The sequence below is a fragment of the Eurosta solidaginis genome, chromosome 4 (genome assembly GCF_040869045.1).
Source record: "Eurosta solidaginis isolate ZX-2024a chromosome 4, ASM4086904v1, whole genome shotgun sequence".
Lineage (NCBI taxonomy): Eukaryota > Metazoa > Arthropoda > Insecta > Diptera > Tephritidae > Eurosta > Eurosta solidaginis.
This window is the reverse complement of record NC_090322.1, coordinates 121,735,691-121,879,869: the sequence shown is the minus strand read 5'-3', so window position 1 is coordinate 121,879,869 and position 144,179 is coordinate 121,735,691. Positions and strand designations below refer to the sequence as shown.

The 144,179-nt window shown below is 38.8% G+C and overlaps 1 protein-coding gene across 9 annotated transcripts; it reads right to left on the bottom strand.

Annotated features, from left to right (window-relative positions):
• Positions 1 to 25,611: 25,611 nt before the first annotated feature.
• ewg (DNA-binding protein Ewg) lies at positions 25,612 to 104,002 on the bottom strand. 9 transcript variants are annotated; one of them, XM_067782717.1, is made up of 8 exons: positions 103,691 to 104,002; positions 47,018 to 48,035; positions 46,750 to 46,950; positions 37,642 to 37,956; positions 37,181 to 37,312; positions 36,968 to 37,112; positions 33,687 to 33,814; positions 25,612 to 29,417 (listed from the first exon to the last, which is right to left on the bottom strand). In XM_067782717.1, exons 2-8 carry the CDS (start codon positions 47,798 to 47,800, stop codon positions 29,220 to 29,222), a joined length of 1,902 nt encoding a protein of 633 aa, XP_067638818.1. In that variant the 5' UTR covers positions 47,801 to 48,035; positions 103,691 to 104,002; the 3' UTR covers positions 25,612 to 29,219. The 9 variants fall into 9 exon arrangements, with proteins under 9 accessions (XP_067638818.1, XP_067638820.1, XP_067638819.1 ...); XM_067782719.1 differs by having other exon boundaries at positions 25,614 to 29,417; positions 47,024 to 48,035; positions 103,691 to 104,001; XM_067782718.1 differs by lacking the exon at positions 37,642 to 37,956 and having other exon boundaries at positions 25,619 to 29,417; positions 47,024 to 48,035; positions 103,691 to 103,990.
• Between the last annotated feature and the right edge of the window lie 40,177 nt (positions 104,003 to 144,179).

Sequence of the window (144,179 nt, the reverse complement as noted above, 5' to 3'; positions counted from 1 at the left end):
CTGAGTGTACTTATTCACAAATTATCGCAACAAGGCCGCGTGTAATCAAAAGCATCAGATGTAAATAGGTGCATCTTACAATTGGGTGTACATATGTAATCTACAACAAGTAAAATCAAATACATACATAAAGGTACTATTTTGCAATATTCAATATTACTTTTTTATGTAGCGGAATATTGCTCAATGCTGATAAGTCATCATCAAAATTGAGGCCGTTCTTCAACCGAATAGGGCTATTTGGAAAATATTTTAATTGAATTATGAAAACGTTCTATTCAAACTGGCTGCAGAGAGAGGGTGATATCAAAGCTATTTTTACCCCAAATGAGGTGGCTGTATCAGGCCAACCTTTTAAAAACGCAGTGCGGCAGTTTTCTGTCAAAAATGCCTCATGCACATACATATATGTAATACTGCTATATTGCTACGAAAAGCTAGGTACATTGCCAAACATCAGAGTGCCGATATATTGCTGTTTAAACGTTTTTGATTTTGTATTCAATAATCGAATGTTCCTAAATCTAAATTTTTTCTTGTCACACTTATGCGGCTACAATCACAAAAATTTGGTAGGGTATCTTGTTTTGATTTCGAATTCAAAACACATTGCGAGCGTTTTCTATTAGCAATATAGGAGTATTACATATATGCTCATTAGGGTGGCCCTTATTTTCCAAAGTGTTCCGGTTCTCGATCTCACCCCCTAGAAATATGCGAATAGCCTAAAAACTAGAATATACAAAGTTTTAGGTTAATCGAAAAAGGGTTAGAGGTGGCGCAAAGAGCTTGAATTCCTGAAAAATTACGAATTTTTACAATTTCTTAAATTTGGTCAACCCTACCTCATTTGTTATGGGTGAAACGTAATTTGTCGTGCTATTAGTAAGTTCTAGAGATATTTGGCTTTCAAATAAATCTAAAACAACAAAAATTGGTCAAATAAGAATAAAGTTATAAAATAAATTATGCCTTAAACACGGTGTCATTACTTCAAGAATGTGTATATAATGAGTATAGGTAAATGAGTTTGTTTCAAATTTTTTTATTATATTTTTTTTTGAAAATACATTTAAAAACATATATATATATCTTGTGAAACTTTGGCTGACACGTATACAATATATTATTTCCTAGGATCTAATTAATGATGATTTTGTATGTGATTCAAATTGTTTTTTGTAATCAGTTACAACTTGTAAAAAATATTGTTTTTCTTGTTCGTCATTTGTAAGTATTCTATTATATTTTTTCCATAAGCTTTACTACCCGTTCTGATGTGTCGTTAACTACTTTTATATTTATAACAGTATCCTTGTCTTTTTTATAGGTTCCTGTATCCCCCCAGTATAGTGGATCTACCTCCAGAAATTGAGATGATATCCCAAACCGACCAAAAACATCAATTGTATTTCCTTTTACAAAATCATGTAGTTCTTTTTCTATGAATTTATTGATTTCACTGGGCCTTAAGTGTAACCTCTTTAAATTTTCTTTTTGTTTCCTTGTCGCAGTAGTCTATGCTTTTAATTTTTTCCACACTTTTTCCTTCATGGTACAAGAGACGTCATCATCGAACAATGCCAATGCAATGCATTCTTCAGACAGGTACCATAGGTTACAAAACTTTTTTATTGCAATGTCAGATATATTTTTATTAACATTTCTGTATTTATAAATTTCTTTAATAAAGGATAAGTCTTGAAGAGGTGCTCTATGAGGATTGGTACAGTATAACCAAAGCTTAACATAGAATTGTACAATAAACGCGCATATACTTGCTATCGAATTCTCTTCATACTCCGTTTAAACTGTTCACGAAATAAATAAATTTTTAAGCAATACAATGCCTTAGACATCCACCGAGCATGATGAGTGGGCTTTGGTACACGAAACTTTATGCCATCACTTGCCCCTAGACATATAGACGTTAATTCCAATAATTCTCTATAGTCATCTCTTACTATTTTCTTTTTCTACTATTCCTTAGAGGTTTTTTTTTAAATAGTGTCTTTGCTATCGCTTGAAAGTAATTTGAATTCGTTATTTTGTAGAAAATCTCCAAAACTATTTTTGTCGATGTTTTTGGAATTTTCTTGAAATCGCCGAAATAACTGAACGTCCTTACTAGTATTTACTGGAAAATAACTCTCAGCAGAACTTCATATATGATGACGACAAGGTAGATACAAAAGTTTTCGCTCAAGTTTTTTTTCTAATAACGTTGCGCATCCTTTTATAACCCCTGTGTTAACCGATGTCGTATCAACACAACAGGCCACAATATCATCCTTCAGATCCCATTCAAATAACAGATCATACAACGTATCAGCTATATCCGAGCCTGTTGCAGTATTTAATTTTGGAGCTCCTATTAACTGTTCACCATTCCTGTAAGTAACAACAACTGGAAGTCGTTTCACCTTTTCACGACCTGTTATTTCTGGAAGTGGTTTTCCATTCCAAAAGCGTGGAATTACTGACATATGCTGATGACATTGATATCATCGGCCTAAACACCCGCGCTGTTAGTTCTGCTTACTCCAAACTGGAAAAAGAAGCGGTAAAGATGGGTTTGATGGTGAATGAGGACAAAACGAAGTACCTGCTGTCATCGAGCAAAGAGTCCGCGCATACGCGCCCTGGCAACCACGCTACTGTTGGCAGCCATAATTTCGAAATAGTAAAAGACTTCGTTTATTTGGGAACCAGCATCAACACAACCAACAACATCAGCACTGAAATCCAGCGAAGAATCAATCTTGCCAATAAATGCTACTTTGGACTAGGCAGGCAATTGAAAAGTAAGGTCCTCTCTCGGCGAACGAAAATCATACTCTACAAGTCACTTATCGTACCCGTCCTGCTATATGGGGCAGAAGCATGGACCATGACAGCAGCAGATGAAGCGACTTTGGGAGTGTTCGAGAGAAAAGTTCTTCGAAAGATTTATGGACCTCTACGCGTTGGCGATGGCGAGTACCGAAGAAGATTTAATCATGAGCTGTACGAGCTGTACGCAGACATGAACATAGTCCAGCGAATTAAAACGCAGCGGCTGCGCTGGCTAGGCGATGTTATGCGAATGAAAGATGATGCTCCGGCCAAGAAAGTGTTTCTACCGGAACCCGCCTATGGAAGCAGAGGTAGAGGGCGGCCCCATTCCGTTGGAAGGACTAGGTGGAAAACGATTTAAACCACCTTGGTGTGACCAATTGGCGCCGGTTGGCGGAGCGAAGGAGCGACTGGCACGCCTTGTTGGACGGCCATAACTGTTTAGACGGTTAAGCGCCAATTAAGTAAGTAAGTAAGTTTTCCATCCCAATGCAAAGTGCCACAATTTATCTATTTAAAAAAACCCCACTATTCAAAATTTGTTCATTCAAGAGCAGTATAGTTTTAATAAGAAAACGTCAAAGAAATTTTTTGTAGTTGTTTGCAATTTTAAAATTTATATTTACATTTCTTTATACTTTTTTTTAATATCTTTCGACATGCTTGTTGCAAGAACAAGTTGCAATGCAGGCTTAAATTTGTTTTGGCATCACGTATTTCGAAAGAAAATTTATAAAAAACCAGCAGAACCGGCAGACGTTGTTCTGCCCTGAATTTGGTCTATCTGCATACATTTTAATAAGGTTTTTCCGTCTAACTCTGCCCTAGCCCCTATACACTTTTTCATAATCTTTGCATTCACTCTTCCCTCTGTATTTTTCGCTTCATCTATATCCATCTTCGTCTCATTCTATCTCTTTCTCAGTCTCCTCCTTCTCTCTTTTCTCTTATTGCCAGTCCCAGAGGGTGGTACGTATTTTGTTCCAGTCCCACTCCGAGTCTCAGTCTCAGTCCCAGTCCTAGTCCTAATCCCAGTCCCAGTCCGTCTCTGGTCTACTTCCAGGAAAAAAGCATTGTAAATACTAATATAGGCAAATTTATATACCAAATTTCAGGCAAATCGAAAAGGCCGTATGTAAATAGGTATGTGGGTATTATTAATTCGTGTCTTTATTTCGGCTTCGCATGCATATTTATCAGTTTTGCCAGGTGTAGCATTCACTCATTAAGTTATTCATTCATTTGTACAAACATATATTTCAACCCGTTTTGGAATGTCTTAAAATATATTGACTCTTACATACATATTCATACAACTGTACATACGACACATTCATTCATTTGTACAAACACATATTTTGTACGCCGTGTATCATATGGTAACCTGAGCCTTGGTATGCCACTGCTTAGAGCTTGCTCACGACAAGCCTTTACCTGTAGACAAATTATTAACATGATTCATTAAGCTTGCGTTGCACATTCCACAGCCAATTTTAATTATGCTTAGAATGCAGTTCCCAGGGAACTGAATTGAATGTATATGTGTGTTTTACTTAGTTTGTAAGTATTAGTGTAAGTAAGTATTTTAGCTCATAGAAATTTTGTATAAAAGAAAACAACTTTTGAATAAATTTGGCAGTAAATTCTATCTGGTGCCGCTAACTGGGCACTGCAACTTAGATTTCGATTTTTTCTTATCCGCAAACATTACATGGCGATCCTGCCAGTTCTGCTTAGGCAAACTGCTGTTTACAATGCAGTCTGCTAAACATCTTTAGCAGGACGCGACGAAGTGCTTACAATTCAACAGCATGAAAGTCAACAGCAATTAATACACATTTTAAGGAAACATGGCCTCAACCTACAAAAGTGGTACTCGAATGATTCACAATTACTGCAAAATATTGGTGTGGAGGACCAGGAAGTTGATGTAGACTTTTACAATGAGACCAGTCAAACCATCAAAACTGTGGGTTTGACATGGATGCCTAAAGTTTATCGATTTTGCGTAAAGGTGTGTCTAGCAGATTATTATGAGCACATGGAATTGAAGCGTAAGGCATAGAGAAGTGGAATAGACCTTGGGCTGCAGACACACATCAAGAAGACATGGAATAGACCTTAGGCTGCAGACACACATCAAGAAGACAAACGAAGATAGCAGATTATGTATGTAATTATTTAGGTAGTTTATTTTAAAAGCATTTGGCAACCAAACGGCTGCCAGTTTACGGCAAAAAGTAGATTTTTGCTAATAAAATTAAGAATTTTGTTTTCTTCTTGCACCAACTTTTTCAATGAAAAAAAAATTTTTTAACAATTATTATTTCAAAATGGGAGGCAAAGAATCCAAAGTAGAAGAACCCAATGCAAACGTAATTACTTCCATTCAAGTAACTGACCATAGTGAGGTATTAGACTTTATTAAAATCTTGTTGAAAATTTTGACGGTCTGCACTTAAATAAAAATAAATGTAAGGCGCGATAACCTCCGAAGAGATCTAAGGCCGAGCTTCTCTTCCAATTTGCGTCGTGCTCCTCTTGATTTTTCTCTACAAATTGGCCGGACGGGACCTACATGTTTTATGCCGACTCCGAACGGCATCTGCAAGGCAGATGAGTTTTCACTGAGAGCTTTTCATGGCAGAAATACAATCGGAGCGCTTGCCAGACACTGCCGAGGGGCGACCCCGCTTAGAAAAATTTTCTTCTAATTGAAAAATCTTATTTCTAAAATTTTGATGTTGCTTTGCCCGGGAGTTGAACCCAGGGCATACGGTGTGATAGGCGGAGCACGCTACCATCACACCACGGTGGCCACGGTCTGCACTTGCGTCAACTTATTTCCGAAATTATACTCAACTCATAATAAATGTTTAAAGCAAAAATACATGAGCCGAGCAGATGGTCTAGACAAAGTCTAAACCCAAAAAAAAATATATTTTTTTTACCTCGATGGGCAAATGGGAAACTATTCTCAACACACTTGTGGAAGAAAAAGTTTTAGCAGAAAAAGCTCATAAATATATTAATAACACGTAAGGAAGGTTAAGTTCGGGTGTAACCGAACATTACATACTCAGGTGAGAGCTATGGTGACAGCATAAGGGAAAATAACCATGTAGGAAAATGAACCGAGGGAAACCCTGGAATGTGCTTGTATGACATGTGTATCAAATGAAAGGCATTAAAGAGTATTTTATGAGGGAGTGGGCCATAGTTCTATAGGTGGACGCCATTTAGGGATATAGCCATAAAGGTGGATCAGGGTTGACTCTAGAATGCGTTTGTACGATATGGGTATCAAATTAAAGGTATTAATGAGGGTTTTAAAAGGGAGTGGTGGTTGTTGTATAGGTGGTCGCCTTTTCGAGATATCGCCATAAAGGTGGACCAGAGGTGACTCTAGAATGCGTTTGTACGATATGGGTATCAAATGAAAGGTGTTAATGAGTATTTTAAAAGGAGTAATCCTTAGTTCCATAGGTGGACGCCGTTTCGAGATATCGCCACAAAGGTGGACCAGGGGCGACCCTAGAATTTGTTTGTACAATATGGGCATCAAACGAATGGTGTTAATGAGTATTTTAAAAGGGAGTGGGCCTTAGTTCTATAGGTGGATGCCGTTTCGAAATATCGCCATAAAGGTGGACCAGGAGTGACTCTAGAATGTGTTTGTACGATATGGGTATCAAATTAAAGGTATTAATGAGGGTTTTAAAAGGGAGTGGTGGTTGTTGTATAGGTGGTCGCCTTTTCGAGATATCGCCATAAAGGTGGACCAGGGGTGACTCTAGAATGCGTTTGTACGATATGGGTATCAAATGAAAGGTGCTAGTGAGTATTTTAAAAGGGAGTAATCCTTAGTTCCATAGGTGGACGCCGTTCCGAGATAGATATCGCCATAAAGGTGGACCAGGGGTGACCCTAGAATTTGTTTGTACAATATGGGTATCAAATGAAAGGTGTTAATGAGTATTTTAAAAGGATTAATCCTTAGTTCCATAGGTGGACGCCGTTTCGAGATATCGCCACAAAGGTGGACCAGGGGCGACCCTAGAATTTGTTTGTACAATATGGGCATCAAACGAATGGTGTTAATGAATATTTTAAAAAGGAGTGGGCCTTAGTTCTATAGGTGGATGCCGTTTCGAAATATCGCCATAAAGGTGGACCAGGAGTGACTCTAGAATGTGTTTGTACGATATGGGTATCAAATTAAAGGTATTAATGAGGGTTTTAAAAGGGAGTGGTGGTTGTTGTATAGGTGGTCGCCTTTTCGAGATATCGCCATAAAGGTGGACCAGGGGTGACTCTAGAATGCGTTTGTACGATATGGGTATCAAATGAAAGGTGTTAATGAGTATTTTAAAAGGAGTAATCCTTAGTTCCATAAGTGGACGCAGTTTCGAGATATCGCCACAAAGGTGGACCAGGGGCGACCCTAGAATTTGTTTGTACAATATGGGCATCAAACGAATGGTGTTAATGAGTATTTTAAAAGGGAGTGGGCCTTAGTTCTATAGGTGGATGCCGTTTCGAAATATCGCCATAAAGGTGGACCAGGTGTGACTCTAGAATGTGTTTGTACGATATGGGTATCAAATTAAAGGTATTAATGAGGGTTTTAAAAGAGAGTGGTGGTTGTTGTATAGGTGGTCGCCGTTTCGAGATATCGCCACAAAGGTGGACCAGGGGCGACCCTAGAATTTGTTTGCACAATATGGGCATCAAACGAAAGGTGTTAATGAGTATTTTAAAAGGGAGTGGGCCTTAGTTCTATAAGTGGACGCCGTTTCGAAATATTGCCATAAAGGTGGACCAGGGGTGACTCTAGAATTCGTTTGTGCAATATGGGTATCAAACGAATGGTGTTAATGAGTATTAAAAAAGGGAGTGGGCCTTAGTCCTATAGGTGGACGCCTTTTCGAGATATCGCCATAAAGGTGGACCAGGGGTGACTCTAGAATGCGTTTGTACGATATGGGTATCAAATGAAAGGTGTTAATGAGTATTTTAAAAGGCAGTAATCCTTAGTTCCATAGGTGGACGCAGTTTCGAGATATCGCCACAAAGGTGGACCAGGGGCGACCCTAGAATTTGTTTGTACAATATGGGCATCAAACGAATGGTGTTAATGAGTATTTTAAAAGGGAGTGGGCCTTAGTTCTATAAGTGGACGCCGTTTCGAGATATCGCCATAAAGGTGGGCCAGGGGTAACTCTAGAATTCGTTTGTGCAATATGGGTATCAAACGAATGGTGTTAATGAGTATTAAAAAAGGGAGTGGGCCTTAGTCCTATAGGTGGACGCCTTTTCGAGATATCGCCATAAAGGTGGACCAGGGGTGACTCTAGAATGAGTTTGTACGATATGGGTATCAAATTAAAGGTATTAATGAGAGTTTTAAAAGGGAGTGGTGGTAGTTGTATATGTGAAGGCGTTTTCCAGATATCGACCAAAATGTGGACCAGGGTGACCCAGAACATCATCTGCTGGATACCGATAATTTATTTATATATGTAATACCTGCCAAGATTTTAAGTGTTTTTTATTTCGCCCTGCAGAACTTTTTCATTTTCTTCTACTTAATATGGTAGGTGTCACAACCATTTTATAAAGTTTTTTCTAAAGTTATATTTCGCGTCAATAAAACAATCCAATTACCTTACCATGTTTCATCCCTTTTTTCGTATTTGGTATAGAATTATGGCATTTTTTTTGGAGCCACGCCCATTTTGAAATTTTCTTTTATTTTTGTATTTTGTTGCACTATATCATTACTGGAGTTGAATGTTGACATAATTTACTTATATACTGTAAAGATATTAAATTTTTTGTTAAAATTTTACTTTAAAAAAATTTTTTTTTAAAAGGTGGCGTGGTCCTTCTCCGATTTTGCTCATTTTTATTAACCGTACATATAGTAAGTGGAGTAACGTTCCTGCCAAATTTCATAATGATATCTTCAACAACTGCCAAATTACAGCTTGCAAAAGTTTTAAATTACCTTCTTTTAAAAGTGGGCGGTGCCACGCCCATTGTCCAAAATTTTACTAATTTTCTATTCTGCGTCATAAGTTCAACTTATTTACCAAGTTTCGTCGCTGTATCCGTCTTTTGTAATGAATTATCGCACTTTTTCGGTTTCTCGAAATTTTCGATATCGAAAAAGTGGGCGTGGTTATAGTCCGATATCGTTCATTTTAAATAGCGATCTGAGATGAGTGCTCAGGAACCCACATACCAAATTTCATCAAGATACCTCAAAATTTACTCAAGTTATCGTGTTAACGGACGGACGGACGGACGGACGGACATGGCTCAATCAAATTTTTTTTCGATCCTGATTATTTTGATATATGGAAGTATATATCTTTCTCGATTCCTTTATATATGTACAACCAACCGTTATCCAATCAAACTTAATATACTCTGTGAGCTCTGCTCAACTGAGTATAAAAATATAAGCATACAAAGAATAATCATTTTAAAACACCTCACGACAATATTACAGTCATTGAATAATATAGGCAAAGCTATACAAGAAGTACATAGCAAATTAACTGCCAGTGATCAACTAGAAGCAAAGCAAATTTTTTCCGGTGTTAGAGATAATTTAATATCCTCATTAGGTAGATATAACATTGAGGCATTAGTCCCAACGTCATTTGAAGGACAGATAGAAATTGATTTGGCTAGATTATTACCTGAAACTCAACCAAATCTAGGGTAAACCCCAAAAATTGAAATTTTTAATAAAACCTCACAAACTGAAAGCAACAAAATGTCACAAACAATAGTCGAATTTTTAAAGACTGCTTCATCAGTTTTGCCAGAATTCGATGGTAAAGCTGAAAACTTGAATAGCTTTTTGGATGCTTTGGATATCTTAGAACAAATTAAGGATACCCATGAAGCTGTAGCGGTTTCGATGATAAAAACCAAGCTGAAAGGAACAGCCAGAAACCTAATAAGCACTGAAAGCTCAATTCAGGCAATAAAACAAAAATTAAAAACAGCAATTAAGGGTGAATCAGTTGAAGTTTCGGCAGCAAAACTCCTGAATATCCAACAGCGCAGTAGAACTGCAAATCAATACACTGCTGAAATTGAAAATCTCACAAAAGCGTTGGAAGGAGCATACATATCTGACGCACTAACACCAGAGTTAGCAACCAAGTATGCTACACAATCAGCTGTGAAAGCTATGTGCAAAAACTGCTCCAGCGATAAAGTAAAAACAATTATGCAAGCTGGAACGTTCAAAACAATGAACAAAGCTATATCAAAATTTACTAACAGTTGCACAGAAGTAACTGGAAGTACAAATTCAATTTTACATATTCGCCAACAAAATACCAATTTCCGAGGTAGCTTCCGCAGGAGCTACCAAAACAATAATTATAGTGGAAATTATAGACGTTCTTTCAATAATAACAATAATAATAATAACAGAAAAAATAACCAAAGATCTGGTCGAAATTTCGGACCGCAATCACACCAGAAATATCCAAAATGTAACACAACAGGAAAACCCACAAACTCCACCTCAATAAATAAAAAATTATATATTTTCAAATTACACCTTAATAGCTACATATCTTCTAGAACAACTCTGAATGATTCCATATCAACCCTCCTAATCGATACGGGAGCGGATATTTCAATAATAAAAAAGGGTCAAATTGACAGTAATGTCACGATAAATAATTCTCAAAAAACAGATGTTAGAGGAATTGGTCAAGGGATAACAAGCACTATTGGCACGGTTAAAGCGGACTTAAAAGATGATTACCTACTAACAATTACCTACCTACAATTCCCCAATCCCATGCGATGGAATATTGGGATTAGGTTTAATTAAAAAATATAATTGCATTTTAGATTATCAAACAGAAGGTGACACTCTAATACTAAGACCATATGACTACCCAGAAAACATAATAATTCAGATGACTAACAAACCAACAATTAATAGTATTTCAATTCCCGCACGATCGGAAGTAGTTCGACAAATTCACATAGAAAATAACAATTCAGATTTAGTAATCCCAAAACAAAACTGTCTGAAGGTATTTTTTATTGCAAACACACTAGCAAATTCACAACAAACATTCGCTAGAATTATAAATACAACAGATAAAAATGCAACTCTTCAAGATTTTAATATTCGTACAGAAAATTTGAATGATTATACAATAGTTAAAAATAAAAAACTCGAAAATGAGGCCAACAATAAGGAGAAATTAGAAAGATTAAATAAAAATTTTCCAAAATTTGCAAATAAAGCACTTAATGCATTATGTGCGAAATTCATTGACATTTATTCATTGGAAACAGAACCAATTACCACTAATAATTTTTACAAACAAAAACTTCATATGAAAGACAATAACCCAGTCTACGTAAAAAATATAGAATACCAGAAGCTCATAAGAGTGAAATTAATAAACAAGTAAACAAATTAGTTAAAGATAACATAATAGAACCTTCAATTTCAGAATTCAATAGTCTAATTTTATTAGTACCGAAAAAATCACTACCGAATAACCAAGAAAAAAGATGGAGAATGGTTGTAGATTACAGACAAGTAAATAAAAAATTAACCGCAGATAAATTCCCTTTACCAAGAATTGATGACATACTAGATCAGTTAGGAAGAGCTAAATATTTTTCATGCTTAGATTTAATGTCTGGATTTCACCAGATTGAACTCAGCGAAGAGTCAAGTGATATCACGTCCTTTACAGCAGATAATGGTACTTATCGTTTTAAAAGATTACCGTATGGCCTTAAAGTAGCACCGAACTCATTCCAAAGAATGATGACATTAGCATTTGCAGGCTTAAAACCTTCACAAGCATTCCTCGACATACATACATACATGGACGACACAAGCATACATGGACGATTTAGTCGTATTAGGATGCTCTGAAAATCATATGATTAAAAATTTACGAGATGTTTTCGCAACTTGTAGAAAATATAATTTAAAATTACATGCTGATAAATGTTTATTTTTCAATCAAGAAGTAACTTAAATAAATAAATGTAAATCTAAGGCCGAGCTTCTCTTCCAATTTGCGTCGTGCTCCTCTTGATTTTCCCTACAAATTGGCCGGACGGGACCTACATGTTTTATGTCGACTCCGAACGGCATCTGCAAGGCAGATGAGTTTTCACTGAGAGCTTTTCATGGCAGAAATACACCCGGAAGGCTTGCCAAACACTGCCGAGGGGCGACCCTGCTTAGAACAATTTTCTTCTAATTTAAAAACCTTATTTCTAAAATTTTGATGTTGCTTTGCCCGGGGTACGAACCCAGGGCATACGGTGTGGTAGGCGGAGCACGCTACCATCACACCACGGTGGCCGCCGTGAAGAAGTAACTTACCTTGGTCATAAATGCACAAGCAAAGGAATTTTGCCAGATCCCAGTAAATTCGAAACAGTTAAAAATTACCCAACACCTAAAAACGCGGATGAGGCGAAAAGATTCGTCGCATTTTGCAATTATTACAGAAGATTTATTCCAAATTTTGCAGAATATTCTAGAATAATAACAAGACTTTGCAAGAAAAATGTAGTTTTCGACTGGACAGAGGATTGTAAAAAATCCTTTGACTATTTGAAAGCTGCGTTAATAAGCCCTAATATCCTACAATATCCCGATTTCAATAAACAATTTTGTATAACAACTGACGCAAGTAGATATGCCTGCGGAGCAGTATTAAGCCAAGAGTATGAAGGAAAACAATTGCCTATGCATCACGACCATTTACTAAAGGAGAAATTAATAAAGCAACAATTGAGAAGGAATTAGCGTCCATTCATTGGGCCATAACATATTTTAGACCATACATTTACGGTAGAAAATTGTTGGTCAAAACAGACCACAGACCCTTAACATTTTTATTTTCGATGAAAACTCCGTCATCAAAGTTAACTCGAATCAGATTAGATCTGGAGGAATATGATTTCGAGGAGTATATCGCAGGTAAAGAAAACTATGTAGCCGACGCATTATCACGCATAGATATTAAAGAACTAAAACAAATATCGGTAGAAGCGTGTAAGATACTAAAAGTTACGACTAGGTCGGAAACTAACAAAAATCATAACAATAAACAGTCCAGTAGTAAAAATGATGAAATAAAAAGTCACAAAGAGAACCCAATAATATTTGAAGCGCTAAATAAATGTGAAGTAAAGAGACTAGTCCAGCTCGTTTTCGATCCTCCGAAATTACGTTTAAAAAAAGGAAAGAAAATTTGTAGCGAAGTTAATATAAAAAATCTAATTGTTGAGACGAAGATTGACTTATGTCAATTTTTTGCCAGGCAATTTAGGAATTAGAAAAATACAGTTGTCCTTAGGAGACAAATTATTTAAAGATAATTATACCCATGTAGACACATTTAAAGAAATTGGTACCAAAGTTCTCAAAAATTTAATTATAGCATTAACTCCAGAAGTTATGCAAGTGCCAAATAATGGAAAAATTAAGGAAATTCTTCACAAATTTCATGACGATCCTGTTTTTGGTGGCCACCCAGGAATAAATCGCATGACAAATAAAATAAAACAAAAATACTATTGGAAAGGAATGAAAAATGAATCAGAAAATATATCAAAAAATGTGCTCATTGTGATAAAAATAAAATAATTAAAAAATTTAAAGAGCCTGTGATTATAACCGAAACGCCCACAAAAGCCTTCGACACAGTAAAAATAGATACGATAGGCCCTCTTCCCATAACGGAAAATGGAAATGAATATGCATTTACTATAGTATGTGACTTGACTAAGTATTTGGTTGCAATACCAATACCCAACAAACACACAAAAACAATAGCCAAAGCGATATTTGAAAATTTTATCCTAGAAATCCCAGACTTACGAATTTTTAAGAGAAAACACAGTAAGGCCTGCGCAATTTGACGTGGCGGAAACCAGGCTTTCGGCGTCGGAGATTTCCGCTTCCATTTCGGGTGCCTCAATGTCCGTGTCCAAAGAGGCACTCGAAAGGGATGCGCGCTGTGCGTCCCCACGGTATACGTGAATTACGACCTCCCCGTGGCCGTAAAACACTCTTCTTTGCTCCGTCTAAGGGGCTCGAGAGCTTCCTTATTCAGAGCTAACACGACCTGTCTCCTAGGTCCTACAGCGTCCTCGACTTGGATGACGCTCCAGTCCTGCGTTGGGAGAGCCGGGTTCATCAGTTGCAGCATCCTGAGAATTCTCTCAGGTTCTGCTGGAACCGCTGGAACCCATGCCCTGGCCCTTGGCCGAGCCGGAATGTCCTTCCAGTCAACGAACTCGATAATCGCCCCGGGATAGACTTGTCCCAGCTTTGCGGCTGCTGCCTTGTACAGCGCAACAGACCTTGCGTCCTCGCAAGCGAGTACCTTGATTTGGCCCTGGTACCATCCTGCATCAGAACCTCGCGGCGGACTACCCGGAGACTCCATCAGCACGTCGAGAACGGCGTTACCGATTTCATTCCGGACGTACGGCCACTGGTCTTTAGGGATTGCACCACGGTCATTCCCTCGGTCCAGGATTCCTATAAGGATCCGGCCCTTGGCTACCTCGGCAAAGCTGGGTTTGGCTACCGCGGGGTGATTCTGGTGCCTTTTCGGCGGTGGTTTGATGTCCTCATCGGACCTTTGACGTTTATATGGGGTTGCGCTTGTTGGCAGAGAACACCGAAAATTCGGCAGTAGAGCTCGCGCCCTTTCCACCGAATTCCTGGCGTTCTCTGACAGCGTTTCCAGCGGAACACCCTCATACCTTGACAGGACTTTTGCAGCCCTTCTTTTGTTCCTGTGGAACGATCCCTTGTGGGACTCTTCTTGAGAAGGGGTCCGACCCGTAGTTGCCCTGGCGGTCGTACCCCCGGATGATGTCTTCATTATGGCTCCTTTCTCCTTTGGCTCAGTGTGACCAGATCGTGGGACCCCTGTCACAGCCGTGTGGAGAATAGTCGCCATACCGGCGTCAGACGGGCGCCCAGCATCAGCAGGCGCGTCAGTGTTCGCCGTTGCCAGCGCAACTACCTTCGCCGCCATACTGGTGCTTGCCCCCGTCCGATCACCTAAGACTATGTTGACTGAGGTTGCCCTCTTGTCGTCCATGGGGAGCCGACCCGTCGTTTCCAACGCAGTCGCTCCCCCGGTTAAAGTAGCTGTTGCGGCCCCGTTTTTCCCTTGGCTCGTAGTGGCCAGGTCCAGAGACCCCTGCCACAGCCGTGGGAAAAAAGGTTACCGTTCCGGCGCTTGGTCGGTGTCCGACAACAGCAGGCGCGTCAGGGTTCGCCGTTGCCAGCGCAACTCCCTTCGCCGCCATACTATTGCCGCCCCCCACCAAGTCGCTCTTCACTTTAGCGTTGGTAGCATTGGTAGCCCTCCCTCGTTCACTAGGGCGTATGGATGCCAATGCTGTTGTCCTTCTCCCTGTGGAGGAGGACGAATTGTCTTTTAATTTGTTTTTTTTATTTTTGTTGTTCATCTTGTTCGTACGACCCCTTGCTAGACGAGGCCAGCTTAGGGTCGTCTTATTGAAAGGAGGAAAAGTGTCGTCCGCCGCGGCAGAGCCCCTTACCGCGGTAAGACCATTTTTACTCTCTGAGGCGGCCCGGTGTCAGAGAGGCTCCGTACAAATACAGCCAGATTAACCTCCCGGCTGTAAACCATCCAATGGGCACGGTGCCGCATAACACCCTGGATTGGGAGGGGACAGATCTTGGTCATCGCTCACCCTAAGACTAGGCCACCGCAGCCATGGAGATCCATGTGAACCTGCATCCTACTGGGTGGCATAGTCCCGTGGACAGCGACTAAGCCCTCGCATCGCGGCAAGATGTCTGCCCTTCGCGAGGGCATAACGAAATAAAACCAGACCAAATCGATAGAGAAAGTTGCAGATAAGTCAAGAAGCGACACTTATGAGGATATCCAGATCGAAGTTGAGCCAGAAAGACGCGCGTCTTCCTGCGGAGATTCCTTTTCTCAGCTGCGAGTTTAGGAAACTTTTCATTGAGAACGGAAGTTCGTGATGCCCATGTTGCTTGGCATTCAGCAGATACTGCTTGTTCAGCATTTCATTTCTCTCCTTAGTGGAGAGCGTTCTCGCCTCACTATGTAGATGATGTTCTGGAGTAATAAGAAGGCAGCCCTTTCAGTTCTAAGCGCGGTGTTTCTACAGGCCTGCGGTTTCTTCCAGTTTGTTTCTTTTAAGCTCCGCGACCATACCGGAGACGCGTAGGACGCAAGCGGCTGGGTTCCCAATTGCTTTATAAGTAGCTAGGTCCTGATCGAACGTCCCCCCTGTATCTTCGGGTGTAGGGCAGTCGATATCGTATGGCCATCGACGTGGATGGCCCATATTGCTGTCATTTCCCAATTCTACGTTGTAAAGATCATTCCGTGAATTTGGCCGGTGACAGTGCCAAGCCTCGTGAGGTTAAAAAACTGGAAAGACTACGGAGATAGCCGTTAATTTTATAGGAAAGCTCATCAATGGAAGGGTAAATATATGTTGCCATTATCGTACAGTCATCGGCGTGGGACACAATGATTACTTCTTCTGGTGGGGAAGAAAGCTTGAATAAATAAGAATTAAACAAAAGTGGGGATAGGGCACCACGCTGGGGCACCCCTTGTTTAATTATTTTGGCTTTTGATGTTACGTTCCTGAACTGGGCCGACGCTTGCCGACCGCACATTTAATTTGCAGTCTACAGTTTTATTGTGAGTGGAACGGTAAATCATCCAAGTCTTCCAGTAACGTTCTGTGTTTGACTGTGTAAAAGGCGTTTGACAAGTCTTTTTATTTGTGTGTTGATGGCGTTTACCGCGGTGGTGGTACTATGTAATTTTCGGAAGCCATCCAGAAGATTGGCAAGCCGCAAGTTTGCGGTGAAAAAAAGCAGCAGGGCGGCATTACATCGGTATAGCATGCCTACTGCTTTAGATAGTTTAGCAAATTCAATGGTTTCTTTAACATCTGTGTCGAGAATGGTAAAAGGAGACGCGTTGTGCTTATGCTTATTGACGCATTTTTCTGGCCTGCCGTCTGGTTTTTTTTACCCGATATCTGGAATTCTTCCAGCGGGAATAAAGCGAGCCGACGTGGATTCAATGTCCTTGCGCAAAGCACGTTCTCCTTCACGGCCATTACTCGCGATTGGAAGTACAGCAAAGGGATTGTCTGTGTATGCTTCATATTCGTCCCACTCTTCTTTTTTAAAGTTGATGAAAGTGTGTCTCCCAGATGTTATGAGTTCGGCTGATCACTCAAGCGAGAGAAGTATGGATGGTGGTCGGATGCCAATGTCACAATCTGCTGCCAGTTCACGCAGTTTACAAGCCCTGTGCTTACGACGGACATGTCTGGTGAATTATGACAATTCCCTTCCATACATGTCCCCATTTGGCGTGTAAAACTCCGTGCCCTCTATTTGATCGCCAACATTTCACGCGTAATGTCCGCTTGAAGATCACAATGCCACAAACCATGAAAGAAATTTAAATCGACTAGAATAATGTGATTTTCACCAGTGAAAAGAGCGCTGATATCAGGGCAACATTCAATGGCGCACCAGGTGACTGGGCGATGTAGATGTTGATGTTTTCCTAATTCGCATCGCCTGACCGGACAGATATTCCTTGACGCTCCTTGCGGACGATGTCGGAACTAAATAAATTATACTGCACAAGGTGATGAGTGATAAATGCAAGTCCTTTTCAGTTTCCTCTCGCACGATCTTTTCGCATGTGTTGTTGTGGCCCTGGGACATGATGCCCCTGGGTGTCCCGAGTTGTTGGATGCGCTACTTGTCAGCACAGTGCGACAAAAGCAGCCATCGGGGGATTACCGTTGCTGGGCCCAGAACTTCTAAGAAAATTACATCGACCAAGGCAGGAACTGCATTGCGGGTGGCGCTAAGGTGCAGACTACAGTTGGGCTAGGGCGCGGAGAACACGTTTCCAAAAAGTTTCAAAGGAATGACAGGGTGGACGAATGTTTTTCTCCACCCCTTTTGATGCAATTATCCATTGCGATCTCCAACATTGTTCTCAAATTATTTTCCAACCTTTGAGAAATTTTTAGCTCTCAATTAAATATCCAACACATTCCTCCAGCTGATATCCTACACTGGATATCGAGTTGTGGTGAAGCTGAAAAAAATTCATCTCCAAGGTGGTATCACCAAGGTCAACAGCTGTTTATTGTGAGAAATGAATTTTACATGTTTATTTTACTTTCGTGAAAATACTACGATCTGTTGCTAGAAACCAACACGGTACTCAAGCTCAAGTGCTTGTTGGGTATATTCGACGCCATTGCGAACGAACGCATATAACTGATAGGTTAAATAGAGTTTAACCCTGCCAGATCAGCTGCTAAAGCTCAGCTTAAGCTTGAGTTAAAGTATACTAAAAAACTGCGAAATAAATGTAAACCTAGTTTAACTGACAATCTGAGTTGAACTTGTATTGAAAACGGGGCTTAAGAAAAATATGAATTCAAAAGCAATTTTCACATAAGTCATCTGTTTTGTTTTTCAAATTTGGTCCAATTATTTCCTTATACGTAGTTTATATATAACGTGTTTATCTCATTTTCTTACCCTACCCTTATCGTTAATGAAATAATTAGATTTCCCAAAATATATTTCCCTTCGATAAACGGTAATAATCAACCAATTTTCGAGATGCCGATTTTTTCCTTGAAAAATATCTCCTTTAGAAAGCAATCTCCAATTGGAAATAAAATAAAAACGAAATAAAAGAAAAACGTGAAAATTTTACAGATAATAATCTAATTTCCAGGGATGGGACATATGTGAACGCGGAGATTTACTTTTGTGTCATTTGAAAACGTGGTCTCGCCATCTTTGGCGGCTAAGCTTTATTTTCATTTTTAGAAATCTGGAAGCGGACACTACATCTTTGCTTTATTTTGGAATAAATGAATACGTTTTTTGTCTAAATACGGTGTTTTAATGTAACAAATTGGAAGATAAGCCCGGCCTTAGTCTTTTTTTGAAGTACATACATATACCACGCCAAAATAATATTATCATTATTTTTATTATTGCACCGGCTCAAAAAATCGTGATTTTTGTCAAACTTTCGCATTCAAAGTGGCAGTAATTTTAATTTCTTTACCATCGTACAAATCTGTAAATTAATAATGATATTGTGGCAAGGCTTAGCAGTTCTATACATCACTATGCTGCACTAAATAATGCAGAACCACATCAAAGCACGCTGCCGCACATAAATACATCGCTAAGCTAACTTTGAACTGGGTAGGCAATTGAAAAGTTAATTCATCTCTCGGCAAACCAATATCATGCTCTAAAGTCACTTATTGTACCCGTCCCGCTCTATGGTGCATAAGCATGAATGCCGAAAACATAAAGTTGAGGCGGCTATAGTTCTTTGGGGGATCTCGATGCGTTGGCGACGGAGAGTATCGAAGATTTAAGTTTTATGCAGACATTAACATAGTACAGCGCATTAAAACACAGCGGATACGTTGGCTAGGCCATGTTAGCAAGTGGAGCTCCTGCCATGACGGTATTCTTGTCGGAAGAAGAGGGCCGACCCTTAGCTGGAAGCAACAGGGGGAAAACGATTTACATTCCGTTGGGGTTACCAATTGGCACCATCCATCTCAGACCTTGCATATATCAGCTTCAGCATCCTCCTAGAGAGGGTAGAGAAAGGGAAAATCTTTATAAAGCCTAAGGCGGCGCACTGGTACAAATTTCATAAATGTGTAGCAGGTAGACTGTTGAAGCCTTAAGAGGTTACCTCCGTAGAGGAGTTGAAGATGCGCAACAGCTTCTTATTAAAGTCGCTGGCAACTTCGTAAAACAGAGCTTGCACTCTGAAAAGATTCAAATGGAAAGCAGAGCCACCATGGTGGAGTGAGCTGGCAAAAGTTGAGGAAAACAAAAATATAGAGATTTGCTGCGGATCTATGAACATGAAATCAACAGGTCGAGAGGGTTTCATGGACAAATTTCTGTACATACATCGAAAGCTGCAGCGAAACGGCCAGACAGGAAATTCCTATCTAAGATGCAGTCCAGAAGTTTGCTCAGCGACCATAATGAATAACCATATCAGAAACCAGTACATATGTTATAAAATAACTTCGTCCTCTTGGTAAACATCGCATGTTTTTTAGGATCTAAGCTACTTGCAGCTTATATGTATATCTGATAGCTGTGCCCACGGCGGAACCATACAGGTGACGGCTGGAAATCAACTAATTGGTACTTTTTAAATTTGAAACTTCAACTTCCGGCGCAGTATGATTTTTATATTAGTCCACGGAATTACAAAAGCACAGTGTATGGAAAATTTATTCATGTTTTTATGTATGTCGTCATATAGCCACCATGTGTGGTTCCGCTATGGCTATGCAACTCTTAATAGCTGCAGTCTTAGCCTGCCGAGCGCAGAGCATAAGCGCAAAGCGTGGTCGACCTCACTTCTTACATCTGCGGTCTCTGTCAAGGGTTGATTTAAAAGCATGTTATACCATAAGGCAGTGTCCACCCCTCTTTTCATTGAACAAAGTAACTTTGTCTTTTCTGCTTGGTCATTCATATACAGCTCTCGTCTTTTTATTTAATTCCGCTCAATCTGATGGGATCGTCTGCTATAACAGGGCAGCGAGCTTATCTGTTTTTTCTTTTCCATCTATTATCGTACACCCAGGGTCCCAAGGACCCTTAAAGGGATGGCTTATATTCGAATACACTTTTAGATGTTGTGCTTTGAGAGATTATTGCCTGGATTGCTGCATGGCGCACTTTTGTTTTTCGAAGGTATAACCGTGCGAGCCAGATTCTTCGGTTTATAATTTGACCGTAACGTTCAGAATTAGGCCATTAGTGGCAAGTGACTGGGTGGTGGTAAATTAAAAAATGGTACAAAATTTAAAATATAATTATTTTATTTAACTTTATTATTCAGTAACTTTTTTAAAAAATTTATTTTATTCACATTATCTGCTTAAAGATATTTACCAAGCTTAATATTCACATGTAAAGATATTATGCCCAAATTTAAATAAATACTTTTTGCAGATTTTACTGATCGACTTTTTCAACTGTTTTTCAAATATGAGTATTGAACTATTACGAATAAACTTAAAATATAACTAAAGGAAAATGACTAGTCTCGCTTTTCGATAAGATTTAATCCGAAACATTTTAACACTAAACTAATCTAATAAAATGTGTAAAATATATGTATTTTGATCAATCATTTCAAATACAAAATAAATTCAGTTGACTAGAAACTGTTACATTGCTTGCACAATTTTTGTATCGATAAAAAATCGAGAATTTGGTTTAACATTAGTTGCACCTGAATATATCAACGATGCCTTTGCAAAACCATCCATTGACCAACTGTAAAACCGTCTACCTAACGGCATTTGAACTTTACAGGCGAGCAGCAAAACTTATTTTTCAGTTTTTTCTTTAGAGGTTTATTTCTAAATATGTTCAAACATTAAGTTTGTAATACTCAAAAATGCTCCTAATTTTCCCCCGTTAGGAGCTTTAAGTAAAAGGTTTTAAATGCAATTTTGGAGTCCAAGTTTAATTTAACCGTTATTTTACAAAATTGTTATTTGAATATGAAAGTAATGATTTTTTTGGATAGAACTGGATGCACTGAGCTCAGGGCTAAAAAATCTCAACTTTACCAATTGGTGGTATTTGGGTGGTTTTGCAATTCGTTGATAGATGGTTTTGCAAAGGAATTGACGATATGTACATATAGTTATATATGTATGTATTTACACATATTTTCAAGTAGTTCTGCATGAACGCAATTTCTTCATAATATTTTTGTTTGAGAATGTATGTATATACATCTGAATATGTTTATATATGTATATATATTTGCCTAAATCTATATAGGTGTATGTACATATTATAGTCCGACCGAATGTGGGTTTTTGTACCCAAACCGAACCAAACGTTTGGCTTTGTGCGACTAATTGGCCAATTTCCGAAGCCGATGACAGCGGGCTAAAGAGTTTAGCATATTCCCGCAGTAGGTATGCCAGTGAAATATGAAATATGAAATATCCAGAAAAACAATGCAGTTTTTAAAAACTTAATCCTCTTGAAAAAAATTAAATTTTACTAATATAAAAAGATCTACGATAAGATTGAATTTTTACTTCCATGTACAGCTTTGCAGTATACATACATATGTATGTATATGTTATATTCATATATTGCTAATAGAAAATGCTCGCAATGAGTTTTGAATTTGAAATCAAAACAAGACAGCCTACCAAATGTTTGTGATTGTAGCAACATAAGTGTGACAAGAAAAAATTTAAATTTAGCTACATTCGATTATTGAATTCAGAAACAAAAACATTTAAACAGTCAGACATATATCGGCACTCTAATGTTTGCGAGTGTGCCTAGCCTGTAGTAGCAATATAATACTATTACGTATAGTGCAGTATACTTCAATTTTCCTACACTCACTAACAGTCACCTGATTTCAGAGAACTGCTAGCATATAATCGCTGTATTAATTTGTCATCCTTGAGATGAGGACCTTAAGGAACTTCTGCAGTCAAAAGAACAATACTTATATTAATAACCTGAGTTTCAATCGGTATGCATGTTTAAAATAAAATCACGCAAAAATTTTCGGTCGCTTTTTGGTCAAAGCCGATTATTTAGCCTAACATGAAAATACTTCCAATTAACGAGCATACCGAAGCCGAACGCTCGGTCGGGCTCTAGGATGTGATGTCATTTTTACATAGCATAGACTTAATTTGACTCAGGCAATTTAGCATTTACCCTTCCGATTAGAACAAGGATCGCCAAAAGATTCTTATGGAAGCGTGACCACACCTACTTTGAAATCCAAAAATAAAAAAAATGAAAAATGGCGACGGAGCTACTAAAAAGTACACTAGAAAATCTTCGAAAATTCATAAAATACGATTTTTTCCTTGCGCCACATAGCGGCAATTTTTTTTCATAGGTTGCTTTCATTTCATGTATGTATGTAAGAGCCAATTCGGACTACAAATACGATTTTTTCGAATATCTCGATCCTTGCACCACCTAGCGGCGATTTTTTTCATGGGTCGCTTTCTATTTATGTACGTATTATGTGTTCCCAATATGAATCAAATCAGATCACAAATACTTTTTTTTTAATATTTTAATCCATGCGCCACCTATCAGAGTTTTTTTCTTATTATTGCATTGTCATCCAGTTTTGAACTATACTCCAAGTTTCAAGCTTGTAGCTTATCGGGAAGTTACTTAAATTTCGATTACAAAATTCTGTTCGCTACACAGAGTCAAGCTAAATAAAACCGTTTTAAAAAAGCACGGCTATTATTTAATATATTGTGTTAGATAAATGAGTGATAATCTTAAATTATCTTCTTACTTTAATCTTTTCACTAATATGTATATTCCATATTAAATTTTTAAGTTCAAGTGAGACGAAATAAATTTTTCTCAGTGCATATCTATTCTTCATTTTGTTTTCTAAAAAAAATAGCGACAACCAATCAGCGAGCAGAAATGGCGCTGGCACGTAACAAACAAACCCAGTCGGACTTGGTAGCCTTCAAAATTAACGTATCGCAATGTTTTCTTGAATGCATTTAAAAATACTTTAACATGCGATCAATTAAAATTTAACCTATATATATAAAAGAAAGTGGTGTCAGTTACACTACGCATAACTCAAGAACGGATGAACCGATTTGGCTGAAAATTGGTGAAGAGGTAGCTTAGAACCAGAGAACGGACATAGGATACTTTTTATCCCGTTCTGTTTAGGGTCTTGAGATCAAAACGTGGTCCTGGGTAATCCTGGGATGTGTTTGTACAATATGGGTATCAAATGGAAGCTGTTGATGAGTGCTTTAGTACAGGGTAGCTTTCATACCTATTGGTGACTAGGGTCTCGAGATATAGGCCAAAACGTGGACCCGGGCACCCCTAGAATGTGTTTATACAATATGTATATCAAATGAAAGCTGTTGATGAGTGCTTTAGTACAGGGTAGTTTTCATACCTATTGGTGACTAGGGTCTCGAGATGTAGGCCAAAACGTGGACCCGGGTACCCCTAGAATGTGTTTATACAATATGGATATCAAATGAAAGCTGTTGATGAGTGCTTTAGTACAGGTTAATTTTTATACCTATTTGTGACTAGGGTCTCGATATATAGGCCAAAACATGGATCAGGGTAACACTAGGATGTGTTTTTACATTATGGGTATCAAATTGAAGCTGTTGACGAGTGCTTTAGTACAGGGTAGTTTTCATACCTATTGGTGACTAGGGTCTTGAAATATAGGCTAAAACGTGGACCCGGGTACCCCTGGAATATGTTTGTGGAATATGGATAACAAATGAAAGCTGTTGATGATTGCTTCAGTAGAGGATGATTTGCATAATCCTGAGTGACTAGGGTCTCGAGATATAGGCCAAAAAGTGGACCCGGGTACCCCTAGAATGTGTTTATATAAATAAAAAAAAAAAATGTAAGGCGCGATAACCACCGAAGAGATCTAAGGCCGAGCTTCTCTTCCAATTTGCGTCGTGCTCCTCTTGCTTTTTCCTACAAATTGGCCGGACGGGACCTACATGTTTTATGCCGACTCCGAACGGCATCTGCAAGACAGACGAGTTTTCACTGAAAGCAGAAATACACCCGGAGCGCTTGCCAAACACTGCCGAGGGGCGACCCCACTTAGAAAAATTTTCTTCTAATTGAAAAACCTTATTTCTAAAATTTTGATGTTGCTTTGCCCGGGGTGCACGCTACCATCACACCACGGTGGCCGCCGGTGTTTACATATATAATATGGATAACAAATGAAAGCTGTTGATGAGTGCTTTAGTACAGGGTAATTTTCATACCTAATGGTGACTAGGGTCTCGAGATATAGGCCAAAACGTGAATCAGGGTAACACTAGGATGTGTGTTCACGTTATGGGTACCAAATTGAAGCTGTTGATGAATGCCTTAGTAGAGGGTAGTTGTCATACCTCTCGAGATATAGGCCAAAACGTGGATCAGGGTAACATTAGGATGTATTTTTACATTATGGGTATCAAATTGAAGCTGTTGATGTGTGCTTTAGTGCAGAGTAATTTTTATATCGCTGGGTGCCTATGGTCTCGAGTTATAGGCCAAAACGTGGACCCGGATACCCCTAGAAGGTGTGTGTAATATGGATATCAAATGAAAGCTGTTGCTGAGAGCTTTAAAGTAATTTCCATTGTCATATTCGATTTAGTCACATAAACCTGGCAAAACTGATAAATAAGCATGCGAAGCCGAAATAAAGACATGAATTAATAATACCCATATACCTATATACATATGTACGTCCTATTCGATTTTCCTGAAATTTGGTGTATTAATTTGCCTGTATTAGTATTTACGATCCTTTTTTCCGGGAACTAGACTAGAGACGGACTGGGACTGGGATAAGGACTAGGACTGGGGCTGAGACTCGGAGTGTGACTGGGACTCAGAATAGGACTGGAACAAAATACATACCACCCTCTGGGACTGGCAATAAGGGATGAAGAAGAATGAGAAGAACTTGAGAGAAGAGAAAAGAGGGAAGGAGAAGGAGAATGAGAAAGAGATAGAGTGAGACGAAATAGAGATAGATGAATCGAAAAAACGGAGGGAGGAGTGAATAAAAGGATTAAGAAAAATATAAGAGGGGGAGGCAGAGTTAGACGAAAACGCTTATTAAGATGTACGCAGATAGACCAAATTTAGGGCAGAACAACGTCTGCCGAGTCTGTTAGTTATTATATAAATCAAACAAAGCTTTATTGTTTTTGTACAGGTGAACCAAAAATATACCCAAAAAATATTATTTCAAGTCTTTTTACAGGAATTATAGCAGTTTAGTTCCTAATGGGCACAGCAGAGAAGATGTACGCAGATAGACCAAATTTAGGGCAGAACAACGTCTGCCGAGTCTGCTAGTTATTATATAAATCAAACAAAGCTTTATTGTTTTTGTACAGGTGAACCAAAAATATACCCAAAAAATATTACTTCAAGTCTTTTTACAGGAATTATAGCAGTTTAGTTCGTAATGGGCACAGCAGAATTCATTCGGTTGTACGCGAGAGGATAGAATGCGTGCGCACGGGGATGTGTGGTGCGCTTGCCTGAGCGTTTACAAAAACAATTGCGTGAAAGCGCTTATGATGTGACGATCACTGGATTAAAACATTCAATTTGGCACTATATTTACTTTCCCAAAACTGAAAGTCAGAAAAATGCAAAAAAGAAATGGTTCTCAACTCAAGTTTATGCTATGTTAACATATGAAAAAACTGGCGAAAAAGCGATAGTCAAAATAAAGTAGGACCACGAATTGTTTAAAAAAGGGTGCTCTTATTTATTTTGACTGACTTTACGCCATTGATTTGTAATCTTCTGTTACTTAAAAATTTTATCTTTTGTTATATAAAGGAAGTTTTCAGACCAATATTTTCTCAGAAAAAAACATTTCCGATGATAGAAGAGAATGAAGTTTGGTTGCAGATAGATAATATATTTGTCTTTTTTCGAAGATATTTTAAGGAAGGCTTGAGTAACTTAGCCTGATCTTGATTGATCAAAGTTTTCCGGTTTAAACAGAAGTTTTTTTTTCTCTTTTTAAATTGTCTTTGATCTAAGAAAGTGGGTTTCAAAGCGGCAATCACTTTCGAAGATTTGTTCTATTATGAAGGTACATATGTACATGCTTTCGAAGCGGTCCAACTCATGTAAATTTAAATGTGTTTTAATAATGAAGAGGCTTACTAAATTTTGTAATTCTGATTTAAAAACGTCAACTTCTTTCGGTTAGGCTTCAACTGGAGTTGAAACTCGTACTGAAAACCGGATCTAAGAGTGCTGCTTTTTATACTCAGTTGAGCAGAGCTCACAGAGTATATTAACTTTGATTAGATAACGGTTGGTTGTACAGGTATAAAGGAATCGAGATAGATATAGACTTCCATATATCAAAATCATCAGTAACGAAAAAAAATTTTATTGAGCCATGCTTGCCATGAGCCTAACTTGAGTAAATTTTGAGGTATCGTCATGAAATTTGGTATGTAGATTCCTGGGCACTCATCTCAGATCGCTATTTAAAATGAACGATATCGGACTATAACCACGCCCATTTGTTCGATATCGAAAATTTCGAAAAACAGAAAAAATGCGATAACTCATTGCCAAAGGCGGGTAAAGCGATGAAACTTGGTAGATGGGTTGACGTTATGACGCAGAATAGAAAATTAGTAAGATTTTGGACAATGGGCGTGGCAGAAGGTAATTTAAAAGTTTTGCAAGCTGTAATTTGGCAGTCGTTGAAGATATCATGATGAAATTTGGCAGGAACGTTACTACTACTACTGTATATGTGCTAAATAAAAACTAGCAAAATTGGATGAAGAACACGCCCACTTTTTAAAAATTTTTTTTTTTTAATTCAAATTTTAACAAAAAATTTTATATCTTTACTGTATATAAGTAAATTAAGTCAAAATACAACTCCAGTAATGATATGATGCAACAAAATACAAAAATAAAAGAAATTTTCAAAATGGGCGTGGCTCCGCCCATTTTCATTTAGTTTGTCTAGAATACTTTTAATGCCATAAGTCGAACAAAAATTTACCAATCCGTCTTAAATTTGGTAGGGGCATAGATTCTATGACGATAACTGTTTTCTGTGAAAATGGGCGAAATCGGTGGAAGCCACGCCCAGTTTTTATACACAGTCCACCGTCTGGCCTTACGCTCGGCCGTTAACACAATAACTTGAGTAAAAACCGATATATCTTTACTAAACTTAGTCCACGTAGTTATCAGAACTCACTTTATCTTGGTATAAAAAATGGCCGAAATCCGACCACAACCACGCCCACTTTATCGATATCGAAAATTACGAAAAATGAAAAAAATGCCATAATTCTACACCAAATACGAAAAAAGGTATGAAACATGGTAATTGGATTGGTTTATTGACGCAAAATATAACGTTGGAAAAAACTTTGTAAAATGGGTGTGACACCTACCATATTAAGTAGAAGAAAATAAAAAAGTTCTACAAGGCGAAATCAACAGCGTTTGGAATCTTGGCAGGAATACTGTTAGTGGTACTGTATATATAAATAAATTAGCAGTACCCGACAGATGATTTTCTGGATCACCTGGTCCACATTTTGGTCGATATCGCGAAAACGCCTTCACATATACATCTAAGGGCCACTCGCTTTTAAAACCCTCATTAATACCTTTAATTTGATATCCATATCGTACAAACACATTCTAGAATCACCCCTGGCCCACCCTAATGGCGATATCTCGAAAAGGCGTCCACCTATAGACCTAATGCCCATTCCCTTTTAAAATGCTCAGTAACACCTTTCGTTTGATACCCATATCGTACAAACATTCTAGAGCCACCCCTGGCCCACCCTAATGGCGACATCTCGAAAAGGCGTCCACCTATAGACCTAATTCCCACTCCCTCTTAAAATACTCATTAACACTTTTCATTTTATACCCACATCGTACAAACACATTCTAGAGTCACCCCTGGTCCACCTTTATGGCGATATCTCGAAACGGCGTCCACCTATGGAACTAAGGATCACTCCCTTTGAAAATACTCATTAACACCTTTCATTTGATACCCATATCGTACAAACATATTCTAGAGTCACCCCTGGCCCACCCTAATGGCGACATCTCGAAAAGGCGTCCACCGATGGACCTAAGGCCCGCTCCCTCTTAAAATGCTCAGTAACACCTTTCATTTGATACCCATATCGTACAAAGAAATTCTAGAGTCAGCCCTGGTCCACCATTATGGCGATATCCCTAAATGGCGTCCATCCATAGAACTATGGCCTACTCTCTCTTAAAATACTCTTTAATACCTTCCATTTGATACACATGTCATACAACCACATTCCAGGATTACCCTAGTTTCATTTTCCCACATGGTGATTTTCCTTATTTTGTCTCCATAGCTCTCAACTGAGTATGTAATGTTCGGTTACACCCGAACTTAGCCTTCCTTACTTGTTTGAATATACATTAATAAAATAGGACCTCTCAGGTACATTCATTTAGCTTATTTGTATATATGCATGATGTTGGATGTATGACCAAAAAAGAGGCTAAACAAACTAATTTTGAAAAATAATATAAAGCGGTTTTTAGTACTTATGAATAGTAAATCAAACACAAAAAAACAACTCAACAAATATATAATTTAAACTTATAACTACATATCATTTTTGTAAATAATTTATTGCTCCATTATTATGGTATCCTCAGCCTTGACATTGCCACCGGTTATAGCCTCCATTGCTTTGCTGAGCAGTGTGGCATCTTTTAAGCTAACAACTTGCAGTACTTGTGGTTCGGTGCCTGGAGCACCTTGAAGCAACATTTGTTGCATGCCAGGAGAAACCGTGATAGTTTCTAATTGGTCGCCATTTTCCATCTGAAAAATAAAAGTAACGAAAAGTATTTTTTTTAAATTAATTTATGGCAAGTAATATGTATATGTAGGTAGGTGCATAAAAGTTATGTTTGGATCTTTAGACGGGAAGCTATTAGAACTCGGTGTAAAGAGTGTAGATTCCTGGTAGAACAAATTTCGGAAATCCAGTTTCTTATTTTCATAGAAGGTAATGTGTGTTCAGATGTAAAACTGTAAATGAAAACGAACTGAAATAAAGATAAAATGGAATCAAACCAAAATAAAAGCTACTTACTCAATCGTTCATCACTGCACAAAATTAAAAATATGTACAAAATATTAAATTTAATCATACAATAAATAAAACAGAAATTTTGCTTATTGCGTGGCCATTTATTGAAATTCAAAAAAGTAAAAATTTGGTTTTAGCTATTTATTTACAATAATTAAAAATTATTAAATGAACAAAATAAATTACAATAATGAATATAACTAAATTAGAAAAATAGTATAGGTATATGAATTTTTCAACTAAAAATAATTGCAATTATAACTCATGCATATTATTATTTTCTAAACTTTTGCACAAAACAATAAAGCAATTAAATTTGATAAAATAAATCAAAAAGTATTTAAATATAACTATAAACTCAATCAAAAAAATTACAATTTGCTATCCTAAATGAATATTTATGTTGCAAAGCTGTTTTTAACGACGCATTTTGGAAATTTTCGAACAAAATTATATATTTACACATAAAGATACATATCTCTGTATGTATGTATAACATTTCAATTGCACTTAGGTAATTATCACTAAAAACAAATAACTACATTTATAGAAAATCATAAAAAGTATTGGCAATAATTGGCATAAAAAAACAACAATAACTTTAATTCAAAAAGTGTAAAATACTTAAGGTATCCTCTCCTTCTAGAAACCATAAAAAACGTAGAAAGTCAATAGTTTCTTACACACAACAACAAAATATGCGTGTAACTCATGTAGTTAATTTATAATTTTGGCAATAATATTGCAAACTAAAATTTTAATAAAAAAAAAAAGTTCATTATATTTCATCTTCTGTGCTAAATGCATGGTCAAATCGAAAGGAAGGTGATTATGTAAATTGTGTGCTCTCTCTCTCTCTCTGTACGTGTAAAATTTAGTATAGAAAAGGTTGAAAATATTCTACGCTTTCTACGGATGCTATACTGAGAGAAATGACTTATTGAAACATTCCACAATATTAAAAACTCAAAATTCGTTAAAAATATAACTTGAAATTTACAAAATTTTTAGTTTTTATCTCAACTTCAATTCGAAACTCTCACAATATTTCTACCACTTGGGATAAAAAAGTTTTTATTTTAAAATAACACAGGCTGATGTGTTCGGATTCAGCGACCAGCTCTGGTCGTGAAGATATTTGAGTCGAAGGAAGAAAATACCAGTTTCAAAATATTAGATGCTTTAAGTTTTTTTTTTAATTTATCGAGTGTGAAAAGTTGAGATCAGGGCCCGTATTGCGTGTTACGATCCATGATCGAAACTAATTTTTTAAATCACAATAGCTCTGACATGGTGGTTCGGATTGGTGGCATATACGAACTAGCGAAAAATAGTACTCGTTAGATCTATAACTTATAGTTTTTAGAAACAGTTTGACAGTGGCGTAGTTATCGCTTGAGTGAAAATGGTTTTCGGTCACTGATCGTGGCGCGTAAGACGGACCCAGTTTTTTGTATATCAAAAAAATGAATTCAAGCCGATTACAAAGAATTAAGTTGTTTGTATATAGTACTAACGTTTATATTTACAATAATTTATTTACTAAGCAATTTATTTTTGGTTTAGTTTCTCATTAGCATGCGTGCTCTTTGAGGATCAATTCGTTATTTTGATTTTTTATTAAAACTAGGAACATTTCTAATTAATTCATTTAAATGTGGGTCCGTTACATTAACTTTGGTTAATATTTAAAAATTAAACAATATAACTGTAAAAGAACTTAGGCTAAATATTTACTGTTTATGCTGATAAAAAAAAACGAATAGCATAATGGTGGATAAATAAAGCTTACTCCGCAGGGAAATAACACGCTTTAGGAAAATTTGGAAAACAAACATTTTTATAAACTTAATTTAAAAAAAAAAATAATAATTTCGAACTTGCTTAAAGCTTAGACATTTTATTGCAATTTTAAAGCGGTTAAAAATTTTGTCCTTGGTAAAAGTGTTACAGTGAGAGTTTTAATTATGGCCAAGTGTAGATGATTATGACTAACAAATATTGTAGGCGTCTTACTGAAGCAATTTATTATGGTATCAGATAAAGTCCGTTTACATTTATGTACTTATAAATGTATATACTACGTGCATACATGTGCAGTAAATACATATGATTAGACTTGTCGACAAAACGTGTTCGTGATTTAATTCGACGCAAAAATTAGCCATCACATGCCCTGACATTACCATTAGCTGAATCGAAAACAAAACAGATCAAGATTGCGTGCCGACTGCGTGGCTAACACTACACTACTAACTTAAATCTCATGTTAGCTGGGACCTTTGTGTATTCTTTACTCGACATCGATAAATTAAAGTGACGCCTGTAAGAATGCCTATTGTAAAAGCTTGGCCTCATATCGAATCTGTGGTTAGATTTGTATTTTTATGTAGCTGTTTTAAATTCAAGAGAAATCTGCATGCAATTACTTTAAGCTCTTATGATGGCACGAACCAAATTTTTAAATTTTTTCAAAGAATAAGTCTCACACCTACTGATCCCTTCTTAATTAAAATGTACTTACGTATATAACTTGCTATTCGTAATTTAGGTGACACCACAAGATATTTTATGTATGTAAATATGTATGTTTAGAAAAGTTTGTGTAATAAAATAAAGAAATAATTAAAGTTCTTAAAATAAATAAACTAATTTGTATACAAACAAAAAAAATGTATGTAATTAATGAACAAAATTAAACAACAATGGCAAGTATGGTTCACAAGTGTTAAAACTATTTAAAAACCGATTCAAAAGTTTATTCTCTCATTGCAGCTTGTGCATTGTAGCGAACCTTATCCCGTTACTTTTTGAGCTAAAAAGGCACTAATTGATTCAAATTTCCATCTTCCGTACAAATCTAAACTAAAAATATAAACAATTTTAAATATTAAAAAAGTTTAAAACTTTTAAGCTATCAACTTAAATGTTGAAGTGGGCATTTACTTATGTAGGTATGTAGCGTTTGAAATTTGGTAAATTATTTATGTATTTTGACTAGATACAAATTGTATTTCTTTCATTAGCTTTTCATCTCAAACGCAGCTGCGCCTTTGTAAATCGTGTCCTTACATTGGCTAACTAAAGAGATATACATTGATATACTTATACTAATTAGGTAAAGCATTTGCAAATGTGCCTTGTTAGTTTTCTAAACTCTCAATTTTTATAATTTTGCTTGACATTGCCGATGTGCCACTTTTTGCCTCTGAGACTCTTTCATCGCCAGCACAACCATCACCAGCACCATCTACAGCTATTTCATGCTCACCGCTGATTTTTTGCCTATCTGACTCACCAGGTGATTGTAAAGATTCACTTACAGAATCAGCATTATTTTCAAGTTTAACAGGCAATGCTTTGGCAAAAGTTTGTTTACGTCGTTTTTTAGCGCTTCTTTTTCCCACCGTCGGGGATGACTGTGTCTTGGAGGAATTTGTACTTGTACTCGATCCGACCGATGCTCCCACAGAGCCCTCGTTTTCAAATGCTGTTGCAGTAGAACTAGTTGTTAATGCTGCTGTAGGTATACTACTTGTAGCTAACATAATTGGTAATGATATTGGCACAACAGTAGCTGCTGTAGCTATATTCCCAAATTTATTATGATTATTATTATTAGCAATAACAGAATTGTTGTTGTTTATAGTTGTAAAACTAGCTGTGTTAATAAGTATTTTTGCTGCAGCTGGAATGGCTTGCATTTGTTGCTGTTGTCGTTGCTGATGGTGGTGATTGTGGTTGGTGCGGCTACTTTGACTAGATAGATTATTACTTAAATTACACTGATTTAATATTTGGCAATTGGTATTATTATTAACTAAATTTATTTGGTTTTGATTTAAAGTCGATGACAAGGTTGCAGTTGGAGCTGCTGCAACTAAACGAGCACTAAGTCCACCTGGCGCTGCTGTTAAAGTGTAACATTGGTACTGATTTCTACTATTGTTGTTGGTGTTGTCGTTTCTACTGTTATTATTATTGGGGTTAGAATCTACCTGCATTGGTGTGATGCACACTGTGCCGTCACCATTCGTATGAATCTGTTGAATATTTGCCATCATAGACTGATACATGGATGCGGATACTGGTACAGTTATCATGTTGCTCACCGATATGGGATAACCTGTAACAACAAGCAAAATAAGCGATATCACGTAAATTAAAATAACAAGATTTATGTGCAAATAAATTGTATTATATGGGTATTAAGGCTGTGTAACTCTGTGTGGTGTTGAGTTATCGAGTTGACACCGAGGATGGAGTAACTGGTGCTGACACAATAGCTATCATCCGGTGGCAAAATCCTGAGCGATATAAATAATTTTGCATGTAAATGCAACAACGATTTGAGCCAGATAAATCCAGATAGAAGTCTGGTTCAATTTGTGAGCCAGATAATTTGTTAATTACTTCTTTTTAGGTTGGCAACGCGGCCTTTAATATACCTACTTTTTAAAAAATAGATGTCGCTGCTTAGCCTTTCGCCGTTTGAGTTAAATGAAAAACAGCGGCGACATCTGCCTATCACATTTCACGTGTGCGAAAATTTCACGACATCTGCTTCTCAAGTCTCTCAATGATCCAGAGCATTCCCGTGAGCCGGAGCTGTAAAACTCACTGAAAGACGGCAAATATTTCATGACAACGTGGCCCAATATTGTGTCAGTAACACAAGGCTAGTGCAAACTTTTTATGAGCTGACAGCACTTTAAGTCATTTCCCCAATGACTGTTTATAGCTCAAGGAGCTAAATCTCTTGACTGCTTGATGTTAACAGGCATTTAATGTGTTCACCAGTAGCGCCAATAACACCAAACTCGTGCCTGACACTCAAACGTCATTCGGTTTAATGGCGGATTAATGCCACCAAAACACTGCTTAGCAGTGTCAAAAATTCGCTTGGTGTTATAGAGCTAACCCACTGAGTTGACACCGGCTTTCGAATTAGTGGCATGGTTCGATCAGGGCCATGGGAGACACCATTCGCAACACAATAATATCGAAACTGTCGATCAAAACTCACTGTGCTATCGAGAGTATATTACACCTTTATGGGTAGTGTTGCAGCTCTTGTACACAATTGCATGCACGTTATTAAAATTCTGGGCTAAAACAGTCCAGCCCTGGTTTAGATACACGTACTGAGCAACCTAATAAAAATGAATTACGGCAGTTTTCTGTCAAAAATGTGTCATGTACATACAAATTGTATCAGAGCAACAGAAACACGAGTTCCAATTTTTGTTCTGCGTGGCATTTCGGCTTGACGTTTGCACACATGTTTTACATTGCATATCGTATTTTATTGTTGATCGCTGACTTAGAGACGTTGTTGGGTTTCTAAAGCAATTTATGAAAGCAATAAGCCACAACTAAGCACAAGAGAAATTACGAAAATTTGATGGGTCGTTGAAGCCAGGTCCGCCGAGAGAAAATCCGGGCCCGGGGGCAAAAAAATACGGCCCCCATACTAAAATGAACAAATTCTCAAAATCAAAATTACCATCTTTTACATATTTAGATGCATTTGTATATTTAAGCATATAAATGCATACATGTATATTATATTCAATGAATATATATTTACGAATTTTAATTTATCTACACATTCATACAGATCAACATATGAGTAAATATGTTTACATAGAAATATACATATTCTTCATAAATTATTAATATACACATTAATAGACACGTTCACAGATTTATAAAATTTGTTGAAATTTAAACCGATTGCAATCTACGAAAGGTGATTAAAGGTGTGGTTTTTTTTTATTTTCTGTAAGCAAAAAGCTTGGATGGCATTTTGAGATTCCCGGGCCCCTCCAAAGTCCGGGCCCGAGGGTAATGACCCCTCAGCCCCCCCCCCCCCCTCTCTCGACGGGCCTGGTTGGAGCAGTACGGGATTATTGCCCAAAATTACAAAATTTTGCATAATTCCCTGGACAATAAAATGCTGTCAAAAATGGAATTGCTATGCAGAATCGTTGAGTTACTTAACAATACTTATGATGAAAGGCTTGGTTCAGATGGTGGGTTAATTGAGGTGAAAAATTCTTTGAATGAAGAAAAGCTCAGTCAGCACTGAAAACGAAAACATAAGCCACACTTCAACGTCTCAAATCATCAGAGCTCCTAGATTTCCCTCGCTTGTCAGATCAAGATTTTGTAAAGAGACTCGTATCAATTTTCATAGGCTCCATTAAATAATGGACAACCACATCTGCTACATGTGTACAATGTGAAATCAGCTCCCGATATCTTTAAAGCAGATGTCAGGTCAAGATTTTCAAATCATCAAACGACACGATACAATTTCGCTCCGTTAATAAAAAAAATTAACCTAACGAATGTTCTTGGGTTTCAATCGTAAATAAAATGAAATAAAAATAACAACAAAACAGAAAAAACTGCATTAAACAGCATACAAACAGAAGCAAACATAGCGTAGCGGTAGGGCTGTAGGATTATAAATGTGACGACATGAGTTCGAATCTCAGCTCAAGGTGAATATTTTGAAATACAAAGACATCTGATGAAATCTTTGTCAGGATGGAAATAGCTATAATGTCAGCCAATTTGTTGAATTCTTTTCAGTTTTTTTATCATAATAATTTTATGTTGTTGTTGCTGTTGTAGCGATAAGGTTGCTCCCCGAAGGCTTTGGCGAGTGTTATCGAGGTGATGGTCCTTTGCCGGATACAGATCCGGTACGCTCCGGTAACACAGCACCATTAAGGTGCTAGCCCGACCATCTCGGGAACGATTTATATGGCCACGTTAACCTTCAGGTCATCCCTCCCTCCCCACCTCAAGTTCCATGAGGAGCTTGGGGTCGCCAGAGCCTCGTCTGCCTCTTACGACAGGAATACCTACCGCGGGTATGTTCTGACCCCCTAACCCGCTGGGGTATAATAATTTTATAAACAGATTATGTAAAGGGCGTCTATAAATTATTAAAATTTATTAAGGAAATGACTTCGTTAGAAACGTTATGAAAAACTCGCCTTTAACGTTAATTTAAACACGTATACAGCCGAGGCTTAGTATGGCATCGCTAGCACACCTCGTGTTAAAGCTTATCGTGATCTTTTCGTTTCGGTTTAAATGAAATGAAATTTATTTTGTTAATTGATTTAACAAACATATTCCCATGTGTTTTAACGGAAGCGATTAAAATGTCTTAATTAGCGTGAAACTTAACGCACTACGTCAATTTGTAGCACAAATTAAAAAGGACCAGGATGCAAATTATTATTATTATTTAGAATATTACCTTGACCATCTTCAGCAGTTATATATATCTGACCATCCTGAGCTACAGTAGCCTCTGTCAAATCAACAGTCATATTTTCATGCCCATTGACATCTCCCAAGCTTTGTACAGTCTGTATAGTGGCACCGCCTTCCCCTTGATGCAACTGCAAATTCAAAACATCAACATAAATTGGTTGACCAAGAATAACTTAAATTAAAAGTTTATATTTACTGTCGCTACTCCTTGCACTTGTGCCGTTGTACCATCAGGCAGAGTTATTATGGGATTATTTGGATCCACTTGAATTAGAGACACTGTGCCGTCAGCATTTTGTATTGTCGATAACACCGTTTGAGTGGTATACTGTAAATTCAAAAAAAAAATTATGACATAAATGCTTGGACCCTATATTAAATTTGTTATGCAAATAATGAAACGGATAAAATCATATGGCAACAAACTTAGCGGAATACTAAAGCATAAACATCGATGAAATTAAGGAAATTATAACGGAATTGAATAAGCGGAATTAAAAAAATCGGAATATACAAAATGCAACATTCAAGTGTTAATAACTGCAACAACTAGTGTCAAATTTGGTTAAAAAAAAAACTAAAATAAACTGTAAGGAAACAAAGAGCACAACATCAATAATGTACATATACATTGCTACTTCTTTGGTTAGTACGAACATCTACATCGCCCAATGTCAGCGGTTCAATGCAAACCTGCGCGTTTGCAATATTTTGTGCAGCATTATTAGCGGCGTTGGTTTGTTGTTGTTGTTGTTGTTGCTGTTGTGCTACATGTGATGCCTGATTAGAAGTTTGCACAGGTGCTGTGCAAATTTCAATTTTAGTCGATGCCGGGAGTGTTGCGGTGGTTGTTATATGTTGATTATTGGTACTCTGAATAATTGTTGGAACAGCATTGCCTTGATTATGAGCGCTGGCCGTGTGTGTCGAGATAACCGTGCCCGCGCTGTTGATCTTTACGACATTGACTTGCTACAGGAACAGCGATTTATTAATTATTAGTCGTGCAAATCAAATAAGACTGTGTACTATATATACATATGTATTTAGGTAGGTAGCACATTTGTATGCAGGTATGGACTAGGGATGTTACGGAAAAACTCCACTACCGAAAAGTTGAACTGGAGATTTGATCATCTTTCTTGCTTAAATGAAATGTATATCTCTTGTGCAGCAGGAACTAATAAGCCCAATGATCTTATAATAAATTAAGTAAGGTTCTAAAGGTAATAACAGTTTGTAACGACAAATAAAAATGGGGATAGATATGTACATATATAATCCTATATAGGGGTAGAATTGCCGGTTTTTGAACAATTTTTTCTTCACTTAAAGTTATCTGCAAAACTGTATTGACTGTATTTTTCAATATGAAGTACGAGGTTATTATCCCGGATAGGGATCATTGGTTGAAGGATCCGCCGGACCTGAGCGGTAGGCTACAGATACATATATACTGACGGCTCCAAACTGGATAATAAGGTGGGTAGCTTTGCACCTCAACTAGGGTGGAATCTATCATTAACCTACCCGATTATTGCAGCGTCTTTCAGGCGGAGTTGGCTGCTATAAATGAGGCCGCTGATCACCTGGGGAAAGCTGCTCACGGCTATAACCAAATTTGTATTTACCCTGACAGCCAGGCTGCACTAAAAGTACTTGGATCGGTCACATGTAAGTCCAGGACAGTAGAGAAGTGCCGCAAATCTCTTAACGAGAGCAAACTTGCCTCAGTCTGGTGTGGGTGCTTGGACACTCGGATATACCGGCCAATGAGATGGCTGACGAACTTACAAGAGGGGGCACATCCGTTCCGCTTTCGTCGTCCTGGAAGGGATTTAACATGCCGCTTGCTACCTGTAAACTCATTTTGAAAGGGATTTTCCTTAGGGAAACGGATGTGAGATGGAGCAATCTGCTACCACTCTAAGTTCGTGTGGCCTGAATGGGACGCGAGACGCACAAAAAGTCTCCTTATTCTTGGTTGGGGGGCATATCGCTGGTGGTTGCACTTATAACCGGCCACGTAGCAATCGGGAGGCACACACAACGCCTGGGTGCTCCCTATAATGATTACTGCAGGAGATGCAAAGACGAAGAGGAGATAGAAACAAGCAAACATTTTCTGTGCGATTGTCCCGCGCTTTGGCACCAGAGGAAGAAATCTCTGGGATCTCCCTTCTTTGACGATCTTTGTGATATGGCTAAGTTGGAACCTAAGAAACTCCCGACGTTTGCTGTATCGACCTGTTGGTTTGAGTAGGGGAGAGATCCACGTGGTATCACATTGGGATCGTTTTGGGCCGCACTGGTGCTCGCACCGGTGGCCACTCTAACCTAACCTATATGCAAAACTTAAGCAACATAAACACAAATATGAAGAAGTTATTGAAATGTATAAAAAAAAATTTTACAAACAGATTAACTGCATCTCAATATTGCCACTTCCACAACCGATTTGGTGGTAGATTTTCAAAAAACTCCGTGGTAGATCTCCAAAACCAAAAGCATGGTAGAATTTTGGAAAACATACTTATGAAATTGTTTTTCTGTAAGTGATTACATTACGTGACAGTGAAAATATAGTTTTTATGAGGCTTCAATCACTAATTGGCGCTTAAATGTCTGGGAAAGGGAGATCAACATTTCCTCCACCTGCCTCTTCGAACTCAGTGGAAATATTCCTCTTCCTCTGCTTCCAAAGAAGGGTGTTGGTAAAAAATTCTTTCCTGTCCGGTGCGTATTTGTGCATTCGCATAACATGGCCCAGCCATCAAATACACCCTCAAAGTATGGAATTTGGAGCGAAAAAACGTATACATAGGTTGTAGTATATATTGGCCTACAAAATTAATTCTGTTTATTCCACGAACAATTTTATTGACATTGAAAAAATGACATTTCGGCACTTCCAATTGTGAATTTTTGTTAAAATTTTTCTTTTGAGTAAACGTGCATCGCGACTGTTTTGTTAGACAGCTTTATTTTAGATTATTTGAGAATATTTTCATACTGAATTGACTTTAAAACGTCTGGCAGAAATCACCGCCCACGAAAAAGTCTGGGATTACTTGGTTTCAATATATAATGATATTGTGACAAATATTAGTGGCACTAAGTGATACTCACATCCCTAGTCTGATGCTAAGTAAATGAAGTCAACAACAATGAAGTGAACAACAATAAAACAGACAGTCACGTGTATCTACATAAACGAATCAATCATTATGTCTACACATATGTACGTACACGCAGCGGAGAAGCAACGCACAACCACATGCATATATATCTGAGATACTCCCGAAAGTATGCAATGAGAGAAGCTATAAAATCTTGCATCTGTAGTTACAGCTGAGAAATTTTATAGCTGATGGCCAACTAGTAGATTCTGGAAACGGAAGCGGCTAGAAGATGCGAACGAGGAAATCAGAGAGTATAAAAGGCAGCAACAGTAGAGGCGCGACAATCAGTTGGATTGAAGACGCTATCTGGCGAGCAATAGTAGTGTTATTGTAAAGATCTTTAATAAAGGCCATTTTGCATTATTGAATAGTGGAGTTATTTATTCAACAGTTTAGTGATTCGAACTTAGCAGAATGTTGCAAATAAGGGGAATTTCACAAAATTCGTTACAATTGGTGTCAGAAGAGGAATTGTTGAATAAATTCCAGAGTTGTAGGGCACAATAGGGACATGGCGAAGTTAAGTGAATTAAGGATCCAGCAACTGAAAAAAGAGTAGGAGAACCGTGGATTGAATACAACCGGCAATAAGATCGAACTTCAAGCACGGCTACGAGAGGTATTGGAGTTGGAAGGAATTAATGTAGACGAGTATGTCTTTTATCCTGATGTGCCAGAGCCAGCAACTAAAATGGAGGAGAAGATAGAGACTCCGAATCCATTGGCAACTGTTGACACTAACGCAATACTAGCAGTGTTGAAGCAAATGTCGTCACAAATATATGTCATCTCAACTGGAAGAACAGGAGACAAGTATTGCATCTCAACATAAATCGCAGGAGAACCGTATAACATCGAAGATTGAAGCACAAGAGGCACGAATATCCGAAATGTCGGCACAAATATCAGCGCAGATCTCTGCACAACTGGAAGAGCAAGAGGACGTTTTTCTTCGAAGATGGAGGCGCAAGACACACAAATTTTGCAACTTGAGAACACAATCGATGCCAAGATTGAAACATTACGAGGTCATATACAGGAGTTGCAACTAAATCGCCCAGTTGTTTCAGCAAGCAATAAGAAGGTAAAAACTACATCTTTTGACGGCTCTGTTCCTTTCCAGGTGTTTAAGATTCAGTTTGGGAAGACCGCAGCAGTGAACAACTGGAGTGCTGAAGATAAAGTTGCTGCACTATTCGTGGCATTGAAAGGATCTGCTGCTGAAAAGAACATCTACGAAACATTGATGAGCGCTCTAGAGAGGCGATACGGAGAAGCGAACATAGGAAGCAGATATACCAAATGGAGTTGCAAACCCCTTTACCAAAAAGCTAATGAGACTTTGCAGGAGTTTGCGTCGGATGTTGAAAGATTGGCTCATCTCGCAAATGCAGACGCACCAGTGGAATACACCGAGAGGGTTAAAATTCAGAGCTTTATAAATGGAATACGGGATGCCGAAACGAAACGAGCTACATACGCAAACCCAAAACCTACATTCGCAGAATCGGTATCACATGCTCTGATTCAGGAAACAGCTTCGCTTCTGTGTAAGCCAGTTTTCAAAGCACGTCGTGTGGAAGTAGTAAGGCCAGAGTGGGTAGACGCAATATTGGAGGCGCTGAAAGGATCGCAAAAGCGGAGTGAAAGAGTTATCAAATGCTTCAAATGCGGGAAGCCCAGTCACATTGCACGTCATTGCGATCTTGGTCCTGGTAGTTCCAACTTGGCTGGTCGTAAACGTAAAGCTGGAGGAGATAAGCAAGAGCGAGTCAGATGTAAAGAACGAAAACTTGTCCCAGCTATTGAATGTCCTGTGATATCTATCTCGCAAATTGGAAGAAACTCGAGCAGTCTTACCCTCAAAGGAAATGTGGATGGCAAGGAGCGTGTACTGACTGTAGATACGGGCGCATCTCATTCCTTAATCCGATCTGACTTGGTCAACAGGAGAGTAAAGCCGTTACCTGGAGCAAGGTTGCGTACGGTCACAGGCGAGTATAACCAAGTCCAGGGAGAAGTGATATGTGAAGTCTTAATTGGGAAGGTCATGGTTCTGCACAAATTCGTTGTGACGGAGATTGTTGATGAAGTCATATTGGGAGTGGATTTCTTGGTTGACCATGACATCAAGATCGATATGCAGAGAAGGGTTATGCGTTATGAGAACCAGGATGTACCACTTAACTTTAGTTTGGAGAAAGATTCCAGCAGTAATCGAGTACTGGTGGAGAAGACTCGACAAAGACCACGAAAGTCAAAGGTAAAGGTCGATGGATCGAATGGGCCAAATAAATCAAAACCAAAGGTACCTGGGAGAAAAACACTGGCATCGACAAACCTTAATAGACGCCCTAAAACGGCGGAAAGAATTTTACAGGAAGAATGCAAGGGTGGTTTCAAGCCAGCGCTCACTACTGTTGTGAAACGTCAAAACGATACTGATGATGCAAAGTCAATCCGTCAAGATCAAGCTCTGCGAAGTAGTTCTTCATTGGCCAAACAACAGAGTGCGAGGGAATGATCCAGGATAATGAGTAGTAAGAAGAAACACAGGTACGATGAGAACAATAATTCGGAAGGTTTCTTGGAGAGAGATTTGGTACTGTTATACAACCCTCACCGGCGGAAAGGTGTTCCATCCAAAATTCGTTGCAGTTGGGAAGGCCCGTGCAAAGTTGTGAAGAAGATCAGTGATTCCATCTACCGCATACAAACCACTGGGTTTAGATCGAGAGATTTGTCTGATCGGTACGATCAGACTTAGGTGGAGGGCAGTGTGACGAATATTAGTGACACTAAATGACAATAAAGCAGACAGTCACGTGTATCTACATAAACGAATCAACCATTATGTATACACATATGTACGTGCACGCAGCGGAGAAGCAACGCACAACCACATGCATATATCTGAGATACTCCGGAAAGTATGCAATGAAAGAAGCCATAAAATCGTGCATCTGTAGTTACAGGTGATAAATTTTATAGCTGATGGCGAACTAGTAGATTCTGGAAATGGAAGCGCCTAGAAGATGCGAACGAGGAAATCAGAGTATAAAAGGCAGCAACAGTAGAGGCGCGAAAATCAGTTGGATTTAAGACGCTATCTGGCGAGCAATAGTAGTGTTATTGTAAAGAATTTTAATAAAGGCCATTTTGCATTATTGAATAGTGGAGTTATTTATTCAACAGTTTAGTGATTCGAACTTAGCAGAAGGTTGCAAATAAGGGGAATTTCACAATATTCGTTACAATATTGTGACGAACTCCCAACACAAAAAAAACATTGAAGCGAGCCACACTGTGTACATAAACACATCAATCATCATTTACACCCATATACATATATAAGTCACGAAGAGATATTTCGTGCGCATACTTGTAGCCGAAATTTGCTATACATACACACGCATATGATTATGAGAAACGCATAAGCTACAAATATACATGTATATAGCTAAGTAGGAGATATGTACAGCAGTTCTCGCAGGCGAAACGTCTAGACTGTAGTAGAAATATGCGAATGAAGCAGCAGAGAGTATAAAAGAGCACAAGCTGAGTAGTCAAAGAATCAGTTTGATTTAAGCACGCTGTCAGTTGCGCAGTGAAGTTTAATTGCGAAGTACTCCTAAGGTAGTCTAATAAAGACCATTTTGTAATACAGAATATTGGAGTGTTTTATTCAACGGTTTAGCGATACGAACGTAAGCAGAAAGTTGCAAATAAGCTGAATTTCGCTAAATTCCTTACAATATTATCTACCATATCTATACATATAATAAATTTCTAACAGGGCTATATCTGTACATTGAAGATATTGACGAAAAATTGATAGGAGAGATCCTTATTGGACCGCCTGAACCCAAATCAACAGTTTTTAAAATTTTTGTTAGTCTGACTGTCTGTATGTTTGGTCTGGCATCACTCAGAAACCACTGCATAGATTTGCGTGCACCTTTCACTGATGCATCAGACGAGGTCTAACTTAAATTTTATTTAAACCCCCTAGATCTCTAGGGCTTTGGAGCCCAAAACATGGAGCTGGGTATTTTTGAAATGTAAATGTACATTGACCGCCGTGGTATGATGGTAGCGTGTTCCGCCTACCACACCGAAGATCCTAAGTTAACGCCCAGTCAAAGCAACATCAAAATGCCTTGCAGATGTCGTTTGGAGTCGACATGAAAAAAGTAGGTAACGTCCGTCAAGTTGAAGGAAAAATTAAAATCTCTTCGGAGGTTATCGTGCCCTACTTTTAATTATTTTATAAGGGTACATTTTGCGCTAATGTATCTTAAATAAATAATAAATTGAAATTAAAATCTAGATCAAGAATTTATATAGCTCGAACTTTTCTTTACAATAACGTACCGTCATATATATACCATAGGCAGGGCGCAGTTGAATGATGTTCATTGTGTGTGAGAAGTTTAAGAAGTTCTGCCTAACATTTTTTTAGAACTCAGGTAGAACTGTTTAGTAGCTCTACCAGATGTAAGGTTATTCCTTCAGTGCATTAAATCATTTCTCCTTTTATGCTAAACGTAACACACTTCTTCGGAAAATGTTAACAGAGAGGAGGTAGTTTACGCAATGTAACACGTCTCAAATGGACCTAGCTTCGAAATATTGTGATTGAAGCAAAAGTTCCTATAAGTTGTGAAGTCTTTATAACAGGCATAACCATACTCCCAAGCACTTATCATATTTAACGTACATGTGAGTACTTTTCCGTGATCGTATACACGGACAACAAGATGTTACTTGCCCACTGGTGACTACATTCGAAAATTCCTTTGTAATTTGCAGTATTGAATAAAAGTGAAGATTATTTGTTTCAAAGTTATACGCACACAAAGTAGCGGGTGAAAGCTAGTATGTATACATATTAAAATCAGCGATATTTAAACGCACCTTCAGTGGCCTGTGCCGGGAAATTGGCCCACGACCCAAACTAGCGGGTGTTCCTACCTTCATAGTACACGCTAACACTACTCTTTCCGACGCATTTTGTTTGTCAGAAAATAAGAAGCAACTAGCGGCTCTGGGATCATTGACTAAACCGATCTTCAATCGATTTTATACAACCATAGAGTTTTGAACAAAGCTTGGGGTACGACTTCTTAGTGAATACTTTTTTGTATATAGAAGTTCATACCCAAGAAAACGGTTTTGATAGTGAAAAAACGATGCAAAAATTTAAATTTTAGATGTATTTATTTAATTTTTACAAAATGACAGCTCTCCGGTTCTTTGATATAAAATCTTATAACTCCAATTCCAGAGTATACAAAACAGTAGAAGAGCCGTAGAGAGCCCTACTTTGGCAGGATCGCGCTATAAAAGTAATGAAAAGCTGGAAATTCCCCGACCCCAAAAGTACCGAATTGCCATCGCCCATTGCCAAGTCGTGCCCTCCAGAATATATGTATGTATGTCTAAATGTTATTTTCTTATGTATGTAAATATGCCGAATTTATTATTTCTTCTGGTAGTATTATGAATTGCGAAGTAAACGAATAACAGCAAGAATGCTCAAAGCACATATGCTAAATTATTTCATATTTAATTAAGTGGAAATTCCCAAATTTAATAAATAAAAAAAATAGTTTAATTTTAGAAAGGATTTTACGAAGCGAAATTTAAATAAAGATAGTTTATGCAAATCGGTTTCCACCTGGTCCTTCCAGCGGAGTGAGGGCCGCCCTCTTCCTCCGCTTCCATAGACGGGTTCCGATAGGAACGCTTTTATTTCATTCGCATAACATGGTCTAGCCAGCGTAGCCGCTGTGTTTTACTTCACTGCACTATATTGATGTCTGCGTAAAGATCGTCATGAAATCTTCTTCGGTACTCGCCATCGCTAACGCGTAGAGGACCATAAATCTTTCCAAGCACTTTTCTCTCGAACACTCCCAGAACCGCTTCTTCTGATGTTTTCATGGTCCATGCTTCTGCACCATATAGCAGGACGGGTACAATAAGTGACTTGTAGAGCATAATTTTAGTTTGCCGAGAGAGGACTTTACTTTTCAATTGCCTACCTATTCTAAAGTAGCATTTATTGGCAAGGTGGAAAACGATTTAAACTCCCGTGGTGTGACAAATTGGCGCCAGTTGGCAGAGTGAAGAAGCGACTTGCGCGCCTTGTTGGACAGCCATAACCGTTTAAACGGTTAAGCGTCAATTATGTAAGTAAGTTTGTGCAAAATTGAAATACCGCAATTACGCTTTAGCTCTGTGTAAAAAATATTGTAGATTTTCATTCCCTTAAAGCAAATTTTGAAAAAATCCGATCTCAGCAAGCTCACTTCCGTAACATCCCTAATATGGATTTTTATATAATAAGATGCAATGATCGTATTGAAACATAACTTAGTGGTTATAGACGTCATTGCATATTTTCAAACCTGTATTAACTTATGTACATATTTTTGTCCGATTTTCCCGCCCGTGTTACATACAAAAACTTTATCTAACATACTGAACAGTGAATATTTTTGAAACTTTATCAATTTCATATTTGAACGCCACAATTATTATCCAATCAGTAAACCGGTAATGTATTGAATAAGCTTACATTTGTTGTGTTTGTAGTTGCATTGGCTATAGTTTGCACAGTTGTTGTCGTGGCTTCATGTTCATCCATTTCGTCATCATCTTCACCTTCTAACATTTCAATCTTATCTTCATCGTCGGCAAAAGTAGGCAACAGATCTTCACGCCCATGATATTTATAGCAGTTTATAACGATCTTACGCAGCGCATGCGTCCAACTAATCTGTAAACGAATACAAAATTTTTTTCAATTCAAAAGGGCCAACTTAGTTCACAATGGGTTAACGCACTCTCACCTTCTGCTTGTCATCTTCGGAACGAGCATCCATACGCACATTTGCCCAGGGCAATTCCTTTGGCCACCACGGAGGTCGAGTCGACTCACGCCCCCAACCGGGCTTACCACGACCTGTTGAGTATTTTAACATCAAGGGAATAAAAGCACGTAATTGTGCCTGTGTCATTTTCTCCACCGGTGTCGGAATACCATCAATTATCAATGGCGGCAACTCAAAAAGTGAGGGGTCTTCTTGAGGCGGTGGTGGCGCTTGCTGGGCCAATGCATTTTCTAGTTCATCCATTACAATATTTTTAAGATTACGTACCACATCCTCTAGCGGCTTTGCACCAAAAACTTTATAGCTTGTATTTGGTTTGCCAGGTGTGGCGACCAGCACCACTGCTTGCTTCCCTACTCGACCTGTAAATTCGTATATAATACCCCGAAGTTTGCGCAATAGACGATTTTGCTGACGTTTACGCACAGATGGATTCGTTTCAAACGAATGGGCACGCTTTCGTTTCTTTGACGATGCAATAGCTGCTGCAGCTGCTACACCAACTGGACCAGCTGCTGCCAATTGATTTGCTACATCATCCTGTACCGTTATGTGTGCCAAATCGGCATCATCGTACAGACTATCACTACTATCAATCAAGTCATCGTCATCATCATCGGAAGCCACACTCAACTGGCCATCATCCAGCATTTCAATTTTATAGGTTTTCGTCACATGCTGTGCAGAATTAATCGTACCAGTACTCGTGCCGGTAGAAACTGTTGTCACATTCATTATTTTTTAAGTTATTGATTTACTTATGAATATATAGAGAATAGAATAAAGATAACTATTTAATCTAGATTTGTTGGGCATCCGACCCAATCTTTGGTTATGTTGCAATTAATTCACTAGAGATGTATATTTAACAGGACTTTCGCACATAACTATGTATGCAATACCCACAATAAAAAAGGTGATGATGGTAGCTTACACTGCCTTTCCGAGGAAGCGATTGCTAGACGAAGACCTGCAATAGAAGAGATAGGTTTAACTTTCGTACCATTCAACCAGTGTAGGAAAGTAGATGCATCAAGTGTTCGTATTGGACTAAATAGGTTCCTAAGACATAACGCAGAAAAGAGTCTTTTATCAGGCCATTTGCTGTCATTATGAGCTGATTTAGGAGTCCCAAAATGTATACATTTCCCTTCTTGTGTTGGTCGTCCGATATGAACAGAATCTCATATACACATACATATTTTACACATATTTTCCTCATAAGCAGAGATTTTGAAACGTTCTACGAACAGAAAATTAAAATCAATTTGACCCGAGTAAAGAGTTTTCATCCTATTTTGATTAAACTCTCAGTGCGACAATGTGGAAAAATAACACCTTTTTCAGGTTTACTTCAGAAAGTTGCAATTGAAGTTCAGATAATTACAAATAAAGTTCAGAAACTTAGAATTGAATCTCAGAAAATTACAACTGAATTTCAGAAGATTATAACTGAACTTCCGAATTTTCAAATGAAATTCAATTATAATTTTCTGAGCTTCAATTGCAACTTTCTGTACGTAGACTTAAAAAGGTTGCAATATTAAGGGTAAAGGAGTTTTCTAGATGGGATAGGGTTCGAGATATTCAGAGGTATTAAAAGTCTATTCAGAATTCTGAAAACTTGCGATCAATTTTTAAGTAACTATTCATTGAGCTAAAAACAAGAAACCCTACACACAGTTCAGGACACCTTGACAATGCAACAAAAGAAAAAAGTAAAAAGAAGATTGCAAATGTTTAAGTACTTTCTAAATGAAATATTTCTCTTTAAAAAAAGACACAATCTTTTGAACTTTGATATTCAAACTTTAACATAACCACTGTGAAAAATTTTATGAGGAACGAAAGTTTTGTTTAAAGAGACATTTTTCGTTTCTTCTGAACCAGTACTTAAAAATTTGTTTTCTTCTTTTAATTTTTGCCCAGACTCTTTGGCATTGAGCGAAATGTTATTTAACTCATTGAAAAGAAGCCGAAGGAAAGCGATACCGTTGACATTTTGAATTTTCTGAGATAGATTTTCACTCTTCTAAAATAAACCTGTCTGTCCAAATGATTTCGGTGCAGTAATTTTCAGTTTGCAATATTTTGCTTAAGTTACCCTAAAACAAATAAGGAAGGCTAAGTTCGGGTGTAACCGAACATTACATACTCAGCTGAGAGATTTGGAGACAAAATAAGGGAAAATCACCATGTAGGAAAATGAACCTAGGGTAACCCTAGAATGTGTTTGTATGACATGGGTATCAAATGGAAGGTACTAAAGAGTATTTTAAAAGGGAGTTCTATAGGTGGACGCCATTTCGGAATATCGCCATAAAGGTGGGCCAGGGGTGACTCTAGAATGTGTTTGTACGATATGGGTATCAAATTAAAGTTATTAATGAGGGTTTTAAAAAGGAAGTGGTTGACCAAAATGTGGACCAGGGTGAACGGTAACATCATCTGTCGGGTACCGCTAATTTATTTATATATGTAATACCACGAACAGTTATCCTTCCATCATTCCAAGGGCTTTTGATTTCGCCCTGCAGAACTTTTTCATTTTCTTGTACTTAATATGGTAGGTGTCACACCCATTTTACAAAGTTTTTTCTAAAGTTATATTTTGCGTCAATAAACCAATCCAATCACCATGTTTCATCCCTTTTTTCGTATTTGGTATAGAATTATGGCATTTTTTTCATTTTTCGTAATTTTCGATATCGAAAAAGTGGGCGTGGTCATAGTCGGATTTCGGCCATATTTTTTACCAATATAAAGTGACTTCAGATAAGTAGTTGAACTAAGTTTAGTTAAGATATATCGTTTTTTGCGGAAGTTATCGTGTTAACGACCGAGCGGAAGGACAGACGGTCGACTGTGTATAAAAATTGGACGTGGCTTTAACCGATTTCGCCCATTTTCACAGAAAACAGTTATCGTCATAGAATCTATGCCCCTACCAAATTTCACAAGGATTGGTAGATTTTTGTTCGACTTATGGCACTAAAAGTATTCTAGAGAAATTAAATGAAAAAAGGCGGAGCCACGCCCATTTTGAAATTTTCTTTTATTTTTGTATTTGGTTGCCCCATATCATTACTGGAGTTAAATGTTGACATAATTTACTTATATACTGTAAAGATATTAAATTTTTTGTTAAAATTTGACTTTTAAAATTTTTTTTTAAAGTGGGCGGGTTCTTCCTCAGATTTTGCTAATTTTTATTTAGCACATATATATAATAATAGTAGTAACGTTCCTGCCAAATTTCATCATGATATCTTCAACGACTGCCAAATTACAGTTTGCAAAACTTTTAAATTATCTTCTTTTAAAAGTGGGCGGTGTCACGCCCATTGTCCAAAATTTTACTAATTTTCTATTCTGCGTCATAAGGTAATGAAGTTTCATTGCTTTATCCACCTTTGGTAATGAATTATCGCATTTTCGGTTTTTCGAAATTTTCGATATCGAAAAAGTGGGCGTGGTTATAGTCCGATATCGTTCATTTTAAATAGCAATCTGAAATCAGTGCCCAGGAACCTATGTACATACCAAATTTCATCAAGATACCTCAAAATTTACTCAAGTTATCGTGTTAACGGACAGACGGACGGACGGACATGGCTCAATCAAATTTTTCTTCGATGCTGATGATTTTGATATATGGAAGTCTATATCTATCTCGATTCCTTTATACCTGTACAACCAACCGTTATCCAATCAAAGTTAATATACTCTGTGTGCATAGCACGCTGAGTATAAAAATGCCTTATTTACATTTTAGTGGCGTATTTGTGTTTATTTTAATGATGATAATGAAAAGTAACCAAAAATTTCTTGAAAAAACATTCGGCATTAATTGGTTGCTTTGTTGCTGCCAAAGTATCGTGTGACGGCTCTCAACAAGTAAAAACTTTGTGATGTGGGTTCAACCATAAATAAATGAGCCCAAATCATGCAATCGAATTTGAAAAAAAAAAGTTTGATGACGTAGCGCTTTTGAAATTTTTCGAATTATTGCAATTCTCTCATGTTTCGCTACTGTGTAGTGTTCGGAATATTTAAAACTGTTACCTGAGTAAACGACAACGCCGGAGTTAGAGTACAATTTTCGGAGTATATTTTGTCTTCCTGCTTGGAAACAGGGCGTACAACTAACATCAAATTGATTTGGTGGCTTGGCAAACCTTTCGATTGTGTTTCTCAGATGCACTTATAATATAAATATAGGTAAGGCACGATAACCGAAGAGATTTTAGGCCGAGCTTCTCAGATGCACTTGGAGTCAGCCAAAAATGTGTATGATGACCAATTAATGGGAACAATTAAAAACAGAACACCACATTCTGGAAGAAAAGTGGGCTCTATCTCCCCGGATATTTAGCGCGAAAAAATATTATTATTATTATTATTTTGGAAAGATATACAGGATCGTACTTAACAGTCAACTTGGCTGCTTGCGGTTTACCATACATATTTCATGTTCTTTTAATGATGGAAGGTTTCAAGCCCTCAATAATGGCGACCTGGTAACTGGCATACAGAGTGTGGGAGAAGACGATCCCGATACCCCGATCGCCGATGATGAAAAACACGCTCCGGCACCCAACTATAACGAAGTGAGAATGGCAATATCACGGCTGTAAAACCACAAGGCGTTAGGTAATGACGGAATACCTGCTGAGCTGTTCAAACAGGGTGAAGAGATGGAATTAGATAAAGAAGCAAACAAAAGTGGGTCTTGCGGTAAATGAGGACAAGATGAAGAACTTGCTGTCACCACGGACTTTGCATCCACGTCACTGTTGACAGATATAAATTCGAGACTGTAAAGAATTTCATCTATTTTGGAACCAGCATTAGCAGCAAAAGAAATGTCGACCTAGAAATCAAACGGGGAATAACTCTTGCCAACAAGTGCTTCTTTACACAATTGAAATCTAAATTCCCCTCTCGACGAACAAAAATCCCGCTCTACAATTCGCTCATCATACCTGTCCTGATGTATGGCTCGGAATAATGGAAGGTGTCAAGAGAAGATGAGATCGCTCTTGGAGTGTTTGAGAGAAAAGTTCTCCGGAAGATGTCGACGGCGAGTATCGAAGGAGGTATAATGATGAGCTTTATGAGCTTTACGTAGATATGCCGATAGTGATAGCTAATAAAAACAGAAATCTTTGCTAGCTAGGTCAATTATGCGAATGGACGAATACGCTGCGGCCAAGAAATAAAGTAACCGCAGTTTGGAAGCAGAAGACGAGGAAGACCTCCACTGAGTTGGGAGGCAGTTGCAGAAAGATTTGACCTCGCTTGGTGCTCCCAATTGGCGACTGTTATCGCGGACACTTCATTTTTATGAAAAACTTCTAGAAGTGCTGTATGTTGAATTTTGGCAGGACTTACAGAGCGCGTCCGAACACATTTTTTGCTTACATTTTACTTCTTCTATTCATGCTTTTTTAAATGACATTCTTATGCTAAATTCCTATTATTAGAGCTTTATACCAGGGACCCAAACTATTATTCTTTTTATAATAAAAGTCCTTCAAAAAAAAATTGTTTTGGATCTTTAGTTTTTAAATAATTTTTAGTTTTTAAATATACCGGGCTTTTATGCTATAAGTTCGAAAATGAAAGTTAAATCCGGATTTTTTTTTAAGGCCCTATAACTATGGAACGGCACATTCAAATTAGACAATCCTTATTTCAACAGAAAGAAGTGTATCAAATTTTGAAGGCAATATCTCAATTAGATCAAACTTTATCCGGACTTATAAAATAAAATGCCTGTCTTTACTTTTATTTGTGGATTTTTTTGAAAAAAAAGCCGAAAAGTAAGCATGATTCATCATGAAAATGCTGCATCCCATGAACTAGGATAATTTTTGACCCGGTTTTTTCGACTAAAAAAAGAAAATTACTATTAAGATGGGTCCCTGTTTTATACACCTGATTTATTTTTGAATTTAGCCAATAAATTAAATAACACTGGAGATGATAACTCTGACGCTGATTCGATATCGACAATCGAAAATTTGTCGGAAATGTAATTTACACTAACTGGGCGTAAGAGCTAACTTTTGTCCACCTAGAATCTTCAGCCGTATCACATTAGAGATGATTATAACTTTAGGTAGCGATATCTGGAGAACGGTTGAAGCTATATGTATGTCCCGGGTATTAACTTAAATAACGGGGTACCTCATTACCGAGGTAAAATTAACTGTCCTGCCCACTATGTGTGGTAATTAAAAAATCTTTAGATAAAGATAGGTACATTAGCTTGGGTCGATTTGTATGGGCGAAAGTTAACCGATATCGCGCCATCGATTTTTCGATAGGATTTGGGATCAGGAAAAAAGGTTCCGACCAATACCAGGTTTTCGACCAATACACTCCCCAAAACCCAAAAAATATTTTTTTTTTTTTTTCAAAAAACTGTTGTCGTCAACGTTTTTACAACAGTTTTTTGAAAAAAAATATTTTTTGGGTTTTGGAGAGTGTTTTGGTCGAAAAATTTACCCATTCGCCATTTATTTTTTGGGTATGCATAGTGGAACTTTTTTTCTTGAGCCGAAATCCTATCGAAAAATCGATGGCGCGATATCGGTTAATAAATCGACCCAGTCTAATGTACATATAATACGTATGAGCGCTTATATGTCTATGAACTCCTCCTAAACGACTACACCGATTTTTTTTTTTTAATTTTTGTGTGTATTCAAGGGGATTTGAAAATGGTTTAGATCAGGGGTCTGCCTTTCATGGCACAATCGAGTTCTCACTGCGTGTACGAAAGGGCAATCACTTCAACGGTATGGCTTTTTATACTCAGCGTGCTTGGCATACAGAGTATATAACTTTGATTGGATAACGGTTGGTTGTACAGGTATAAAGGAATCGAGATAGATATAGACTTCCATATATCAAAATCATCAGCATCGAAAAAAAATTTGATTGAGCCATGTCCGTCCGTCCGTCTGTCCGTTAACACGATAACTTGAGTAAATATTGAGATATCTTCACCAAAAATCGGATGATAACCACGCCCACTTTTGATATACATAACATTTTGAAAAACACAAAAAACCTGATTATTTAGTAAATAATACACCTAGAATGTTGAAATTTGACATGTGTACTGATATTAAGACTCTTGATAAAAATTTGAGAAAATTTTGTAAAACGGGCGTGGTACCGCCCGCTTGTGATAAAATCAGTTTTACAAATATTATTAATCATAAATCAAAAATAGTTAAATCTATCGTAACAAAATTCGGCAGAGAAATTGCCTTTACTATAAGGAATGTTTTGAAGAAAAATTAACGGAATCGGTTAAGAACCACGCCCACTTTTATATAAAAGATTTTTAAAAGGGTCGTGGACGAATAAAATAAGCTATATCTTTGCAAAAAAGAGCTTTATATCAATGGTATTTCATTTCCCAAGTGGATTTATAACAATAAATAGGAAAAACTTCAAATTTAAAGAAATGGGCGTGGCACCGCCCCTTTTATGATTAAGCAATGTTCTATGTTTCAGGAACCATAACTCGAAGAAAAATTAACGGAGCGTAATAAAATTGTGTACACATATTTTCCTTATAGCAGAAAATATTTCTAGTAAAAATGGACGTGATCAGTTAAAGACCACGGCAACTTAGATATAAAACAAGTTGGAAAGGGTCGTAGACTAGAATAATAAGCTATAACTTAGCATAAATAGTTTTGAATCAATGATATTTCACTTTTCAAGTTTTACTGTAAGAGGAAATGGGGAGACATTTTTTTTAAGTGGGCGGTGCCACGTGTTATGTAGAAAGCTAATTTATCTGAAATGAAATGTATAATTGAAGCTCACGCTGAGTATATAATGTTCGGTTACACCCGAGCTTAGATACCTTTACTTGTTTAAATTAATTATTTAGATAGTCTTTCGGAAAGGTTAATGTAAAAAGAAAGGAGAGCCATGTGGTTAGGGAGAAGAAAGAGACAGGCGCAGGGAATGACAGGGGCGGACGGGCTGGATGGGTAAGGGATGAAGATAGGGGGAGAGAAGTTCACAGATAGAATAAAAGGAAAAGAAAAAAGGCAGAGTTAGGAGTGAAAGCCAAAGGAGCCAACGAGCTTTAGCAGTTGTCTAAATTTTTTCTTTTTTCTATTTAAAATAAGTTTAAAAAATTTTCATTTAAGAAAAATGTACCATAACAATAATAATGGTAAAATAATTATTGTTAGGCCTTGAGCTCGATTCGAACCAGCGAACTTGGAAATTATTATAGATATAACTAAACAAAACAGATTTTTCAAATAGACAGTTATGTATGAAATTAGCAACGCCATGGGTTTTTGCTAAGTTTAAATAATACTTAACAAACTGCATTTGTTTTTTATATTGTGACGAATATTAGTAACACTAAGTGATGCTCACATCACTAATCTGATACTAAGTAAATAAAGCCACAACAACAATAAAGCAAGGTGCCACACTTGTATGTAAGTAAACAAATTAATCATCATGTACACACATACATACAAGCAGCAGAGAGATACTCACAAACGCATGTCATCATCAGCTACTACTTCGCTCACATATATATACACACGCATATGGTTAAACACTACAAATACACGCGCGTATGGCTGGTGACCAGGTAGAGGATTCTAGAAGAAGAAACGTCTAGACATTTGGGCAGACAGTATAAAAACAGCAGAAGCTGAGTAGTTCGTATTCAGTTTGATCTAAGCACGTTATCAGTTGCGAAGTATAAGGGTTATTCTGAAGTATTTTCAAAGTAGTCTAATAAAGACCATTTTGCATTATTGAATATTGGAGTGATTTATTCAACAATTTAGCGATACGAACGTTAGTAGAAGGTGTAAAATAAGCGTGGTTTCACTAAATTCGTTACAATATTATTTGCGACCCGCTTGATTTTCGAAGATACCGTACTTTTAGCCAAAATTTTAAACTTTTGTCCCATATTTTTGTAAACTAAGTCTGATAAACCTACTTCTAGTGAAATTTTTCAGCAAATAAATTTCTAGCTATGTACCTCTTAAACGCTATTTTAGTGAACGTTCTAAAAAAAGAATGCAAAACGATATCAAAGTTTTATTATATGGGTCTGGGAATCGCATTTGGATACTCAGGCTAACGACAGAGTGCACCCCAGCGGGTTAGGGGGCTTAGAGTATACCCGCGGCAGGTATGCCTGTCGTAAGAGGCGACTAAAATACCAAATTAATTCAAGAGGTTGTGTAGCGCAACCCTTTCAAGGGGTTACCAGCGCAATATATAACTTCTTCAACCCAATTGTCAACCTCACCTACCCGTGGCGAATACTGTTTCTTTAACAGCCGAGGCTCTGGCGACCCCAAGTTTCTTATGGATCTAGGTGGGCCTAGAGGGTTTCATGTGGTCATACCAAATCGTTCCCGAGATGGTCAGGCTAGTACCTTAATGGTGCTTGTTACCGGAACGTACCGGATCTGCATCCGGCAAAGGATCACCAACATCGATAACACTCCCCAAGGCCTTCGGGGAGTATCCTTATCGCTACAACAACAACAACAGCAACAAAGTGCTCGCTATAAGCTATGCTAGGCGGGAAGGAATTTTTATATATTTTACAAGCTTGAAAGGTTTCTGGCACTATTTTACAATTTTCGACAAGAGATAATTTCTATAGCTTTTTATCTTTATATTAAAGCAACGCTTCTCGCTTCCACTTTGTCGTCAGCCTCAGAGTTTGAGTTATTGTGCTGTTGTACAGTGTAGCATACACCATAGATAAGAGATTGAGGTCATTGCTCATTATGAAGCGCTTCATTTCTGCTATTTTAACATTTGCGCTAGCGTGAATTACATTAAGGCCCGGTTTTTCAGTAGTTGGTTAAGCTAGGCTTAAACTAAGTTTGCTTAAAATCTAGTCAAATTTAAACTCCATTTAAACTACTGAGCAGTTTTTCACTCACAGTTTAAGGTCGCCTTTGGGGTAGGCTTTTTTGCACGGCAACATTGGGTTTTTATTATCTAGATAATTTGTAGATACGGCAACAGCTGGATTTTGTTTACCCAACAAACATGGAAAAAATATTTCTTCACCGAAATTTATATCTAGTTCCGGAGGTGATATCCAACATCATTATTTAATTATTCTTAAACCAGATAGTTCTCGAGTTGATATCTAACTTCATTCTCCAATCACTATCCAACCCTTGAGAAATTTTGTTTAAGCGTTCTCGATCTGATCTACAACGTTATTATCATTATCAAATTATATCCAACCTTTGAGAGATTTTGGGAAATGTACAGTTTTAAAATGAATATCCAACACATTTCTCCAGTTGATATCCTACATTGGATATCGAGTTGAGGTGGAATTGAAAAAAAAAAACATCTCCATGGTGGTACCACCAAAGCCAACAGCTATTTATTGTGAGAAATAAACACCTGAATGATAGCAGTAAAGAAGCGTAATTTATTAAAAATAAATTATACATATTTTATTTTATTTTTGTGAAAATACTGTAGTATGGAACCTTACATTTGAGTCCAGTTAGAGAACCACAAGTTGGGAATTCAATTTTTTCAACTTAAGTAAAGCATTTTTTGCTTTATAAAAAATTGCCTCTTTTGCTGAGTACGCTATGATTCTGCAGTGGAGCCACTGTTTCGAAACAACTCTTGAGATTTTAGAAGTATGCCTAGTTGTCAACATGAGCTCTAATGGTACTCGAACCATTTCGAACGAAGCCATTTCGAACGAACGCAAATGACTGATAGGTTAACTAGAGTTTAACCCTGCCAGATCAGCCACTTAAGCTCAGCTTAAACTTCAGTCAAGGTAGACTGAAAAACTGCAGAATAAGTTTAAGCGTAGTTTAACTGACAAACTGAGTTGAACTTGTGCTGAAAACCCGGGCCTAAAATAATCTTATATATTATTTATAATTGCTGTTTTTATGTACAGTTCCCTTTTTCGCTCTTATTTGGAATCCAAATCTATAAATAAAGTTTTGGTTGTAAAGATGGGGATTCGGGCTATTAGCGAGCTTTGGGCATTATTAGTCGAAGTGCTTTTGTTTATCCATATTTTATTAAAATAATTTGTTAAAAATTAACGATTGTGAGCACACAAAGAAATATATTTGTACTATGACACTATTGAGAACATTTGACTAGAACAATTACTGCATTACCGGCAGTTGCTAACATTCGCCAAATGGCAGCGCAAGCGCACGTAAGTTTATAGATGTTTGATTGATAGAAAACAGCTGATTTCTTTTGATATTTGATATGAGACTTTTATATTTGTTGCGCAAGATACGCACGGGTCCGGCTCGTATAACGATAGTTTAAAAAAACTAAAAAACACGCAAATATGGTGCTGTTTTAGTATCTACAATCCACTTAGATATTTGATGTTGATAGCACCGTAGCACAGAGGTTCGTGTCTCCGCAATTAAGCACAACTCTATTTGTAGCGAGTTATTTAACCACTACAATAATTGCCGCTATATGGGTCTAACTCTCCTTTGCGCGCCTAGCCTAGAGAGTTACAAGCAAGCATACATACAAGTGAAGCTAAGTGTTTAAAAATACTGATAATAAAAAAAAACACGGTTGAAAACACTTTATTCTGATGTATTTATATTTTTTTGTAATTTTTAATAGCAATTGTTTTTCGTTCACATACATAGCATATGTACATACATACCTACAATTTTAGTTAGTAAGTTTGGATGAAAACATTTGTATTCTTTTGTAACCACATAATACATATTATTATTATTAGGCCTGGAAGCATTGCGACCTTTGTGTAGATCTATTGTGCATGACCTTTCAGCCTAATTTTGTATGTGGAGGCTTTTAATGTATCTAAGTACCTCTTCAGGTTTTTTGCTCCATACCAGATGGGGATTAAAAGTCACACAACCACATACAAAAGCCACATACATTTTTATTTATAGGAATTTCCACCAAATCAGACCCCTCTGAGGTTATATACAAATTCCATCTTGCACTATCTAAAATCGTTTTCATGCGTTCAAGCTACTCCATTATAATTAAAATAAAAAAATAAATAAAAAATTTTAAGCACTTTATATAAATGAACAGAAATCAGCAAAAATGTTTCCTTAAACAAAGACATATTCCTGCTGATCTTTGATTTTAAAATTTTGACAGAAATTGTAAAAATTTTTGTGAAAAATATAAATATAAAAGCGGAGCGTACATTACTTGGATTGGAAAGTTGGCAGGAAAGGAGTCAACTTATCAATATTAGTCAATGAATTTCGCTCCGCCTTTATATTTTTATCTCTCATAAATATTTTTACAATTTCTATGTCAAAATTTTGAAATCAAAGTTCATCAGGAATATGTCTTTGTTTGCGCTAATTTTTGTCCATTTATATAAAGGATGTGCTTAATTTTTTTCTACGTTTTAGTTCTATTTGGAAAAGAGTAGTGCCTTATTTACATTAAGGTGGAAAACTTTCTTTTATTGCTTACAATACTTGTTATGAATTGAGTGAAAGTGTTGACTAGGAGAAACTTTCGATTACCGAATTACAGATGTCGGCTCGGTATCAACTCAATAACAGTGCGCAAAGTGACGCTACCTTAATAAAATTCATAATTCGTGCAAAGTAGACCATCAATTAAAATAATGTAGATATCTCAGTCACAACGCAACGAATCGAAAGTTTGTTTAGTTCCAGAATTCCTAGTCTGGCACAACTAGAATTCATTTAAAAATCGATTTGAAGTTTCCCTCTGTTCTGTACGTGATTTCTAAATATCTCTAAGTATCTCTGTCCCTGGCATATTAAGTAGAATTTTGAAAGCTAAGTATTGAATTTTCATTGGGCTTTAAGCTTTGTTCAAAGTTTCAGATCTCTAACTCATACGAAAGCTATTTAAAATTTGAAATTTCAAGTCTATAGCTCATCGAGAAGTTGCTTAAAAGCCGGTTTCAAATTTCCAAATTCTCATCAAATTATTTCGATCCGTGCGCCACCTAACGGGGTTTCCTTTCCTTTGGCACGGTGTCTTAACCTGTCCGTGAAGTTTCACGTTTGTAGCTCAATGAGAAGTTACTTAAAAATCGATTGCGAGATTTCTATTGAATATGCGGACAAACATTCAACCGACTTAATATAAAGGAAATAAAAGCGTTTGCATTGGGATATTGTGGCGAAAAGGTAAGCTCAACTTAAAATTGATAAAGGATAATTTAAAAACTTTTTGAATCTTAATCGTTAATCTTTTAAAAAATAAATACATGCAAGGCGCTATAACCTCCGAAGAGATTTTAGACTTCTCTTCTAATTTGAGTCGTGCTTCTTTTAATTTCAGATGAGTTTTCACTATGAAGCTTTTCATGGCAGAAATACACTCGGAGTGCTTGCCAATCACTGTCAGGGATGACCCCCCTTATAAACTTTTTTCTAATTGAAAAAGTTGTTTCTAAATGTTTGATGCTGCTTTGCCCGGGGCATGAGCCCAGGATCTTCGGTGTGATAGGCGGAGCAAGCTACCACCACACCACGGCGGGCGCCGTTATGTATTTGACACACTTTTCAATAAGCACTAAAAAACGTATAATGTCGCGATCGTAACATTTAAAAATGCTGTTAAATCAGAAAGGGTTAGAAGTGTTTTTTTTATACTCAGTTGAGCAGAGCTAACAGAGTATATTAACATTGATTGGATAACGGTTGTTTGTACAGGTATAAAGGAATCGAGATAGATATAGACTTCCATATATCAAAATCATCAGTATCGAAAAAAAATTCGATTGAGCCATGTCCGTCCGTTAACACGATAACTTAAGTAAATTTTGAGGTATCTTGATGAAATTTGGTATGTAGGTTCCTGGGCAATCATCTCAGATCGCTATTTAAAATGAACGATATCGGACTATAACCACGCCCACTTTTTCGATATCGAAAATTTCGAAAAATCGAAAAAGTGCGATAATTCATTACCAAATATGGATAAAGTAATGAAACTTGGTAGGTGAGTTGAACTTATGACACAACACAGAAAACTAGTAAAATTTTGGATAATGGGCGTGGCACCGCCCACTTTTAAAAGAAGGTAATTTAGAAGTTTTGCAAGCTGTAATTTGGCAGTCGTTGAAGATATCATCATGAAATTTGGCAGGAACGTTACTCTTATTACTATATGTATGCTTAATAAAAATTAGCAAAATCGGGGAACGACCACGCCCACTTTAAAAAAAAATTTATTAAAGTCAAATTTTAAAAGAAAAGTTAATATCTTTACAGTATATAAGTAAATTATGTCAACATTCAACTCCAATAATGATATGGTGCAACTAAATACAAAAATAAAAAAAAGTTTCAAAATGGGCGTGGCTCCGCCCTTTTTCATTTAATTTGTCTAGGATACTTTTAATGCCGTATGTCGAACAAAACATTACCAATCCTTGTGAAATTTGGTAGAGGCTTAGATTCTACGACGATAACTGTTTTCTGTGAAAAAGGGCGAAATCGGTTGAAGCCACGCCCAGTTTTTATACACAGTCGACCCTCTGTCCTTCCGCTCGGTCGTTAACACGATAACTTGAGCAAAAATCGATATATCTTTACTAAACTCAGTTCACTTACTTATCTGAACTCACTTTATATTGGTGTAAAAAATGGCCGAAATCCGACTCTGACCACGCCCACTTTTTCGACATCGAAAATTACTAAAAATGAAAAAAATGCCATAATAATATACCAAATACGAAAAATGGGATGACACATGGTAACTGGATTGGTCTATTGACGCAAAATATAACTATAGAAAGAACTTTGTAAAATGGGTGTGACACCTACCATATTAAGTAGAAGAAAATGAAAAAGTTTTGCAGGGCGAAATCAAAAGCCCTTGGAATCTTGGAAGGATAACTGTTCGTGGTATTACATATATAAATAAATTAGCGGTACCCGACAGATGATGTTCTGGGTCACCCTGGTCCACATTTTGGTCGATATCTCGAAAACGCCTTCACATATACAACTAAAGGCCACTCCCGTTTAAAACCCTCATTAATACCTTTAATTTGATACCCACATCGTACAAACACATTATAGAGTCACCCCTGGTCCACCTTTATGGCGATATCTCGAAAAGGCGTCCACTTATAGATTTAAGGCCCACTCCCTTTTAAAATGCTCATTAACACCTTTCATTTCATACCCATATCGTACAAAAAAATTCTAGTCACCCCTGGTACACCTTTATGGCGATACCTCGAAAAGGCGTCCACCTATAGAACTAAGCCCCACTCCCTTTTAAAATGCTCATTAACACCTTTCATTTCATACCCATATCGTACAAACAAATTCTAGAGTCAGCCCTGGCCCACCGTTATGGCGATATCCCTAAATGGCGTCCATCTATAGAATTATGGCCCACTCCCTCTTAAAATACTCTTTAATACCTTCCATTTGATACACATGCCATACAAACACATTCCAGGGTTACCCTAGGTTCATTTTACTACGAGGTGATTTTCCCTTATTTTGTCTCCATAGCTCTCAACTGAGTATGTAATGTTCGGTTACACCCGAACTTAGCCTTCCTTACTTGTTTTTATTGCAGTATCAGTAGATGAAATTCCAAATTTAAATATAGTAAGATGGTTTTAGTAAGTTTAGTGGGAAAATTGTAAAGTGCATGGTATGGAAATGAGATCCACACAATTTATGATGTCCAGACCATTACGCTCTTATTTATTTCCTGGGTACTAATAATTAGTTTTTGAAATTGCAATTTATCTCACTACATTTCTAACTTCTTGAAGTCATTTCTTTCAATTCAATCGTTACTTTGTGAACGATTTACACAAAAATGTCCCGTAACAATGGAAACTCTCAAATATACCTGTCGTTACCTTAACTCATATACGCCCTAACCAACAAATTTAAAATTTTACGGGACAAGCGAAAAACATTTAATTGCGACTCCAATCCACTTTTTCAAAGCGGCATAAAATCATACAAAAATTTCTAGGAACACTGTTTTGAAAGCAGTATTGGCGAGTGCCTTTTATAATATGTACATTCACACTTGTTGATGTGTAAACATAATTTCTCACGGCAAGGGGAATCCTGAATGTAAGCGTAAGGCGTAAAGTGTAACCGGATGCGTAGTCTTTGTAAGTGCTATATGGGGGATATATGAGACGCCTCGCGAGATAAGGCCCCTGACTCGAAGAAAATCTAATTTTTTTTATAAGTGAGTTCGTTCTAGAAAAATGGGTTAAAACCGGAGATCAATATCTTCATTACTTTTTGAGTTGTCAGCAGTCAAAGTAAACAGTAATTGTGCCGTATACGGGCGATAATGCGAAAGCGAAAATCAACAGCATTCGAAGGGAAATGAAAATAAAGTAAAGGTAAGGAAACAGAGGAAGGCTGTGACGAGCTATAGATTTGTTATAGAGCTGTAATAAATTTGCTACTGATAAAAAAGTTATGGATTTGCTATCGGAGTTTTATCAATTTTTTATCCACATGTTATCGATTTATTAACGAAAAGTAATCGATTTTTTACCGGTATATAATTGATTAGTTATCGAAAATTTATCGATTTACTATCGATCTTTTAATAAAAAGTGATAGATTTTCTGTCGAAATTGTTACTGAAAATTTATCGACTTATTATGGAAAAGTTATCGATTTGTTATCGATTTACTATCAAAGAGCTATCGATGTGTTATCACAAAACTACCGATATTTTATCAAAAATTTATTAATTTACTATGAGTGTTATCAATTTGTTATTGGTTTATCGATTTGCTAACGATGAGTCATCGGTTTGTTATGAATCAGATACCGAAAAAAACATCAATATAAAATCAATAAAGCTTCTGTAAACCGTCGTTTACAAGTCGATAAGCGATAACAAGCCGGTAACAAACTGATAATTACACTATAATACATCGGTATCGTTAATAATCCGATACTAACACAATAACACGTGGCTATCGGTTGTTTCCTATAAGAAGCCGACGAACCTCTTCTCAAAAAACCCGAAATTATTTGTTTCTGGGCTGTTGTTTCTGACCAAAACAACCCCTGGGCGAGTTTTCAAGACATACACCTGTATGTTTACAACGAACTTCACGAATAGTTGCTACTCACGCCTTTTAAATACACTAGGTATGATAAACCATTATAACCGATCACATCAATTAGATTAAGCAAATTAAGAACAAAACAGGTAAAACTTATATAGATAAATGTGTATCTATACGGATGAGTGCCCAAAGTATTCATTGTATATACATACATACATATGTATATGTATAAATTCAGAGCATATTATATATATACATATGAAGTATGTATGTATGTATGTATGTACATGGTGTTCTTTACTAAGCATTTCGGCAATACACACTGGCAAATGCATTAAAAATCGATGGATTATAAAACAATATTATTTGAACAAATGTGTTCATTGCTTTTTTCATCTTACTTGAAAAGTTTCAACTGCGCATAATTTCATTATTTACTTATTTATTTTAACATTTTAAAGAAATCATTAACGCAAACGCACTGGCTCGGCAACCAAAACACAAAAACTTCCACACAACAACGAACCACCCCACAGACTGAGCGACGGCGCATAATGCGGCGCACAACAATGACAGTCGACTGGAATAGGTGGAAAAATCAATATTTCCAAACGTCAGCATTGGAGTCAGTTGGTGTTGTTGTTCAAAGTACTCTCACCAAGTGCCACTTTCGCCACTGCTGCTTCTGCCGACGACAGCCGACGTATTATCATGTCAAGCTGTTGATAAAGCATATGCACCAAAACAACTTCCAAAAATTTTGCCTCTACCACCCACCCTAATTTTCCACCCTCATTAATACTCGACAGTAGCGCATGCACTGCACCCTTAACTTGTTCTGCGGTTGACTACTCCGCTCCCACCACACCAATATGGAACTCACTTGTGCTTTAAGCTTGCGCGACACGTTGCTCGGTGGTAGGTGAGAATTGTTGTTTTTGTACATAAATAGATACTTATATATATACACATACATTTAAATGGTAATGTATAGCTACTTCGATATCTAAATACATTTTGCACGGTGAGCTTCTTGTTAACGAACCAAATGCATAGCCAAGTAATCATAAAAATCACCTCTATACTACTGGACATGCAGAAATGCACATGTATATATACATTGAGACATTCCCATGTATTTACTTACATACACATGTTTACAGTGGCTAACGGCTTATTTCATACAATACGATTTTCAGCACTTTTCAGACTATTTCTTTCCCTGTCCATATGTATATGGGTGTTATATACATATGTTTGTATATGTATATCAGGCTTTTGGCATCTGGATCAAATAGTTGCGAAGGAAGAGTGAATTTGGGCTTTCCCAACTTTTTTAAAGACCTTACATACATACCTTAAACTACTTTGGAAACCAATTTCAAAAACATTTTCCACAAATTTGAAAACTTCTAAAAGTTTTTAAAAATCTTTAAGTTTTATTAATAGCAAGTGTATTTTAACTTTTTGGTTAATTATTGAGCTCAAGGCCGCAAGGATAAATAAAACTCCATATATTTTGTTATAATTTATATAGGCACAGATTATGTATGACGCCGTGACACTTTGCTTCGCAGTTACTCACTTTCACAGTCACCACTTTATAATACCAAACGTTTCATAAAGGCATTCGGGTTAACAGTCATTCACTGAAGTAAATGACCCTTTTATGATAGAAATGTTGGTTCACACGTGGAAAAATGACTCGTTGCTAGGGCTGCCAGACGTCCCGGTTTTCCGGGGCATGTCCCGGTTTTAGGCCATTTGTCCCGGTGTCACGGTCCAACCCTAAAATGTCCCGGTTTTCGTTTAGGTGACCCGGTTTTTAAATCTAAATAAAGAGTCATGAAATCTACCAACTAGGGTAGAATGGGGAGGCTTCGACATGAGGGAGGCTTCGACTTTTTCAAATTTGGTCGCCGTTATTACTGCCATTGTTCTTATTCCACTAATAAACAGTAACCAAATTGAGTATGACACTGTCATGAAAGCTATTCAGTGCTTGTTCAACGACGATAGTATGCAGACGAGATTTTTTATTTTGGAAAAGTTTTGATGTAAAAATTGCTGGTAAGTATTCGCGTGTAAAGTGTACAATATACAATATATAACATGAGTTTTCTGACCATTAATATTGCAATAAAATTAAGATTTATTGCTTTTAAAGACTTTTTCAATAACACTAAGATGTATTTTTTGGAGCAAAAAATTTGAAATAAGTGCACGGGGGAGGGTTCGACAATATGTTTTGGGAGGCTTCGACAATTGCAGAAGACAGACACTTGGTTTCAAATCAGGTTATAATACGTATATTGCCCACACCTGAACATCCACCAGGAACTTCACGCGCGCAAAGCAAGTTTATTTTTAACTTTGATTTTTCAAATTTAGATGTTCGTTAAAAGTACAGTTAAAGTTTATTTTATGCTTACATTTCTTATGTTTTTGTTCGAAAAATGTATTACTGTATTGAAATAAATTACATCAAATATGAATTAAAAATCGTATTTAGAGTTTTTTCCAACATCCTTTTTTTTATTTTGCTGGTTAAATTGCTATATTTGATAAATGTTGAAAGCTCCCACCCAATGTCGAAGTCACCCAGATGACTGACAGGGAGGTTTCGTCATATTTTTTGTTTTTGGTTATTTGATTATAACTAAAAAAACAAACAAGTGGAATATTAACCACAAATCCGAAGTGTCATAAACATACATGGCATCAGTAATTATGAAAGAGTTATCTATTTCTCATTCTAGTTTCTCTAAAAAAATCGTTTTCTCTTAACCTGTCGAAGCCTCCCCCCTCTACCCTATTCGGTTTGCTTATAATGTGCGCTCCAACTAGTCTGAATACAAGTACCAATGACCGACTTTAATTGTAAAATTCTAACGTCGCTAGATAGTTGCACATTGCGTAGTACACATATATAGATGTAAAGTATTCTTCCTAATTAGCTAACATAACTAAAGAAAAGGAGAGAAAAACAATTTACTTAAAATAGTTCAATATCTATATGAGATACCTGTTTATAATGCTAATGCGGATTGAATTTTTTCTCTTGTTTCATCTCAATGGACAAAGGAAAGAAATTCGTTGAATATCAGCACATTAGACCATATTATTCAATGCAAATTCAACTTAAGACTGACTTGCACAGGATTTTACAATTATATTAAAAATAAGCCAGAAGTTTTGGAACAAGTTCTGTGCAACGAAAAATATATGACTGTTTAATTTTATCCTTTTATAAAAGAAATAAATGTAAGGCGCTATAACCTCCGAAGAGATTTTAGGCCGAGCTTCTCTTCCAATTTTCGTCGTGCCCCCTTTAATTTATCCTACAAATTGGCCGGACGGGACCGACATGTTTTATGCCGACTCCGAACGGCATCTGCAAGGCAGATGAGTTTTCACTGAGAGCTTTTCATGGCAGAAATACACTCGGAGTGCTTACCAAACACTGCCGAGGGGCGATCCCGCTTAGAAAAATTTTCTTCTAATTGAAAAACCTTATTTCTAAAATTTTGATGTTGCTTTGCCCGGGGTGTGAAGCCGAGTGTATTTCTGCCATGACAAGCTCTAAGTGAAAACTCATCTGCCTTGCAGATGCCGTTCGGAGTCGGCATAAAACAAGTAGGTCCCGTCCCGCCAATTTGTAGGATAAATTAAAAGGAGCACAACGTAAATTGGGAGAGAAGGTCGGCCTAAAATCTCTTCGGAGGTTATCGCGCCTTACATTTATTTATTTTTTTACCTTAGAAGCATTTATTTTGAATAGTAGTTGTGATTAGGGGGGGTGTATATTTCTTGAATTTTCAAAGTGTCCCGGTTTTGCCATATGGGAACCTGGTAGCCCTACTCGTTGCGTTATACATAATTTGTCCCCTAATTGGTCGATATTTCGGTTTCAATCTGAAACCATCCTTAGGAACAAATGAAAGTACTTGATCGACTGTACATTCATTTGTTCCTGAGAATGGTTTCAGATTGAAACCGAAATATCGACCAATTATATAAATTATAATACCACAAAATATATGGTGTTTTATTTATCCTTGCGACCTTGAGGTCAATAATTAACCAAAAAGTTTTTAAAAATCTTTAGGAAAATGTTGAAGTTTTTATTTAGAATTTTGGGTAACGTTTTGAGTATGCGATTTTGTAGAACTATACTGAGTTAGTCTGACAAAATGCTAAATTCGTATTGCTTTTTGAAACCCTTTTTCCAAAGCATGTTTTAGAATTTTGACAGTTTTCAAACTTGTACTTTGCCAGACTAAAATTAATTGGACTAAAAAACTGTCGATAACTTTTTGACGCCTATAAAATGCACACACCGAAACGTTTTTATTTATAAGATAGCATATTCAAATTATTGGACAAACTCGTAGTGTATCAAATACGCTGTGAGCCACTATACTTTCATTCACTTATGGATATGTATGTATATATGTATACTATACATCCCTTCGTACAAATGAATCATAGTTGGGGGTACAGATTCAAATTATTTTCAGTGCACTACACATTTCACCAGATATTAAATATATTTTTCTTTTACTAAAAATAAATCCAATAAGGCGTAAAATGTTTTAATGTATAGATGTTTTAAACTGTTTAATGAACTGACAAACAATATAAAAAATGAAAGAAATATTTGTGTATTTAAAAGACTGTTAATGTATATATATATATATACAAGGGAACATTTAAGCTCACAATTATCTCATTAGCTATTGCTAAGATTATCTATTTTGTATAACTAAATTGTACCTAAAAGTTTCAGATAGCTGCGGCTAAATAAATAATCTCAATTCATTTTAACGTTTATATTGTAACGAATTTTGGGAAATTTCTGATTATTAGGCAGCTTCTGTTGACGTTCGAACCGCTGAACTGTCGAATAGATAACTCAAATATTCAGTATTGCAAAATGGTCTTTATTTACAACTTTACTGTGGTAGTAGTACTTCACAACTACAATTATAGCGCACTTCACTAATAGCGTGTTTAAATCAAACTGATTCATTATTTCTCAGCTTGCGCTGCTTTTATACTCTCTGTTGCCTTGTTCGCATATCTCCCCAAGGGTCTAGACTTTTCACGAACAGCCTTCTAGAACTACTGCTTATTTATTTCTCTTTTATGTATCTGGTATATATATTTGTGTTCTAATTATATGCGTGTGTATGTGTGAGTAATAACTTCTGCTCTTAGGTGATGACTACATCTGTGTACGTGAAATAATCTCTTCGCTGTTTGCATGTATGTGATGTCTGATGTTTACATGGACATATGTGTGGTTGCTTACTTTGCTGTTGTTGTGCATTTATTTATTAGCAGCACGATGACACATCGAAATTGCTTACATTCGCCACAATATATACATATATCCGAAACGATTGAATTTAAGCGTTTATGCACACTGTCAGTTATTTATAAACATATGTGTAGTCAGTATTCGGTCAATTAGAAAAAATCGTTCTTTATTTCTCAAACCCTGCAGAACTTGGTTTTTTGTACCCGGTTATTTTGTACTTTCCCTAAATAACGAGACCTACGATCAGGTGACTCAAGGAGGTGATAAGCGGAATACAAAGCTTTATAGCTTCAAAGCATCGCAACACAAATGTCAACCTCGCCTTCGCCAGGGGATTCCTGTTACAAATATGAATGCATAATACACATATTTAACAGTCGAGGCCCTGGCTACCCCAAGTTCCTCATGGAACTAAGGGGGAAGGTCGGGATGGCCTAGAAGATTTATTGTAGTCATATTTATCGTTCGCGAGATGATCGGGCTAATACCTCAATGATGCTTTGTTACTGGAACATACCGGATCTATATCCGGCAAAGGACCATCAACATCAATAACAATACCCAAAACCTTTGGGATTTCTTTATCGTTAATATAACAACAACAACAGGAATCGTTTTTATTAGGTTGACCCCCTAGCATAATGCTATTAAAGTATTCTTTTAAAAATAAAATACAGTTCAAATGCTTCGGGTTCAATCTGTTATTTTCCTTAGTTTTTATGACACGTTACTCTATTTTTAGCATAGTGGGAAATTAAGGATTTGCGTAAAGGTACATATAAATCAAGTTATTCTATAGACAGTTTTACTTTTAGTTAGCCTAAGCCTTAAATTTTTATACATAAAGGGCTTGCAATTTTGGTTTGTACTTTTAGATTATTTACTTAAAATGTAAAGTTACATTACAGATATATAACACGATTTTAACATTTCATATAAAATAATTTTTTATGTCACAACAAAAGCACATAACTTCTATGAAATACCAGCACAAATTTTTTTCATACATTTTAATTGTTTTGCTTCAACAAAAGCATGTAACTTCAGATATTTTCAAAACGACGAAATTTCAGAGTCCATCGTTGATTGGGCAACGGAGCTTCTAAGGACCCTGGAGAATTGGGCTCTGGTATTTTTTTTTTTTCCAAAAGTGCAACCTGTGCAGCAATAATGGAATTCTTTAAAAGTTGCTTGCTTATGTCGTGCACCCCCTATAAGGTTTTCATTTTAAGTTACGTTGTTTTAATTTGGATTTTAGTTTAGGTACTTAGAAATAAGATAGAGGAAAACTGATACTGATAGACAATTGTTAATAAACCATGAGCACTTGGGAATGTCAAACAAAGTAATTGACAATAAACAAAAATCCAGCATTATCAGTGATTTGCACCAGATGGCGCAACACTGAATAAATATAGTTGGTAAAAAGGAATAGAAGTAGCAAATTTGCCAATCAAACAAACCACCGCTGTATAGCTAAATGGTTAGCGCAGCATGCCTAAAGCGTACTGATGATGAAGGCTTAGCACCCTTCGAAATGGATCTATCTATCTGCGCAGCTATGGCAGGTTGTCTGAAAAATTTTCTACTTACTATTCCAAAAACAAAATACAATTTTTCAAAAAAAAAAAAAAAAAATTATTGTTCTGGCCTTGAGCTCGATTCGAACCTTGAATGATTTATCAATAGGCCGATAAAAACAAAAACAATTGTTAATAAACCATGAGCACTTGGGAATGTCAAACAAAGTAATTGACAATAAACAAAATTCTAGCATTATCAGTGATTTGCACCAGATGGCGCAACACTGAATAAATATAGTTGGTAAAAAGGAATAGAAGTAGCAAATTTGCCAGTCAAACAAACCACCGCTGTATAGCTAAATGGTTAGCGCAGCATGCCTAAAGCGTACTGATGATGAAGGCTTAGCACCCTTCGAAATGGATCTATCTGCGCAGCTATGGCAGGTTGTCTGAAAAATTTTCTACTTACTATTCCAAAAACAAAATACAATTTTTCAAATTTAGAAAAATTAAAAAATAACAATAATTATCATTAGAAAAAAATTATTGTTCTGGCCTTGAGCTCGATTCGAACCTTGAATGAGTTACCAATAGGCCGATAAAAACAAAAACAATTGTTAATAAACCATGAGCGCTTGGGAATGTCAAACAAAGTAATTGACAATAAACAAAAATCCAGCATTATCAGTGATTTGCACCAGATGGCGCAACACTGAATAAATATAGTTGGTAAAAAGGAATAGAAGTAGCAAATTTGCCATTCAAACAAACCACCGCTGTATAGCTAAATGGTTAGCGCAGCATGCCTAAAGCGTACTGATGATGAAGGCTTAGCACCCTTCGAAATGGATCTATCTGCGCAGCCATGGCAGGTTATCGGAAAAAATTTAATATCTTTACAGTATATAAGTAAATTATGTCAACATTCAACTCCAGTAATGATATGGTGCAACAAAATACAAAAATAAAAGAAAATTTCAAAATGGGCGTGGCTCCCCCCTTTTTCATTTAATTTGTCTAGGATACATTTAATGCCATAAGTCGAACAAAAATTTACCAATCCTTTTGAAATTTGGTAGAGGCATAGATTTTATGACGTTAACTGTTTTCTGTGAAAATGGGCGAAATCGATTGAAGCCACGCCCAATTTTTATACACAGTCAAATGTCTGTCCTTCCGCTCGGCCGTTAACACGATAACTTGAGCAAAAATCGATATATCTTTACTAAACTCAGTTCACGTAATTATCTGAACTCATTTTGTATTGGTATAAAAAATGGCCGAAATCCGACTGTGACCACACCCACGTTTTCGATATTCAAAATTTCGAAAAATGAAAAAAATTCCACAATTCTATACCAAATACGAAAAAAGGGATGAAACATGGTGATTGGATTTGTTTATTGACGCGAAATATAAATTTAGAAAAAGCTTTGTAAAATGGTTGTGACACCTACCATTTTAAGTAGAAGAAAATGAAAAAGTTCTGCAGGGCGAAATAAAAAACCATTGAAATCTTGGCAGGTATTACATATATAAATAAATTAGCGGTATCCAACAGATGATGTTCTGGGTCACCCTGGTCCACATTTTGGTCGATATCTGGAAAACGCCTTCACATATACAACTACCACCACTCCCTTTTAAAACTCTCATTAGTACCTTTAATTTGATACCAATATCGTACAAACACATTCTAGAGTCACCCCTGGTCCACCTTTATGGCGTTATCTCGAAAAGGCGTCCACCTATAGAACGAAGGCCCACTCCCTTTTAAAAATACTCATTAACACCTTTCATTTGATACCCATATCGTACAAACATATTCTAGAGTCACCCCTGGTCCACCTTTATGGCTATATCTCGAAAAGGCTACCACCTATAGAACGAAGGCCCACCACCTTTCATTTGATACCCGTATCGTACAAACAAAGTCTAGAGTCACCCCTGGTCCACCTTTATTGCGATACCTCGAAAAGGCGTCCACCTATAGAACTAAGGCCCACTCCCTTTTAAAATACTCATTAACACCTTTCGTTTGATACCCATATTGTACAAACGTATTCTAGAGTCACCCCTGGTCCACCTTTATGGCGATATCTCGAAAAGGCAACCACCTATACAATTACCACCACTCCCTTTTAAAACCCTCATTAATACCTTTAATTTGATACCCATATCGTACAAACACATTCTAGAGTCACCCCTGGTCCACCTTTATGGCGATATTTCGAAACGGCGTCCACCTATAGAACTAAGGCCCACTCCCTTTTAAAATACTCATTAACACCTTTCGTTTGATACCCATATTGTACAAACTCATTCTAGAGTCACCACTGGTCCACCTTTATGGCGATATCTCGAAAAAGCGACCACCTATACAACTAACACCACTCCCTTTTAAAACCCTCATTAATACCTTTAATTTGATACCCATATCGTACAAAGAAATGCTAGGGTTACTCCTGGTCCACCTTTATGGCGATATCTCGAAACGGCGTCCACCTATGGAACTAAGGATCACTCCCTTTTAAAATACTCATTAGCACCTTTTTTTTTGATACCCATATTGTACAAACAAATTCTAGGGTCACCCCTGGTCCACCTTTATGGAGATATCTCGAAACGGCGTCCACCTATGGAACTATGGCACACTCCCTTTTAAAAATACTCTTTAATGCCTTTCATTTGATACACATGTCATACAAACACATTCCACGGTTTCCCTCGGTTCATTTTCCTACATGGTGATTTTACCTTATTTTGTCTCCAAAGCTCTCAACTGAGTATGTAATGTTCGGTTACACCCGAACTTAGCCTTCCTTACTTGTTTTTATTAGTTTTGATTATTTTTCAGCTTTGCTGCAAGAAACTCTATTGTTATAGTATTCTATAAAAATGTGTACATAGAAATACATTGGTGGATGTAGAAGCACATCATGAGCGCTTATCTTACATATGTGGAGGTCCACACCAAAATGAAACATTTATAGTTTCGAGGAAATAGGCAAAGTTTATTTTACCAATAATATCATTCATATCAGCTTGCGGGAAGAACCATTCCTCCATTTAGACACGAAATCGGTGCAACATTTAGGAACTATAAATGAAAGCGGTAAGGCGAAAAGTGCCCAGGAAGATGGTATTTTTGTAAAGCGAATCGATAGAATATTTTGAGAAGTTGGAATTGGCAAAGAAGATTCATATTGTGGAGTGGACAAACATCTAGAATGTCTTTTGTGAGGCAGAGAGACTCATCGGCAATGTCTTGCCACAGCTGACCAGCGCCAATGGGAAGTCAATGACTCCAAAAATGCGTAGGGATTCGTACCCCATAAACAATACTGCGAAAGTGTGTTTTTACGAGGTTACAGAGATGTGAACGAATTCAGCTACGAAATACGATTTTCGGAAAATTTTAGTGCTGCCTATTGAATGGTCTTATCACTCAAAAGTGTGAAATATATATCGGTAATGAGGGTATTGCAGCCAAAACAACAATATGGAGCAGCTGTTGCTCAGATCTTTTGTTTGATGAGTTTATTCTAAAAACACATTCTAGGGTTACCCCTGGTACTCGTCAATTAGATCAATATTTCCTAAAAAAAGTAAGGTATTGAAATAAAAACATAATTGTTTATGCGTTTATTTTGAAACCTTTACCGTAAAAATACATTCACCCTTGGTCCGCATTTTGACCTATATCTTGTAAAAGGGTTGAGATATTCCTATACCTATTCGTTAAAGCCAGCTTTTATTTAGTATTCATATTGCGCAAGCACATTCGAAAGGTACCGGGGTCTCAACACCTTAGCGAGTAGGGGTTTGAAATGACAGAAAGACAAAAATTCTGATTTGGGTTGAATGGGTCTTCTATTGATTTTTCTTAGATACGGCAAATTATAGAAGATGACACTGAAAATGTCACGCACTACCCTTATCTCTGACATGTATGCACGTAAACCATTTTGCTGATACATATGTACAATGTGCATATTGCGCAAACACTATTCGTGGCATAGTTACAAATAACAAATTCGATTCTAAACATTAGAGTGTTTCTGATTCCCCCATTTCTTCTTTATTGTATATTCTCTTTTGATATGTAGTTTATCTTAGACATTTGTGAAAAATTATCTATTTTAAGATTTCTGAAACATTTTCGAATATACATATGCTAACGATGAGCATTTATGTTTTTGTTGTTGACTATTGTTAGTAGCTCTTGTTGACTTTTCTGCCAGATACCACGCACTGCACATGTGCACCGCTCTAGGAAATTTTTGTTCATATCATAACATTTAAAATATGTTTCTATAATAGTTTGTAATTAAAGAAATACTAGGGTATGCAATCCCAAAGCATTTTAGCAATTAGGCTATTTCTTGAAGTCCCGGACCAAAATTGTTCGAAGATATTGCTCTAAAAGTTGGGAGATACGAGTGTAAACCAGTAAGAGTGAGGGTTAGGATAAGGACTTATTTGTCCATATATCTTTTCTCCGGAAAAATTTGTTTAAATTTAACTGTAGGGTAAATGATCAGACAGAATAACATTGATAGTTCTATATACTTGACTTGTTTAAAGTGGGACTCAAACTGTTATTACTTTTATAATAAAAGTCCTTAAAAACTTATTTTCGCGCTTTTCGTTTTTTACTCCAAAAGAAATTATTAAGTCCGGACTTTTATTACGTAACTCCTAAAATAGCAGTTAGTCCGGATTTAACTTTTATTTTCGGACTTATAAAAGTTCGGATTTTACTTATATTTGTAGATTAAAAAAAAAGTCTTAAAAATAAAAAGGATGCACGACACGGATCCTGACTTTTCCCACTCAAAAAAAAACTATTAAAATGGGTCCCTGGTTTAAGACCTTAAGATAGTATGTATTATTATTATCAGGCCAGGAAGCACTGCGACCTTTGTGTAGATCTATTGTGCATGACCTTTCGGCCGAAGTTTGTATGTGGAGGCCTTTAATGTATCTAAGTACCTCTTCAGGCTTTTTGCTCCATATCACATAGGGATTAAGAGTCACACCACCTAGATGGGAGGGTCTCTGCCTTGCCAGAACGACGCATTCGCAAAGAATGTCAGCTGGCCTTTCATCCTCCATCTCACAGAAACGATAAATTTCAGTATCGGATAGACTTAACTTACTTAGGTGATATCGTAGGTGTCCCGTATAGTACCCAGTAAGAGTTCATAGGTCCTCCCTGCTTAGATTAATGAGTTTGGCTGATACTTTCGTTGCCGGAAGTATAAACATTTTGGCCTGTCTTTGCCTTGGGCAATCAATCCAGTGACGTTTGAACTGTTTCCCACGGTGGCCGAAACTGTTATTCCTTTTATAATATAATTCCTTGCACAACAATAAATTTTGGACTTTTAATATATTTGGATCAAGATAAAAATTATTTTCGGATTTTTATTACCTGAGTCCGATAGAACTAGTTAAACTCGGACTTTTAAAAATAAAAGTCCGGAAATAAAAGTTAAAGCCGGACTTTTATTTTGGCCTTAAAAAATAAAAGTCCGGATTTAACTTTTATTTTTAAAAGTACTAGTTTAACTAGTTCTATTGGACTCAAAAAATAACAAGTAACGAACGCTAAGTTCGGATGTAACCGAACATTTCATACTCAGCTGAGAGCTATGGAGACAAAATAAGGGAAAATCACCATGTAGTAAAATGAACCTAGGCCCTAGGGTAACCCTGGATTGTGTTTGTATGACATGTGTATCAAATGGAAGGTATTAAAGAGTATTTCAAGAGCGAGTGGGCCACAGTTCTATAGGTGGACGCCATTTAGGGATATCGCCATAAAGGTGGACCAGGGCTGACTCTAGAATTTGTTTGTACGATATGGGTATCAAATGAATGATGTTAATGAGAATTTTAAAAGGTGTGGGGTTAGTTCTATGGGTAGACGCCTTTTCGAGATATCGCCATAAAGGTGGACCAGGGGTGACTCTAGAATTTGTTTGTACGATATGGGTATCAAATGAATGATGTTAATGAGAATTTTAAAAGGCGTGGGCTTAGTTCTATAGGTAGACGCCTTTTCCAGATATCGCCACAAAGGTGGGCCAGGGGTGACTCTATAATGTGTTTGTAGGATATGGGTATCAAATTAAAGGTATTAATGGGGGTTCTAAAAGGGAGTGGTGGTAGTTGTATATGTGAAGGCGTTTTCGAGATATCGACCAAAATGTGTTCCAGGGTGACCCAGAACATCATCTGACGGGTACCGCTAATTTATTAATATATGTAATACCACGAACAGTATTCCTGCCATAATTCCAAGGGCTTTTGATTTCGCCCTGCAGAACTTTTTCATTTTCTTCTACTTAATATGGTAGGTGTCACACACATTTTATACATTTTTTTTCTAAAGTTATATTTTGCGTCAATAAACCAATCCAATTACCATGTTTCGCCCTTTTTTCGTATTTGGTATAGAATTATGCCATTTTTTTAATTTTTCGCAATTAAAAAAAATTTTTTTTAAGTGGGCGTGGTCTTTCTCCGATTTTACTAATTTTTATTATGCATACATACAGTAATAGGAGTAACGTTCCTGCCAAATTTCATCATGATATCTCCAACGACTGCCAAATTACAGCTTGCAAAACTTTTAAATTACCTTCTTTTAAAAGTGGGCGGTGCCACGCCCATTGTCCAAAATTTTACTAATTTTCTATTCTGCGTCATAAGTTCAACTCACCTACCAAGTTTCATCGCTTTATCCGTCTTTGGTAATGAATTATCGCACTTTTTGTGTTTTTCGAAATTTTCGATATAGAAAAAGTGGGCGTGGTTATAGTCCGATTTCGTTCATTTTAAATAGCGATCTGAGATGAGTGCCCAGGAACCTACATACCAAATTTCATCAGGATACCTCAAAATTTACTCAAGTTATCGTGTTAACGGACGGACGGACGGACATGTCTCAATCAAATTTTTTTTCGATACTGATGATTTTGATATATGGAAGTCTATATCTAACTCGATTCCTTTATACCTGTACAACCAACCGTTATCCAATCAAAGTTATTATACTCTGTGAGCTCTGCTCAACTGACTATAAAAATACAGATTTTACTTGTATATGTGGACTTTTATGGAAAGAGTTCGAAAAATAAAAAGGATGCATTATTCGACATGATATTGCTATAGGGATACCTGGGAACTCAAACATTTTCACCTAGGACAATTTTTTTACCAGGACTTTGGCTAAGCGAGGATAGGCTAAGCGAGGATAGGCGTTTTTTTCACGCGCAAACGAAACGTATACGCGTGTAAAAAAAACACGGCTAATAGCAGTGTTATTGTCAATTATCAATTGTGCGGAATCTGTGGCATATTAAAAAAGGTTCGCGATTAAAGGTTAATATTATTGGTAAGACTTCTATATTTTAAAAGTTCAAAATTTGTTAGTGTTAGGTTTACAGAATTATGGGACGCGGTAAAAATTGCACTAACGAAATAAGAAATTTGATCAAAAATTGCGAAATGAAAGCAAAACATACAAAGAAATTCAGGTATTCATTGGCTGTTCTGCCAAAATGATTTCCAACGCCATCAAGTTTCAGGATCGTCCTGAAACTCGCGGCCGGAAACGGCTAACCGATGAAAAAACGGGTCGAAAAATCGTAAATTTGGTAAGACGTCAGCCAAATATTGGTTCCCTGAAAATAAAGAAGACCTTAAACTTGAAGTGAGCGCAGTGACAATACGCAGACGGTTACTGGAAGCGAAATTGAAGGCACGCAGCCCTCGGAAGGTACCACTTTTGACCAAACGCCACTTGAAAAACAGACTACAATTCGCTATAAACCATATAAGCTGGCCGGTTCGAAAATGGCGAAATATTTTATGGACAGATGAAAGTAAGGTGGTCCTTTTTGGTTCCAGAGGTCGGCGGCAGTATGTAAGAAGACCACAAAATACAGCTAATCGGCCTCAGTTTACAATAAAGACAGTAAAACATGGAGGAGCAAAAATAATGGTTTGGGGCTGTTTTTCGTACCATGGTGTGGGTCCAATATATAAAATTGATGGTATCATGGATCAGCACAAATATGTGGAAATCCTTCAAGATATTATGCTGCCGTATGTAGAAGAGGAAATTCCCCTAAAATGGGTTTTCCAACAGGATAACGACCCAAAACATACGAGCAAGCGAGCAAAGGATTTCTTTCGGGAGAACAAAATTGCAATGATGGAGTGGCCAGCTCAATCCCCGGACTTGAACCCCATTGAAAACTTATGGGGGGATATAAAGCACGCCGTTGATGAAAAAAACCGCCCAATGCAAAGTTATTGTGGGAAGTAGTGAAATCAGATTGGGAAAGTATACCAGTGGACCGATGTAAGCGCTTAGTGGACTCCATGCCTCGTAGATATGCCGCCGTCATCCGAAATGGGGGTTATACAACGAAATATTAGTCAACTATTTGTGTTTTTTGAGTTAATTCACTATATATCTTTAGTTATAATGACTTTTTAATAAAAATATTTTCAAACTGCTATTTTTATGAACATTATTTTCTGACACTTGTGTAATCTTTTTCAAATTTACAACAACTTGGCGTGATGTAAAAAAAAATATTTTTTGCTCTTAACATAATTAACCTTAATGCGTTATTACATAACGCAAACGTTTTTAAATTAGGTTTGATTTACTTTAGATAAATCCACTTTATTAGGGTTCTAAGAAAGCACTGCTATTAATATGAACATAACTGTACATACATAATTTCATGTAGATATGTGTTCGAAGAACATCTCCCACCGCGCCAACGCAATGATTATACACTTGTACCATACCAATTCGAACATACCTACATGCATATGTATATACGAGTACATATGTTTATTTATAAATGCCAAAAAGTGAATTAACCACGCGCAAACGAAAAATCAATAGCTAGAGCGTTTCCCATATATACAGCGCACTGAATTACTTTTCCGCGTCAATTGTGTCAGCATTGACACCAGTAGGCACTTCGGATGGGTTTTGGGGTGAATGACTCAAATGGGCTATGTTGGCCACGTATGTACGATTGTAGCTGCTGCTTTTGTGCCCTTTTTTGTGGATTTACATTGCGCCGCTTCCTTGCTGCCACCTTTTTTGGCTGACACAGCGCAGCACTGCATGCGTTTGCGTAGCACGACCAAAGTTTTGTAAACGATTTGATTATATATGTATGTATATTTTTTAATATGAATACATATAAGCCCAACAACATATGTAGGTAGCTACATACATATATATGTATGTGTAAATAAATCTACGTAAGCATAAATTGAAATGCACACTTGCGTATTATTATTTGTGCACATCAGATACCTTGCAAATGAAATTTCCAATTGGAAAACTGTACTTTATTGCAAGCCCGATTTCATCCACCACCTAAAAACGACCGATAAGGGCGCAAATACATCACGGTTGCCATCTAACCATTCCACCTATTCGCCAAATTAAAAAATTCCAAATAGTTTGACATAACAAACATTGCTTATAGCGAAGTACCCCGATATTGTGAACCAAACTTCCGTCATATATCCCACTATTAGCGATTTCGGCGTTTTAAGTGCTTCCAACTACTTTAACAAAGTTCGACATATATGTACATAATTCTTCCAACTGTAGGTGGAACTTAGATAATTCTAAAGGAAAGACCTGCGTAATGTTCATGCTGAATTTGTGGTGGCCTCGAGTGTCGCGATAGGCATCGATTTCAGCATATCAGCTTCAACCAACAGTGGTGATGATACCCATACTGCGGCGCAAGGTTAAGGAAAATATATACGTATTCTTGGTATTCCATATATTAATGACCTCTCATGCAGGTCAGTATCTATCGACTATTGTGCTGATGAGAGTAAGTTTTCGTTCATATTCGACTTTAAATACACATAAGAAAAGATATTAAACTAATGGGCCTACAGTCTTTGGGGTGCAGATCACAGCTGTTTCACCCGATACCCGCGCATACATGTTTCCATGAGACCCTCTTCGCTGTTTAAGCTTTACGTTTACAAAACTTTAACAGATTCTCTTATAAAAATGTTTGTAAAAAATTTAAGCAACTCGACATCAGGACGGACAAGGCGACAGTTGTTGCAAATCTCTACAAAACCTTTTCTCCCGCGAGTGCGATTTGAGCCCTCTTTCCTCACCTTCCCTGCAGATGGTGTTCGGTGTCACAAGTAGGTCCCGCCCCTCCAATTGGTAGGAATAAATTAAAAAGAAGCACGACGTTCTCTTCGGAGGTATATCGCGCCTTGTATTTATTTATTTTTTATGAAGCCTTTATAACCAGTCAGAAATTCTCTCTGCGAATTCATCACACATAGTCGTCCTTTACACCCTACTTGGTCCACTACCCTTTTGAAATTTTTTCGTGAGGCGTCCACGTTGTGAGCCATGTTACAGTACGTCCGGACTATGCCTTTGCTATTTGTTCCTCTCTATGGCTACCACGGCTAGGTTCTCAGTGCTGAAAATAGCCATCATACATGAGTACAGGTATTTTCTTGCCATGAATGCAGTTCTCACCATTACAGAGTACGATCCCTGGTTTGAACGGTTTCTATGATACAGAGCGGAAGGCGAACAACTTCTGTGCGAAGATTCTAGCATCTTATAGCAGCGACATATAAAATGTCTAATCCCGTATTCATCAAATAAACGCTGGGAAAATTGTTTAAATAAATCCGGTCGGAATGGAAGAATAACTGTAAAAAACTGGAAGTAGGAACCAAATATAGCTTCTCACAACATCACCACAAATCCCAAAGATTCATTTGAAAAAAACTAAGACATAAATACCTACAGGCTTCACAACAAACCCCATTAAAAAATTAAACACCCAGATTATAACTTATAGCATCTAAGCTCGATTCGTCCTAGTTTTGAGTGCTTAAATCAATTCAATCCACCTAACAAGTATAACGAAAAAGACAAACAATGGCAGCTCTGAAATATGAATACAAAGGACTTCAAAAACACATTCACATACATATTCATTCACACTGGCAGGCATACAAACACATAAACAAACAACCAGCAAAAATTGGCATAAGCGGTTGTAAGCAATAAGGACTACTGCCCCCAAATTCCAGCCTTTGCTAACGCCGAAACCCCATCGCCAAAAATATCTTAAACAGTAACAAGCGCGTTGAAAAATATGCAAAACTTATTCCACCAACACTTATGGTGACCAAGAATCGCAATATCTCGATCCCTGTCCCAAACAAAAAACTCTTTTATCCAAAATATTACAACCTAATATAGCCCAAAGCTTCGTTCAAAGGTTCAGGTCTCTGGGTTATCGGAAAGTTCTTGAAATCTCGAAAGAAAAATTTTAAAGTTCAGACGACTTTTTGAACTTTCACGATCCCTGGACCACTTAGCGACAATTTTTTCCTTATGTTGAACAATTCCTGGACCACCTAGCAAACAATGTTTCCCCTCATGTTGCATTGTCATTGAGTTCTGAAGTATGTTTTTAGTTTCTGGAATCTAGCTGTACGGGAAGTTACTCAAAAATGGATCACAAAAGTCTCCAATTTTGTAGGGAAGTTAAAGTTAAATCCATTAAATCAAAAATCCTATATCTATCGCTGTCTGAGGAGATCTATTTCCGGTATTTGGTATAATGTTTTTTATCTTTACTTAATTTTGCGGAAGATTATTATGTTATGCCAACTCCAAACGACATCTGGCAAAAAATTTGTCGAAGAGAATATTTTCATGGCTATTACATATATACTTTGAGCTGGCGAAACAACTGTCGAGGTGTGATCCCCTTTAGAAAAACTTTCAAAAAGTATTTTTACTGTTACTTGTCCCGTAACTTGAACGCAAGAACAGAAAATGAATTTCGGATGATAGGCTACCAATCTATACTTAAATAAAGTTTTGAAAAAGGTGATTATAAAAAATAAAGCATTGTAAAGTCAGGTGGTGTATTGTTATAAGTCCTGATTTTATGTATGCGAGTTATAATTAGATTGTAATATGCAATACTATTCTAATAATTGGTAATGTAAGGCTTATTTTAAATGGGCTTTAAGCCTTATACGAAACGTTATCTTCCAGATTATTCCTATGCCTGATGACATAAGTACAGAAATATAAGGAGTATTATAAGAAACACGCAATACAACTAATATTCCTTATAGAATTAAAGCGTGATGTCTTTTGACCATATGAAATAAGCCTTATATAAGGTTCAAATTTTTTGCCAGGATCAAAACTTCATCAACACAAACCCACCACGCAATAGTATACATATATATATGTAAATAATTCACTCTCACATCGTGGAAAGTTGCATGTTTTTGAGAATTCAACCCTCAACAGCAAGGACTAAAATATATCTTACTGGAACACAACGCAGAATCCAATAAGCAAAATCTGCTGAACATAATAGGTATGCATCTGTAAAGCAAACGAAAGTCATAATCCTTTCGAGAAAGTAGTGCTGTTGTGAGGAAGGTATCAAGTAGAGCTCAACCGATACCAAAATTATGGCCGATACCGATTGCCTAAAAACAAATTCAATGAATACAAAATTTAACTTTTCTTCAATAATTTACTCCTACCCTAACAAATACTCAATATTTTCCAAAACAAAATACATAATTTACATGTTTTAAAACAAACATACATTCAAGAAGATATATACATCCTTATCGCTTTCGACTCATCTGTTTCATACTGAAGTAAAAGCAATATTTGTTTTTATTTCAAATTTAACACATGGCTGGACTCTTTTTTCTTCCTTAAACATTCATTGCAGAGCATACAGTAGTAACAACCAAAAAAGGGTCACTATATTACGACCGCTAAGGAGCAGCCGGCATTTAGAAGCAATTCAGAAGTTATTTACCCCAGCGGGGTAGGGGGTTAGAATATACCCGCGGTAGGTATGCCTATCGTAAGAGGCGACCAAAATACCAAGTAGATTCAAGGGGTTGTGTAGCGCAACCCTTTCAGGTTGCCACCGCAATATATACATAGCTTCTCCAAACCCACTTGTCAACCTCACCTATCCGTGGCGAATTCTGTCTCATTAACAGCCGAGGCTCTGTGGACCCCGAACTCCTCATGGATCTAGGGCGTGGGGGAGTGTTATCGGTGTTGATGGTCCTTTGCCAGATATAGATCCAGTACGTTCCGGTAACGAGCACCATTAAGGTACAAGCCCGACCATCTCGGGAACGATTAAATATGACCATATTGAGCCTTCTAGGCCATCCCGTCCCCCACCCCCTATTTCCATGAGGAATTTGGGATCGCCAGAGCCTCGGATGCTAAAGTAATAGGATTCGCCACGGGTAGATTAGGTTGACAATTGGGTTGGAGAAGTTATATATTGCGCTACACAACCCCTTGAATCATTTCTGTATTTATAACTGTCTATTCTAAGCCCCCTAATCCTCTAGGTGTGGGAAAAAACGTTGATGAACAAGTTTTTACCGTCATGACGGCCGTAATATTTATTGTCACGCCGCTATATTGCGTTACCGTGAACTTCACCATCTTCTTAGTTTCCACATAATAACTTTTACATTGCAACATTTTAGCCAATGCACTCTACCTTTACGTAACGTCCGTTGGGGAGGGACGCAATAAATTAAATGGGGTTACACTGAAATGACAGCCCTTGGTCGGGAAAAAAATCCCGAATCGCTCCATAGAACCGGCTGCCGTGGGAAGCATACAGAAGAAGCCCTTGCAGACGAAAATAGACCACCAAGGGAGATACGAGTCGCTCTGGCCCAACTTTGTTCAGGGTGTTTATTCAGTAAGTGTGACTTTAAAATGTACATTTTACTCTCATACATTTTATATGAAAAAAGTTTGCATTTCAAAGTTCATACTTATTGAATTCTGCCCCTGGATACTGTAGTAGGTTAAGCTCTTACTTGTCCAGAATCAATCCCGACGTACGTAATGTATGTCCTACATGCGAGTGTCCCCACATGATACCAACAATCTCTTCAATCGTAGTGTATAACCTATGCATCTAACAGCGACATCCGTATGGTCCAACCCTCTTGAAACTGATATTTTCCTATGGCTCCAGTTAGGGGACTTTGATTTGTGAGTGGTCGCACCTATTGAAGCAACAACAACAGCTTGATTAACTGTGGAAATGCCCATTGTACAAAAATATTTCATGTTTGGCTTACAAGGAAAATACAAAAAAAGTTCGTGATCGTTTTCTTATGACCTGGATGCTGCTCTTAAAAAATAAGAGCAATTTGCGCCAGCGTGATCATGGAATAATTTTGACACGGCTTACTGCAGCGCATCCATACAGGACTATTTTTAGTGCTCATCGTTCTACTTCTCGTAACGATACCAACACTCCATGAAGCGGCCAATTCACCCAGTGGGTTAGGGGGTTAAAATATACCCGCGGTAGGTATGCCTGTCGTAAGAGGCGACTAAAATTCCGGATTCAAGGGGTTTGTGTAGCGCAGCCCTTTCAGGTTGCCAGCGCAATACATAGCTTCTCCAAACCCAATTGCCAACCTCACCTATCCGTGGCAAATCATGTTTCATTAACAGCCGGGGCCCCTGCAACCCCGAACTCCTCATGGATCTAGGGGGTGGGAGGGCGGCACAGCCTAGAAGGTTGTTGTTGTTGTTGTAGCAGTGCTTCGCCCCATCCAATAGGTGTGACCGATCACAAATTGTCATGTTGTTGTTGTTGTTGTAGCGATAAGGCTGCTCCCCGAAGGATTTGGGGAGTGTTATCGATGTGATGGTCCTTTGCCGGATACAAATCCGGTACGCTCCGATACCATAGCACCATTAAGGTGCTAGCCCGACCATCTCGGGAACGATTTATGTGGCCACGTTAAACCTTCAGGCCATTCCCTCCCTCCCTACCCCCAAGTTCCATGAGGAGCTTGGGGCCGCCAGAGCCTCGTCTGTTAGTGAAAGAGGATTCGCCGCGGATAGGTGACGTTGACAATTGGGTTTGGAGAAGCTATATATTGCGCTGGCAACCTGAAAGGTTGCGCTACACAGCCCCTTGAATCTGGTATTTCAGTCGCCTCTTACGACAGGCATACCTACCGCGGGTATATTCTAATCCCCTAACCCGCCGGGTTACAAATTGTCATCAATATCCTCTAACGGGAGTCCAAGGAAACTTGCCGTTTCAACAGGGGAGGACCATAAGGAAAGGTGTGTTAGAGGCGTTGGTTCCACATTACAATTGAAGAGATGGTTGGTGTCATGTGGGGACACATTGCAAGCGGGCCATACATTTTGTATGTCGGGGTTGATTCTGGATAGGTAAGAGTTTAACCTGTTACAGTATCCAGAACGAAGTTGAGCAAGAGTGACACGCGTTTCCCTGGGGAGTATGCGTTCCTCTTCCGCGAGTTTTGGATAATTTTCGTTAAGTACTGGATTCACCGGGCATTTCCCGGCATAAAGGTCCGACGCCTGTTTATGGAGTTCACCAAGGACCTGCTTGTGTTTTTTCACTTCATACGGCTGGGTTCTCAGGTGCCGTATTTCCTCAAAATGCTTACGGAGCTGACGCCTTAAGCCCCTAGGCGGTGCTGGTTCATCAATCAGATGTCTGTTGGGATGCCCAGGTTTCTGGGTATTCAACAGGAACTGTTTGGTCAGCATCTCATTTCTCTCCCTGATGGGGAGTATTCTCGCCTCATTATGCAGATGGTGTTCTGGGGACATAAGAAGACAGCCCGTGGCGATTCTGAGAGCAGTATTTTGGCAGGCCTGTAGTTTCTTCCAGTGGGTGATTTTTAGGCTTGGCGACTATATGGGTGACGCGTAGCACGTAATCGGCTGGCTAATTGCTTTGTATGTAGTCATGAGCGTTTCTTTATCTTTTCCCCAAGTACTGCCAGCGAGGGATTTGAGGATTTTGTTACGGCTCTGAATTCTCGGAACAATTGAGGCTGCGTGCTCACCAAAATGTAGATCCTGATCAAACGTCACATCCAAGATTTTGGGGTGTAGGACAGTCGGTAGCGTAGTGCCATCGACGTGGATGTTCAAAATGGTCGACATTTGGGACGTCCATGTTGTAATAAGGTCGCGGAAGATTTAGTCGGTGATAATGCCAGGTTTCGTGAGGCGAAAAAACTGGAGAGATCAGGGAGGTAGCCGTTTATTTTATTGCATAGCGCATCGATCTTTGGGCCTGTGCCTGTGGCCATTATTGTGCAGTCATCGGCGTAGGAAACGATTGTGACTCCTTCCGGTGGTGAAGGTAGCTTAGATATGTAGAAATTAAACAAAAGTGGGGATAGGACACCACCCTGTGGCACCCCTTGTTTAATTCTCCTTGGTTTTGATGTTTCGTTTCTAAATTGCACCGATGCCTGCCGACCACCCAGATAATTTGCGGTCCACCTTTTAAGACGTGGGGGAAGGGTAGACCCTTCCAGGTCTTGCAGTAACGAGCCATGGTTGACCGTATCAAAAGCTTTTGATAGGTCTAGCGCTACGAGTACTGTTCTATGGTGGGGGTATTGATTTAAACCGCAATTTATCTGGGTGCTAATGGCATTTAGCGCGGTGGTAGTGCTATGGAGTTTTCTGAAGCCATGCTGATGAGGGGCTAGCTGCAAATTTGCTTGGAAATCAGGGAGCAAAATGGCTTCAAGCGTCTTTGCCACTGGCGATAGGAGAGATATCGGACGATACGACTCACCTATGTTGGCTGGTTTCCCAGGCTTTAGTAGCGGGACCACCTTGGCCATTTGCCATTTCTCAGGTATGACAAAGGTGGAAAGAGACAGGTTGAAGACATGCGCTAAATATTTGAAACCCTCTTTCCCTAGGCTTTTAAGCATCGGCATGGCTATGCCGTCTGGGCCCACTGCTTTGGATGGTTTAGCACGACCAATGGCGACCTCAACCTCTTTAGCGGTGATGGTGATTGGTGACGCGCTGAATTTGTGTTTATGTGTGTGTTTATTGGCTCTCCGTCTATCTTTGTCGACCGTAGGATGCATTATATATTGTCGGCAGAAAGCGCTCGCGCATTTTTTCGCGTCCGACAGCACTTTGTCGCCAAAGGCGATGGAAACTTTGTCTTTGTGCTTAGTCGGATTCGATAGGGACTTTACGGTGGACCAAAGTTTACCCACACCGGTAGAGAGGTTACAACCTCTTAGGTGCTCCTCCCATTTCGCCCGCTTGTGTTCATCCACAAGCAATCTGATGCGTTTGTTTATATCCCTTATTTGGGGGTCGCCTGGATCAAGCTGTCTTATAAGGTCACGTTTTTCGCTAAGTTTGCGGCCTCCGCCGGGAAGTGGGGCCGGATTTCGGGAATTCTCCCGGCGGGAATGAAATGTGGCGAGGCGGATTTAATGACCTTACGGAAGGCACGCTCCCCTTGGCGGGCATCAGTCGGGATAGGGAGGGCAGCAAAGCGGCTGTCTGTAAAGGATTTATATTCTTCCCACTTTCCTTTTTTGAAGTTTATGAAAGTGCGTTTTTCAGTGACGATGAAGTCGGCGGTACGCTCAAGCGAAATAAGTATGGGCAGGTAGTCGGATGCCAATGTTACCATCGGCTGCCAGTTGACGCAGTTTACGAGTTCTGCGCTCACGATTGAGATATCTGGCGAGCTGTGACAGCTTCCTATCATACGTGTGATGGCGTCTCCGTTTATTGTGCAGAACGTCGTTTCTTCTATTTGATCCGCCAACATCTCACCCCTACTGTCCGCCCGCAAGTTTGAATGCCATAGATCATGATGGGCATTGAAATCGCCTAAGATAATGCGATTGTTGCCAGTGAGTAAGGCCCTGATATTAGGGCGGTATCCACTGGGGCAACAGGTGGCAGGAGGGATGTAGATGTTGATGATTTCTAGGTTTGCATCGCCTGACCGGACAGATAGGCCTTGACGTTCTAAGACATTGTCCCTGCGGTCGATGCCAGGATCAAATATATAATATTGCACAGAGTGGTGTATTATAAACGCGAGACCGCCTCCATTTCCGCTCTCGCGGTCTTTCCTGTGGACATTATACCCAGAGCAGGTCTGCAATGCAGATCTTGCTGTGAGTTTAGTCTCTTGAATCGCAGCAATGCGGATGTTGTGCCGCTTCATGAAATCGACTATCTCCGTAATCTTCCCAGTTAGTCCATTACAGTTTAACTTCAGGATTCTGAAGTGCATAAGGGGAGACGTCGCCACTCTGGGGGTAAGTGACGGGTGACTACGCCTGGGTTGTGGAAGGCCAGGACGCAATTGCTGTTGTGGCCCTGGGACTGGGCGTCCTTGGGCAAGCATTGGGGTACCCGGATGATTTGGGTTTGCGACCTGGCAACATGGCGCGATGAAACCCGTAGAAGGGTTACCGTCGCGGAGACCAGAACATCTAGGAAAGTGGCACCACCCAAGGCAGGAGCTGCATTGGGCGGATGTCGCAAACCTATATATTCTGTGCTGGCAGACGGTGCAAACGGAGGTAGGGACTAAGAGTCTGTTTCCCTGACCTGCACGATTGCTGCCGGAAAAGAGGGGGGAGAAGACGGGGGCAGGGGCTGATGCTCAGCATTGCTACCAACTCTACTACGAAGGTAGTAGTTTTGAGTGGTATCAGCTGTTTGAGTTGTTGGCGCCGTGGGGCGCGAGCAGCAGCGGGTACTTGTTGTGGCTTGCTGAGCAGCGGGGCTGCTGGAAGGTAGTCGGGGGGCGCTTAGGCGTAGACTACGGGACGCCCTTGGGCGTGAACAGCAAGGAGCCACAAAAGATTTATAAAAGTTACGTGGACGTCGGTATGTTCGGATTCTGATTCTGCAGAAGTCGCAGTGTATCCTCCGACTTCATCACGCATGGTATCCATACCTTAACTTTTGGTACCGTGGGGATTTGCGCTTTATCCACCACCTCAAACCGCGCATTCGTGCCTTGCCTTTGGAGGTTTGGAACGACTTCCTCCAGCCACCGCAAGCTCGCGATGTTGTCGCACGCTATCATCTTCACACCATTATACCATCCCCCCGAATCAAAGGTTGGAAGGGGCTTACTTGGTTGTTCCCGCATCATCTTAAGCATTAAGCTAATAAGCTCCCTTTCCACAGATCTCCACCTTTCAGTAGTCTTTTGTCCGAACGGACTGCTACGATCAACCAGCGCCACAGTCAGTGACTTCTTTGCCACATCACTCATCTTCTCGGGAAAAGCAGGAGTCTTAGTGTTATCTCCCTTTGGAACCTCCGAGAACACCGGAGTCTTCGCGTTAACTCCCTTTAGCGCCTCCGAGAAAGCCGGAGTCTTAGCGTTATCTCCCTTTGGCTTATCTCCTACTTCCGTAGTTGGAACTTCCCTCTGACTGGCAGCTTTCGAGGTAGTTGCTACCTCGCTATTGGAACCCATCTGTCTTACAGCTTTGGGCCTACTTGTCTTGTCTATGCGACTGCCCCGCCTCGCGGCTCTAGGACTGGGTCCTTTCTGCCTCTTGAAAGCAGGCTTGTCGCCTTCTGCCGAACGTTGCCTCTTCATTCTGCCATTCGACGCTTCTTCCTCCTCGTACCGGTTGCAGAACCGAGGGTTTCTCGCAGCAAACCTTTTGAACTGCCTTCGACCTACTTCTACCGCTTCATGGGCCCATTCCAAGCGCTCGATCTCCACTTCTGTTGGGTCGACCACTGCTCCCAAGCGTTGTACAATTCTTAGTGCTGCACGGTACTGCGAGAGAGCTCTTTTACTTCCTCTGCTCCGTACCCTTCTCCACTCTTCTACTCCGTTTTCATTTGTGTGCTTCTCCAACACGGAGTTCATTGAATCAGCACTACTCTCGCTCCCTGAGTCCGACGCATCGCTTAATTCGTATTTGTCGTCCTTGGATTGCGACTCAGTCCTCCTCTTTACATCCTCCTTATTACATTCAGGTAATGAGTTGTTCATCTTGGTCGTACGACCACCTGCCCGACAAGGCGGGCTCAGCGGTCCAGTATTATATACGGGGAAAGAACCGTCCGCCACAGCAGCGCCCCTTACTGCGGTAAGGCCATAACTACTTCCCGAGATGGCCCGGTATCGGGAAGGCTCCGTTCGAATACAGCCGAATTTATCCCCTGGCTGCAAATCGTCCAATAGGCACGGTCCGCATAACACCCTGGATTAGGGGGTTGGCAGTTCTTGGTCACCGACATCCCGCCGCCCTCCTATGAGGCGAAACGGCGTAGATGTCAGTCCTAAACAGCTACGCCTCATAGTCGGGCGCTATGGAGTTCGGCTAAGCCCTCACACCAACGACAAGGTGCCTACCCTAGTGACCGACACAGGATGGGAAGGTACTTACTGTATCTCGGCCTACCGAGGATGGTCAGTTCTACATCTTCCAAATAAACAAGCAGGCGGAGGATATTTTGTACACGCAGCTTGGCAAAATGTCCTTTGGCACTGGCAAAATTTACATGCGACTCAGGAAAAGAAGTCCCGAGGATAAAAATCCTAACACGCTGGAAGTGGGCGAAGTCGAAAAGGACCTCAGAAGCCTAAGGGAAAAAAGACAGGTGGAGGTCCCCGACGTCACCACGAACGTGCTAGAAGAGGACCAACCGCTAAATGGTGCTGTGACTCGCACAGAGGAACACACGGCACAACATTCACGAGGGGCTGAAGGGGGCCTCGAATACTCTAAACCAAAAGGGCAAGAGGAGGACGACGACGTCAAGACGAAGGTGCTGGAGGGGGACAAACAGCCCAATGGTGCTGCGAGTCCTACAGATAAACCTCCAACACAGTAAAGTGGCGTCGAGCGAACTCCTCCTAACCCTTGAGGAGGGTTCGTTTGACGTGGCGCTGATCCAGGAGCCGTGGCTCTCATCGGGAGGAAAGGTTTCTGGACTTAGCGCGCGCGGGTTTGGCGTTTACTACGCACAAACGGAAGGACGGGTGCGAGCTGTAGTAATGGTAAGGAAACAGGTGCATTCATATATGCTGCCTAATTACACCACCGAGGATCTCGTAGCGGTGGCCGTTGAGCAAAAGAATAAGCAGGCATTTATCCTGGCGTCCTGCTACATGGCCCATGCTGCGGAGGTTCCACCGATGGAGTGCAAAAGGCTAGTACAGGAGGAAGGGCGCAAAGGGCGGTTGGTCATAGGCGCAGATGCAAATGCGCACCACAATGCGTGGGGAGGAGCAGATACGAACGAGAGAGGCGAATCTCTATTTTGTTACATCCTGCAAACCAATTTGCAGATAGCCAACAGGGGAAATGTTCCTACATACATTGGTCCAACATCCAGCAATGTTCTGGATATAACATTGAGCTCCGAGCGTGATATATCAAGGTATGATTGGATGGTTCTCGATAGACCATCCTTCTCCGACCATGCGTATTTAAGCTTCAGCATCCTACTAAAGAGGGTAGAGAAGGGAGGAACCTTTAGAAACCCTAGGGCAACGAATTGGACTAAATTCCAGAAACATGTAGAAACGAAACTGGGACAACCCAAAGAGGTTGCTAATGTAGAGGAACTGGAGGAGTCGAATGAATTCCTAACAAGGACGCTTATGGCTGCGTATAACAAAGCTTGCCCTCTAAGAAGATTCAGAGGAAAAGCAAAGCCGCCATGGTGGAGCAATGAGCTGAGTCTTCTAAGAAGACAGGTAAAAGAAATGTTTAAACTCGCAAAGACCGCGGAAAGCGAAGCGTGTCGGGACGAGTACAGGGATCTACTGAGGATCTACAAGCGTGAAATTACCAGGGCGAAGAGAAACTCATGGAAAAGTTTCTGTACGGACATAGAGTGCTCCAGTGAAACAGCACGGTTGAAAAAAGTCCTAGCAAAGGGAAACATAGTCCAGGGACTAATAAAGAAAGAGAACGGGGAATGGTCACGTGATAGTGAGGAATCTCTTGAGGTGCTTCTTGATACACATTTCCCATCGGGAGACGGTTTAGAAGAACCAGCAGACATCACTCACACTTCGATCACGGAGCTAGTGGTGCCGGGCTTGGTGACCGATACCAAGATCGAGTGGGCAGTGAAGACGTTTTCTAAGTTTAAATCGCCGGGCCCAGATGGTATATTCCCGGCCATGCTACAAGTCTCAAGTAGGGCGGTCGTGGAATGGCTTAAAATAATATTCGATGGGTGCATAAGACTGAATCATGTACCGCACTCTTGGAGAACTGCTCGTGTAGCTTTTCTACCAAAGGCGGGGAAATCGGTCACGTGTATCCCAAAGACTATAGACCCATTAGCTTAACATCATTTCTGCTCAAAACCTTTGAGAGGCTGATAGATGTGTACATAAAGTCCAACGTGGATGAAAAGCTGCTCTCCACAACACAGCATGCGTACACCAAAGGCAAGTCGGTAGACACCGCATTGCATAGGGTGGTAATAAGCATAGAGAAATCCCTGGAATATAAGGAGTATGCTCTAGGAGTCTTCTTGGACATTGCCGGGGCTTTCAATAATGTTGCAAAATGGGCGATTATGGATGGTCTTAATTACATTAAAGTACATCCTGCCTTAATCAGATGGATCGGCTGCATGTTAAATTGCAGAAAGATTACATCACAATGGGGATTGTACGAGGCCACGAAATCAGTGGACAGGGGCACGCCGCAGGGAGGGGTGCTATCACCTCTGCTGTGGACACTGGTCATCAACCAACTGCTCAGGCAATTCGATGAGGGACCCGTAAAACTTACGGCTTACGCAGATGACGTTGCAATTGTCATAAGTGGAAAATGCCTTCCAACGATTAGTTCTTTGATGGATCGGGCGCTTCGGGATATTCATACCTGGGCATCTAATGTCGGGCTGAAAGTCAATGCGGAGAAGACGGATATGGTCTTGTTTACAAAGAGGTACATGGTCCCAAATTGGACCAGGCCTAAGTTAGGAGCGGTGACCTTACAGGAGAAACCTTGCACAAAATATCTAGGAATCATCCTAGACAGTAAGCTGTCATGGAAGCTCAACTTGGAGGAGAGGGTCAAGAAGGCCTCAACGGCACTCTATGCATGTAAAAGAATGCTGGGGTGTACGTGGGGCCTATCGCCCTCTCTTTCTCATTGGGTTTTTACAGCGATTGTAAGCCCTATTCTATACTATGGAGTTCTTGTTTGGTGGAAAGCCACACAAAAAACAACATACCTCAAAAAATTAGAGGGGGTATGCAGACTATCGATGCTTTGCATTACGGGAGCCCTGAAAACAACCCCGACGGCTGCACTGTATGCCATTTTGCACATTCCACCTGTAGACCTGGTAGCAAAGAACAAAGCGTTAACGACCGCAACCAGGCTCGATGTTTCGGGGCAGCTTGAGCGCCGACCATATGGCCATAGTAGTATAGCGTCCTCAGTCACAAGACGAACAGACTACATGATTCCCTACCTGCACTTTGAGGGAGATCTTAAGGCCACAATAGAGGTGGACTGTTGGCGCAAGGGTGCGCAAATGGCGGACGAGGCGATACATGTGTACACCGATGGTTCCAAAATAGTGGAAGGAGTAGGGTCTGCGGTATACTGCGCTGATCCGGAATTAAGCAGATCCTACAGGCTGCCGGATTACTGTAGCGTTTTCCAAGCGGAAATATTAGCCGTAACCAAAGCAGTAGAAACCCTGGAAGAGAATAGCTTAAGCTGCAACCGTGTTAACTTTTATATTGACAGTCAAGCAGCAATTAAGGCAATAATCTCGCATAGCACAGCATCTAAATGCGTGTTAGAGTGTAAGCAGTCTCTGGAGATAATCGGGACAGGGAGAAGCATACATCTATATTGGGTCCCAGGGCATATGGGAATAGATGGGAATGAAAAAGCGGACGAATTAGCTAAAAAGGGCGCATGCCTTGAAGCTTGCTCCGTAGACGTCCCAATTAGATTGGGCGAGATTAAGCGAATGCGAGAGGTGCACATGATCGACCAAGCAGAAAAGGCGTGGGTTCAAGCGCGGGGCTGTAAAGTGTCGAAGATTATGTGTAGGTCTTACAACCTTAGACTAACACAGTTGCTTCTATCATTAAAAAGAGAGGACTGTAGACTCATGACGGGTATTCTGACTGGACACTGCCTTCTGGCGTCGCATGCCTTTAAATTAGGCTTGGTCAGTGATAGCAGGTGTAGGAAGTGCGGGTTGGAGGAGGAAACGATCGAGCACGTTCTGTGCTCGTGCCCTGCACTTGCCAGGCTAAGACTCCAGCTATTAGGAGTGATACAGCTGTCAGATCTAGAAGCAGCAAGTGGCTTAAGTCCTAGGAAGCTTCTAGTATTTGCAAGAGGACGGAGTTATTTTATAACATAGGTCCTGGTTTTTGATAGGGTTTTTCAGTTTGGTCGTTAAAACAAACTTCTGGTAACACTACGGACTCAATCAGTCTATGTGAGGTCCTCATGGACCGGCCAGTTCAACCTACCTACCTACCTACGTGGACGTCGGGTTCTGGGATCAAGCCCAGAACAACCTGTCCGATGCAACCATCCCTTGCACGAGACACACTGAACAGAGAGAACAATTGAAGAGATGGTTGGTGTCATGTGGGGACACATCGCAAGCAGGGCATATATTTTGTATGTCGGGGTTGATACTGGATAGGCAAGAGTTTAACCTGTTACAGTATCCCGATCGAAGTTGAGCTAGAGTGACTCGCGTTTCCCTAGGGAGTGTGCGTTCTGCAAGTTAAGGCTATTGTTCTTTGAGTACAGGATTCACCGGGCAATTTCCGACATAGAGGTCCGACGCCTGTTTGTGGAGTTCACTGAGGACCTGCTTGTGTTTTTTGGCTTCATACGGCTATGTTCTCATGTGCCGTATTTCGGCATAATGCTTAAGAAGATCACTCCTTAAGCCCCTGAGCGGTATTGGCTCATCAATCATATGTATGTTGGGATGCCCAGGTTTCTGGGTATTCAACAGGAACTGTTTGGTTAGCATTTCATTTCTCTCCCCGATGGGGAGTATTCTCGCCACATTATGTAGTGTTCTGGGGACATAAGAAAAAAACCCATGGTGGTTCTGAGGGCAGTATTTTGGCAGTCCTGTAGGTTCTTCCAGTGAGTAGTTTTTAGGCTTGGCGACCATATCGGGGACGCGTAGCATGCAATCGGCTGGCCAATTGCTTTGTAAGTGGTAATGAGCGTTTCTTTATCTTTTCCCTAAGTACTGTCAGCAAGAGATTTGAGGATTTTATTACGGCTCTGGATTTTCGGTACAATTGCGGCTGCATGCTCACCAAAGTGTAGATCCTGATCGAACGTCACACCCAAGATTTTGGGGTGTAAGAAAGTCGGCAGCGTAGTGCTATTGACGTGGATGTTCAAAATGGTCGACATTTGGGACGTCCATGTTGTAAATAAGGTCGCGATGATTTAGTCGGTGATAATGCCAGGTTTCGCGAGGCGAAAAAACTGGAGATATCAGGGAGGTAGCCGTTTATTTTGTTGCAAAGCTCATCGAAGGTAGCGCTAGACCTATCAAAAGCTTTTGATACGATCAACCATGGCTCGTTACTGTAAGACCTGGAAGGGTCTACCCTTCCCCCATGTCTTAAAAGGTGGACCGCAAATTATCTGGGTGGTCGGCAGGCATCGGTGCAATTTAGAAACGAAACCTCAAAACCAAGGAGAATTAAACAAGGGGTGCCACAGGGTGGTGTCCTATCCCCACTTTTGTTTAATTTCTACATATCTAAGCTACCTTCACCACCGGAAGGAGTCACAATCGTTTCCTACGCCGATGACTGCACAATAATGGCCACAGGCCCAGACCCAAAGATCGATGCGCTATGCAATAAAATAAACGGCTACCTCCCTGATCTCTCCAGTTTTTTCGCCTCGCGAAACCTGGCATTATCACCGACTAAATCTTCCGCGACCTTATTTACAACATGGACGTCCCAAATGTCGACCATTTTGAACATCACGTCGATGGTACTACGCTACCGACTGTCTTACACCCCAAAATCTTGGGTGTGACGTTTGATCAGGATCCACATATTGGTGAGCACGCAACCGCAATTGTTCCGAGAATTCAGAGCCGTAACAAAATCCTCAAATCCCTCGCTGGCAGTACCTGGGGAAAAGATAAAGAAACGCTCATGACTACATACAAAGCAATTAGCCAGCCGATTACGTGCTACGCGTCACCCATATGGTCGCCAAGCCTAAAAATTACCCACTGGAGGAAACTACAGGCCTGCCAAAATACTGCTCTCAGAATCGCCACGGGCTGCCTTCCTATGTCCCCAGAACACCATCTGCATAATGAGGCGAGAATACTCCCCATCAGGGAGAGAAATGAGATGCTGACCAAACAGTTCCTGTTGAATACCCAGAAACCTGAGCATCCCAACAGACATCCGATTGATGAACCAGCACCGCCGCGCTTCCCAAGGCAGTCGGTTCTATGTACCGGAGCGACTCGGGGTTTTTCCCGACCAAGGACTGTCATTTCAATGTGACCCCATCTAATTTGTTTCGTCCCTCCCACAAATAGTCATCCTCCCAGCAGCTCCTTGCAGCAGGACTGCTCCATATTCTCTTACTCCGGGAAGGCATCGAACCCAATCCGGGTCCGTCTCCTGACCCCGGTCCTGAGAAATGGTTTTGCTGCATCTGCCGGAAAAGAATCTTTTTAGGACGGTCATACTCTGTTCAGTGTGTCTCGTGCAAGGGATGGTTGCATCGGACAGGTTGTTCTGGGCTTGATCCCAAAACCCGACGTCCACGTAACTTTTATAAATCTTTTGTGGCTCCTTGCTGTTCACGCCCAAGGGCGTCCCGTAGTCTACGCCTTAGCGCCCCCCCCCCCCCCCCCGCCACTACCTTCCAGCAACCCCGCTGCTCAGCAAGCCACAACAAGTACCCGCTGCTGCTCGCGCCCTACGGCGCCAACAACTCAAACAGCTGATACCACTCATAACTACTACCTTCGTAGTAGAGGTGGTAGCAATGCTGAGCATCAGCCCCTGCCCCCGTCTTCTCCCCCCTCTTTTCCGGCAGCAATCGTGCAGGTCAGGGAAACAGACTCTTAGTCCCTACGTCCGTTTGCACCGTCTGCCAGCACAGAATATATAGGTTTGCGACATCCGCCCAATGCAGCTCCTGCCTTGGGTGGTGCCACTTTCCCAGATGTTCTGGTCTCCGCGACGGCAACCCCCCGACGGGTTTCATCGCGCCATGTTGCCAGGTCGCAAACCCAAATCATCCGGGTACCCCAATGCTTGCCCCAGGACGCCCAGTCCCAGGGCCACAACAGCAATTACGTCCTGGCCTTCCACAACCCAGGCGTAGTCACCCGTCACTTACCCCCAGAGTGGCGACGTCTCCCCCAGAGTGGCGACGTCTCCCCTTATGCACTTCAGAATCCTGCAGTTAAACTGTAATGGACTAACTGGGAAGATCACGGAGATAGTCGATTTCATGAAGCGGCACAACATCCGCATTGCTGCGATTCAAGAGACTAAACTCACAGCAAGATCTACATTGCAGACCTGCTCTGGGTATGACGTCCACAGGAAAGACCGCGAGAGCGGAAATGGAGGCGGTCTCGCGTTCATCATACACCACTCTGTGCAATATTATATATTTGATCCTGGCATCGACCGCAGGGACAATGTCTTAGAACGTCAAGGCCTATCTGTCCGGTCAGGCGATGCAAACCTAGAAATCATCAACATCTACATCCCTCCTGCCACCTGTTGTACCAGTGGATACCGCCCTAATATCAGGGCCTTACTCACTGGCAACAATCCCATTATCCTAGGTGATTTCAATGCCCATCATGATCTATTGCATTCAAACTTGCGGGCGGACAGTAGGGGTGAGATGTTGGCGGATCAAATAGAAGAAACGACGTTCTGCACAATAAACGGAGACGCCCCCACACGTATGATAGGAAGCTGTCACAGCTCGCCAGATATCTCTATCGTGAGCGCAGAACTCGTAAACTGCGTCAACTGACAGCCGATGGTAACATTGGCATTCGACCACCTGCCCATACTTATGTCGCTTGAGCGTACCGCCGACTTCATCGTCACTGAAAACCGCACTTTCATAAACTTCAAAAAAGGAAAGTGGGAAGAATATAAATCCTTTACAGACAGCCGCTTTGCTGCCCTCCCTATCCCGACTGATGCCCGCCAAGGGGAGCGTGCCTTCCGTAAGGTCATTAAATCCGCCTCGCCACATTTCATTCCCGCCGGGAGAATTCCCGAAATCCGGCCCCACTTCCCGGCGGAGGCCGCAAACTTAGCGAGAGAACGTGACCTTATAAGACAGCTTGATCCAGGCGACCCCCAAATAAGGGATATAAACCAACGCATCAGATTGCTTGTGGATGAACACAAGCGGGCGAAATGGGAGGAGCACCTAAGAGGTTGTAACCTCTCTATCGGTGTGGGTAAACTTTGGTCCACCGTAAAGTCCCTATCGAATCCGACTAAGCACAAGACAAAGTTTCCATCGCCTTTGGCGACAAAGTGCTGTCGGACGCGAAAAAATGCGCGAGCGCTTTCTGCCGACAATATATAATGCATCCTACGGTCGACAAAGATAGACGGAGAGCCAATAGACACGCACATAAACACAAATTCAGCGCGTCACCAATCACCATCACCGCTAAAGAGGTTGAGGACGCCATTGGTCGTGCTAAACCATCAAAGCAGTGGGCCCAGACGGCATAGCCATGCCGATGCTTAAAAGCCTAGGGAAAGAGGGTTTCAAATATTTAGCGCATGTCTTCAATCTGTCTCTTTCCACCTTTGTCATACCTGAGAAATGGAAAATGGCCAAGTTGGTCCCGCTACTAAAGCCTGGGAAACCAGCTAACATAGGTGAGTCGTATCGTCCGATATCTCTCCTATCGCCAGTGGCAAAGACGCTTGAAGCCATTTTGCTCCCTTATTTCCAAGCAAATTTGCAGCTAGCCCCTCATCAGCATGGCTTCAGAAAACTCCATAGCACTACCACCGCGCTAAATGCCACTAGCACCCAGATCCCAGATAAATTGCGGTTTAAGTCAATACCCCCACCATAGAACAGTACTCGTAGCGCTAGACCTATCAAAAGCTTTCGATACGGTCAACCATGTCATCTCCGTAAGCATTTTGAGGAAATACGGCACCTGAGAACCCAGCCGTATGAAGCGAAAAAATACAAGCAGGTCCTTGGTGAACTCCATAAACAGGCGTCGGACCTTTATGCCGGAAATTGCCCGGTGAATCCAGTACTTAAAGAAAAGTATCCAAAACTCGCGGATACCCCAGGGAAACGCGTGTCACTCTTGCTCAACTTCGTTCTGGATACTGTAACAGGTTAAACTCTTACCTATCCAGAATCAACCCCGACATACAAAATGTATACCCCGCTTGCAATGTGTCCCTACATGACACCAACCATCTCTTTAATTGTAATGTGGAACCAACGCATCTAACACCCCTTTCCTTATGGTCCACCCTTGTTGAAACGGCAAGTTTCCTTGGACTCCCGTTAGAGGATATTGATGACAATTTGTGATCGGTCGCGGCTATTAGGTGGGGCGAAGCATTGCTACAACAACAACAACAACAACAAGTTCACATGTGGTAATAACAAATCGTTCCCGAGATGGTCGGGCTTGGTACCGGAACGTACAGGATCTGCATCCGACAAAGGACCATCAACTCGGCCTTCGGGGAGTCCTTATCGCTACAACAACAACAACAAGCGGCCAATTCTTCTCCAGCTTAAGCTGCAGCCTTAGCGAGAAAACATGTTTTTGCGTGAAATTAACCCTTAAGTTAACCAAAATGCTAAATTCGGATATCGCACAGCTGGTACACCTACCGAATGGAAGGGATTCCAACAGTTGTACAAATTTTAAGCTTCTTTAACCCAATTTTCAATGTAGGTGAGGTAAATACTGTTACAAATATTAATGTATCATGTATATATTGCACAGGCGATCAGCTCCAAAAGTGGTGATATCAATCGCTTGCGAGATGTTTGTTGTTGTTGTTTATATGATTGAAGCAGTTTACACTCACAAGTTGTCATCAATATACTCTTACGGGAGACCAAGGTAACTTGGGTGGTCCACGGAGAAAGGAGTGTTAGAGGCGTTGGTTCCACATTGCAATCGAAAAGATGGTTGGTGTCATGTGGGGGACACGCTACAACGGTTGATTATGGATGGGTAAATGTTTAACCTGTTATAGTATCCAGATCGAAGTAGAGCGAGAGTAACGCGCATCTCCCTGGGGAGATTGCTTTCCTCTACTGCAAATTTGGGGTATTTGACTTCATGCAAAGGGTTCGCCGGGCGATTCCTGGTATAGTGGTCCGATGCGTTTAAGTGGATTTCTCTGAGGACCTTTTTGTTCTCTTTTTCATCATACAGCTAAGTTCTCAGGTGTCGTATTTCCCCATAATGCTTGCGGTGATGATTTCTTAGGTTCCTGGAAGGCAGGGCCTCTTCAATCAGATGGCTGTTTGGATGCCCAGGTTTCTGGGTATTCAGCAGAAACTCTTTTTCGGCATTTCATTTCTCGCCCTTATGGGGAGTTCTGTCCCCTCACTAAGTAAATGGTTTTCTGGGTACATAAGAAGACAACCCGTAACAGTTTTGAGAGCGATGTTTTGACAGGCCAATGAGAAACCTTTAGGCTCGGCGACCAAATCGGGGACACGTAGCATGCAAGCGGCCCAGTATTTTTGATGAAGACAGTCAGTAGAGTAATCCTATCAACGTGGATATCCAATATAGTCGACATTTGTTTTGTGTTGTAAGGTCTCCGATGATTTGGTCGGTGACAATGTCAGGTTTCACGATGTGAAGAAACTAGGGAAATTGGGTAGACAGTCGTTTATTTTATTTCATAGCTCATTAATGTGGTGGCCAGGGCCTGTAGTCGTTATCGTGCAGTCATGTTGTTGACCTGGAGCAATTAATTTAAATTTCAATTTAATTTTGAAGGGAATGCGACTGTTCCTGATCCTCTGAAGACGCTTAACTTAAACTAGATCTGAGAACCTATGCACATATTTTGATTTTGAGAGAACATTAGAAAAAACATCAATTCATCTGAGTTCCGAATATATGTATGTTGTTGTGGTTGTAGCGATAAGGATACTCCCCGAAGGCTTTGGGGAGTGTTATCGATGTTGGTGGTCCTTTGCCGGATGCAGATCCGGTACGTTCCGGTAACAAGCACCATAAAGGAACGATTTGCTATGAACACATGAAACCTTCTAGGCCATCCCGCCATCCCACCGCCTAGATCCATCAGGAGTTCGGGGTCGACAGAGCCTCGGCTGTTAATAAAACAGTATTCGCCACGGGTATGTGAGGCTGTCAATTGAGTTGGAGAAGTTATATATTGCGCTGGCAAACCCTTGAATCAATTTGATATATTAGTCGCCTCTAACGACAGGCATACCTACCGCGGGTATATGGTAAGCCCCCCAACCCGCTGGGGGTTTCGGAATATATAGAGGGAGAGATATCCGTCACTTCTCTATTATGTAGGTATATGTGTGTGTTCATGCATTCATAAACTAGATCACTGCAATTTAAAAAATAATCGTGTTTTATAAAGCATGCACTTTAAACTTATAAGTTGTATGAATATGAGTTGTAGAACTTCGGTAATTGTTTACTTTAGCTCACAACTGCTAAAACCTGACTACGAATCCGAGAGCGGAAATTCAAAATTTTATTTCTGTCAAAAGTTATTTTCAAAAAACCGAAAAATGGCCCCGGAGCGCTCCGAAAATGGGGGTGGGATCCATAGCATTTTTGCCCAGAACGCCTTCGGATTCGTGATCCTGGGTGCAAAGTGCGTCTATTGACACCTCTCCTGATATTTTTGGACGAGTTTTAGCAGTTGGGAGCTAAAGCAAACAATTACCAGAGCTTCTAACGTGACAAACGTATTGGTAGGTTTTTTTAAATATACACTATGTCAGTACATTTCTATGTAATAAACAATGAATGTAGGCAAGATTTGATTTGATTGCTACATTCACATCAACTCCAATAGAAACCATGACTAATCTCCATTGAGCATGCATTGATTCCGGACATTCGCAGAAGCACAAAACCGTGCCGCGCCGGACCAAATATACATAATGCTCACAATACTGCGCCTCCAAGCCATCGTTGACAGTCTCGCAAAAACGGCCACCAGAACAGCAACGAAAATCAGAAGAGAAAACAATTTGTGCTAATTAAAAATGCTGCTAATTAGATATAACATTTTATAAATCCTTCTGCAGTCAACAAAAATCGTTATCAAATGAAGGCAAAATAGATTCCAATTGGAGTTCTCATCAAGTGTAATCGGTTATCTAACCAGAAAGATATGCATCACATCGAATCGTATTTGTTCTTAATGGGTTGCTCGGCGAGCGGTGGGAGGTAGTCAGATTCCGAAAAAGCCGTAGCCATACATATGCACTTAAATACATATATTCTCAATGTGAAGATTTAGGAAACTAAAAATATTACATGCTAAGATTTTAATATTCACGTTTGCTAGCGTACGCTAATTGCCAACAACGAATTCTTTAAACCTTGTAGTTTTTTTGGCTATACTAGATACATATATGTATGTATATAGGTTTTTCTTTTTTCTCCCATTTCTGTTCGAGCAGAGCAAGAAAACCTAAACTTCTATCACGTCTGCGTGCAATATACGCACCTGCGTGTAAATTTTGCTGACAATATTTTGGGACTTTAACTTATCGCACTTCAAGTCACTGCATTGCATCGCGTTCACATTATTCTTCACACTTTCAACCAATTTGGCACAATTCACATAAATTTTTCCACTATTCCACGAGAAAAACCAACATTTCCGAGCAGATGAAAATTTTTATTCAGAAAATTATCCGAATACACGACAAAACGAACCCCATAAAAATACGCCACAGCAAGGCAAACGATGGGGCTGTATTTATTTCTATTATTGTTGCTGCTTTTGTTTGTGTATTTACTGATAAGACAAGGTGTAGGCGGGAGGTACATACAGAATACAGACATAGTGTTGCCCAACGCAATAAATTCTTGTTAGACACAAATCAGATGTGTTTAATTGACAACACAAAAATTCCTCAATATAATTTGGTGGAATATTTAGGCCGGATATTAGTGATGGAACGATATTTCACTATCGGTGATTACATCCTCTCAAATAAAAAATCGCTATAGTGATAGCCCTTCAAAAAACGCGAGTACTCCATAAATGATGCAAGGAATACTCCTTTCGGAGTATAGGAGTATTCCAATACTAATCTGTATTCATACAAAAAATGTGCTCCAATTAACATTGCGATGTCCTAGGAGAGGAGTATGGGAGTGGGAGTGATCCCGCTCTCGCTTTGTTTATGAGTATTCCATAGAGTACATACGTGAGAGTACTTTCCAAAGTACTTTCACTGTAGTACTCCATGGAGCACCCACAGAGGATCATATGCCAAAGTACTAAAGAGGAATTGTGTCGGAAAGAATTATTGGAGTGAATTTAATTTAAAATGAAGGTAAATGAAGAGGGGCAATACAACTTTTATATTTTTTACTACGAATATTCTTATGTTATTTAGCATTTGCGTGAATAAAGAAACTAATATTTCTCTAAACATACTTTAGTATGTATACATAAAACCAGTGCGCGGTTGCATTTTATCAGAGTTGCCATAGTAAAATTTTATTATCAGTTATTTGTATGCAATATTTTACTTTTGGCGACTCTGTTCGATCGTCATCATATCGAGCAATGATCGGCTGATGGTGGTCCGCAAACGTATTGCAAAGGAGTATTGTTAGGTTACTCCAACATGAAGAAAATGGAACACTTAATCCAACAATTTTTGCAGGGAGGTATTGCTATCCAAATATATCAGTGATAGCTGCGATGCAATAACCGATAGTGAAATATCGTTCATCACTAATTGCTATCCAAATATATGTGGCAATTTGAAAAAAACGACCTAATTCGAGTTAGGACAAAAGTGATATTCTGACTTCATAACAGAAATCGTTTACAGATCTCCATGTTACTTACTCATAGCCCTAGCGCCAAATGGCTGCTACAAAATATAGGAAGTTACAATGGTTTATTGTGGCTAGCTTTCCACATAAAGGTCTATATATCGCCATTATCCTAACTCGAATTAAGTAGTTTTTTCAACTTGCCACAGATATATCAGTGATTGGCGATTTTCCCTCATTCGATTCTTTTGAATGACAATCCCCTCTCGCAGCATTTCGCCAATAGCGATGTTTCTTCATGAAGAGATATTTCTTCACTCCCCTTCAAAAAACGCGAGTACTCCATAAATACCCTGCAAAAATTTATGGATTACGTGTTCCATTTTCTTCATGTTGGAGTACTCTAACAATACTCCTGTGCAATGCGTTTGCGGACCACCATCAGCTCGTTTTTTAACGACACGATGACGATCGAACAGAGTTGCCAAAAGTAAAATATTGTATGCAAATATCTAATAATAAAATTTTACTTTGGCAACTCTGATAAAATGCAACAGCGCACTGGTTTTATGTATACATATTATATTAGTTTGTTTATTCACGTATGCGTATTATATTAGTTTCTTTATTCACGCAAATGCTAAATAACATAAGAATATTCGTAGTATAAAATATAAAAGTAGTATTGCCGCTCTTCATTTACTTTTATTTTAAATTAAATTCACTTCGATAATTCTTTCCGACACAATTCCTACTCCTTTAGGAGTATAGAAGTGTTCCAAAACTAATCTGTATTCATACAAAAAATGTGCTCCAATTAACATTGCGATGTCCTAGGAGAGGAGTAGGTGATCCCACTCTCGCTTTGTTTATGAGTATTCCATAGAGTACATACAAGAGAGTACTTTCCAAAGTACTTTCACCGTAGTACTCCATGGAGCACCCACAGAGGATCATACACCAAAGTACTAAAGAGGAATTGTGTCGGCAAGAATTATCAGAATGAATTTAATTTAAAATGAAAGTAAATGAACAGGGGCAATACAACTTTTATATTTTGTACTACGAATATACTTATGTTATTTAGCATTTGCGTGAATAAAGAAACTAATATTTCTCTATACTATAGTTGCCGTCTTTCAGTGAGTTTTACAGCTCCGGCTCACGCTCAATTCTCACGGGAATGCTCTGGATCATTGAGAGACTTGAGAAGCAGATGTCGTGAAATTTTCGCACACGTGAAATGTGATAGGCAGAAGTCGCCGCTGTTTTTCATTTAACTTATACGGCGAAAGGCTAAGCAGCGACATCTGTTTTTGAAAAAGTAGGTATATTAAAGGCCGCGTTGCCAACCTAAAAAGAAGTAATTAACAAACTATCTGGCTCACAAATTGAACCAGACTTCTATCTGGATTTATCTGGCTCAAATCGTTGTTGTTGCATTTAAATGCAAAATAATTTACCTGCTCAGGATTTTGCCACCGGATGATAGCTAGTATGTATACATAAATGCCGTCTTTCAGTGAGTTTTACAGCTCCGGCTCACACTCAATTCTCACGGGAATGCTCTGGATCATTGAGAGACTTGAGAAGCAGATGTCGTGAAATTTTCGCACACGTGAAATGTTATAGGCAGATGTCGCCGCTGTTTTCCATTTAACTCATACGGCGAAAGGCTAAGCAGCGACAGCTATTTTTGAAAAAGTAGGTATATTAAAGGCCGCGTTGCCAACCTAAAAAGAAGTAATTAACAAATTATCTGGCTCACAAATTGAACCAGACTTCTATCTGGATTTATCTGGCCCAAATCGTTGTTGTTGCATTTACATGCAAAATTATTTATCTGGCTCAGGATTTTGCCACCGGATGATAGCTAATACCAGTGCGCGGTTGCGTTTTATCAGAGTTGCCATAGTAAAATTTTATTATCAGTTATTTGCATGCAATATTTTAATTTTGGCAACTATGTTCGATCGTCATCGTGTCGTGATCACGGTCGTTAAAAAACGAGCAATGATCGGCTGATGGTGGTCCGCAATCGCATTGCAAAGGAGTATTGTTAGAGTACTCCAACATGAAGAAAATGGAACACGTAATCCAACAATTTTTGCAGGGTCGGTTGTGTTTACTTTTAGCTAGTTTGCTCTTTCAGGTGACGTTATTTTGAATTGATATTTTTATGAACGACGTTTTGATCTGGTTGGCTGCAAAAATTTGGTTGTATTAATTGATAAAAATCCGTTTTAATACCGAGTGAAAGATGAGAACATATTATAGTAAAAAACAAGTGAAATGTGTCAATTGTATGAGCCCATAAATGAAACGCATGCAAAGCCCGGTGATAATTGTAAAGGTCCCCGTTCATATAAATATTTCATGAAGTGTATAAAAGAGAATGACTGAATTTTTTTTGTTTTTAATTACAAATAACGCCAAATATACCTGGGTCTTTAGACTTGGTCTAAGATTGGTTGCCTGTGTAATTCCTAAGTTAATACTTCTAGGCAGTAGCCGTTTTATAAAATTTGTGTTTTTGGTGGAACAATAAAAGAATTTTAGAAATATATATCACTCGTCTTATTGTAAACAGATGTAACACAAAGACTAAGTTTTTTTGGGAGAATGCAGTTCAAGTTTTGTCATATTATATGGTTGAATTCTCCGGCTAATTTCTAGGGCACTGAAGAGGGTAGCTAATTTTCTGTTAAAAAATATTTTTATAATAGTTTGAAGAATTTGCTATATATTTGCTCTGTATTTTTCATTTAAAATTAATTCACTTTACTATAACAGCATTGTGCAGCCAAATACAACTTTCAGAATAAATTCATACGGAGTATAAAAATAATAGTAAACAAATCAGGTTTTATGGTGTTACATATACAGATTTATTTCGCATTGATTCATCTTCCATTTAAAAAACAAAGCATTTTCAATTAGCAAAATTTATAAAACAAAGATGCATAGCTATCTATTTCCGCTAGTTTAATATCATTGAGTGTAATACGAGACTGAACATAATGTCGTCAGCCAGTTAATAATATTGTATCATAATATCTCAGAAAATTAAAAATTCACATTACATCAGTTTACAATAAAAGGTACATATATTTTTTTTATACCAATTTTGGTTCATATATTCTGTATACTAAACTAAATTAATGTATAACATTCAATCTACTCCGGTAAACAAACTTAAAAAGTCCTTTTTTATATCCAAGTATACAGCGATCGCTATAGCTATAAAAAATAGCCGCGATTCAAAAATTGCCATCACTATTTTCACTGATAGTTCAAAATCGCTGTATCGGTCATCACTACCGGTTATACATAGAACGCTGTGCGGTGCTAGGCTTTGACAGCTCATTTCAATTATTGTGAATTCATATGGGGTATTCCATCCCATTTCGACCAATTTTGAACCCGACCCCTTTAGAATTGGCTGAAAGTTTTTCTTCTTTTTCTAGCTTACGAAAGACGTTTTTCAGAAGTTTTTAAAATTTTTTCATCCAACTCAAAAAAAGTTATGAATTTTGAAAAAAAAAACACCGTTTTTGTTTTCAAAATGCTATAACTTTTTCAAAAATTTACCGTTTGGGATAATTTTTTTTTTTTTTTTAATATGTTTTTAAATGTACTTTTTGGAAAAATTACAAAAAAAATTGTAAAGTTTTTTTTTTCAATTAAATAAAACAAAAAAAAAAAAAATTCTCGGCTCACTCCGGGATTTGTGGGGATGATTGCAGAATTGTTTGAAGTTTTTTATGAGAAAAAAAGGGCGAAATACGAAAAATCTCGAAAAACTGAAAAATTACAAAAAAAAACTTAAAAATTTTTTTTGAATTTTTTCCGAAAAGTACATTTAAAAACAAATTAAAAAAAAAAGATCCCGAACGGTAAATTTATGAAAAAGTTATAACATTTTGAAAACAAAAACGGTGTTTTTTTTTAAATTCATAACTTTTTTTGAGTTGGATGAAAAAATTTTAAATACTTCTGAAAAACGTCTTTCGTAAGCTAGAAAAAGAAGAAAAACTTTCAGCCAATTCTAAAGGGGTCGGGTTCAAAATTGGTCGAAATGGGATGGAATACCCCATATACATGGCGCATGTTTGAAAAAATTTTCACATTAGTCAACAGCAATGTATATCTTACCAAGTAGCGCAACTTACAGCTGATCGGTGAAAATTCGCACATTCACACGCACAGTTCTCGACTCAGTTTCAAAAAAAACTTTAGATTATTTAGCTCAAATTTTAAAGTGAGATAATCCTTAAGAATTTATGTATATAGAATATATAAGGCGTTTTTGTTGTTATTAAAACAATATTTTTATTTATATTAAAGCTTTTATAATTTTTTTTTAACTTTGAAAAACCCCCAACACTATTCCTTCATTATATGTCATTCGACTGCCTATTTCACTGCCTTCCACTCTATTCACAACATAACCTCAATTTAAGCTGCCAAACTATATAGTAAAAGCGGATTCATTGGTGCCGTTTGTCGTATCGCTGTAGTCGTATCCCTAACGTAATCAGTTGTTTATCGTTACGGCGGAAAACCAAAAGACAATTGCAATGCCATGGTTGGCTACCAAGGCGAATTCAGTAGAGGTGGTGTTATCCCAACAGCTGATTGCTTCTTCTTGATAATTTTGTTATGGTATCGCATCTTTAATGGAGCAGTAAGGAAGGCAGTCGGCATGATCTTGTGGTGCTCTGTGGCTAGTCATGTCGGCTGGGCGGGGTTCTTGCCAACCTTACTATCCTGCGCCATAAACAGAAACAAGGTCATATCATGCCTTTAAAAACAACTGACAAAGAAGCGCAGAGACGACTCAAAATGCTTATAATTTCAAAACAAAATGACATCCGGTTGAACCGGATGCCACGGACGGACCGTTAAGACATTCCAAAAACGAAATTTAAAAAAAATCGAACCGCAAAAAAAAATTACGAACCGGATATGACCGGTTGCTAATGCTGAAAATTAAAAGAACAAAAGACAGAATATATTTAGGGGGCGCCGCGGGTGTTGTTGCGATGCCCGGTGCTTGTCCCACCCTCAAAAACCATGGCCACCGACGCACCTAAATTATCGGTGGCCCCTTACCTGAGTTACCCTATACCTTCTAAATAAATAAGAATATGTATCACCATTCCCATTTTAATAACAAATTTATTTACAATGCATCTTATGTATATAAAAGAGAGTAGAAATTCAATTTAACGCTTACTTTAAGCTAAAACAAATCTTTGCTTTTTGCTTGGTTTTTTTTTTTAGATTCTTTTGTTTTGACTTTTCTCACTTTCTTTTACGACCATTGTTAATTCTGTTTATCTTCTTAGAGAAACCCTTTTTTGCAATCTTGAAAATAATAATACTACGCATTTTTTAGTTTTCTGTGCATATCTTAAATTTAATTTTAATGATAGTTCTTTATCATTTTATCTAAACATCTCCAATTATTTAATTTTTTTCCTTTTTTTTTATTAAGTGAATTTTATATTCAGGTTTCAAATCACGCTAGAGTGTGGTTTGCATACATTCTATTTTCTTAATAATAAATGTTTTATTATCAAAACTTAAACCTATTAAATTTTCTTGGTACTTATCATATTATTTTGGCGTGCTTCCGCAAAAAATTAGAAAAAAATCCTGTTATTCCTATAAAACTTAAGTGCAAATAATCACCCAAAATTTTAAATGCCCTGCACTTCTTTAAATTACTCTAATTAGTAGGATTGTTCGAACTATTCGATTAGATTCGCTTCGAATAATTTGAAAGTACGGATACTCGCACCCAACTACATTAAAACAATGAAACGGAAGAGGAAACAAATCTACTTATTGAGTTAGTAGTACCTTAAAGGTAGGTGTTAGTATTTATGGTTATGTATTAGTATTCATGTATTAAATGCTACCAATTAAATAAAATAAATGCATGTGTCGGTGTGGTCACTACGAATGTGTATGTAAGCTGAGTAATTCCACGTCAATTTGACCAATGGGTGATATATTTAGTGCTTCCGTTCGCTTCTTATATAACTGTACATTAGATTGTGCAACCAAAAAAAATCGCGGCTCCCTCCCTTATTCTTTTCTTTAATTTCGTTTCAAGTCTTAACTGTGTCGCATAACTATACCACTACTTATATACTTATATGGCATGTATATCTATCCTACCGTGTACGTTAAATAATTTTCTTATCTAAGGGCTAACTAATGCCAGTCTCACACAGAGGCTCAATGAAATAATTAGTCAAGTTTCTACATTAGAGCCCTAATCGAGTTAAATCTTCCATTCAAAATGCAAATTCTTAAACATCTCATTATTGGTGCTAAATCCAGTCGGTTTTGCTTGGTGCTTCGAATTTTATTGTCAATGTATCAAATGACAATCAAAATTAAATTGTTTTCAATAATTTACGAAAATTAGAAAGCCGCGAGAAAATTCAAATTTTAATTTTCACTGTATTTGCTGCCAAGACAATAAAGCTTTCTCGAAAATAACCACCAACACCTATGGTTAGTTGCGCTTGCATTTTATTTTGATGTATTTATAGTTAAGAAGAAAACGCTGCTTTTTATTTTAACAATTTTTAGTAAAAACGAAATATTTTTTTCTTCGTTTCTGTTTCTGGGCTACTGACAGATGTTCGCTAAATGAAGAAAAAGGTCGTGTATGAAAAGGGAAACAATTACTTCATTAATTAGGATTGTAATTCGATTAAGTTTCTGTGTGAAAAGGGTATAAGTCTAAGCTCCGAATTGTACGAAATCCTCAAAAAAAAATTAATTAAGAGAAAACAAATGATGACATCTTTAATCTAAAGTAATGTAAATCTAGTTTTGTATTTCACCAACTTTAGACAAGTATAATTATAAAGGGTCTTAAGAATTGTATTGAAAAAAAATAAAAAAATTTTTCTTTTTAATTAAAGTGCGCATCACAAGGTATATACGAAATCGTACGCACACCAGAACCTTTCCCACAAAAGGTAAATAAAAAAAAATTCATTGAATACATACGTTTGGTATAGGGCAATTTATTGCCAATGAATTACAAATAGCCGCTCTATACTAATGACATGATAATTTGGAGTGCAAAAGGAAAACTCTTTTTTTTCGTAGTTAAAAATAAGAAACTAAACTATATAAAGAAATACATTGTTTAAAGAAAGCTTGCTTACATTTCAATAGAGCAATTACAAATGCATTATGTTTAGGCGAAAATTGTCTAATTGTGTTGTAGCTTTAAGTTTAAGTATGTTTGTATATGAACATGTATATGTTGTTGCAGAGTCGAAAGTGAAGAAAAATAAGAGTACAAATACGTATATTTGTCCGTAACCGGAACGAACTCACCGCTTTAGTGCTGGTCTTGGTGTCACGGCTGGGTTCGTTGCAGCAGGCCTATGTTCGGCAGCCCTGCTGTTGTTGTTGTTCAAGCTGGTGTTGCAGCAGGCCTATGTTTGGCGGCCCTGCTGTTGTTGTTGTTAAAGCTGGTGTTGCAGCAGGCCTATGTTTGGCGCCCCTGCTGTTGTTGTTAAAGCTGGTGTTGCAGCAGGCCTATGTTTGGCGGCCCTGCTGTTGTTGTTATATCTGGTGCTGTTGCAGCAGACCTATGTTAGGCGGCCCTGCTGTTGTTGTTGTTCAAACTGGTGTTGTTGCAGCAGGCCTATATTCAGTGGCCCTTTCATGATATCCACCGAACCAATATTAACAATTATGCTCTTACATTGGTCTTCTAAGCGCCGTATATGCTTTATAGCTGCGCCATTAGTTTGACCAGATACGCAGAGTCCACTTTGTAATACCTTGTCAAATTTTTGCTTCAAATTTACATCTCAATTCCCTACGCGCCAAGAACTAGAAGAAATCAGCTCCCAATAACGGGAAGTCCAAGAGATATGCTTCGTAATCTGAATCTGTGGTATAAACCGACTCGTTGTAATGGCTACTCTTAGTCACCGATGGCGAACTGGCACGACTTGTACTTGGCCGTATAGCTCTTGGCGGCAAAGGCCGTTTAAATGGGCTTAATTGATTTTCCTGGTTATATATAAAAAAAACATCCTGCTGTTGAATTGTTTTAAATCGAGATTTTTGTTGCTGATTAAATAATTTTGTATCGCGATTATTTGACTTGGCTTGGTATTTGTTGGCAAAATTGTGACCAGAATTGTTCGGCGTCAGATTTGTTGGTGGATAATGAAGGCGGTTAACGGCCCTGCTGTTGTTGTTGAAGCTGGCGATGGTGGTTGGCGCAGTTGGTGGTGGTAGCGCTAAGCACACTTAAAGAGCGTGCTTGATGATGCGCTGTTCCTAAAATTTTTATACGCGCCTTCGTCCATTTATTGCATCTACTGCCGAAATGAATGAGTGCTCGTTAGTTTGAAACTCTCTGTAGTATTGTTATGGCCGACAATTAGTTTGAAGGCAACTGTAGCCTTTTTTTTGTAAGCAATGAAAAATAACTGCTTATTTAAAGCATAGCAGACACATTTAAGATTTTAGCACGATTTTTTGTTTTTTTTTTTAATAAAAATTTGTACTTTGCACCAGATTGCTGTGATTTAGTTTTCTATAAACGCATTAGCGGCATCTCCTTACACAAGTGAATTGCAGTTATTTTCCACAACGGTTCCAACGCCGATATGCGAAAACTGTGCTGCTTTTGTGACACTGTCTTATTTTATATAAGTTTCTTTATTTATTTAATTCTTTTCAGCTAAAGAAGCTTTTGCAAAGCGGCAGCGCCCAATTTACGCAGCCGAACTACACGCAAAATTTCAAAGAAATTCCAAACAACGCAACAAAACTGACGAATTACTCGCTACGGCCGGGTTTTCCGCTCCCTTACGCGCAAAGATGGCCACACACGCCATGGTATTGTGGAAAAAAAATTTTCCTTCCATTCTTGCGACTGCGCAGTGGAACGGCGCCGTTAAGTCGCATGATTTCACTGTGGTTGCCATGGTAGAACCATACAAGGTGGTAGTCGCGGTGACAATCCTGCAGCCATCATTTTTTGTGAACCGATGGACTAATGTCAAAATCGTACTGCGCTGAAAGTTAATGTGTCAATTCGTATGAAACTACTAGTCAGCTGTCACCTTGTATAGTTACGCCATGGTGGTTGCCGTTATTGGGAATTTTCCCACATCGTTGGATTATTTCGCGATGCCACCTGCGCGAAAATAACAAAATTTTGTTTCAACCACCCCAGGCAGACATGAGTGAGGGTGAATCCTACCTTTTTCCCTATCACCAGCCAACTGGTACGTTCCAAGGGTGACTCTCCCAAGTGGACCATAACAATTTTCCATACAAAGCCTTGTACAACAATATGTCAGTTAATCGAAATCAGTGAAAATTTTCTTTTGACTTGACATTCTTCTGCACTGCGAATTGGTTGAATTCGCTTTGCCACCACCTTGTATGGATTCGCCTTGGTTGGCTACGATACGGTTACGACCTTAGCGGCACCAATAATCGATTGCATTGATTCCCATAAGGTTGGTCGTATCAGCTGTTATAAGGTTACCGATACGGTTACCGATAACGCACCAATGTCTGCAGCTTAAAAGCCAAATTAAACTTCCTTAACCCTAACGCCATAGTCATAACCATACCCATATCCATAACGATCTCAATGTGATCGATTAATGGTGCCTTAACCTAAAAATCGTGAAAATTTCATAAAAATGAAGAAAACGCAAAAAATTGCAAATATATTCCACAAAAAATAAGTCTCTCGGTCATAACGTATCCAAAAAAATTATAAAATCTACAAAACGTTATTAAATTCACCAACTCAAATATTTTTAGGTTATGGATATGGCGAGAAACCAAAAACTAAATGGTTGGCTATGGCGTTAGCATTATGGTATGGCACCATTAATCGATTACATTCCTTTCCATAAGATAGGTTCGATCAGCTGATTTATGTGATTATGGTTTTATGGTTATGAGTCACCATTAATTCGCCCTTAAACAATGGTCAACAGCCTCGATCATTGTGAATCAAACTAAGTGTGATATCTTATCTGTCAACTGCCTGACAGGATGTTTAATATGGCAAGGTGCACACGAGGCTACGCGTCATAGACGCGTACAAGATATTTCATATAGCTACAATTTCTCTACGCCTCAAGATCTGCACACGAAGCTACTTTCGAGCGTCGCTACAAAAAGCAAACAATTATTGAAAAAAATAAAAAATTAAATTTCTTCAGCTATATCCGTCCCCGAAACCAAAGGAAAATAGGCATTAAACGTTGTTTGCATCCCCGTGCCTTTGTAAATTTGTTACGGTCTGCCGCTACGGTCTACGGCCACGATCCACTTGGGAGCGTGTTCACGCGAACACACTTAGCGATGTGGCGAAAGTTGCGATAAAAACATATCGAAAACAAGAGAAAGACAGACCGGCGATCACTAGAGGAAAAGAAGAAAAAAAAGGCAATTAAGTTTCCGGCAGCACAGGTGGAGGTACGTAAAATTTTTGAGAAAAATTGGGAAACATCCTCGCCGGCGGTGCATTTACCCGAGGATCGGTAAAAAAAGCGAGAAAAGAGTCAGTAGCGCAAAGCACCGAAACAGTTCTTTGCGACAAATCTCGCTGTGCAAGGCTATTTTGGGGTGATAATAAACGCATACAGGTTATGTTGAGTGGACACAAGATCCAGTGGAAGTAGGTCGGCGTTTGCGGCATACTTAGCGAGATAAACCTCTTCCCCTACGTTTACTACGGACACTACCACCGGCGTAAAGGCCAGCACGAAGCTTTATCGCCACCCGTGTCATTTGGTTACCTCGGACCACAGCGCCAACCACCACCAACGGTGCCTACTATTACTACGGGCATCACCATCGGTAATACCTCCCCCAACTCCTTCATAAGCGCCAACCACGAGCGCACCAACCACCAGACGTACCGCCCCACCAGTTGCAACGCACGTAGCGGGGCCACGTACATAGGCTTGCGGCCACTAATGTTAACACCAACAACAGGCGGTACCACCGACCCCAATACTAGCGCATCTTATCTAGCTGCGTTCATACCGGCAATAATACCACTAGCGCATCTTCATTAGCTGCGTTCATACCGGCAATAATACTACTAGCGCATCCTTATTAGCTGCGTCCATACCGGCAATAACACTACTACCGCATCCTTATTGGCTGCGTCCATACCGGCTATAACAATACTAGCGCAACCCTTATCAGCTACGACCAGATGGGCTACAATAAACCAGCTACAATGACAATCACAGGGCAGCGAATATAGGCCTGCGGCCATTCCAATTGCGATAACGAACATCAGCGGTTAAGCAGTGAGTTCGTTCCAATAATGAACTAAAATTATGTATTTGTAGCCTTAACCTTGTTTTTTAAAATTATATTTTTGACTCCGCAACATTATATAATGTCAATATACCAACATACTCAAATTTAAGGCTATCACCCTAGTGTTGAATTAAAGCGAATGTGAATACGAATGCAATATGCACAATGCCCAAAGGAAATGAAAAGTTGAGAAAAAAAAGGCAATTCTTGTTGTACGTTCAAAATTGTTGCATACAAAAAAAAATTACCCAACAAAAAACAAAGCATATTTTAATGGTCATAGGTGTGCAATTTATACTGCCTGTGAAACAAAAAAAAAGTGTTTCAGGTATTAAAATTTGCTTTGCGTTACGGTATAATTTTACCATTACATATTTTTTAATTGATGCAATCGTTGCGAATATGATTTTGGAATGAGCAAAAGTGTTGATATTGTTTCGGTAAGGAATAAAGTTTTATTGGTAATTCAAGTTCAGTTGCATTATCAGCTAAAATGCATTAAATCTATATTAAGAGACGCAAATAACAAGTAATGCGGATTAGCTTGCATTATCAAAACAAAAACTTCTTTTGTATACATTTTTTTTGTTGACTGAGTTGAACTAAGCCCGAAACAATAACAATCCTGACTGTTACATGTAAAACAGATTACGTTTCACTTGAGCAAGTAAAACGATCTCATTAATTGTACTATAAGTTTAAAAGGTTCATGCTTTACCTGAACCTGTAAAACAATTTCGTTGAGTTCACAATAAATTTAAAAGTTCACGTTCTACCTGAACAGGTGTATGACTCCCGTAATTTTTCCATGAATTTAAACGCATACGTTTTACTTGAACTTGTGAAACAATATTTTTTTGAGGGGTAGGATTTACCCCCAGTTTAGTCCTAGTTGCGTTTATAATAAATTTCCTAGTGCATAGTACATATTAGTGTCATTATATTATGTGTAATACCAAATTGATGTTCTGTTAAACTCAAAGTAAATCTAATACAACAACCTATTAATTTTGTAAGGGGGCCCCAATTATCAGAAGTTGTATACAAACTGTACAGCCCTAAGATAGGTTTGTAAAAAGAAAAAAAAAGAAAAAAGGGCATTTAACCAAATTCCTACAAAAAAAAAGATTTTTTTTATTACATATATAGTATAGTAGATTATAAAACAAACCAATTATTATTACTTTCAATGAACCGTCGCAAAACTTGGCTCACAATAAATTTTTCTAAAAACTTACAAAAAGGAATAGAGTTCCTCTTTAATTAGGCTCGCATTTTCGATTGCTATATTTTTTTTATAAAATTATTTATGAGCATAAATATATTCAGAAACCTTGCAGTAAGAAAAGAAAAAGAAAAGCTATGTTAGCAATAATGAATATTGAATAAATTTGTTAACAATATGGGAATGCTGGCGTCACCATTCATTTAGAAGGCACGTAGGGTGAACAGGTAAGGGGCCACCGAAAATTAGGTGCGTCGGTGGCCATGGTTTTTGAGGGTGGGCTAGCACCGGGCGTCGCAACAACACCCGCGGCGCCCCAAGATATATTCGGCCCTTTTTGTTTTTCCCCCTTTTGTTGTATTTTAATTTTCAGCTTTTTTTTATTTTCGATTTTCAGCGCTGGTAACCGGCCATGTCCGGTTCGGTACATTTTTTTGCGGTAATTTTTTTTGAATTTTTGAATTTTTAAATTTTGGAATGTTAACGGGTTGTCCGTGGCATCCGGTTCGACCGGATGTCGTTTCGATTTGAATTTATAAGCGTTTTCAGTCGGTCTCTGCGCTTTTTGAGAGCTAGTTTTGATAGGCATGATAGGCATTTTTTTCTGTTTATGGCGCAGGAACAGTAAGGTTGGCAAGGACCCGCCCCAGCCGACAATGACTAGCCACTGTGCACCAACACATCATGCCGACCGCCTTCCTTACTGCTTCCACTGTAAATTCGAAGTCCTGTTCAAGTGCAATCTGTCGGAATCGTTCGGAGTTTCCTCTGGCGTACCCCAGGGAAGTCATCTAGGCCCTTTGCTCTTTGCCCTTTTCATTAATGACTTGCCACAGACAATATTATATTCCCATACTATAATGTATGCGGATGATGTAAAACTTTGCTACACTTATTGTCCTACCGATTTGAGTTCCTTGGATCTTCTTCAGGCCGACTTGGACTCGTTCCAATGTTGGTGCACAACAAATTTATTAGCTTTAAATTGCTCTAAATGTAAGCATATGACATTTCACCGAGTGAAGCCAGCATTGAAATGTTATGTAATAGATGGTACGCTTTTGGAGCGTATATCTATTGCAAATGATCTAGGTGTCCTTTTTGATCCGAAATTGAATTTTAACATGCATATTTCATCTATAGCCAACAAAGCGTTGGGTTTACTTGGATTTGTTAAAAGATGGGCTAAAGAGTTCGATGATCCGTACCTCACTAAGGTTCTTTACACATCGCTGGTTCGTCCAATACTCGAGTATTGCTCATGCGTTTGGTCCCCTGTTTCTCAAAAGCATATAAAGCGTCTTGAGTCAGTTCAAAAGCAATTTTTGATATTTGCATTGCGCGGCCTTAATTGGGACTCAAGTCTCCACCTTCCTCCATACAGAAGTAGACTTCTTCTTATTAACTTACCCACTCTGGAAAATCGGAGAATATTACTGGGGGTATTGTTCATCCATAAGCTCATTATTGGAGAAATTGATTCCGCGGACCTCCTCAGCCGCTTGTTTTTTGCGATTCCCCCTAGAGTATCCAGACACTACGTTCCTTTCTATTTACCCCTTTGTCGACGAAACTTTGCTAAAAATAATCCTCTTCTTATCTGGTGCGCGCACTACAATGACTTGTATAGCTGCATCAGTCTTGAATGTACTTTTGCCACTATACGTAATGCAATACTTGCCTATCTAATTTAAGAGATACAAGCTAATTTAATTTGCCGGCATTTTATTCCTTCGATAAAAAACAGGAACTATCTCGCTTAAGGATGGAGGAACATTTATCAACATGTCTCATTAAGAAGGAACAAGACAGTACTGTGTTGATTGGAATCTGGTGCATTCCAACAACGTAAAAAACATGCTTTTTCAAGAGTCACTGACCGGAATCGTATGCATTCCGGCAGTATAATCTTATGGGTCAGGCATCGAGCTGATTGGAATCCGGTGCATTCCAACAACACAGGTCATGTTACTTTTTTATGCCTTGTGATGGCGTATCCTCATTACACTACTCTTAGCACTGCCGGATTCCCATGACATGCTGATTGGAATCTTGTTGCATTCCAACAGGGAGATTGGAATCCACTGTATTCCGAAGTCATGCTGAGCGGAATCTGATGCATTCCGCCAGTATAAGATTTCGGCATAAGATCTTATTTCTGCTCATATTTCTTATTATTATTATATTCTGAAATTAAATAGTAATGTTCATTAATATTTCTTTGTTTGTAATATAACATTGTTGAAAGCTCGATATATCTTAAATTTTATCTTTTGAGTTGTATATTTATATATCTTTTATATTATGCAGTCGACCATAGTTTGTCGTCGACTTTAAATAATAAATAAATAAATAAATAACAGATGGCGCCCAACGTGGTTCCTGAGGCGTTGGGTGCGAGGGTCACTCCTGGTCAACTTGTGAAGTTGACCATCCCACCAGTCCGGGGTGAGCAGCCGCAGGAGCAGCCACCTGCGTTGCGGTGGGATGGTTCGACGGGTCAGGGTGTCCGGAGTGATCATCGTCTCCGGTAGCTGAGGGATCCACGCGACTTAACGTCAAGTTATACGGAACTTTTTTTTATTTCACCCGATGAGGCAGTGCTGCACGCACTTAATTTTTTTGTAGTGGGGTTTTATGTTTCCGGATGTTGTCCGTGGTCGGCTTTGGAGAATTATATGTCCGCTAAATTGGGTTTTTTTTTGTAAAATTTTTGTTTAGTTTTTTTTTTTGTTTTCTCAAGCCGAATTTGTGATGTTAGGATGAGTGCGTGTCTGGGTTATAAGAACCCCAGCTCATCCCACGCCCCAGGTGGTAGCTTGGAATACCACCTGGACTGTGACGGGTTGGGCTGGGATTCCCAGTGGCCCTCCTTCCTGTCCCACCAGACTGGGGGAGCGGTCCCGAAACCGCTCCACCCATTGCGGCGGAGGCAGGAGGGGTGTCCAGAGTGAATGGATGGGAGGCCCCAACGCCCCCAACCAGTCCCAGGGGCAAGCCCCTGGAGACTGCCCCTGTGTTGCGGCTGGGCGTGTTGAGACCTACCCGTGTGTGTTTGTAACCGACCCTGGTGGCCCCAACCAGTCTCGGAGGGGGGCCCTAATTTTTAAGCTATTGCATAGATTTTATAGCGGGCTTGGCGACTAAATCAAAAAAAACCGTAACGGATATTTGTCAAAAAAGATCCGAAAAGGCTCGAAAAGATTCGAAAACGTTCGTAAAGGTTCGGTGTTAGCAACAGGCCAAATACATAATATTGGATCTCTATCATAATCAGCGGTGGGCAGGTTACCAAATTGAGAATGTGTTAGTAAACACGAACGCGTAGCGAGAACGAAAGCAAAATCAATTATTTATTTAGTTTGATTTCAATGCTTGAACGGTGAACATGTGTCACACGTATTCTTTGGTACTCTGTTTTAAGCGCGCGTGCGACACTTCTTCACCGTACGACCATCGAAACCAAACTACAAGAGCTGTCGTTGATTTTCACGAAGTAGCCATTGTGCTATCGCTTATTGTATACATATATGGTCACTTACAAGCCAACCTAATAAAACCGCACTGCGTTTTTTTAGCGCATGCAAACATCCGGCGTTTATTGCCCTAACCCAAATAAGCATGCGTTGCGACAATGTAAAGCATGTGTGCAAACGTCAAATCTAAATATCACGCAGAACAAAAATTGGAAGTCGAGTTAGGTTTTCACGCAGCAAATTCAATTTGAGTTGCTCTCATACAAGTTGTATGTGCATGAGACATTTTTGACAGAAAATGACTTGCGTGCGTTTATATTAGGTTGGCTTGTTAGCAGGTGCTAAGCTCACGCCCACCCCGGATCATAAAGTTAAAGTTAAAATTAAAGTTAAAGTTAAAGTGAATGCGAAAAGTGAAGCGAAAGTTAAAGTTAAAAATAAAGTTAAAGTTAAAGTGAAATTTAAAGTTAAAGTTAAGGTTAAAGTTAAAGTTATAGTTAAAGTTAAATTTAAAGTTGAAGTTAAAGTTAAAGTTCAAGTTAAAGTTAAAGTTAAAGTTAAAGTGAATGATAAAGTTAAAGCGAAAGTTAAAGTTAAAGTTAAAAATAAAGTTAAAGTTAAAGTTAAAGTTAAAGTGAAAGTTAAAGTTAAAGTTAAAGTTAAAGTGAATGTTAAAGTTAAAGCGAAAGTTAAAGTTAAAGTTAAAAATAAAGTTAAAGTTAAAATTAAAGTTAAAGTGGAAGTTAAAGTTAAAGTTAAAGTAAAAGTTTAAGTTAAAATTAAAGTTAAAGTTAAAGGTAAGGTTAAAGTTAATGTTAAAGTTAAAGTTAAAAATAAAGTTAAAGTTAAAATTAAAGTGAAAGTGAAAGTTAAGTTAAAGTTAAAGTGAATGTTAAAGTTAAAGTTAAATTGAATGTTAAAGTTAAAGCGAAAGTTAAAGTTAAAGTGGAAGTTAAAGTTAAAGTTAATGTTAAGGTTAAAGTTAAAGTTAAAGTTAAAAATAAAGTTAAAGTTAAAGTGAATGTTAAAGCGAAAGCTAAAGTTAAAAATAAAGTTAAAGTTAAAGTTAAAGTGAAAGTTAAAGTTAAGGTTAAAGTTAAAATTAAAGTTAAAGTTAAAATGAAAGTTAAAGTTAGAGTTAAAGTTAAGGTTAAAGTTAAAGTTAAAGTTGAAGTTAAAGTTAAAGTTAAAGTTAAAGTTAAAGTTAAAGTTAAAGTTAAAGCTAAAGTTAAAATTAAAGTTAAAGGTAAAGTGAATGTTAAAGTTAAAGCGAAAGTTAAAGTTAAAAATAAAGTTAAAGTGAATGTTAAAGTTAAAGAGAAAGCTAAAGTTAAATTTAAAAATAAAGTTAAAGTTAAAGTTAAAGTAAAAGTGAATGTTAAAGTTAAAGAGAAAGCTAAAGTTAAAGTTAAAAATAAGGTTAAAGTTAAAGTTAAAGTTAAAGTGAATGTTAAAGTTAAAGCTAAAGTTAAAGTTAAAAATAAGGTTAAAGTTAAAGTTAAGGTTAAAGTTAAAGTAAAGTTAAAGTTAAAGTTAAAGCGAAAGTTAAAGTTAAAGTTAAAGGGAAAGTTAAAGTTAAAGTTAAATTTAAAAATAAAGTTAAAGTTAAAGTGGAAGTTAAAGTTAAAGTTAAAGTTAAGGTTAAAGTTAAAGTTAAAGTTAAAGTTAAGGTTAAAGTTAAAGTTGAAGTTAAAGTTAAAGTTAAAGTTAAAGTGAATGTTAAAGTTAAAGCGAAAGTTAAAGTTAATGTTAAAAATAAAGTTAAAGTTAAAGCTAAAGTTAAAGTTATAGCTAAAGTTAAAGTCAAAGTCAAAGTTAAAGTTAAGGTTAAAGTTAAAGTTAAATTTAAAGTTAAAGTTACAGATAATGTTAAAGTTAAAGTTAAAGCTAAAGTTAAAGTTAAAGTAAATGTTAAAGTTAAATTTAAAGTTAAAAATAAAGTTAAAGTTAAAGTTAAAGTTAAGGTTAAAGTTAAAGTTAAAGTCAAAGTTAAAGTTAAGGTTAAAGTTAAAGATAAAAATAAAGTTAAAGTTAAAGTTAAGGTTAAAGTTAAAGTCCAAGTTAAAGTTAAAGCGAAAGTTAAAGTTAAAGTTAAAGGGAAAGTTAAAGTTAAAGTTAAAAATAAAGTTAAAGTTAAAGTTAAAGTCAAAGTTAAAGTTAAGGTTAAAGTTAAAGTTGAAGTTAAAGTTAAAGTTAAAGGTAAAGTGAATGTTAAAGTTAAAGCGAAAGTTAAAGTTAATGTTAAAAAAAGTTAAAGTTAAAGTTAAAGCTAAAGCTAAAGTTAAAGTTATAGTTAAAGTTAAAGTTAAAGTCAAAGTTAAAGTTAAGGTTAAGGTTAAAGTTAAAGTTAAATTTAAAGTTAAAGTTACAGTTAATGTTAAAGTTAAAGTTAAAGTTAAAGTCAAAGTTAAAGTTAAAGTTAAAGTGAATGTTAAAGTTAAAGTTAAAAATAAAGTTAAAGTTAAAGTGAATGTTAAAGTTAAAGTGAATGTTAAAATTAAAGTTAAAAATAAAGTTAAAGTTAAAGTTGAAGTGAAAGTTAAATATTAACTTCTCATTTATTCAATAAAAGTAAAAAATTTGTTTTCTTATCGGTCACCACGCTTAAAAAGGTTAACTTGAATTAATATCAAAGAAAACAAAATGTTGCATAAATATTATAATTGCATAAGTTGGTAATATGCAAAAGCTTTACCGCGGCAGTCCCCGAGTGCCACACGCCCTTTTTTTTCTCTCATATGTATATATATACACATTTTTTTTTGACAAATCCTCTCCTAAAATATAGGGTGGAAGGGGGGTGAGTTCAGACCTTTTACCTAACCCCTAACTGCCTTACGTTTGGCAATAAATAAAACCTTTCTCCGAATACTAGGATTTAACAAACCACGATCTAACAAATAAAATTTTTATTTATTTATTATATCACGCGAGCAGTCGTACGGCCAACCGGGCCGAACTACTCCGTGTGGGAGTGCGGGAAGCTTCCGTGGGAGCCAGAACCGGGGCGGTAGTAATAGAGGGGCTTTCCCCAAGGCAAGACGTCCCTTGGTGGTGCACACCCTAGTAGGTGGACCATATGTAGATCCCGCGGGGCCGAATATGGGCCCGGACCTGACTGAGCCTCGCGAAAAATTGGACAGACCGGGAAGCAACAGTCAATTGAACGCGCCCCTATTAAACGCACATGATATCTCGGGGCTAATAACCAATGCATCGATCTATGCACCCGAAGGAGCTGGTGCTTTACCACCAAATCAGGAGACGGGAAATTTTGGGGACGCTACAAGTGATCGGGCGAATACCCTAGGAATGCAGGGAGAAGCCACTCGTGGAGGCTCGTGGGTGGACGTGCTACACCAACTGTTCCAGGCTTCGCAGGAGGAAATGCGGAGAGAGATAGGCTCAATTAGAGCCAATATGGCCCAGCTCAACGCCGCTCTCGTATCCGCGCAGCAATCAAATCAGCAAAACAATGAAACGGAAGAGGAAACAAATCTACTTATTGAGTTAGTAGTACCTTAAAGGTAGGTGTTAGTATTTATGGTTATGTATTAGTATTCATGTATTAAATGCTACCAATTAAATAAAATAAATGCATGTGTCGGTGTGGTCACTACGAATGTGTATGTAAGCTGAGTAATTCCACGTCAATTTGACCAATGGGTGATATATTTAGTGCTTCCGTTCGCTTCTTATATAACTGTACATTAGATTGTGCAACCAAAAAAAATCGCGGCTCCCTCCCTTATTCTTTTCTTTAATTTCGTTTCAAGTCTTAACTGTGTCGCATAACTATACCACTACTTATATACTTATATGGCATTTATATCTATCCTACCGTGTACGTTAAATAATTTTCTTATCTAAGGGCTAACTAATGCCAGTCTCACACAGAGGCTCAATGAAATAATTAGTCAAGTTTCTACATTAGAGCCCTAATCGAGTTAAATCTTCCATTCAAAATGCAAATTCTTAAACATCTCATTATTGGTGCTAAATCCAGTCGGTTTTGCTTGGTGCTTCGAATTTTATTGTCAATGTATCAAATGACAATCAAAATTAAATTGTTTTCAATAATTTACGAAAATTAGAAAGCCGCGCGAAAATTCAAGTTTTAATTTTCACTGTATTTGCTGCCAAGACAATAAAGCTTTCTCGAAAATAACCACCAACACCTATGGTTAGTTGCGCTTGCATTTTATTTTGATGTATTTATAGTTAAGAAGAAAACGCTGCTTTTTATTTTAACAATTTTTAGTAAAAACGAAATATTTTTTTCTTCGTTTCTGTTTCTGGGCTACTGACAGATGTTCGCTAAATGAAGAAAAAGGTCGTGTATGAAAAGGGAAACAATTACTTCATTAATTAGGATTGTAATTCGATTAAGTTTCTGTGTGAAAAGGGTATAAGTCTAAGCTCCGAATTGTACGAAATCCTCAAAAAAAAATTAATTAAGAGAAAACAAATGATGACATCTTTAATCTAAAGTAATGTAAATCTAGTTTTGTATTTCACCAACTTTAGACAAGTATAATTATAAAGGGTCTTAAGAATTGTATTGAAAAAAAATAAAAAATTTTTCTTTTTAATTAAAGTGCGCATCACAATGTATATACGAAATCGTACGCACACCAGAACCTTTCCCACAAAAGGTAAATAAAAAAAAATTCATTGAATACATACGTTTGGTATAGGGCAATTTATTGCCAATGAATTACAAATAGCCGCTCTATACTAATGACATGGTAATTTGGAGTGCAAAAGGAAAACTCTTTTTTTTCGTAGTTAAAAATAAGAAACTAAACTATATAAAGAAATACATTGTTTAAAGAAAGCTTGCTTACATTTCAATAGAGCAATTACAAATGCATTATGTTTAGGCGAAAATTGTCTAATTGTGTTGTAGCTTTAAGTTTAAGTATGTTTGTATATGAACATGTATATGTTGTTGCAGAGTCGAAAGTGAAGAAAAATAAGAGTACAAATACGTATATTTGTCCGTAACCGGAACGAACTCACCGCTTTAGTGCTGGTCTTGGTGTCACGGCTGGGTTCGTTGCAGCAGGCCTATGTTCGGCAGCCCTGCTGTTGTTGTTGTTCAAGCTGGTGTTGCAGCAGGCCTATGTTTGGCGGCCCTGCTGTTGTTGTTGTTAAAGCTGGTGTTGCAGCAGGCCTATGTTTGGCGCCCCTGCTGTTGTTGTTAAAGCTGGTGTTGCAGCAGGCCTATGTTTGGCGGCCCTGCTGTTGTTGTTATATCTGGTGCTGTTGCAGCAGACCTATGTTAGGCGGCCCTGCTGTTGTTGTTGTTCAAACTGGTGTTGTTGCAGCAGGCCTATATTCAGTGGCCCTTTCATGATATCCACCGAACCAATATTAACAATTATGCTCTTACATTGGTCTTCTAAGCGCCGTATATGCTTTATAGCTGCGCCATTAGTTTGACCAGATACGCAGAGTCCACTTTGTAATACCTTGTCAAATTTTTGCTTCAAATTTATATCTCAATTCCCTACGCGCCAAGAACTAGAAGAAATCAGTGCCCAATAACGGGAAGTCCTAGAGATATGCTTCGTAATCTGAATCTGTGGTATAAACCGACTCGTTGTAATGGCTACTCTTAGTCACCGATGGCGAACTGGCACGACTCGTACTTGGCCGTATAGCTCTTGGCGGCAAAGGCCGTTTAAATGGGCTTAATTGATTTTCCTGGTTATATATAAAAAAAACATCCTGCTGTTGAATTGTTTTAAATCGAGATTTTTGTTGCTGATTAAATAATTTTGTATCGCGATTATTTGACTTTACTTGGTATTTGTTGGCAAAATTGTGACCAGAATTGTTCGGCGTCAGATTTGTTGGTGGATAATGAAGGCGGTTAACGGCCCTGCTGTTGTTGTTGAAGCTGGCGATGGTGGTTGGCGCAGTTGGTGGTGGTAGCGCTAAGCACACTTAAAGAGCGTGCTTGATGATGCGCTGTTCCTAAAATTTTTATACGCGCCTTCGTCCATTTATTGCATCTACTGCCGAAATGAATGAGTGCTCGTTGTTAGTTTGAAACTCTCTGTAGTATTGTTATGGCCGACAATTAGTTTGAAGGCAACTGTAGCCTTTTTTTTTTGTAAGCAATGAAAAATAACTGCTTATTTAAAGCATAGCAGACACATTTAAGATTTTAGCACGATTTTTTGTTTTTTTTTTTAATAAAAATTTGTACTTTGCACCAGATTGCTGTGATTTAGTTTTCTATAAACGCATTAGCGGCATCTCCTTACACAAGTGAATTGCAGTTATTTTCCACAACGGTTCCAACGCCGATATGCGAAAACTGTGCTGCTTTTTTGACACTGTCTTATTTTATATAAGTTTCTTTATTTATTTAATTCTTTTCAGCTAAAGAAGCTTTTGCAAAGCGGCAGCGCCCAATTTACGCAGCCGAACTACACGCAAAATTTCAAAGAAATTCCAAACAACGCAACAAAACTGACGAATTACTCGCTACGGCCGGGTTTTCCGCTCCCTTACGCGCAAAGATGGCCACACACGCCATGGTATTGTGGAAAAAAAATTTTCCTTCCATTCTTGCGACTGCGCAGTGGAACGGCGCCGTTAAGTCGCATGATTTCACTGTGGTTGCCATGGTAGAACCATACAAGGTGGTAGTCGCGGTGACAATCCTGCAGCCATCATTTTTTGTGAACCGATGGACTAATGTCAAAATCGTACTGCGCTGAAAGTTAATGTGTCAATTCGTATGAAACTACTAGTCAGCTGTCACCTTGTATAGTTACGCCATGGTGGTTGCCGTTATTGGGAATTTTCCCACATCGTTGGATTATTTCGCGATGCCACCTGCGCGAAAATAACAAAATTTTGTTTCAACCACCCCAGGCAGACATGAGTGAGGGTGAATCCTACCTTTTTCCCTATCACCAGCCAACTGGTACGTTCCAAGGGTGACTCTCCCAAGTGGACCATAACAATTTTCCATACAAAGCCTTGTACAACAATATGTCAGTTAATCGAAATCAGTGAAAATTTTCTTTTGACTTGACATTCTTCTGCACTGCGAATTGGTTGAATTCGCTTTGCCACCACCTTGTATGGATTCGCCTTGGTTGGCTACGATACGGTTACGACCTTAGCGGCACCAATAATCGATTGCATTGATTCCCATAAGGTTGGTCGTATCAGCTGTTATAAGGTTACCGATACGGTTACCGATAACGCACCAATGTCTGCAGCTTAAAAGCCAAATTAAACTTCCTTAACCCTAACGCCATAGTCATAACCATACCCATATCCATAACGATCTCAATGTGATCGATTAATGGTGCCTTAACCTAAAAATCGTGAAAATTTCATAAAAATGAAGAAAACGCAAAAAATTGCAAATATATTCCACAAAAAATAAGTCTCTCGGTCATAACGTATCCAAAAAAATTATAAAATCTACAAAACGTTATTAAATTCACCAACTCAAATATTTTTAGGTTATGGATATGGCGAGAAACCAAAAACTAAATGGTTGGCTATGGCGTTAGCATTATGGTATGGCACCATTAATCGATTACATTCCTTTCCATAAGGTAGGTTCGATCAGCTGATTTATGTGGTTATGGTTTTATGGTTATGAGTCACCATTAATTCGCCCTTAAACAATGGTCAACAGCCTCGATCATTGTGAATCAAACTAAGTGTGATATCTTATCTGTCAACTGCCTGACAGGATGTTTAATATGGCAAGGTGCACACGAGGCTACGCGTCATAGACGCGTACAAGATATTTCATATAGCTACAATTTCTCTACGCCTCAAGATCTGCACACGAAGCTACTTTCGAGCGTCGCTACAAAAAGCAAACAATTATTGAAAAAAATAAAAAATTAAATTTCTTCAGCTATATCCGTCCCCGAAACCAAAGGAAAATAGGCATTAAACGTTGTTTGCATCCCCGTGCCTTTGTAAATTTGTTACGGTCTGCCGCTACGGTCTACGGCCACGATCCACTTGGGAGCGTGTTCACGCGAACACACTTAGCGATGTGGCGAAAGTTGCGATAAAAACATATCGAAAACAAGAGAAAGACAGACCGGCGATCACTAGAGGAAAAGAAGAAAAAAAAGGCAATTAAGTTTCCGGCAGCATAGGTGGAGGTACGTAAAATTTTTGAGAAAAATTGGGAAACATCCTCGCCGGCGGTGCATTTACCCGAGGATCGGTAAAAAAAGCGAGAAAAGAGTCAGTAGCGCAAAGCACCGAAACAGTTCTTTGCGACAAATCTCGCTGTGCAAGGCTATTTTGGGGTGATAATAAACGCATACAGGTTATGTTGAGTGGACACAAGATCCAGTGGAAGTAGGTCGGCGTTTGCGGCATACTTAGCGAGATAAACCTCTTCCCCTACGTTTACTACGGACACTACCACCGGCGTAAAGGCCAGCACGAAGCTTTATCGCCACCCGTGTCATTTGGTTACCTCGGACCACAGCGCCAACCACCACCAACGGTGCCTACTATTACTACGGGCATCACCATCGGTAATACCTCCCCCAACTCCTTCATAAGCGCCAACCACGAGCGCAACAACCACCGCCCCACCAGTTGCAACGCACGTAGCGGGGCCACGTACATAGGCTTGCGGCCACTAATGTTAACACCAACAACAGGCGGTACCACCGACCCCAATACTAGCGCATCTTATCTAGCTGCGTTCATACCGGCAATAATACCACTAGCGCATCTTCATTAGCTGCGTTCATACCGGCAATAATACTACTAGCGCATCCTTATTAGCTGCGTCCATACCGGCAATAACACTACTACCGCATCCTTATTGGCTGCGTCCATACCGGCTATAACAATACTAGCGCAACCCTTATCAGCTACGACCAGATGGGCTACAATAAACCAGCTACAATGACAATCACAGGGCAGCGAATATAGGCCTGCGGCCATTCCAATTGCGATAACGAACATCAGCGGTTAAGCAGTGAGTTTGTTCCAATAATGAACTAAAATTATGTATTTGTAGCCTTAACCTTGTTTTTTAAAATTATATTTTTGACTCCGCAACATTATATAATGTCAATATACCAACATACTCAAATTTAAGGCTATCACCCTAGTGTAGAATTAAAGCGAATGTGAATACGAATGCAATATGCACAATGCCCAAAGGAAATGAAAAGTTTAGAAAAAAAAGGCAATTCTTGTTGTACGTTCAAAATTGTTGCATACAAAAAAAAAATTACCCAACAAAAAACAAAGCATATTTTAATGGTCATAGGTGTGCAATTTATACTGCCTGTGAAACAAAAAAAAAGTGTTTCAGGTATTAAAATTTGCTTTGCGTTACAGTAGAATTTTACCATTACATATTTTTTAATTGATGCAATCGTTGCGAATATGATTTTGGAATGAGCAAAAGTGTTGATATTGTTTCGGTAAGGAATAAAGTTTTATTGGTAATTCAAGTTCAGTTGCATTATCAGCTAAAATGCATTAAATCTATATTAAGAGACGCAAATAACAAGTAATGCGGATTAGCTTGCATTATCAAAACAAAAACTTCTTTTGTATACATTTTTTTTGTTGACTGAGTTGAACTAAGCCCGAAACAATAACAATCCTGACTGTTACATGTAAAACAGATTACGTTTCACTTGAGCAAGTAAAACGATCTCATTAATTGTACTATAAGTTTAAAAGGTTCATGCTTTACCTGAACCTGTAAAACAATTTCGTTGAGTTCACAATAAATTTAAAAGTTCACGTTCTACCTGAACAGGTGTATGACTCCCGTAATTTTTCCATGAATTTAAACGCATACGTTTTACTTGAACTTGTGAAACAATATTTTTTTGAGGGGTAGGATTTACCCCAAGTTTAGTCCTAGTTGCGTTTATAATAAATTTCCTAGTGCATAGTACATATTAGTGTCATTATATTATGTGTAATACCAAATTGATGTTCTGTTAAACTCAAAGTAAATCTAATACAACAACCTATTAATTTTGTAAGGGGGCCCCAATTATCAGAAGTTGTATACAAACTGTACAGCCCTAAGATAGGTTTGTAAAAAGAAAAAAAAAGAAAAAAGGGCATTTAACCAAATTCCTACAAAAAAAAAGATTTTTTTTATTACATATATAGTATAGTAGATTATAAAACAAACCAATTATTATTACTTTCAATGAACCGTCGCAAAACTTGGCTCACAATAAATTTTTCTAAAAACTTACAAAAAGGAATAGAGTTCCTCTTTAATTAGGCTCGCATTTTCGATTGCTATATTTTTTTTATAAAATTATTTATGAGCATAAATATATTCAGAAACCTTGCAGTAAGAAAAGAAAAAGAAAAGCTATGTTAGCAATAATGAATATTGAATAAATTTGTTAACAATATGGGAATGCTGGCGTCACCATTCCATTCATTTAGAAGGCACGTAGGGTGAACAGGTAAGGGGCCACCGAAAATTAGGTGCGTCGGTGGCCATGGTTTTTGAGGGTGGGCTAGCACCGGGCGTCGCAACAACACCCGCGGCGCCCCAAGATATATTCGGCCCTTTTTGCTTTTCCCCCTTTTGTTGTATTTTAATTTTCAGCTTTTTTTTATTTTCGATTTTCAGCGTTGGTAACCGGCCATGTCCGGTTCGGTAAATTTTTTTGCGGTAATTTTTTTTGAATTTTTGAATTTTTAAATTTTGGAATGTTAACGGGTTGTCCGTGGCATCCGGTTCGACCGGATGTCGTTTTGATTTGAATTTATAAGCGTTTTGAGTCGGTCTCTGCGCTTTTTGAGAGCTAGTTTTGATAGGCATGATAGGAATTTTTTTCTGTTTATGGCGCAGGAACAGTAAGGTTGGCAAGGACCCGCCCCAGCCGACAATGACTAGCCACTGTGCATCAACACATCATGCCGACCGCCTTCCTTACTGCTTCCACTGTAAATTCGAAGTCCTGTTCAAGTGCAATCTGTCGGAATCGTTCGGAGTTTCCTCTGGCGTACCCCAGGGAAGTCATCTAGGCCCTTTGCTCTTTGCCCTTTTCATTAATGACTTGCCACAGACAATATTATATTCCCATACTATAATGTATGCGGATGATGTAAAACTTTGCTACACTTATTGTCCTACCGATTTGAGTTCCTTGGATCTTCTTCAGGCCGACTTGGACTCGTTCCAATGTTGGTGCACAACAAATTTATTAGCTTTAAATTGCTCTAAATGTAAGCATATGACATTTCACCGAGTGAAGCCAGCATTGAAATCTTATGTAATAGATGGTACGCCTTTGGAGCGTATATCTATTGCAAATGATCTAGGTGTCCTTTTTGATCCGAAATTGAATTTTAACATGCATATTTCATCCATAGCCAACAAAGCGTTGGGTTTACTTGGATTTGTTAAAAGATGGCCTAAAGAGTTCGATGATCCGTACCCCACTAAGGTTCTTTACACATCGCTGGTTCGTCCAATACTCGAGTATTGCTCATGCGTTTGGTCCCCTGTTTCTCAAAAGCATATAAAGCGTCTTGAGTCAGTTCAAAAGCAATTTTTGATATTTGCATTGCGCGGCCTTAATTGGGACTCAAGTCTCCACCTTCCTCCATACAGAAGTAGACTTCTTCTTATTAACTTACCCACTCTGGAAAATCGGAGAATATTACTGGGGGTATTGTTCATCCATAAGCTCATTATTGGAGAAATTGATTCCGCGGACCTCCTCAGCCGCTTGTTTTTTGCGGTTCCCCCTAGAGTATCCAGACACTACGTTCCTTTCTATTTACCCCTTTGTCGACGAAACTTTGCTAAAAATAATCCTCTTCTTATCTGGTGCGCGCACTACAATGACTTGTATAGCTGCATCAGTCTTGAATGTACTTTTGCCACTATACGTAATGCAATACTTGCCTATCTAATTTAAGAGATACAAGCTAATTTAATTTGCCGGCATTTTATTCCTTCGATAAAAAACAGGAACTATCTCGCTTAAGGATGGAGGAACATTTATCAACATGTCTCATTAAGAAGGAACAAGACAGTACTGTGTTGATTGGAATCTGGTGCATTCCAACAACGTAAAAAACATGCTTTTTCAAGAGTCACTGACCGGAATCGTATGCATTCCGGCAGTATAATCTTATGGGTCAGGCATCGAGCTGATTGGAATCCGGTGCATTCCAACAACACAGGTCATGTTACTTTTTTATGCCTTGTGATGGCGTATCCTCATTACAATACTCTTAGCACTGCCGGATTCCCATGACATGCTGATTGGAATCTTGTTGCATTCCAACAGGGAGATTGGAATCCACTGCATTCCGAAGTCATGCTGAGCGGAATCTGATGCATTCCGCCAGTATAAGATTTCGGCATAAGATCTTATTTCTGCTCATATTTCTTATTATTATTATATTCTGAAATTAAATAGTAATGTTCATTAATATTTCTTTGTTTGTAATATAACATTGTTGAAAGCTCGATATATCTTAAATTTTATCTTTTGAGTTGTATATTTATATATCTTTTATATTATGCAGTCGACCATAGTTTGTCGTCGACTTTAAATAATAAATAAATAAATAAATAACAGATGGCGCCCAACGTGGTTCCTGAGGCGTCGGGTGCGAGGGTCACTCCTGGTCAACTTGTGAAGTTGACCATCCCACCAGTCCGGGGTGAGCAGCCGCAGGAGCAGCCACCTGCGTTGCGGTGGGATGGTTCGACGGGTCAGGGTGTCCGGAGTGATCATCGTCTCCGGTAGCTGAGGGATCCACGCGACTTAACGTCAAGTTATACGGAACTTTTTTTTATTTCACCCGATGAGGCAGTGCTGCACGCACTTGATTTTTTTGTAGTGGGGTTTTTATGTTTCCGGATGTTGTCCGTGGTCGGCTTTGGAGAATTATATGTCCGCTAAATTTGTGATGTTAGGATGAGTGCGTGTCTGGGTTATAAGAACCCCAGCTCATCCCACGCCCCAGGTGGTAGCTTGGAATACCACCTGGACTGTGACGGGTTGGGCTGGGATTCCCAGTGGCCCTCCTTCCTGTCCCACCAGACTGGGGGAGCGGTCCCGAAACCGCTCCACCCATTGCGGCGGAGGCAGGAGGAGTGTCCAGAGTGAATGGATGGGAGGCCCCAACGCCCCCAACCAGTCCCAGGGGCAAGCCCCTGGAGACTGCCCCTGTGTTGCGGCTGGGCGTGTTGAGACCTACCCGTGTGTGTTTGTAACCGACCCTGGTGGCCCCAACCAGTCTCGGAGGGGGGCCCTAATTTTTAAGCTATTGCATAGATTTTATCGCGGGCTTGGCGACTAAATCAAAAAAAAACCGTAACGGATATTTGTCAAAAAAGATCCGAAAAGGCTCGAAAAGATTCGAAAACGTTCGTAAAGGTTCGGTGTTAGCAACAGGCCAAATACATAATATTGGATCTCTATCATAATCAGCGGTGGGCAGGTTACCAAATTGAGAATGTGTTAGTAAACACGAACGCGTAGCGAGAACGAAAGCAAAATCAATTATTTATTTAGTTTGATTTCAATGCTTGAACGGTGAACATGTGTCACACGTATTCTTTGGTACTCTGTTTTAAGCGCGCATGCGACACTTCTTCACCGTACGACCATCGAAACCAAACAACAAGAGCTGTCGTTGATTTTCACGAAGTAGCCATTGTGCTATCGCTTATTGTATACATATATGGTCACTTACAAGCCAACCTAATAAAACCGCACTGCGTTTTTTTAGCGCATGCAAACATCCGGCGTTTATTGCCCTAACCCAAATAAGCTTGCGTTGCGACAATGTAAAGCATGTATGCAAACGTCTAATCTAAATATCACGCAGAACAAAAATTGGAAGTCGAGTTAGGTTTTCACGCAGCAAATTTAATTTGAGTTGCTCTCATACAAGTTGTATGTGCATGAGACATTTTTGACAGAAAATGACTTGCGTGCGTTTATATTAGGTTGGCTTGTTAGCAGGTGCTAAGCTCACGCCCACCCCGGATCATAAAGTTAAAGTTTTTTTTTTTTTTTTTTTTTTTTTTTTTTGTTTCGTGGAAGGAGGAAATGCTTTATGCACTGACCGGGATATTTAAGCCTCACTGCGAGACTCTCCGAGTGTAGGACTCCCTTCTGCCATGAAGGCCTACCCACTAAAACCTAACCTCCCACGGCCCGCGCAAATCCCCGTACCTGGGACCGCGTTTAGCATTACTTCGGGTACGGGTGCGCGCTACGTGAGCTCTATGGCTACTCTCACGCTAATGGGCTAGGCATCCGTCTTCTCGTTTACTGGTAAGTATATGCCTCACATATGTGCTGACCGTATCCCATCTGTCTCTTCGACAGGTCATGTTATTAATGACACTGCCCGGGGATAGGTCGCCAAGTACCTCTTCTACCCTCCTTCGCTGATGGGAGAAGTGCCTGCATTCGAAGAAGGTGTGGCGTACATCGTCTATTTCCCCACAGTACAGACAGCTCGGGCTATCAACCTTACCCATTCTGTGTAGGTATTTGCGGAAGTAACCATGTCCCGTTAGAAACTGGGTCAGGTAAAAGTCTACCTCTCCGTGCGGTCGCTTCAACCATGGATCAAGTTCAGGGATTAGTTCCCTAGTCCACTTTCCTACGATGCTGTTGCTCCACTGATCTTGCCAACGTCGGATCGATTCTTCTCGCGCCTGCATGGCAACAGCAGCTCTACTTGCTTGCGATCCGTTGTCATATATTGTTTTTCTTTCCTCAACGAGAAGATATATCGGTATGGTTCCCGCAACGACCAGGACAGCTTCAGCTGAGACCGTGCGGTAAGCCGAAGATATTCGCAGCGCCCCTCTGCGTTGGACCGAGGTGAGGGCGACTCGGTTCTTCCGGTATTTCATTGCGTCCGCCCAGATTTCTGCACCATATAAGAGTATAGAATCCGAGGCTGATGCAAGCAACTTCCTTGTGCATGGTTTTGGGCCACCTGTGTTTGCCATTAATCTACTCAACTGCGCTATTATGCGCGCAGCTCTTTCGCAGGTCCCTCGTATGTGATCCGAGAAGTTGAGTTTGCTGTCTAACCTCACTCCCAGATATTTCGCTGAAGCGAGTGTTTCTATTCGCTGGTCCCCAACCATCATGTTCCTGGTAGTGGGAATACGTCTCTTTGTGAGGATGACGATCTCCGTTTTGGCTGTTGCTAACTGGAGACCGTGCTCAGCCATCCACCTATTTACATTACGCATGACCTGGTTTAATTTTAGCTGTGCCAGCTCGCAGCTTGGTGCTGTTATCACAGCTGCCACGTCGTCTGCAAATGCAACGAGGAAGGTGCTTTCTGGCATGTCTAACCGAAGAAGACTGTCGTAAGTTATATTCCAGAGATCGGGACCTAGTACCGAACCCTGGGCTGCTCCACCTGTTATTTTTACCTTTTTTTGACCGTGAGTACTTTCATATATTAGATACCTCTCTCTTAGGTAGTCCCTTAAAATTTCTAACAAATATTGCGGTACTTTGAAAGTGCTTTCTAGTGCCTCAAGCATGTCCTCCCACCTAGCTGAGTTAAAAGCGTTTTTGACGTCCAGCGTGACCAGCAACACTATAGGTCTTGCTCTGTGGCACGCTGTCTCGGCTTTCTTGACTGCGTCTATAACTTCTGCTATGGCATCCATTGTAGAGTGCCCCCTCCGAAAACCATGCTGTCTGGGCGACAGTCCTCCGGCGTCCTGTAACGCTCTGGTGAGGCGTTGCTTCAGGAGACTCTCCATCAATTTCCCTGCTGTGTCCAACATACATAGGGGACGGTAGGATGATGGAGAGTTGGGATCTCCTTTCCCTTTTGGAATGAGAACCAGTCGTGCTGTCTTCCATATGGTGGGGAAAATTCTTTCTTCGAGACATTTGTTGTACATGTGCAACATAAGTTCTGGGCAGTCGTTTGCAGCTAGTCTTATTGCCTCCGCGGGTATTCCGTCGGGCCCAGATGCTTTCCTAGGTTTCATAGTTCGCACGGCAGTTTTAAGCTCTTCTTCTTGGAATGGTTCCACGTTGCGATCTTCATGGGTAACGTACCCGCCCTCCCTAGGCAGTTGGGTGGGAAACAGGCCATCCACAATGTTCCTTATTTGGTTCTCGTCCATCAGCTGGTTTGGCGGACGGAACTTCTTCATTACTATCTTATATCCCTGCCCCCATGGGTCTCGATCCACTTCCTCGCAAAGCGCTTTCCAGCACTTAAGCTTGCTTTGCTTAATGGCAGCACTAAGAGCTTTCTTCGCTCCTTTGTACGCTTCCGACTTTTCTAGAGCCTCAGGCGAAAGTTAAAGTTAAAAATAAAGTTAAAGTTAAAGTAAAATTTAAAGTTAAAGTTAAGGTTAAAGTTAAAGTTATAGTTAAAGTTAAATTTAAAGTTGAAGTTAAAGTTAAAGTTCAAGTTAAAGTTAAAGTTAAAGTGAATGATAAAGTTAAAGCGAAAGTTAAAGTTAAAGTTAAAAATAAAGTTAAAGTTAAAGTTAAAGTTAAAGTGAAAGTTAAAGTTAAAGTTAAAGTTAAAGTGAATGTTAAAGTTAAAGCGAAAGTTAAAGTTAAAGTTAAAAATAAAGTTAAAGTTAAAATTAAAGTTAAAGTGGAAGTTAAATTTAAAGTTAAAGTAAAAGTTTAAGTTAAAATTAAAGTTAAAGTTAAAGGTAAGGTTAAAGTTAATGTTAAAGTTAAAGTTAAAAATAAAGTTAAAATTAAAATTAAAGTGAAAGTGAAAGTTAAGTTAAAGTTAAAGTGAATGTTAAAGTTAAAGTTAAATTGAATGTTAAAGTTAAAGCGAAAGTTAAAGTTAAAGTGGAAGTTAAAGTTAAAGTTAATGTTAAGGTTAAAGTTAAAGTTAAAAATAAAGTTAAAGTTAAAGTGAATGTTAAAGCGAAAGCTAAAGTTAAAAATAAAGTTAAAGTTAAAGTTAAAGTTAAAGTGAAAGTTAAAGTTAAGGTTAAAGTTAAAATTAAAGTTAAAGTTAAAATGAAAGTTAAAGTTAGAGTTAAAGTTAAGGTTAAAGTTAAAGTTAAAGTTGAAGTTAAAGTTAAAGTTAAAGTTAAAGTTAAAGTTAAAGTTAAAGCTAAAGTTAAAATTAAAGTTAAAGTTAAAGTGAATGTTAAAGTTAAAGCGAAAGTTAAAGTTAAAAATAAAGTTAAAGTGAATGTTAAAGTTAAAGAGAAAGCTAAAGTTAAATTTAAAAATAAAGTTAAAGTTAAAGTAAAAGTGAATGTTAAAGTTAAAGAGAAAGCTAAAGTTAAAGTTAAAAATAAGGTTAACGTTAAAGTTAAAGAGAAAGCTAAAGTTAAAGTTAAAAATAAGGTTAAAGTTAAAGTTAAAGTTAAAGTGAATGTTAAAGTTAAAGCTAAAGTTAAAGTTAAAAATAAGGTTAAAGTTAAAGTTAAGGTTAAAGTTAAAGTAAAGTTAAAGTTAAAGCGAAAGTTAAAGTTAAAGTTAAAGGGAAAGTTAAAGTTAAAGTTAAAAATAAAGTTAAAGTTAAAGTGGAAGTTAAAGTTAAAGTTAAGGTTAAAGTTAAAGTTAAAGCCAAAGTCAAAGTTAAAGTTAAAGTTAAGGTTAAAGTTAAAGTTAAAGTTGAAGTTAAAGTTAAAGTTAAAGTTAAAGTTAAAGTGAATGTTAAAGTTAAAGCGAAAGTTAAAGTTAATGTTAAAAATAAAGTTAAAGTTAAAGCTAAAGTTAAAGTTATAGCTAAAGTTAAAGTCAAAGTCAAAGTTAAAGTTAAGGTTAAAGTTAAAGTTAAATTTAAAGTTAAAGTTACAGATAATGTTAAAGTTAAAGTTAAAGCTAAAGTTAAAGTTAAAGTAAATGTTAAAGTTAAATTTAAAGTTAAAAATAAAGTTAAAGTTAAAGTTAAAGTTAAGGTTAAAGTTAAAGTCAAAGTTAAAGTTAAAGTTAAGGTTAAAGTTAAAGGGAAAGTTAAAGTTAAAAATAAAGTTAAAGTTAAAGTTAAGGTTAAAGTTAAAGTCCAAGTTAAAGTTAAAGCGAAAGTTAAAGTTAAAGGGAAAGTTAAAGTTAAAGTTAAAAATAAAGTTAAAGTTAAAGTTAAAGTCAAAGTTAAAGTTAAGGTTAAAGTTAAGGTTAAAGTTGAAGTTAAAGTTAAAGTTAAAGTTAAAGTTAAAGTGAATGTTAAAGTTAAAGCGAAAGTTAAAGTTAATGTTAAAAAAAGTTAAAGTTAAAGTTAAAGCTAAAGCTAAAGTTAAAGTTATAGTTAAAGTTAAAGTTAAAGTCAAAGTTAAGGTTAAGGTTAAAGTTAAAGTTAAATTTAAAGTTAAAGTTACAGTTAATGTTAAAGTTAAAGTTAAAGTTAAAGTTAAAGTTAAAGTCAAAGTTAAAGTTAAAGTTAAAGTGAATGTTAAAGTTAAAGTTAAAAATAAAGTTAAAGTTAAAGTGAATGTTAAAGTTAAAGTGAATGTTAAAATTAAAGTTAAAAATAAAGTTAAAGTTAAAGTTGAAGTGAAAGTTAAATATTAACTTCTCATTTATTCAATAAAAGTAAAAAATTTGTTTTCTTATCGGTCACCACGCTTAAAAAGGTTAACTTGAATTAATATCAAAGAAAACAAAATGTTGCATAAATATTATAATTGCATAAGTTGATAATATGCAAAAGCTTTACCGCGGCAGTCCCCGAGTGCCACACGCCCTTTTTTTCTCTCATATGTATATATATACACATTTTTTTTTGACAAATCCTCGCCTAAAATATAGGGTGGAAGGGGGTTGAGTTCAGACCTTTTACCTAACCCCTAACTGCCTTACGTTTGGCAATAAATAAAAGCCTTTCTCCGAATACTAGGATTTAACAAACCACGATCTAACAAATAAAATTTTTATTTATTTATTATATCACGCGAGCAGTCGTACGGCCAACCGGGCCGAACTACTCCGTTTGGGAGTGCGGGAAGCTTCCGTGGGAGCCAGAACCGGGGCGGTAGTAATAGAGGGGCTTTCCCCAAGGCAAGGCGTCCCTTGGTGGTGCACACCCTAGTAGGTGGACCATATGTAGATCCCGCGGGGCCGAATATGGGCCCGGACCTGACTGAGCCTCGCGAAAAATTGGACAGACTGGGAAGCAACAGTCAATTGAACGCGCCCCTATTAAACGCGCATGATATCTCGGGGCTAATAACCAATGCATCGATCTATGCACCCGAAGGAGCTGGTGCTTTACCACCAAATCAGGAGACGGGAATTTTTGGGGACGCTACAAGTGATCGGGCGAATACCCTAGGAATGCAGGGAGAAGCCACTCGTGGAGGCTCGTGGGTGGACGTGCTACACCAACTGTTCCAGGCTTCGCAGGAGGAAATGCGGAGAGAGATAGGCTCAATTAGAGCCAATATGGCCCAGCTCAACGCCGCTCTCGTATCCGCGCAGCAATCAAATCAGCAAAACAGGAACGCAAGTAGGATGGACCGTAACCCATTTCCAACGGTAGTACCGCCAATATACCCTGCTCCGAGCAACATAGTAGTGAAGCCACAGGAGTGAAAAATCTCGTTCGACGGCACTGGGAGCGTGGCCGATTTCCTTTTTAAACTGAACACCTTGTGTGAGCGCACACAATGCACGGACGAACAAATAATGGCTAGTTTCCACCTGTTTCTTTCCGGGCGGGCCGAAGAATGGTACTGGCTATTCACCAAACAAAACCCAAACGCGACTTATGCCTTTTTGTGCTACTCATTGAAAAGAGAGTTTGGCACTTTGAAAACTGACCACGAGATCATGATGGAGATCTCCATGCGGAAGCAAAAAGCAATGAGTGTTATGACGTGTTTCACACGGACATAATCTCCTTGAACGCGCGCTTAAGAGAGCCAATGTCGGAGCTTCTACCGATTGACATAATAAAAAGAAACGTCAACAGTAGCCTTAAGCTGATGCTTTTCAACGCAGATGTAAGGAACCTTCATGATCTACGCGATGTAGCACGCAGAGGTGAACAAGTGCTGAAAGAAGACAAACTACTGGGAACCACTTACCCAGGACGGCATGTAAGCGAAGCACGCGTGACAACCCCGGACATGAGGATAGAAGGCGAAGACGTCGAGATGGATCCGCAGATAGAGGCGCTGGAATATCGACGCAGCAGGCGACCGGACTATTCCGGAATCCAATGCTGGAATAGCCAGGCAATGGGCCACTCATACATATATTGCGAGGAACCCATTAGGAATCCATTTTGCTTTAAATGTGGGTATAAGGGTGTATTTACTCCTAAATGCCCTAGGGACCATCGTAGGCAGGGAAACCAGTACCCGAGCGAGAAGGCGGGGGAACCTCGTTCGGCTTCATAGCTCCCACAACAACCAGTGCTCGTGGCGTCGTCCCTTTCGCTGAACCAGAGGGTGAATCTCTGCATGGAGGTGATACGCTTCCGAGGTGCAGTAGTACCCTGGCAGAAGAGCCCTCAAAAGTGATAATAACTTATCCTGACAGTACGGACAGTTCGAATAGTTCTGAAGCCGAGAGTCAAACGTCTTCATCCGCGATGGGCGAGCCGACTAAAGTTCTGCGACGCCGGCATAGGGATGTCGCTTGCCAAACGGAATTTCTACCAAACCTAGAAGAAAGGGAACATAGGTATGAACAAATAAGACATACCATTTTCAAACAATACCCGGTATCGGACAATATTTTGAAGTGTAGGAAGAGATACCACAGGAGAGTAAAGGAGCGTAGACTGCTGCAAGCCACCACGTTATAGCTTACAGAGGACGAAAGACCTTTAGTAAAGGCTAAAATTAAAGATAGTTTTCTTGTAGGGTTGTTGGACTCGGGAGCCAACGTCTCCATCTTAGGGAAAAATGGAGTAGAATTCCTAGAGGATAACGGCTTCGAATATCAGCCCTTACACGCGTTCGTATATACAGCGGGCGGCAACAAGCAAAAAATTTTAGGCTCAGTATCCCTACCAGTCACCTTCAAAAATATCACAAAGGTTATTCGTTTTTATCTTGTTCCCTCATTGCTCCAAGAAGCATACTTCGGGGTAGATTTTTGGAGAGCATTTGCGTTAGCTCCCGAAATATTCCCAAGCGTAGAGTGTTTAGAGATTAGGCTTGAAAAGGAAGAGGAACTTAACCTCCATGAATTGTCACCAGACCGGAAATTAGAATTACAAAAGGTCATCGAGACGTTTCCTTCATACGAGAAATTAGGCCTAGGGCAAACCAAATTAGTGGAGCATCACATCGACACCGGTGATGCTGTACCTATAAAAAGCAAACATTTCCCTCTTTCGCTACCGAGGCAAGCCGAAGCTTTTAGCGAACTAGACAGGTTACTCAAATTAGGAGTTATAGAAGAATCGAACTCCACGCGGTGTAGTCCTGTAGTACTGGTCCGGAAACCAGGTAAAGTTAGGCTGTGCATAGATTCCAGGAAAGTCAACGCGGTGACTAAGAAAGACTCGTACCCCCTGCCTCATATCAACGGCTTATTGAGCAGACTGAAAGATACGCATTTTATTAGTGGCATTGATCTGAAGGACGCGTTCTTCCAGATCAAACTGACAGAGTCCTCCAAGAAAAAAACAGCATTCGCAGTTCCGGGGAGGCCTCTGTACCACTTCAAGGTGATGCCATTTGGTCTGTGCAATGGACCGCAGACTATGAGTAGGCTGATGGACAAGGCAATCCCTTCGCGTCTGCGAGAGAATGTCTTCGTCTACCTAGATGATCTAATGGTGTGTAGTACAAATTTTGAAGACCACCTGAAATTGCTGGGGGAAGTGGCTAACTGTTTGAGAGACGCAGGTCTGACAATAAACGTCGAGAAAAGTAAATTTTGCCAGAAAGAAATACGCTATTTAGGGTACCTGATAGGCAGCGGGTGTTTGAAAGTGGATCCGGAAAAAATAGAAGCAATGCAAAACTTCCCGATCCCTAAATCCCCTCGGCAAGTGCGTAGGTTTGTGGGCATGGCCAATTGGTACCGAGCGTTTATTACCAATTTTGCTGACTTGGCAGGTCCCTTGGCCGACTGTCTCCGCAAGTCAGCAGGCCCGTTTAAGCTTACTCCTGAAGCTATAGAGGCATTCGAAAAACTAAAAGTAGCCTTGAGTTCGGCGCCTGTCTTGGCCCAACCAGGTGATTTTAGAATGGAACATCGTAAGGGCACCCTGAATGTAGTACCAGACGCGCTGTCGCGTTTTGATGCCGATGAGTTGCCTTTCACTACCACACCCGGAGAAATAGATTTAGTCATTCCCGAATTTAGCAGCAACGAATATTTAGACTTAATTCGGACCGTCACCGAAAACGAGGAATCACTTCCGGATTTACGAGTTGTGGACGGTGTAATTTTCAAAAGAGTTAAGTTTCGTAAGGGGATGGAAGGGGAAGAAGACTCGCTGTGGCGTTTATGGTTGCCAAAAGGGTTGACTAAGGAAGCAGTGAGATTAGCACATGACGCTAACCGGAGTTACAATGGCGGATGGCAGAAAACCTTAGAACGTGTCAGGCAGAAGTACTTCTGGCCGCAGCAGGCTAAGACGTCAGGGACTACGTCCAGCGTTGTGACACCTGCAAAACGGTAAAACCCACCAATCAGCAGTCGAGACCACCTATAGGGAGTACCTTTGAATCCGAAAGGCCATTTCAGCGGTTATATTGCGACTTTCTAGGGCCGTATCCAAGATCTAAGCGGCGTAATCAATTTCTTTTTATAGTATTAGACCCTCTTTCAAAATACGTTTGGCTAAAGCCCATGCAAAGAGCCACCACTATTAACGTTATAAATTACTTCGCCTCCGAAATTTTTCCGACTGTAGGGGTTCCTGAATTTATCCATAGTGACAATGGTAAACAGTTTATCTCGAAGGAAATGAACCAATTTTTAGTAAATTACGGGGTGACGCACGTGAGGACGGGGCTATATTCTCCCCAAGCGAACGCATCCGAACGCGTCAATAGAGAAATTGTTTCTAAGATTAGGATTTTCCTGAAGGATAAGCCCGACCACACCGATTGGGATAAGCATATACCCGAAATTTTATCAGTTTGAGAAGTGATTTTCATACGGCGATTCAGTGTTCTCCATACTTTGCATTATATGGCCAAAATATGGTCCAGCATGCCGCAACGTACAAAA

What these genes read in the sequence shown, in the direction of transcription:
- ewg (XM_067782711.1), bottom strand. Translation starts at nt 47,800, where the DNA reads ATGAATGTGACAACAGTTTCTACCGGCACGAGTACTGGTACGATTAAT. An exon ending in CAACTACAAACACAACAAAT is followed by an intron (nt 37,957 to 46,749) that starts GTAAGCTTATTC and finishes CTGTTCCTGTAG; the next exon opens with CAAGTCAATGTCGTAAAGAT. An exon ending in TGACATTGGGCGATGTAGAT is followed by an intron (nt 37,313 to 37,641) that starts GTTCGTACTAAC and finishes TTGAATTTACAG; the next exon opens with TATACCACTCAAACGGTGTT.